Source organism: Alligator mississippiensis, chromosome 2 (assembly GCF_030867095.1).
Source record: "Alligator mississippiensis isolate rAllMis1 chromosome 2, rAllMis1, whole genome shotgun sequence".
Lineage (NCBI taxonomy): Eukaryota > Metazoa > Chordata > Crocodylia > Alligatoridae > Alligator > Alligator mississippiensis.
This window is the reverse complement of record NC_081825.1, coordinates 185772472-185900159: the sequence shown is the minus strand read 5'-3', so window position 1 is coordinate 185900159 and position 127688 is coordinate 185772472. Positions and strand designations below refer to the sequence as shown.

Below are 127688 nucleotides of genomic sequence, written 5' to 3'. Positions count from 1 at the left end.
AAGTGAATGCATTAGAAGTGTGGCTTAGACATATCTTGGGGACAACTAGTTTCCATGTCCACAGAGGCTGGGATTTTCAAAGGTTCATATGGCTGTTAGATACCTGAGTTCCACGAAAAGGACATGAAGATCCCAATTTCCTTCTTTAATTTCTTTAATGTTATCACTGCAACAGTGCTAGTTGGAAAGATGGTTTTCATTATGTTGATTTGTGATTTCAAGACCCCATGTCATACAAGCCCAACAAAAACTCTTAGGACTTGAGCATAAGCTGGTCTATGCACACATTCAGGGCACAGACCTTGGAGAGCTTGAGATGTACAATACACTCTGAATTGCCTGAAATCAGGGTCCAATATTTAGGTTGAAAAGTACTTTACAGGTGTCAATGAGACTACTCACTAATGCACCACTCAGTGTCAGTAAAGCCATTGGAATCTTGCCCAAAAACAAGGGAGAGTCATTTTTTAATCCTTTTAGTGAATGCCTGAAGCCAGATAATTTCTTCAGAAGATGGTTTATAGCAGCTCAAAACAGAAGATTCTTAGCCTAACTGTGAAAAAAGGAAACAATGGTTTCATTTTGATTTTCCAACAGTCACTCTGGTTTGTTACTTGCTATATACCATTCTTACAAGTGGACAAATAATGCACCCTTAATATTTTGCTAATCTTTCTCCTTTTTCTGTTCAGCAATTTTCAACAAACTATGATCTTTCTTACCACATTTATTCATTGTGTAAGATTATTTTATTACAATAACTCTAGGGCTTGATTTCCTGGTGCATTAGAGTGGATTTACCTGCTCTGCTGCTAAATCAGACTACTGAAGAATATGCAAGCCATAAGAAAAGCAGTCTGTAGAAAAATGTAGCTCAATACTCAATCGCAGCTACTAAAATGGACATGCATGACAAAGGTTCCCTTACACTAAGCTGCCCTATAGGGAATAGGTGGGTTATATAATGCGCCTCCCCCCCCCCCGGGTACTGGCCTCAGTGACAAAACAGAATATACCCTCCTCTGTGTAGGAAGCAGCCAACATGTCCTTTGGAATACAGAACAGGTGATTTGCTTGCTTCTTTTCTAGCCTATCTGGCATGTAGAAAATTAAGCATCCCAGAGCTTTGAAATCATTGATTTTTTTTGTCTTCTTGTTTTCCTGAGAGTTTAATGGCCATCTAGGGATTGACTCAGAGGTGCAGGTGTGAGTATCTGCCACAAAGAGATTTGCTACTGCAGTTACTCTTCAAAACATTCAGTGCCAATAGGCAACAGCATTGTGCAAGACATGACACATGGGTTCACATTACCCTTTTCCCACTGCCTGTGCCCCATTAACTCCATTGTCACTCAAAGTTAAACTAAGGTACTAGCTATGGGAGGTAAAGCCTGTTCTTGATGTTTTGCCATTTTGGCTGCTATACAATGCTGAAATGAGACTTTATGGCACCACAGATGGAATGATCACATACCTGCTCTTTTTGCTTCGAAACACAACTCTACTTCCACTCTCACCACCGCGCAATCAGGATATCAGACCACAGAAAAGGCAATTGATAACCCAGAGTATGAAGTAAATGATATTTGGATGACCCTAAATTCCTTGTGTTTGATTGGATGCTACTATAATAACCTTTGCTGTTAACCTCTGATCAAGCAGTACTCTGAGCAAACCCAGATATGGCCTCCTCGTGCACATGAAGGGCTCATTGGTGGAGGAGGGGCAGTTAAGCCAAGATATGATTGATCAGAGGTAAGTTGTCCCCACAGATTGATATAAAAAAGGACGTACTGCCTGAGGGTGAGGAAGGGATCCAATGTCCAATTGATCAGATAAGGTCCAGTGGCAAGACCTTAACCTAGAACCTGAAGCAATTATGAACTCCACCCTGCAGCTCCATCACAATAACACCCCTTGCCCTCTGTACAAACCAGACAGTAGTGCAAAGAGAGCATCCAACTCCTGCAAGCTCCTGCCTGTGGATGGCCTCAGAATGGAAGAGTACCTAGTTCATATAAAGCTGACTCCTTCACCTCCTTCTCTGGTCACTCTTTATACATGAAACATTTTGGGGGCTGGGCCCAATAGTGGGCTAAATTGTGATTTCCTCCAGCAGTGACTTGGGAAACGTTGCCAATTGGCAAGACTTAAAGCATGCCTACCACACGAGGATGTAGAGGGAAGCAGATAGCTGACAGCACCATAGCCCACCCCTGCTGCATTCAGGAAAGAACATGTCCTGTCCTGTCCTGTCTGGAGTTCCCTGCTTGGGAAAAGAACGGGTGCATTTTGGAAAGACTTCATTGCCCAGGGAAGAATGAGACCCTTTCTTCTTCCTCCCCTTCATCAGTTTTCTTACATATGTTTGTCTCTTCATGATGACTATTGCTACTATTCTGTCACTTTTGTGGGAACAGCATTTCTGGCCATTCACTGTCAGGAGATGCTCCATGCCTGGCTTCTTGCAGGAGAGCACTGTGCTACACTCCCGGTGAGCACCAGCCTTACTCACAGGCCCAGCAATCATTTCAGAAATATGGATATGATGTTTTAAATAAAAACACTTATACCTCTGCTTACACTAAAATGCAAAAAATGATGGGGAAAAGGGTTAAGGTAACTTTAACCCCTCTCAGAGCAACAGGGAACATGTGAATTTAGTACGCAGATTCAGTGTTGCTGTGGGCTGGTAAAATACTCAGATTAATAACTCTCCCCTTTTTTTGGATCCTCCAATCTAAGCTGCAGTCATTCTGAGAATCATGCTTGCCACAGCTGTGTAGGTGAAGGAACAATTAATCTTGGCCTTTTTACCGCATATTTCATGGATCGTTTCCCATTACAGGGTATGTGATTTTAGTAAATACAACTGGTAAATATTAACTCAGCATTTATCACCTACCAAGCCATTTCATTCACTGCTGTCTTACTGGAGACAGGCTGGCATACAGCTAGAGTAATGTACTAAGGAATCACTTCTCACTCCTGCTACAAACTTTCCAGTGATGGCCTTATGCCAATGTAACACATATAATAACTGAGGGGATTAACACCATCTATACCTATTCTTTTGGAACTGTGGTATTTAAGTTCAGCCAGCTGCATGTGATTAGGTCAAGGGGTGATCCCACATGGGTTAGGGACGGGGAATTATTTTGGGCAGAGGGCCGCTTACTGAGTTTTGGCAAGCCATCGAGGGCCGCATTACAGGCAGCTCAGGGCAGATTAATACTAATTTTCTAAATATTTTAGGGGCCCCGCGGGCTGGATAGAATGGCCTGGTGGGCCACATCCAGCCCTCGGGCCATATTTTGCCCACCCCTGGGTTAAAATGCAACAGAATCACATACTAAGAGCAGAGCTGGTTCTTCTAGAATGAAAAAAAAGCATGCCGTTTGGGCCAATGGATAACTTATGCCCCAAAGATATACTACAATAGTGTTTTGATCTTCCTAACTGAAAGCTACTGCCATTCCAATGAATGACTGTGTACAGGGCAATAGCCTGAAGGCAGGGGTGTGTGGATTGGGCTCCGCACCTGTTTCAGTGTCCAATAGTGGGAACTGAATAGCATGTCACTGTTTAATGGAATCCACAGCTCCAAGGGAGACATCTACGCTACCTGTAGAGCACATAGAAGAATTAGGTACCCACTAGTTGGACCCATCAAGGCTAGAACCACACTAATCAGAGAAAACAGGAAATGCTGAGGAGAGAGATGATTTGTTAGTGCCCTGGACTTGGGCTCTTACAGCACTTATATATGTGCTCCAGGATGGGAGAGGGGTCATTTTAATTACAGCAGCTTTCAGAAGTAGCTGTAAGTAAAATGCCTGCAGCTTCTTGTTTATTCAGTGTCCCACATTTCAAAGTGGTGGTGGGGGCACTTTAACTAAAGCTCATTTGATGAGCTTTATTTAAAGCACCCCATCACCATTTCAAAGTGTGGGGACTCTGAATACACGAGGCACTGCAGCACACTGGAGAGATCTGATTAAAACGCTCCAGCAGACTCATTCATCGAGGTTGCTCTGATGCACTCTGATCAGAACACATCGGAGCATGTGTAACAGGAACGCTGATGCCAAACTGCAGGAAGATGCCTGCCACCACTCTGGATTCACAATCAAAAATTCCTTTCTTCAACTAAGCTGCCTAAGCCAGCCCCTCCTTACCAACCATGGCTAGAGAAAAAGATGGTAAAGCTGTCAGTGATGCACCTGTTCCCCACCCAGTAGTTAGAGGATTCACCTAAAATTTGAGAGATGTGGATTTAATTTCCTTCTTTGCCTGAAGGGATTTGAACCTACATCTCCTTCTCACCCTAGTGAATGCACTGAAGGCCAGGCTATAAGGTACACTGGAGTGGGGGCTCTCTCACTTTTCCCTGTCACAGCTGTTCAATTTGCATGAAGTAAATATTCATTGTGCTAAAAATCATGATACATGCTAGAAGGTTTAGTCACCCAGACTATGAGGTTTTAATTTCCAAATCGGGCAGTTTATGCTGTATTAATAACAAGAGGCCTGATCCAAAGCTCATTGATTTGGAACCTTCCCTTGTCTGAGGAGCATAGGTTCAGGACTCACCAGTAACATAACTAGGGCTAGAGGAGTTAGGCCCCAGTCCTGGATGCAAATTTAGAAGGGCACCAGGAATGGCAGCCTCTAGGAAATCTGTGCTGCAGCAGCAGCAGCTAGTAGGGCTGTGCAAGGCTTTGGACAGAGCTTCAGATCCGGAGAAGCTTCAGACACTTCGTCATGTGAAGCAGCACGTCTGGATCAAAGCGCTGGCTTTGTTAGGTTTTCTGAAGTGGTTCGGAGCTTCCGAAGTGCTTCAGAAAATCTTCGGAGCTGCCTCAGAGAGGTTATGGTGCCTCCTACCCGCTTTTCACCAGAGGATCGTTGGTCCTGGCATTTATGGGGCTGCTGCGCTGCCAGCAGTCCCACCAGGCCTCCCTACCATGGCAGGGTGAAGTTTTAGTGGTCATGCCCAGGACCTGGGTCCTCCTCATTCCCCATAGCCCCAATCCCATACATCCAAGCTTGTCCTGGCAGAGAAATGAGCTCAGCAGGGACATGTTCTTTCCCCTGCTGGCTGGTGATGCAGTTAGTGCTCCCTCCAGCTGAGAGCAGGGCATTACTTGGCTTTTCAAAACCTCAGAAAAGGAAATTGGTGCAGACAGAGTGAGGAGGGTGGCACTCAGTCCATCTGCAGGTGGAGCTTGGGGAACCACAGCAGCAGGAGGGTCACCTTGAGAAACACCAGCTGCTCCACCAATATAGGATCCAAGCAGATGCGGTGTGGTGTCACAACTTCCCCAGCAATGCTGAACACCTTCTCACTTGGAACACTGGTCAGTGGACAGGACAGGTGTTGCCGGGCAACCGTGGCCAGATCCTGCCACATCTGGCTGCAACTGGCCCAGTAGGCCAAGGGGTCACAGTCCAGTGGCTCCACATCCTCAGCAAGGTAGATAGCTACCAAAGCCTCGGCGCTACCTGCCTGAGGCTGGGGTCTGGTGCGTTTGGACCCCAGCATTGAAGCCATACTCATGGCCCACATTGGCAGTGGCTGGCGTGGAGGAGACTGGTGCTGGTGCCAGTGTTGGTGCTGGTGCTTGGAGGGCTGGGATGGGAAAGTGGATCCCCCTCTTCCACATCCCCTCACCTCTGCACTTTGGCCTCCCTGACTTTGTTCACCATCCCCTGCGTCAAGTGATCAAGGGTTTTGGGGCTGCCAGTGCACATGCTGCCCTTCACCCTCAGGTCGCACATGCCCGCCATCATGTGGACAGTACTGGACTGCAAGGGATCCAGGCATCTCCTGATGCACTCTTTCAGCCACCTCACCAGTGCCTGCATGTCTGGTGACAGTGGCCTGCCCCAGCCAGGAACATTGATCCCCTGGAACTTCTCCATTTGGTTCTCCAGTTCCCTCACTATGGGGTTCACCTGGTTGAAGAGGGCATTGCCAGCGCTAAGGGTCTCAGTGGCCTCAAGGAAGGGCTTGAGGACCACCAACATCTGGGAGATGGTACCCCACTCAGCTCTGTTCAGGGGGTGCTGATCCCAATCTCCCCAAGCCAGGCCATCTCACGGATGGCCTTGTGTTGCTGCACGAGCCTCTCAAGCATCAGGTATGTGGAGTTCCACTGAGTCTCCACATCCTGTATGATTCTGTGCTGTGGGATGCTCAGCTCTGCCTGTTTCTCCAGCAGCATCTTGTCCCCCTTGATGCTGCAGTGGAATTAGCCTGCCACCTTCCTGCATTTTGAAATCACTGGCAGCCCTGTCCCCCTCCAAGGCATCCCTCGCTATTATGTGCAGCCTGTGTGCCACACAGCGGATGCCAACAAAGTTGGCATCACAGACAGCCTTCCATACTGGCCCCATTGTCAGTGACCATGAACCTGCAGGTAAGCTCAGCCTGCCACCCCTGCACCATGCAGTTCATGGCCCCCATGATCTCCCTTGCTGTGTGCGACTCATCCAGCACCTCAGCTTGCAGTAAAGCCCACCGATGGCCTGACTGAGTGCACCGGTGCCCTGTGAGGGAGAGGTAGACGTGATCGCCACCCCGGCTGCTCCAGATGTCGGAGGTGAAGTACAAGGCTACCTGCGGCCCTGCCTTGTGCAGCTCCTCCCTCAAGTACTCCCTGCATGCCTGATACAGGGAGGGCACCACCGCCCTGCTAAAGGTGGTGCATGTGGGCAGCTTGTAAAATGGGGCCAGAAGTGCTACAAAGTGCCTGAACCCTGGTCGCTCAACTAGGGAGAAGGGCTGGCTATCCACAGCAAGCATCTCCCCAATGCTCTGGGTGATCTCATGCGCCTTGGGAACACGCCCCCCTTTCTGTCCACCTTTCCCCCACTGGTCCAGGGTGGCCTTCCTCTGCTTTGGGGGAAAGGGGGCTTTGGAGAAAGTGAGAGACTTCCCTTTCTGCACACTCGCACTGGTGCCAGGCTTAGCAGCAGGAAGAAGGGAAAGGGGGTGGTGCCTCCTCAGATGCAGCAGCATGGCCATGGTGAAGTGTCTCATGTCATGCCATGGCTCATGTGCCTTTGGCAGTGATGGCAGATGGCAAGCCTGGGATCATTTGCCACCTCAAAATGATCCCACACTACATTATTCCCCTGCTTCTGGGTTGAGGGCAAGGATCCTGCCTTTTCCCCCTTCTTAGCAGGCTGAGTCTGAACAGAAGGAGGAGCTGCCTCAGCTGAACTACTTGCCTCCACAACCTCAGCCTCCTCCGAGGTGCTGCTTTCTGGAGGAGACCTGGGTCTAGGGGAAACTTGAGGGGTGTGGAGCACAAATTCTGATTCCCCCTCAGTCCCCAGAATTGCTTGAGCCAGCGTGCTCAGCATCCCTGGTTCCAGCTCCAGCTCCTTCTCTGGTAGTGGGAGGCTCATACTGAGAACTGAAATTGGGGTGGAAGAGGCAGTGATTCCACTGCTGGTGCCCACTTCTGGACTGAGCGGAGGTGGTGCAGATGCAGGGATGTTAGGTGCAGACACTGCTCCCACCACCTGGCTTCATCTCGCAGCACTGATGTCACGGCTGCTCGGGAATAGAATGCGTCTGTGTTTGGGATGGGGGGGGCTTGCAGCTCTAGCTCTCCCCGTACCCCGTCTCCCCACCCTGCCAAAAGACCTGGCACCTGCCTTCCTAGCACACTTCATATTGATCTTTCCTGTGCTGCAAAAGGTCTCTCTGTGTGTATGAATCCTTTTGTATATCTGTCTGTCTTGTTCTCCTGTGAATATCTGTGAATCAAATTATTTGTGTGTCTTCTTTGTGGGTCTCATGATATTATCTATCTTTTGCTGTGAATCAAATTATTTGTGTGTCTTCCTGTGTCTCAATATATTATCCGTGTCTTGTTCTTCTGTAAATATCTGTCTTTCTTCTTCCACTGTGATTTTTTTCTATATTCTGGGTCTCTGTGTATGTGAGCGTGTGTGCGCGTGCATGCATGCAAGCAATCTGTGCCTCCCCGCACATTCATAGATAACACTGGCTGGGAAAACACAACTTTCTTTTTGCAAATTTCCCAAAACAAGTTTCCAAAAAAATAATTGAAAGAAATAAATTGAATTGTAATACTACTAATAATTGAAAAGAATAGCTAAGCAAACTAAGCTAAGCTAAGCTAAATCCTAACCACTCCTTTATAACACGAAAAATGAACAGGCAGGTCTCGGTCGCAGCATTTCTCTCTCACAGTCACTGACAGGGAAGGAGCTGCAAAAGGCAAAGAAGGGCTGGAAATGGGCTTTTATGCTTTTTTTTAGTCCCACCCCACAGACACTGCCATTGGAAAGGTAGCCAGCGAGAAATCCTTCTCGCTGGCTACCAACAGATGTCAGTCTTCCCTCTGCCCCCTCCCCCTCCCCCTCCCCGTTCCTCCCTCTCTTCTAATTGCCTCAAAATGGCCGAAGTGGGTCCAAAGCATCTGAAGTGGATCTGAAGCACTTTGAATGCTCCTGATCCACTCTGGACACCATTGCTGGGATCCCGCTTTGGATGCTGAAGCATCCGAAGCAACTCTGGATCTGATGCAGGATCCGAAGACTCGCACAGCCCTAATGATGATGCACTCCACCATCTGTATTCCCTTTTCAAAATTCTAGATCTGCCCATGAGCTGACACTGGTGTTTTTTTCCCACCTCTGACATTGCTTAGTCTGCAAACTTACTTTACTACTGTACTTCCATGATATGGAATTTAATTTGGTATCCTAGGTTATTCGTTTCCCACATGCTCCCTTAAAACCTGAAAAAAATGAAAGAGGCCTGGTCCAAAGCTCATTGATTTGGATTATTTCCTTTGTCTATGAGGAGCACAGGATCAGACCTCACCAGTAGCATAATTAGGGCTGGAGGAGCAGAGTATCCAGCCCTAGTCTGTGGTCCATCTATTCTTACTAGGGCAAATGAAGAAAATCTGATGCATTTGTACAGTTCAGCAGCAGCTTTCCCCATGTGAGCGATCAATATTTACTCACGCAACTGAATTATAACATCAAGATTAATTCCTCTGTTCATCACTCAGAGCAAATGAGGGGGTTCTGTCTGCACAATGCACAATTTTATGTAGACAGTGGCACACCTCTGGTAGAGTTCTTGTCTTATAGCAACCTGCTAAATCAAACAGCCAATCACAATTTGCTAGAGGATAAAGGAGAGGTAAGCAAGAATTTAACTTTTTTTTCAGTTGGGAAAGGAAAAGGAACAATACAGGTATACAAAATCTAGAGAAAGAAACTTTATAGGCAGTGCAGAAGAGCTCATTAGAAAAATTGACAAAATATCTAAAAGGTAAAGTAGCAGAAGAAAAAAATGGGTGGCAACTCTTAGACTTAGTAGCAGAGTCAAGGAAATATAAGGAAGAAAGGGGAAATAAAAAAAAACCAAAGAGGGGTTCAAGTTTTGGAAGGTGGATATTTTGAAACATTTTGGGTTTTACTGAAATTGGCATTTCTGCTACCACTACAGGCCTTATCACCTGCGGGGCTGGCAGCCAGTGGTGCACCTCTGTGGCTGGGAGCCTCTCAGTTGAAGGGGCTCCCAGGCACAGAGGAGCACTTGGTCACAGATCCAATTAATGACATGATTAGAACAATGTACAAAGTTATTACACCTTTTTTTGTAGAATAACTTTGTAACTTATTGCTTGTTTTATCACGCCATTAATCAGTTGAATGTGTAGCTAGGTCACAACTTGAGGCATGACTGTTTAATCACACCATAAGTGTAATGTGCAAAGGGGTCCTTACGTTCAGGTACTGAGATCAAGGGGCACATTCCTGAACAAAGCACAAAACAGTCAATATGTGACAATATGTAGTTAAATTAAAAACCCAGACTTCTATTAAAGCAGGGTACCCACCTGGACTTGTGTAGGCACTCCCTTGCTGCCTTGGAGTGTGCACCCAGTGTCAGCCATAGATGTTGTTCCGGTGGCCTTGACGCTGGGTCACGTTCATCCGGAGAGAAACCCCGATACTCTCCTGCCATGACTTGGTCTTTCCTTTCAGTGATAGGGCTCCTTCTTGTGGCTCCTTGCAGGTCAGGCTACCCCTAGCAGGTACTCTTGGGGCTCCACCTCCCCTACCCCCCAACCATGTGCCAGCCTTTAGGATGGCCACATGATGGGAAGTCGGCTCACCCTCTGATTTCATCACCTATGCTCTCTTTGCCTGTTCAGCTCCCATCAGTCTTCCCCTATAAGGGATGATTTTGGGACATTAGGCCATCTCTGGTAACATGCTGGGTCTTCCCCTCTGCACTGCTACCTGCTGCACTGTCTCAGCTCTTACTGGTGTGTGAGGGCTGCAGCTGATCCCTATCCCTATCCCAGGGCCCCGGGATAACAAAACAAATGAATACACAAAAGAAAAGAAGGGGAATGAGGCCTCAGCCCACCCCACCAATGACTCCACTGTCTCCATCTTCCCTCATCCAGCTTTGCTGCTGGCCAACATAGTGGCCCCTTTCACTGGCCCTGGACCCCTCTGACAGGTCCTCCCTTGGGCTCTTATCTGGATGCTGGTGCAGCCTGTGTTCAGCTCAGCCATCTGCCTCCTGCAGTGCTTCCCCAGCCATTTTCCCATTTATTTCAGTTTTTATTTCAGCTGGATGGCGTCTTCTGATGACATCATCTGCCCACACCACTCCCAGCTGAAAATAAAAGTGGCTGATGAACCATGCGGTCATTACATCCCAGTGTGGTTCCCCCAGCTCATCTCTCCCTGAAAAAGTTAAATTCGCCCTGTCATCAGGGCTTTTCTCTTTCTTATCGCAGCTGGTTGGCTCTGCCCTGGGTCCTGCCACAGGAGGGGTCTCCAGGCCCTTTTCCTTCATCCCCCTGGGACAAGCAGGACTCTCTTCCTGGTCATGTTAATTTTTTCTGCACAGCCCATGCTTCCCATCCTATCCTCTGATAGCAGTGGTAATGCTTCATTTCTCTCTTTCATTAATAATATTTCTGCAGCTTCTCCTTTCTGCCTCTTAGGTAGTTTCATAAGACCATGACTCCTTGTATATTTGAAATCCTTCAGAGGAACCACTCAACCTTGACACCAAAAAACTTTAACTGCATGGGAGTAGAGCCATTCAGGACTGGCTGTGCATTTTCTACACACACAGAAATATATAGTTGTTACTGAAAAATTGACAGTATCTTATGTAACATCATCTATTATTTAGCAGGCAACCATTTTCTGGTCACATTGCCTTTTTGTTGTTTCTCTTCTCTTCTCCTGTCTCCATTTGACTAAGTTCTTTAGAATAAGGGCATTTTTTTGGCATGTGCACTACTTCTAGATCATGGCATTGGAAAAAAATAATTATTATCAGTTCTAAATATTTTTGTGATATGTAGCAATATATGCAAAACAGTATATGACACTCAACAGTGCAACATATATTTTATATCTCTTGGAAATCTTTTTAATTTTGATACTTATTGAAGTAAGTTTACTGAATAGATTTGTAATAGATAAGACTATCTACATCAACTATTGCTGCTGTTCTTTCACCAATTATTAACCTATTATTTTATTTTAAAAAAATATTTAAACTATATTGTATTAATTTGTCATTAAAATACTGGACAAAAATTAAACTCCAAGTGACCTGCAAACACAATGAGATTAAGCCAGGACTGTGCTGTCCTGAGGGAGGCACTATTTTATTTGCTACAGGTTAAAAACCCTCAAGCATAGAGCAAAAACTAGCCTTAAACTTTTTCTCTTCAGCAATAATTGTGTGGCACTGCATTTTAATCATGTCAATTATATTGTTTCACCAGGCAACATAAAAATGAAATATTTTCTTTATGCTCTGTGGGTGATTGAATGGTTCCTGAAGGCACATTGGAGGAGTTTTGCCTTTGTCTCTGAAAGTCTTTGTTACAGACCTTGTTTTGTACTTAAAGGTACCTGTTTTTTTTGTGGGGCCTCTCAAATTAAAAGAAAGAAAGCAGCTAAAGAGAATGTACCAGCAGAGTTCTCTACAGTACACTAATCTAGAGATAGAATAGATTTTGATCATGAATTCAAGAACCCCCAGGGGAATGCCACAGCAATTCATAGATTCATAGATGTTAGGGTCAGAAGGGACCTCAGCAGATCGAGTCTGACCCCCTACCCTGGGCAGGAAAGAGCACTGAGGTCAGACAACCCCAGCCAGGTGCTTGTCCAGTCTCCTCTTAAAGACTCCCAAGGTAGAGGAGAGCACCACCTCCCTTGGAAGCCCATTCCAGATTCTGGCAACCCTTACTGTGAAGAAGTTCTTTCTAATGACCAACCTAAATCTACTCTCCGACAATTTGTGGCCATTGTTCCTAGTTACTCCAGGGGGTGCCCCAGTAATTGGCAAATCAGTTTTAATTTTGTAGTGTCTCTAAATTATAACTCCCTCTTGCTCTTCAGTAATCTGCTATTTTCTGGTCGTGCTCTGTTTTTGATTATGTTGCAGGGCTGATTGTAAAAGTGTTTCCTCTTTAGGGAGCTGAAAAGGGGTTATGGTAACAGCTGCCACCCAAATAAAGTAAATACTAATCCTTTCCAAAACAGGGGTAAATTCCTTTTAGAACTTGGCAGTAGCCAGGAAATGAGATGTGTTTCCTGCCAGCATCTGATTTATGTGCCAGACCCTTATTTAAAAATGCTCTTGAGTAATGCAGTTTCCAGTTGTGATAGATGTCTTCTGAGGGGAAAGTGGGATGGATACTGATTGCAACAAAGCTTAATTTTTTAGGAAGGGCGAATGATTCAGGGATGTAATCAGGTCTCATTTTGTAGAGTTTAACAAATGTTACCCCTTTGGAAATGTTATGCTGCAGCAGAAACTCTTGGGTGCTCTTGCTATTTCTAAACAAGTTCACTGTCTGACTAGTAAGGGGGTTTATTTTTTCCTAAGAGGGGTAGGAATGACTATTGGGATTCCCCCATAATGGAGCAGAAGTAGGACATCTTCTGTGCAAGACTTATCTGCTCTGGGAGAAGGAGTTCCTGGCTGCACTATGAGATCTTCCTTGGAGGGAAGCTCCTGTTTTCATAGTAGTTTCCCTTCTTTGCTGAGAGGCCCCTGAATTATGACAATTTCCTTTTTGAGAAAGTCCTGGTTGCATTCGGGCTTCCTCGGTGGGAATCTAAAATTTAACATGCCATTTTGGAGTTGAATTCCAATGGAAATGCAGATGTGCATTGACCTGCAAAGGCTCCAGGATCACTGAGTCTGAAACAAGGGGAGAAGGATTGACACGAACAATGTGACCTGTAACTGGAGCTACCAAACACCTGGAACTATACAATTCTTTCCAGTATCTGCCTGGCTTCCCAAAGAATGGGCAATTGTGACTTTGAAGCAATGCCTGAAAGGATATAGGAAACAAGAACAGTGAACTGCAAAGAATCACAGACTGTTCAGATCTGTAGTTCCTGTTTCCATAAGTTTTGTGGTGCTTGTTGTGTGGATAAAAGCATAGGCAGCAGCTAAACATTAGGATACATAAGTATCCAAAATAAAACTCTATGCTTGGTAAGGCACAAGCTCCTATCTGTGATGCAGGTCTATGTGGCCAACTTGCTTACTGAAATTATTTTCTGTTCTTGGCCACAGACTGTCCTGTAGTGGTGAAACCAACACCTGCAGTTTAACAGATGTTCCCAGCTTTCCATCTTTTTAACAGGCTATCATTAATATTTGCCATCTAGCTTCTATTTGAAAGTAGATTGTATGAGACAAAAGATAGCAGGAGCATGAAGAACTGTTGCAAATACTAGGTAGCATCAAGGAGGTGAGAGATTAGACCTAAGTATAAATTGGTGCTAAAACCATGTATTGCTAATTTATGCAACGTCTAAAGTGTTCTGACATCATCCTGGGATTAACTCCCCTGTGACAAATACATTCTAGTCAAAGGGTTTTGCTAGAATTAGAAATAAAGGGAAGGAGTTCGGGAGTTGGCACATTGCTTGCCAAATCATTTATTATAGGCTTCACTATTCAAAAGTAATTATTTCATCAGTGGTAATTTCTTGGATGTTTTGAACAGGTCATTAAGAAAAAACAAGCTGTGCATTTTAGCTGGAAGTAGGTTAGGCAAATGCTACACATGTATAGACATTACTGCCTTTTCCCAACTCCTTGCTCCCAACCCATTGCCAACTAAGCCAATGGAATGAATCCTGATGGAAGACGGATTGAGCTCTACAGGAGGCACATTGACCTATCATATTGGTGATTCATTCCACTGGCCCCAGATATCTACTGTAGCAGTAATAATGGTGTTCTGCACCCTGTCCATATTTTATTTAGACATCTGCTTCTTAAAATACAGCAAAACCACAGAGAAGGCATTTGCCTTTTGCATTGGGTGCTCAAGTAGAAGCAAAGTAAATAAGCATGTCTTTGCTGCTTGAAATGATCTCAGGAATGCAATGAAGGAGACTATACTAGTTGTCCGTCTAGAAGCAAAACACTTCTAAATTGAAAAAATTATTTGAACATTTATATAACTAAACAAGCAGAAGAGACCACCAGCTCTTCCCATGTTTGCTCTGCCTGAGTATTTCTGTCATAGTGTGGAAGGGTAAAATAAATCAATTTAGGAAAGCTATTTGCATGTTCATCTTTCTTTACGCCATGAAATATTTTGGATGCAGGAGCTCTTTGCTCTTTGAAGAGCAAGACTCAGGAAAGTCTACATTAGCTTTCAGTTGCTGATAGATAGCAGTTACCTGCCATGGAGTAGGATTTGTTAGGGAGTGTGTGCTGATAATGTAATACTTCATGTGTTTCATCTGTAATACAGGGGATGTTTGGTGGGATAACTGCCATCTTAGATGACAGGGGTATAGGTTGCAGCTGTGTTGGTCTAAGAACATAAGTAGACACGGTTTTTTGGGGATTGGATATCAGATTTACCCAAAAAACCTTGTATGTCATTTAAGATCAGACATTTAACAGGCCAACAGAAACAGCTAATGGATAAAGCATAGAAGAACAGGGAGGAATGGCAGGATTGGCTTCCTTTTCATATGCAATACACCACAAATCTATGGTACCACCTATATATCTATCTTGAATATTGCTCCCTTATTTGGGGGTAATGCCCGTACTTAAGGATGGCACATGCAGATTTGTTCAAAAGTGCTAGGATGGTGACATGCAATTTCTCCTCACCAATAAGCAGTAGTGTAACTGAGGGGAGACAACTGGGGCAGCAGCCCCATCACTGCCTTTGCAAGGGTGGCAAAAGCTGCCATTATTATTTCCCTCGATTTGGCACTAGTGAGGGCATATCTGAAGTACTGTGTCCAGTTTTGGAACCCCCCACTACAGAAAAGATGTGTCCAGTAGATAACTGGGGTTGTTTAGTCTGGAGGAGAGAAGACTGAGGGGGGATTTAATAGCAGCCTTCAACTACCTGAAGGTGGTTCCAAAGTGGATGGAGCGAGACTGCTCTCAGTGGTGGCAAATGCAGAACAAGCAGCAATGGCTTCAAATTGCAGCAAGGAAATCTTAGGTTAAATTAGGAAAAATTCTCAGCAGGTGGGTAATAAAACACTGTAACAGGCTGCCCAGAGAGGTGGTGGAATCTCCATCCTTGGAGGTTTTTAAAAACTCAGCTAGACAAAGCCTTGGTTGGGATGATCTAGCTGGGGATGCTCTTGCTTTGAGCAGGGGGGTGGACTAGGTGACCTCCTGAAGGGACCTCAGGAGGTCATCTAGTCCACCCCCCTGCTCAAAGCAAGAGCATCCATTCTCATTTCCAACCCTCATTTTCTATGATTGCCACAGCAGTGGCGATGGAACCACTACCAATGGGCATGGCAGGAGCCAGCATTGTCCTCAGTACCATGTGGCTATTCTGGGCAGACTACCTGCAGCACAGAACTGAGCTGTTATACCTCTGCAGATCAGGACACAAATACTGGCAAAGAGTACTGTGGGATACAATTTTCACACACAATGTAGTCACAAGGCCCTCAAAGGCCCTCACTGAGTTTGAACAGGTACAGTCTCTTTTATTGTGAAATGACTTCTTTTGTAGTCATCTTTTACAAGAAAGTAGTCATAAGGCACTTCTAGTGCAAAAAAAACCCAGCCCTGTTGAAAAGGAGAGGGCTTGCTGCTAGTCTAGAGTAAGCATTACCTGACAGTACCTCAAATCATCTCAAAATGGCTGCGTTCTAGTAAACAAACCTACTCATTCTCATGTCCATTTTGGCAGACACGGCATCATGGTATTGGAATAAAAGATCCTTGCATGTTGGATTCTCAAGACCAGACCTCTACAGATTTTAGCCCCTTCAGCAGTGGTTCTCAACCTTTTGAAACTCAAGCAGCCCTTGTTAGACTCAAGGTGCCCTTCAGACAATATCAGTTCTTGGCTTTCATTCATTTCTGGACTATGGAAACACAGATAAATCCCTCTGTTGCAGCAGGTCTGAGTGTTTTCGATACTATAGACTCCTATTTGAAATCTCTAGGTTTAACATGTGAATCATCTGTAAGTGGCACCAGGTGGCACCCCAGGGTGTTTGGGGACCCTGATTAAGAATCACTGCCTGCCCCAGAGGGCAGGAGATGTCTCTTTTCATGTGGAGAAGTCCCTTTCCTTTTCATTTCCCAAATGCTCAGGCATGCAGATGAATAAAAACAGAGCCCTTGCTTCTGATGTATGTCTTTAATGATTTAAAGCAAAAGCAGACAATGCAAAACTAAATAGAAGACTATGTGCCTAAAGGAAGATTTTCTCTCATTTTTATACACAAATAAATAGAGTGCAACAAGGGCTTAGAAGAGAGGGAGGTGGAAAATGGAAAGCACTGAATTACTCTTGGAAAATTACAAAGGTCTACTACAGTCTCTTCTTGCCCCTCTATCAGTGTGTCATTATGTTCATCTCCTTCACTTCACTGGTCTCTGGATGGCTCTTCTGATGCGTTTCACTGCAGTCTCTCTGTCCCCTTCCACTAACAGTTGCTGGGTCTTTTTAGACCCTTCTGGTACATCACAGATAGTGCCTTGACATTCACAATGCTCCACGTGCACATACTCATGGTTCACCCTTTCTCCATCAGGGCACTGTAGCATAACTCTCCTTCTGCTAGTTATCGACTCCCTGCAGCAAGTGCACTTGTGGTTCATGGAGTTGGCCTCAGCAGAGTATCTGTTTGTTAGTATGGACAAAGATACCTTTACCCATTGTTAGACATTAGTATGCAGTATAAGTGTCTTTTTTTGGTGAATAAGCTACTGTAAGGAATTAGGAATAATAAGCAAAATAACCTTTAACCATGTGTATCGGAAGAGCAGCTGCTTTAAAGCTAGTGGGGCATCACAAGCAAAATCCAATTTCATTTAATGGATGACCAAAGTGCAGCTTGAGACACTCTCTAAGGTACCTAACTATTGTATAGGAATGATTCTGTTTCTCCTCTGTGCACATAAGTGCTCCTGTCCTATGAACAGGGAGACATTTGGACATTTTGGATGGTGGCCCTATTCCTAGAGTCCGGGCACTTGCACAACCAGAGAGGTAATATAATCATGTCTACTAAATGGAAGTCCAGGAGATTTGGGCACTTAACTCCCTTAGACTCCTTCTGAAATGTCCAGCCTTGATGACTCTTAAATTCTTTCTGCTCACAGCAGATCAGATGTAGAATAGCTAGCTGCAATACAAGCTTCCCTGAATCAGCACATCCCTGACCATTAAGCATCCTGTATTAGATAATTGTTTTTTATGCTGGGGCCATATTTTTGTTATTTTTCTAACCAGTGTGAAGTCATTATTGGGATGTGCAGGCACTTTTGCAATAGTACCAGTCCCCCTGGACAAATTTGGATCTGTTTTCTTTGTTGATTAAGTATATGTTTTTCTCCATAAAAGGGCTGTTGACTGTACTTTATAGCAGATGGAAAATGATAGTTTAATTGGAAAACGTGTATTGTTTTTGAAATGTATTAAAGCAGTCATCCTCCAGGTATATGCATCTCAATTATCTTTTGCATTCCCTTTCCAGCACAACATTAATTCCATTACTTTAATCATACACAGACTTTTAACAAATGTGGGTTTTTTTCAGTTTGCTATACACATGTGCACCTTTGAACTCCTCTTAGAAAGTGAGTGCATGTGTCTGCCTCTTTTTCTCCCCAACTGTATATGTTAAATTTTTAAAAGCAGCTTCTCTGCTCATGATCAGGCCTCATTAATGTTTGAGTTCATTACCATTATAGGAAACATCCCAAGCTGTACCATACGCAAGCTGTTCTAATACGAATGACAAGTGAACTGGCTCTCACTTAATAGTCGAGAAGGCATCATCATGAGTCTGGGGCCAGAGATCCCTTTGCTATGGACCTTGTTTCTAAAATGAATAAACCGTTCAGTCACAAATTTCAGTACCTGTGATTCTGAGAGCTGATTCAGTTCCAGATCTCCCACTGTTCTTCAACTTGGCTATGTATTGTCCCTTTTATATAAACAATCTGTATGCCAGTTAAATTCATGTCTCATTGTCCAGTTCAGTTTACTTACAGTGAGTAGGTTCCACATGTTCCCTCACACTGAGTCACGTTGACTCTCCCCACAGAAATACAGCCTTGGTGCATGATATAGTCCATAACTTGACTGATAGAACATGATGCTGGGGTATCATGAGGTATGCCTGTTGAATAGAAGTGTGGTAAAGACCCTCTGTGAAATGGCTGCAAAACTACCTTGGTGTTTTAACATAGGCTGTGTCATCAAAAAAAAGCTGTTCTAAAAAAACAAAAACTGTCTTTGGGAATAAATTCTATGCACTTTAGTTATCTAGCAAGTTCAAACATTTTAGCACTTAGCATTATCCCTTATACCCTCCATGATTACTTGAAAATACTTTCTAAAGTATTTGCTTTAATCCAGTTTCTGGTATAGGGACTATAGTGTATAGATAAAAGGAGTCAGATAAGATACCTATAGGGGTTCCATCTGCTCTTAGTATGAATTATAAGTTTTAGAACAGGGGTGGCCAACATGTAGCATGTGCACAATAAGTGGCATGAGAAGTTTCTTTGTGTGGCAAGAGGTAGATTGTATTAGGAACAGGCAACACAGAAGCAGATAGAACAGGGGGCAGAAAGAAGAGCAGCAGATCAGACAGGGGAAGGGGATTAAAATGGTACTCAGGGGGCACATCTATACATGCCTATTAATGTGCAGCAATAAGCACTGGAACTTATTGCTCCAGAGCTTATTAATGCCACGCATGCATCTGCACGTGCACCCAGGATCACAGGACACTGAGCTGAAGCAGAGCAGCCCTGACAGGCAGAGGGCTCCAGGGGTCAGCCTGCCAGCCTGGGGAAGCTCCACCCGGCTCAATGTGCTGTTGAGGGGCTGGCTGGGGCATGAGGATTCTTCAGTGTGGGACTAGCTAGCAAGCAGCCGCCTCACTGAAGCACCCTTGTGCCCTGGCCAGTCCCTCCAGAGGCTACACATGTGCTGCTGCAGTTTTCTAGTCTGCAGCAGGATAGTATTTACAAGTAAATTAGTTTACTCCAGCCTAATAGGAGCACATGTGTAAACACCAAGACATTTACTGAATAGCTAATTAGTCAACTGTGCAGTAAACGTCTCGTGTAGATGTGCCCAGGGAAATCGGGGCTAATTAGTGGCACACCTGTCAAAGAGGTTGGACCCCACAATTATAAACTACCTTCTGAACATCCCCCCCTATTAGGCATACAGCAAGGCAAAGAAATTATAAAAAAGTTAGGAAAAAAATTAATGGTTTGTTCTACTAAATTATTTGAGTTTATACAAAATAAATGTGAACCCATGCATACATGTGTGAATGGTTTTGTGGAGGCTGAAGAAGGAAAAGCAATGGCTTCTTAACCAGTGATTTTAGAATCTACACATGTGCATCTACACATGCCAATTTAAGGTGCATTAGCCAATTTTAAGGTACATTAAGAATGAGGGTCTACGTGTTCACACCCTTAATGCACCATAAAAATGGCAATTTTAGGCTCTTCGCACCTAAATTTGATACCTGTGAAAGCAGGTATCAAATTTATGTGTGAATAGCAAGACTGCCTTAATGCACACGTAGATGCACTAAGACACATAAATGCTATGTATGTCAATTAAAGTTAGTCCCAAGTCAGTGCATATACCACATTAATGCACCTTACTGTGTGCATGTGTATACAGGTGCCTACGTCACCTTAATTCCACATCAGGCAAATACACATTAAATTTAGGCATATGTAAAAACATGTGTATGCACACCCATTGATTACCTGCTAGGTGATATCAACATACCACAAAAATACTATTAGTATCAAAATCACTAAGACCGAAGTTTCAGCCAGCCAGGCCTAGCACGCCAGTTATTAGAGATGTTTAAAAGAAGCTGCTGGAGAGACTTGGCACAGAGTTGTAATGCCAAAGAGAAAACTACTAGTCCTTATTTAGGCACTTCTCAGACCTTCCATATTGTAATGGACTGAAACTGAGCTGCCCTATATCGTGATCTCACCCACTGAGGAAGGAAATTCAGAAAGAAAAAAAAAAGTCCCTAAGCTTTAAACAAAGATGTGAACTTGATTAAGAAAGCACTATCATTCCTTTTCCTGGCCTGTCTCAACAGGCAATTTTGAATCAAACCCCATTCACTGATGTGCTACTTTACTAATTCATTCCACAGTAGTCTTGCATTTTTACTACATATCACCTAAGATTTGTTATGTACGAATAGTGAGCTTTTGTCTTCCTAGACTGAAAGCTCATTGGGAAAGTGGTGCTCTAAGTGCTCGTAAAAACAGCTAAGGTGAATATATATATAGTTAGTTAGTTAGTTAGTTAAATACATATTAGCAATTGCATCAGTTCTCAAAAAGAAAAACTGGTCCATTTTAAAGAAAACTGTTTCTGTTTTGTAGTGGACATATGTTTGCTGAGCAGTTGTACTCACATGTTTTACAGCACCCGTTAGGTAGGTAGGAAATAGTACCCTGGGAGAAAAAATGGAAAAAAGTCAATACTATCTTTCTGCATTGTGGAATTTTGTACAACCCCCACACTGCCCCAGAAGAACAGAATTATTTCCTCCATGCTTGCAATTAGTAGTTGAAACTATAAACTATGATACAGTATAAACTAGAATAAGAGTCTTCTCTCTGGTCTTACAGCCTAAGACCTACAGAGGCGGTAGTCATGGGGGACCTAAACTACCCGGACATCTGCTGGGAGGCACAGACAGCAAAGTCCCACCGCTCACGCAGGTTTCTAACCTGTGTACAGGACCTCCACCTGACACAGGAGGTACACGGTCCCACTAGGGGGAATGCCATACTGGATCTGGTATTGGCAACAGGAGATGACATGATAGGGGACCTCCAGATCGGTAGCCATTTGGGAGACAGTGATCACCTAATAATAGAATACATCATAAGACATTGAGTGGGTAAGGTAACTAGTAGGGTGAAAGTGCTAGACTTTAGGAAAGCTGATTTCAATGAACTCAGGGGATTAGTCAAGGACACACTGCAGAGTAGGAGATTTGAAGAAATGGAAGCCCAAGAAGGGTGGCTGTGCCTTAAGGAAACGATCCTTCGGGCACAAAGCAAGACGATCCCCAAGCGAGGCAAAAGAGGGAAAGGGGCCAGGAGGCTTCCCTGGCTGACCAGAGAAATCCAGGGCAGCCTAAGGGACAAAAGGGGAGCACATAAAAAGTGGAAACAGGGAGAGATCACCAAAGATGAATATACCTCCTCTGCTCGTGCTTGTACGGAAGCAGTTAGATGGGCCAAAGCTACCATGGAGCTGAGGATGGCAACCCAAGTAAAAGACAACAAGAAATTGTTTTTTAGATATATAGGGAGTAAAAGGAAGGCCCAGGGAGGAATAGGACCCCTGCTAAATGGGCAGAAACAATTGGTGACAGACAGGGGGGACAAGGCTGAACTCCTCAACGAGTTCTTTGCCTCAGTGTTCCTAAGTGAGGGGCACAACAAGTCTCTCACTGGGGTTGTAGAGAGGCAGCAGCAAGGCGCCAGACTTCCATGCATAGACCCTGAGATGGTGCAGAGTCACTTGGAAGAACTGGATGCCTTTAAGTCGGCAGGCCCGGATGAGCTCCATCCGAGGGTGCTGAAGGCACTGGCCGACATCATTGCAGAGCCACTGGCGGGAATATTTGAAAGCTCGTGGTGCACGGGCCAAGTCCCGGAGGACTGGAAAAGGGCCAATGTGGTCCCCATTTTCAAAAGGGGGAGGAAGGAGGACCCGGGCAACTATAGGCCAGTCAGTCTCACCTCCATCCTTGGCAAAGTCTTTGAAAAAATTATCAAGGCTCACATTTGTGAGAGCCCGGCAGGACAAATTATGCTGAGGGGAAACCAGCACGGGTTCGTGGCAGGCAGATCGTGCCTGACCAATCTAGTTTCTTTTTATGACCAGGTTACGAAACGCCTGGACACAGGAGGAGGGGTGGATGTCGTATACTTAGACTTCAGGAAGGCCTTCGATACGGTATCCCACCCCATACTGGTGAACAAGTTAAGAGGCTGTGACTTGGATGACTACACAGTCCGGTGGGTGGCAAATTGGCTGGAGGGTAGCACCCAGAGAGTTGTGATGGATGGGTCGGTCTCGACCTGGAAGAGTGTGGGCAGTGGGGTCCCGCAGGGCTCGGTCCTTGAACCGATACTCTTTAATGTCTTCATCAGCGACTTGGACGAGGGAGTCAAATGTACTCTGTCCAAGTTTACAGATGACACAAAGCTATGGGGAGAAGTGGACACGCCGGAGAGCAGGGAACAGCTGCAGGCAGACCTGGGTAGGTTGGACAAGTGGGCAGAAAACAACAGAATGCAGTTCAACAAGGAGAAATGCAAAGTGCTGCACCTAGGGAGGAAAAATGTCCAGCACACCTACAGCCTAGGGAATGACCTGCTGGGTGGCACGGAAGTGGAAAGGGATCTTGGAGTCCTAGTGGACTCCAAGATGAACATGAGTCGGCAGTGTGACGAAGCCATCAAAAAAGCCAATGGCACTTTATCGTGCATCAGCAGATGCATGACGAATAGGTCCAAGGAAGTGATACTTCCCCTCTATCGGGCGCAGGTCAGACCGCAGTTGGAATACTGCATGCAATTCTGGGCGCTGCAATTCAAGAGGGATGCGGATAACCTGGAGAGGGTCCAGAGGAGGGCCACTCATATGGTTAAGGGCCTACAGACCAAGCCCTACGAGGAGAGACTAGAGAAAATGGATCTTTTCAGCCTCCGCAAGAGAAGGTTGAGAGGCGACCTTGTGGCTGCCTATAAGTTCATCACGGATGCACAGACGGGAATTGGTGAGTATTTATTCACCAAGGTGCCCCCAGGGGTTACAAGAAATAATGGCCACAAGCTAGCAGAGAGCAGATTTAGACTGGACATTAGAAAGAACTTCTTCACAGTTCGAGTGGCCAGGGTCTGGAACGGGCTCCCAAGAGAGGTGGTGCTCTCCCCTACCCTGGGGGTCTTCAAGAGGAGGTTAGATGAGCATCTAGCTGGGGTCATCTAGACCCAGCACTCTTTCCTGCTTATGCAGGGTGTCGGACTCGATGATCTATTGAGGTCCCTTCCGACCCTAACATCTATGAATCTATGAGTCTACAGTAGAATCTGCTGAAAAATACAATTATTTGAAGGAAAAGCTCAAGACATATGACATTCACCTCAATTATTTAGCAACAATTCCACAGTTTTATATATGAGCTCTCTGTATATCCCAACACTTTAGACTGAAAGGGTTTCTGTACACAAGCTGGGAGGCTGCTCTGGCACCTGTAATTACAGTGCGTTGGAGCAGACTCAATTAACTGAGTCTGCTGGAGTGTAGTAATTACTGTGCTCCAGCCAGCCTCTGTGTGCCATTCATCAGTGTTCCTTTGCTTCAAAATGGTAGTGGGGGCATGTAGGGTTTTGCCAGCTAGCCTGGCTCAAATCAGTCCTTGAGCTCTTTAATCAGCAACAGTCTTTCTCTGGGCTCAGAAACACAAACTATAATGCCCTGGGTTCTTCTGCTTCCCAGGGCTCAGCAGACCCTTTGTGTCATCAGCAAACAATCCACATGAACTCACCTGTAGCATGCCTAACAATGCAAGCTTCACTCCCAGCCAGGTTTAGTTCTCACCTTCTTGCAGCCACTGTAATTAAAGTGCCCTCTTCCCAGAGTGCATATAAAAATGTCCAAAGTGGGTGTGTTTAAACCTTGGCCTGTTCCTTGCAACTACTCTGTCTACATGGCACTCAAGAAATTTGCTGCCCTTTGATCTGACAGAATATAAAACGTTAAGACATTATAGATGACTATTTTGAGGCTATGGGAAGATAATTGCCAACTAGAAACTTCAATGTACATGTAGTAGATGAACTATGGGCCCCTGCGTGGATGGCAGCTTGCTGAAGATAATTTAATAGAAATAGTAATATTAGCATTTCTGATCAGGGATTTAATACTTTTAGTAAAACCTAGTATGGCCTCTCTTGCTACTGTGGTGGCTACATCAAACTAAAATGAGAACTGAGGGTGAGCATTTTGCATTTACTTACAGGCTTACAGTTCTGCTCATTGAATGGTTGGCAGGTAATCTTCGAGGTGGAGGAGATGAACTGGTCATGGAAATTCACACAACTATAAAGAGTGCAGTTGTCTCTTGGATCATTTTTGATTTCAGCAGGCTATATAAAAATGGGAATAGCAGAGAGAAATTGAGAAATGACTCTGAAATCTTCTTATCCTCCAAAAGTGACTTCCTTCTCATATCTCAGTCTATAGACTGTAGATACACAACTGTACTGGCTTAGAGAGGGATATATCTGCATTCTGAAGTTGCGTTGATTGAGGTGATCTCTATATTTCTATAAGGAATTTCTCTTGAGCTAAGTGCACACATGCACACTCAGGGTCTGTGAAACGGGCCATATTCAATTTGGATTTGGATTCAGCCTGAATCTGGGACTGTGATTCAATTAGTTGATTCGGATCACTGTCCCCAATTCGATTCGGCCGAATCTGAAGATTCGATGCTGATTTGGAGAATCAGTGATTTGGCCATAGATTCAGCTTTAAATGTTTTTTCTACATACCTCGAGATACCAGGCACAGCTTGTGAATGCTGCAAAGCTGGCGCAGATGGAGCATCCCACAGGAGCATGGGGGGTGCCCCCATGTGATCAGTGGCGAACCTGGAAGTGGTTCTGGGTCTGCCGCCGAGCACGTGGGCCGCCCCCCCCACCCTCCTGGCTCAGCAATCATCCATGAGGTGACCCCGGTTGCTCCCCCACAGACTCAGGAGGCACCAGTCGCCAAGCCAGAGGGGCATGGGGGGTGGGGGGGGAGCCTGGCACGCTCCCTAGTGGACCCAGAAGTGGACCGGAAGTGCTTTTGGTCCAGTTCCAGGTCTCCTGCCGAGTGTGCTGGAGAGCCCCCCCGTGCTCCTGTGGGACGCTCCATCCGCCCCAGCATCGCAGCATTCATGAGCCACCTGGTACCTTGAGGTATGTAGAAAAAACATTTAAAACTGTCTATATCTGAATCACTGAATCTTTCCAAATCTCTCTGAATCAATTTTGAGGGTCATGATTCAATTCAGAGAGATTAAAGGGTCTCCTGATTCAATTCGAATTTGGAGATTCAGTCACTGAATCGGGCCAAATCTCCACCGAATTGAATCAGGGACTGAAGCTTTGCACAGCCCTAATACACACACACACACACAATAAGTGCCATACTGGATCAGACCTACTGTCCATATACTGTAGTCCACTATCTTTGTCTCCAACAGTGGCAGAAGTGGATGCTGTAGAGGGAGAGCATTGAACCAAATATCTCTAGAATGATCTATCCCCGATTCATTACCCTCCCCAGCATCTACCACTATAGGTTTAGAGATGCCAAAGGAAACATCTCTAACCATTCTGTTCAATATCCATTAATAGATCTATCATCCATGAATTTATCCAGTCCCTTTTTGAACCTGGCTAGCTATCCACCTCCACCACCTCATAAGAATACACACACACACACACACACACACACACACACACACACACACACACACTCACTCTCTCTCTCTCTCTCTCTCTCTCTCTCTCTCTCTCTCTCCCTCTCTCTTGCTCCCTGTTTGGGAGCAAGGAAACTCTGGAGTCAATGAAAAATGACTGAATGAGATTTTGATTACAGAAGGACCAATGAGCATACATCAAATAAGAAGAACCCAAAAAAGCCTCTCCCCCCTCAAAACAAAAATCATTCATATTTAAGCTTTTACCAGTATTTTCCTCTTCCTGGAGAGGAAAGAAACAGTCTGGAATGGTTCTTCTCATAATATTTCTGACTTATCATACCCAAAAGATTCTTCTAAAAAAGTCTGAGTTCCCAAGTTCTCCAGGCAAGAGAAATTTTGATAACTGAATCCGATCAGCCTCTGAAACTTCATGATCTTTATCTTGCCTCACTAATTGCTATGTCTTTCCTCTGAACACATGCTTTAAGGAAGACAAGGATTGTTACACGTCTAGTACACCATTTACATCAGAGTACACTTACACTCAAGATGAGGACATTGCCACCTGATGTTTGCATGACACATTTTGTCTGGATACACGTTCCACAGCACTCACCTTTTGCAGGCTTACTAAGTTCATATCCCTTTAAAAAAAAAAAGTTAAAAGCTTTTTTTATTAAATAAAACAAACTAATAATACCAGCACCATATTAAAGGATTGTCTCAGGGAAGCCAGCCAAATGGCAGAACTGATTATAATTTTAAAGATTATTTAGAGCAGTTGGTTTCTGCAATGGAAAAATCAACAGGTAAATATAAAAAAGATTTTAAAAATCTAAGTATAAATAAAAGTAAGATATAAACACAGCTATTATAATAGATATGTTTAGTCTTTGAGTATCTATTTATCTCCAAAGCACTTTATAGGTATTTACTAAGTAATTGTCACAATATGATTATAAAGCTTTAAGCAACATATATCAAGCATCATTATTCTCCACTCCACCTTTTTTTTTAAAGAGAAAGAAAACTAATTGCCAAATAAATCACTGTTAGAGCTAGAAGAGAAGCTCTATGAATTCCTAGCTCCCAGACCCTTGCTTAAATCACACCTCTCTCAATCATGATTGTGTTTTTCAGAAAAATATCAATATTTACACAAACAAATCTCTCTTACTTGATCACATTTTGTGTTACATGGAAGAGGTTCACATGAGATGATATTTAGTTCAGTGCTGTTATCCATATGCTCAGTGCATTTACATTTTTGACACTTATCCTTAAAGACTGGACGACCGGGCTAGAATAAAAAAAAAAAGAAAAAACAGGAAAAAAAAAAAAGCCAGAATCCAGGTATTAGCAAGGTGCAATGTGTCAGCCATTTCCAATGTCTAAAATCACTCTAAAATAAGCAGCTACTAGGAAAACATATTGTAGATGCATAGGAACTGATAGTCAACAGTTTTATGTAAAGAGCTGGACTTGTGCAGGTAAAGTGGGTAGTTTAATACCTAACCTAGTTTAGTGTTTCTATTGAAGCCCTAGATGATGAAGGTGTACCAAGCTCTTAAGGTAACAGGCACCTTTTAAAAGCCCACAAAATAACAGATGAAGTTAAGAGAACAGTATGAGGTATATATCAGTTCAGAATATGACTTTTACCCAATTCTTTATAGTTTTGACAATGGTGCATTGAAACAGAGCAACGGAGTGCTGACATTAAATGTGCACCGTTTTCGGTATACGATCATTTTATATTAAGAACAAATATATCCCTGGTTCTGCTACTTGGAAACAGCATTTTTGTGATATGTAGCAACTTTTTCCAACAGGTTTTAGGCTCTATGTAACTGATACATCTACTATTGCAATCTGAGTGTCTCTAAAAATGGACTGTATAAGAGGCAACCTGCTTCAAAGCCCCTCTGTTAAAGGATGTTGTTGGGATTCACATGTATGAGTCCCTCATATGGTTTCATCCAACAATCCCTTATGCAAAGACATGGGGACTTACCTGGTACTCAGCAGCGTCGTATACACAAACTCTCTTGGAAACTGTGAAAAGAGATGGGAGTTTATAATTATGTGAACAACTGAAGTACTGAATTTTTTAATCCATGTCTTGGCCACTTCCTCCACAAAATATCATAAAACACATTCTAAAAAATATAGCCCAATCTCTCATCTTGTATTGCACCCTGTTCAAGTGTGACAAGGCACAAAATGTACCTGCCAAACAAGAAGTCTGTCTGGTTTGATAAATACAGCACAATATCTATATCCTAGGTTTTATACCCTACAAACCCCATTTGACAGATGCAAACTATTTCCTGCTCTTCTTGGGATGACATAGGGATGGTTCACCAGCTTTTCTTGTTGTGAATGCTCATAGGGGCATTTGATTATGGAGGCTTGAATGGGGAATGTAATCCTGGTCAAATCTCCCATTACCCTTACACAGGCATATAACCAGAAATATTTGACCTTGAACAAAATTACTTGACCTGCTTGCACTACTATTTCCTCAGCTGTTTCCTGGTTTACCCCTAGTAGAAACCTAGACAATACGATCAATTCTGCTACCCCTTCCAACAGACAAGCTTATACTATCCTCACTCCCAAATGTGAAGTGAAATACTGACTACAATATTATGCTGATAAAAGACTTACTGCACTTATACTGAGGACAGCACCCATCATGGGGAATAGAGGACTGAACTTCAAATCCTGGTTTACATATAGGTGGTTTGCTTATGCACAAGTTCGTGTTGCATCCTGAAAAGGGGAAAAGCCAAGAAAAATGTAGATTGATATATGTTTATAAGTTCTTGGTCCAACCATTTAGCAGAGCTGAGCTTCACAGGCTAATCTCACTTACCTTAGCCCTAATCATTTAGTATTTCAGCTAAAAAATAGAGTAATACAGAAACACTGTTTGCAATGGCACTTCTCATCCTACAGCTCTCTGATCTGAAATCTCTGCCTGCTCTGAGCTAGGAATGGGTTGATACTGCCTTGTATACCTGCTGCCTTTGGACCATGAGTCCCAGTTCACCACTTTACTATTATAATGCACAAGCTATGGATATATACACAATGAGACAGATTCATTCCCTCTCATGGAAGAATGTGCCATTTGAAATTCCCAGCACCAGTAAGGTCAGTTGCTCCCCTGTAATAGGATTCAAAGGAATGATAGTGGTGGTGCCATTATCTGCTCTTCCAAGGTGGTCTGAAAATCCACTGGCAGAAGCTACACCTAGAGGATGCATCAGAACAAGACATCTCCTTGGTAGTTCTAAACAGTTAGCACTGCCTCCTTTTGGGGTGGTGATATTTGGCACTAAGCTTCCTAGAGAAGAGAGGTTGTAGACTCCTTGCTCTGCAAATTACCTTCATCTCTATACACTTTGTATATGCCACATCCGATCCAGTGGAAGCCAGTAGACCTAGTTACTGAATGGTGGAAGATTCACTGGATGGTGAAGACCAATGTAGCATATAGCCATCACACATGAGAAAACTGTAACAGTGTACTATGCAGATTAATAATTGGAGAACTACTATGAGACCTTATCTCCAGGACTGCAATCAGCTATTGCAAAACAAAAAAACCAAGATCCATGTATTGTTCTACATTATATCATTGTGTCACACTGGACGCATCTACAAATGAAATTAGTGCACCTGAATAAACTCCAGCACGTTCATGCTCGAGTTTATTGCTTCCAGGTGCAGCATTTACATGTACACCCGAAACCATAGAGCATGGAGCTACTCTACCCTGGCTCAACATGCTGCAGAAGGGCTGGCAGGGGCATGGGAGTGTTCAGTATGGACCTAGTTGGCAGGCAGCCCCTGAACTGTAGCACCTTTATGCCCCAGCCAGCCCCAGGAAGCATCTACACATGCATTCCAGTGGAGTAAATAACTCTGCCATGGGATAGTACTTGTGTCAGACAATACTTTCGTATGGTGGAGTTAATTAATTTACGCCAGCCTAATAGTATGACACTTTACTGCAGAGCTAATTAGTCAACTCTGCTGTAAGTGTGTGTGTAGATGCCCCACTGAGTATGACATGACTCTGAACTCAAGAATTAAAAAAAAATCAGATTATTTTTTTCTGAACTGCAGCACAGCAAACTGTTAGTTCAAAAGCAGTGCATCCTTTAAAAAAGACCAGCTCCTTTTTGAAAAACATACATAAAAATATGATTTCCTGGCTCATCTAAGAATGTCTGGTGCTAGCCTCTTCAACTTTTTTCTGCCTTTCCACTTCCAAGGGACAGTAGAGTGCCAAAGGATGAACTTACTGCAGACAGTTTTGTTGCAACAAATGTCATTAGGGATGACTTCAACAACCTCATAAAAGCCTTCTCCAGTACATTGTGGCTTATTTTCTTGCGCAGCACATTGGCGAGGCTCACAAATGATGCCATTTCCACCATCCAGACAAGTGCAATTCTGACAGTCAAAGATAAATTTCTCCCCAAACTGTTACAAAAGATAGGAAAGAGAAAATGGATGAAAGGTCAATACTTAGAGAAAAAAAATTAAAATACAGCTATTTTATAAGGGACTATTTTATCAGTGTTATGTGTGTATTTATTTATGTATACATATCTGTCTTTGAGCATATGATGGAAAGCAAAACAGAGGAGCTATACATTAATTATACTTCTATCTGGAAACGTTATTAGTAGCTGTCTAGACAATATCTTCCATCAATCAGATTAAGCTAAGTATAAATCAAGGGTTTTAAAATTTGAGACACCCAATCAAGTAAAAGCCTGGTTGAAAATCTGGGGGTCTTCACAAAACATGGCATATTTGGATGAGACAAAAACAACTTGAAAGAAAAGTAAATGTACCTCTCGTGGTATATTATCTGGTCCAACACACCCTGCAGATAGAAAAAGATAAACCTTCGTTACCACTGATTTAACATGCTAATTCAAAACTAAAACTTACATAGCTAGACAACATCAAAAGATAAAGATAAAAAACGTACCACAGGTTTTTACACAGACATCCATACCAGGACTATACAGCATTGTCCCATTGGGGCAGAAGCAGCCTTCTGCTTTTTTGTTACTGTCTTGTTCTTCTGGGCTACATAGGATAGAAATTGCAGAAGACCACCATTATCAGCAGAGAGATACACAGATAATGGAAAGTTGAGGCAAATTTATTTTACTCAGAAAGATACAGGCAAAAGAAACGGTATCCATGAGATTTGTGGACTACAAGCAATCCTGTTTCAAGTCATAATTTATTTCATTTTGTACAGAAGCTAATTTAGTCATGTCAGAGGTGCAACAAGAAGATAAAGGTAGTTATTATTTTGATAGCTGGTTCAAAGTTTGTCTATAAGGATATGGATGCACAGCCTGGTTACTATAGAGTAATTTATCTTAGGTTTTACTCCCTAGTACGTTGACTCAGCAGTACAAAGCAGGTACTCAACCACCTCTCCCAAAGTAGCTGCCTGCAGTAGGTGCTATTATAGAATCTGGCCAGTAAGTGGAGGGCGGGGCAATTTGTATTGTGCAAATGGCTACCTTGGGCTAAAGCTGGGTACAGGGCTTGACACATTGTATGTTTTATGTAGTACATTTTCCACATAGTGAAGGAACTTTAATCTGGACTAGAGTAATTTTTTGTATAGTCGGGATGTGCTTCATGTGTTCACTCTATTTTGTTTGTGCAGTAAATTCCATTTACTACCAGGTAAAAGTGTTGTGTGCTTGTACTTTTAGAGACAATATTAAGATTTTAAAGTTTGGTTTCACTAATTTCTTTATGGGCTAGCTACCACTAAATAGTTTGCTACTTGGCAGAGAAGTAACTACTTACCTTGTTTTGCAGGTCTTTTCTTCAATAGGACCACATGCTCTATATTCTTTTTGTGATGGGCATTTAAGAGCTGGAAAAGAAAAGAAACAGAGAGAAGGGGGGAGCAATCAGTCAGGCCATCATATGGAGGCCCATTAAGTCAACCCCAGGAAACAGAACATTGACAACTATGCATTTTCCTATTTATGTTTGACAATCTTCAAACAAACACTGGAAACAAATAGATAAAGAATACCTCATTCAGTAGCACTGAAGGTCTAAATGAGAAGCATGGAAGTCAACTAATTTGAAGTTAACAGGGTAAAAATCCACCCATAACTCTCCACTAAGTACCTAGTTAATGTGGGGTCTCTGGGTGTTAAGTGATCTTACATAAAGTAACATGCACAGAAATGCCTTGTTCTGTTGTGTTGGGGCAAGACCAGGATTTGAGTTTTTAATACTGAATATTTTTGTTAGTTGGAATTTCTTAAGGACAAGTATTTTCAAAGGCGATTCTACTGTACCTACAAAGAAACTGATGCACCTGTTAAAATCATGCCTGCAAAATCTATGATTAGGGACCTACTGACGTCACAGCGGAAGTGGACTGCATATGGAAGCTCCTTTAATTTTGTAGGTTCCCCCATTTGCCTCCCCCACTGATTGGCAGAGAGGCCCCACTGTTCACTCCTGATCAGCAGGTAAGTGAAAATTGTGGTTTTAAATATGGCACTATTTTTACCTCCCAGACAGTCAGCATCAAGCAGAAGGACTGTCATGGCCCCTCAGCCAATCAGCAACCAGGCCCTGTGTGCAGGGGAACCTGCAAAATTAAAGAAGCTGCCGTGCAGCTCACTTCCGCTGGGAATTTGGTTGGTCCCTATATATGATCTATAAATGCAGGCATTTGTGCATGCTATTAGATGGTGTTTCAGGTACACTTAGTGCACATATACTTCTCATAGGTTCATCCATGGGCTCTTCAACTGAAAATTTCTCCAGCAAAATTTCTTGAACAAAGCCTGTGAAATTTTTTTTTTTTACTGTTATTAGAGATTCAAGCCAGATTCAAAGTTCCTCATTAGACAGGGTACTTAAGTGCACTTTAGCCACCTGGGTCCCAAAGAATGATTTCCCTTAGCCTTAGTGAGGAGCACTCATATTCAGAACTGGCCTGGAGCAACCACTTGTTCCATATGGCACTTACAGCTAAAAGAGAACCAGAAGTTAGGTGGCATTTCTTTCTTATCTAGCTCACATCTACTGTATTGGATTATCAGTGGTGCCAGTGCCTGCCCTTTGCAATCCTGTTTATATCTTCTGTTTAGGTAATGATAGCATAATACAAAATGCAAAAACCGTGCAAGCATCAGGAAACAGACCCCAAGATTCCCATATTCCAAGGGAGTGCCACAAGTGCTAGGGTTACGGAGGTAGTCTCCTTTATGTTTCCTCCCTGTACTGTTTATGTATTTCTCATGCATTAGAAAGGCATTGATTTAAAAGCAGAAATAAGCACACCAACAAAGACCGGAACACAGGATTCCCCTCCGAGTGGGTTATAGAGTCAGGCTCTTTCTTGTGTCTTCTTCTGATCCCATGACTCTTGCATACCTTGCTGCCCAGTGGCCCACCTTTAACAGGAAGGCTGGAGAATGCCCTCACTGAACCTTTTCTACAGTTCAGTGGTTAAGAGCATTCAGCTAGTGAGTGGGAGGTGTGCATTCAAATCACCTTGGGGGAGGAAGGTGTTACCCAGCTCTCCCATTTCCTTGGTGAACACTCTACCCATAAGATTATTAGTCAAAAAGTGGGTAATACCTATCTTTAGAAACTTCCTGTTCAACTAGCTCAGAAGTGGGATGGGTTGTAAGGAAAAAGAGACAAATAACAGATAGCTTGAAATTGTGAGAGCTCAAAAACATGCTTGTGCTTTAACATTTCCTGTTGCCTAGCTCTAAGTACCCTTTCTGAACCACCCTTTGTAGATGACCTCCAGTCTCCATTCTCTATATAGAGTCTCTATGGACCTGAATTATTCTTAGGCATCTCTGAAATCTCTTCTCTGACCATATAGGGATGAGATGCATCTAAATGGGTCATTTTGAATCTCTGCCCAGGACAGGCACTTAAACTTTAGATGAGGCGGTACCTAAGTCAAGGCGCTACTAAGATGCTTCAAATTCTGGCCACGGAGGACAAACCTCCCTAATTATCAGGGAAGATGTTAAAATAAGACCCAACAGGATTTCCAAACTAGTCAGGCTAAATGGCAATTCCTAACCCCTCCCCGTCTCCTACATACCACAGGTGCCCTTGGTCCGACTTCTCCAGTTAACGCAGAAACCCTGGTCAGCACAGATGGCAGCATAGATCTGCAAACTGGAGCACTCCAACTTAGCATTGGGAATAGTGCAGGTGTCGAACACACAGGCTGCATAGTATCTTTCAGGTTTGATAAACTTACGGCACTCCTCAAACAAGCTAGAATCAGAAAGATATATTAAGATTAGTTCCTGACTGGCCCATATGCAGCTCAATGTGCTTTTTTATGTCATAGAGTATATTTGTGTTCACGGAGATTTGAACAGGACTAATTGCTAAGAGATACATGGTCCATTAGAGTGCAGGCTTCTAAAACATTGACTTCAATTGTTCAACTATCCTCGCCACCAAAAATTTCATTTTTAGATTAGAGCTGGCTGAAAATTTTTCTCTTCTGGAGCCATGTTCTGAAAATGAATCAGAGGGTCTCCAGGGATGTAGAAGGGCCTGAGGAAGACTAAGAGCGCACAGAAGATTATGAGTATTCCAAAGAAGGCTGAGGTGCAACAAGAAGGTTGCAGAAACTAAAGGATCATAAAATGTGAACAAGAGATGAGGAAAAAGAATAACAAAAATAGAAAAAAATCTTGCTAGAGATGAGGAAACATTGTGGAGTGCTTGGAATTCAGAAATGCTGTTACATTTTAAAGGATAAAGGTCTGTGCATGCCCATGACATATTTACCTTCCCTTAATAAGGAGCTCGCAAAGTGCAGATGCTTTGCAGGCTGTTGTGACTGAGGGCGTAACCTTAGGTGCTTTTGTAGATGGTATGACTGAATGGCACTCTGGCTTGTTAGGGTCATTAACTTGCCACCTATCTGCCATCCTTTCACAATCTGATTCTCCATTGGGTAGCCTGCAGTCATCTGTTGGGTCGTTGTTGCAAATCCCTACAAACAGGAAGGGAATGAAGTAATAGTTGCACACAAATATCCAGCATAAAATGGTCCTTTATTTATTTCCACCAATCAGAGGATCGTATATTGAGTTTCTTACTGTTAGGGCATTCATTTAGCTTTTTATATTTAATTCTAAAAGGAGAAAAAATGCATCCTTACCACACTGTCCTTGGGTATTGTTGACAAACTGGCCGTATGGCATTCTAATAGAAAAGGCCAAGCCATTGTAGGTTATATTAATCTTAAGTTCAGGAATTTCCACCACCTGATTTATGCCTGATCCAAAGATTTTCAATCCAAATTTTTGGTAAGGTGTAGCTACCTCTTGTTGGTTTACAAGTACCTAATGTGCAAAGGAAAACAGAGAAGAGGCATATATTTTGTTTAACGTTTGTAAAAAGAATATATTTATCATTAAGGTGCATTGGAAATATAGCATAAAGGTAAATAATATTTGGGTTAGGGCTCCCATCTTCCTTGTTGTCTACATCTATGGGTTGTATGTTTCTATAGGCATGGCAACCAAGCAAGTCACTAGGCATGTCTACACATGCATTTTAATGTGCATTAGCTTATTTTGATGCGCATTAAAACATCACTTAAAAACATGCTATTTAGTTAATGTGCATTAAGACAGAATAATGCACATTAAACATCACTTAAAAACTAGGTGCCTGAACATGAATGCAGAGGCTGCTCCGATGCACTGTAATTACAGCACGTTACGTTGGAACAATTGAGTCTGTTGGAGGGTAATTATTACTGAGCTCCAGCAGCCTCCTGCATCTGGTGTATCAGTGTCCCCATACTTAAAAGTAGTGGCATGAGTGCTTGAACTAAAGCTTGTTGAACATGCTTTAGTTCAAAAGCCCCCACTGCCATTTTTAAGTGCAGGGATGCTGATACATGAGATGCTGTAACACTTTAATTAGATCAGCTCTTGGAGTCACTCTAATGAAAGTGTTGCCCCCCTCCACCTCATAGCACATGTAAAAGTGCCTCATGCTCTTTAGTTAATACACATTAAAACAGGATATTGCAGATTTTCCTAGTACCTCACAAGGTACTAGAAAATGCATGTGCAAAGCGTGCCCCCTGTGAAGTAAATATGATGAAGGATTCACAGCACATCAGTTATTCCACAGTAGCTTCCCATGTTCATGCTCTTGTGCTGAAGATGAAACATGGCAGCTTATGTCACAGTGAAAGAAAGAAAAACTTCCATGAGGTAAAAATGTACATGCAGGAGGTTAACATGAAGTAGAAAGCATGCTTAAATCCCCATAGCCCCATTAAATATAAGAGGAAATGCATAATAAATTTCCTTTGCAACAAGCTGAAATTCTCTTTCCTTCTTCAAAATGTTCCAAACACAGGTGATAACAGTAATATATTTGATCTATGCTCATTTGCTCATTATAAAATGAAAATGGAATAGAGGGAGAAAGCAAATGCATCAGTGACTTGTACAGAACACGGTGATATCTTATGTATCTACCTCTTATACTCTATGAGGCTAGACTACTTTGCCTCTTTAGAAAAGGAAAAGCATCCATGCCACAGCTCTGTCTTGAAACATCATACTGAACATTGAAATACATTTGATAATGACCTCACACTTGAAAAAATGAACTATACCAAACCATTGACCTACTAAGGAAACTTTTAGAAACATTTTGGCCCCAGAGTTTGATTTTTCATCTCTAAATTGAGATGTGTGTGTCCTCTTGTGCAAATTCCCAAATGATTCAATGGCCTTCTGTCTTTCCTCAGTTCTGCTTTACAAAGGACTAAGGGACTACTCTTGCTTATTAGAACTCCTTTCATATGCTACAAATGTCTTTCTTTAGGATATTACCCAACTTCAGAAGCTTCAAATTCATAAAACTATATCCCATTCTATGTGCTCAATTTAAATGGATACTTTCAATAACCCATATTTTAGAGAGATGGGGGATTGTAAAAATCTAACTATAGAAAGGGCAGAGATGTTATAATATTTAAATACATAGATGAAGTAGCTTTCCTATCAAAAGGAATCTATTTTTCCTATCGAAGACTGCATTATGTGCAGTGCATGGGACAATTGTTCCATGTGTGTAAGCATTACTACCAAAGTAATGAGCATATTGAGAAAATAATCTAATTAAGTTAGGGTACATCCAATGGACATCAGAATTACACATCACTCTTCAAATACCTCTACTTTGATAGGACTCATTTGGACTGTTGCTATGCGCACTTCCTGGGTCTCATGTTTCACAATGAGTGTGCGTGGACAGGAGACTGTATCTCGTGCATCACAGTGGTAATTGTCAATGTAGATCCCAAAATTGTCAACTGCCTTCTTAATCTCTTCAACCAGGATATATGTGCAATTCCCTTGATAGCTATAGGATACTCCATCAAATGTCATGTAATGTGGATCTCCCCAACCAGTGCAATAGCCTATCAAGAGAAGTTGAGTTAATTGAACTTTGCATGGAAAAAAAGCAGAATTTGAATCAGATTATGAACAAGGTTTGTAGTAACTGGAAGGACAATTTATCCTACGATTACTGGTGTTAAATAAGAATAAGAGAACCTGGGATTTTTTTTTTTTTAAAAAGCTAAGCTAAACAAATCAACTTAAAACTTGATTTAAACCGAAACTGGAACTTCTTTAAAATCTGAAGAAGCTGAACACTTTTTGCCTGGTTGTTCTTATTCTCTGTTTCTTGTGCTTCCTGATTTCAGATATGACGTGAAATAAAAACAAAACATTCTCTCAGAAAAACTATTTTTGCAATATTTCCACCCAACTCTGAAACAGGAAGTATCATTAATTTCACAAAAAGGCCGGTTAAAACCCCAGCCCAATTTCTGAACCAAAAGTTAAGTATCACTTCAAGCAGCTGGATCAAGATACATACTGAAAAGCTTGAGCCTATCTCAAATATAATCAGCTGAGGCCTTATAATAATACCATTCATCTAGGTGTGTAGTTCCTTCAAGCCTAGCTTTTGGCTAGGCTACTTTGATGCTGAGGTATAATAATTATATGCCTTGCTGGAGATATAAAGGGTAAAACTTGCGTAACATGCCTCTGCTACAAATACTGTAGCTCCTGTAAATAGTTTTGGTTCCTCAAAACATAAAAAAATAGCTAACCAATTCTTTACTTACAGTCACATTCCCAGTGCCAACAGCATCCATCTTTATCCATCACCTGCACAGGAGCAAGACCATTGCTGCATTTGGGCTTCACAGGTGGGACACAGGGTACTGGAATCGTCTGTAAGGTGTTATTGTCAATGCAGACTACCATTGTGCAGTTACACAGCCACCCAATTTTACCTACCTACATTTAAGGAAAAAAAGAAAAAAAAAGAGGAGACATAATAAAGCAATTAGTTTGATAAAGAAACGAATGAATTTACAAAGTTATAAAACTAGAAACATTACACTTGCTGACATATTTATTCCAAACAAATAATCTGAAAGTGGGAATAAAATACAGCATTCAGCACCATCATTTAAAATAGCCGATATGGGCTATGCCTAGGGTACAGACTACTAGTGTTTTTCTGAAGCAGTATTAATCATCCAAATACTGAATGGATCTCTTTGCATTTCCTGCGTCAAACATCACAAGCAACAAGTAAATATCCCCGAGCTAACTTTTCAGCCAGCTATCTTACATACTGTGTGGATACCTTTAAAAGTATTATGTATTAGCCTAGGATGGGAGGCAACTGCAGAGTGCTGGCTTAGAGTCCTGTTGGAGTAAACAAGCTTTATCATTCTATCTGAGCTGAACCCCTTGGTCTTTTGAGAGCAACACATGGTACCAGGAGTGGGGTACAAAGAAATATAGAAAAATGGAGCATCTCAGAATTCCAGATGAGTTAACGCTGTCTAGCAATGCAGCAGTGAACTGGAACAAGTTTAAGCAAAGCTTCACAATATATATGATGGCCAGTGGAGCTACAGAGAAGAATGATCTGCTCAAGGTAGCTATTTTTTTTAAATATAGCAGGCTCATAAGCTCTACAATAGCCTACAACTATCAGAAACAGAACAGAAAAGCTATGGCACAGTAATAGAACAGTTTGAGGAATACTGTATACCTAAACAAAATCTTTGGGTAGTATAATTTCCACCTAAAACAGCATAAAGAATGTAAGACAAAAGAGGAGTCTGTCAAAGACCTCAGACTGCTGAGCCAGACATGCAGCTTTGGAGAACTAAGAATCCGTGATCAAAGACCAAATAGTATTGGGTGTAAGGAATAACAACCCTCAGGAAAAGACTGCTAAAGGTTCCTGAGCTTAATTTGGAAAAGGCACTTAGAATGTGTCAAGCAGCAGAGATAACATATGCCAGGCTGCAGAAGCTGAAGGAAAAAACAGAACAAGCTGAACTAGACAGGATTATCAGACTGCAAAGACCTGAGGCAACACACAAACAGGAAGGAAGGGCTCAATATGAAGCAGGCAAGCAGAGGCCAAAGAAAATTGCTTGAAGAAACAGTGGTCAGCTGCAAATACTGTGGGGGTTACCAGAAACCCATGCAACTCCCTACATTTGGTCAGCATTGCAACAAATGCAAAAGATTCAATCACTGTGCAAGAGTTTGCAGAAAGGAGCAGGATGCATCACACCAGAAACAGTAGGTGCATGCTCTGTGCAATGAGGAAGAGAAAGAATTCCTCATTGGCACAATGCACGAAGTTGTTCATTCTTTTGAGGATTGGACAATCACTCTGGACACCAGTGAACTAATGGTAACTTTGAAATTACATACAAGGGCATAGCTCAATGTGATACCAGAATACATTATTCAAAAAATGAAAACTAAACCTGTGTACTATGAGAGTAAGAAAGTGAAACTTTGAGCATATAATGGGAACATGATTGCAACCAAAGATGTTTGTGCACTCCATGTTAAACACAAGGGTAGCATTGTAAACATTCAATTTGTAACAGTCTCAGGAATGCTAGTGCCAATTATTGGGTTGCAAGTGTGTAAAATTCTAGGTCTGATTAAGAGAATGGATGCCATTGAGGGACTAGAAAGCAAAAATATAGGAGAAGAGTTTTATGATGTGTTTCAAGGCATGGATCCTTGAGATTATGTCTGGATACTAAGTAAATGAACAGGTACATCAAAAAGGAGCATTTTCCCACCAGGGAAAAAGTTTTTGGCAGTATGGTAGAAGCTACATATTTTTCCACTTTGGATGCCTCTTCTGGGTTTTGGCAAGTTCTCCTAGAAAAGAATAGCACTAGATTGTGTACCTTCAATATGTCCTTTGGAAGGAATTGCTTTCATAGGCTTCCTTTTGGACTGTGTTCTGCATGTGAAATATTTCACAGAAAGTTGCAACAAACTGCTGAAGGTCCTGATGGAACTATGGTTTATACTGCTGATGTATTCATTTGGGAAAATACTATGGCAGAACATGACTTAAGGCTAAGAAAGGAACCAGAAATAGCTGACAGAGCAGGTTTGAAACTGAACAAAAAAAAATGCAAATTCAGGGTCAAAGAAATAACACATCTGGGAGAAAAGCTGTCTTGAGAATGGGGTGTAAATTGATCCTGCAAGGGTTAAAGCCATTACAAACATGCCACCCCCTACAGATAAGGAAGGAGTGCAAAGATTACTGTAAATGAGCAATTTTGTAGGGAAATATTGACCTATCTTAGCAGAGCAAACCAAACACCTTAGACCACTCGTACAAAAGAACGCTCAGTGGATATGAGAACATGAACATGAAGCCGAATTTAAAAACTTGAAGGAAAATATAATGACAGCTCTGGTATTAAAATACTATAACCCTTAAAGACCTGTTAAATTGTCAACAGATGCTTCTAAAGAAGGCATTGGAGGAGCTTTGCTTCAAAAACATGGGGAGAAAATGAGTTATCAGACATGCCACCCAGATTACAGAGACTTTTCTTTCAACTGCAAATGAATGATCTAGACATACAGTACACACCAGGAAAACATCTATTTATTGCAGATATGTTGTCCAGAGCATATAACCCAATAGAAAATGACCAAATTCCAGACTCAGACATAGTACATGTTAATGTAATGAAAAGGGTGATTCCTGTCACAAATAAAATATGGGCACTAAATTGCAGAAGCTACTGCTCAACACACTTCATTGCAAAAACTGATAACCACTATTGGTGCTGGTTGGCTTGGAGAACATATACCTAGCCCCTACTCTCAGTTCAAGGAAGAGCTGTCAGTACTGGTTGGCATTTTGTTCAGAGGCTCACAACTTGTTGTTCCAGCAGTGCTAAAGAAAGAGGTGTTAAATAGAATCCATGAGGGGCATCTCGACATTGAAAAATGCAAGAAGAAAGCAAGGGGTGCTGTATATTGGCCCAATATAAATAATGGCATAGAAGATACTGTAAAAGCTTGTAAAATGTGTCTAAAGTACGTATCTGGACAAAGAAAAGAGCCTATAATGGTCATGGAGGAGCCTATAGCTCCATGGTATCAAATGAACATTGATTTATTTATGCATGCAGGAAAAAATTATGTATTAGTGCTGGATTATTATTCTCACTATCCTGAAACTGGATTGCTCAAAAGAACAACAGAGCAACCCTTGTCATAACCCACATCAAATCAATTTTTGCTAGTTGTGAGAGCAAACAATGGACTTCAGTTCAACTGTCTTGATTTCAAAGAGTTTGCAAACAAATATAGATTCCATCACTTTATGTCCTAAATACCCACAATCCAATGGTCTGGTGGAAAATGGAGTACAAATAGTAAAGAAACTGTTTAAAAAAGCTATGGATTCACATACTGATGTTTACCTGTTACTCTTAAATTATATGAAACATGGATTGTCTCCTGCAGAAATGCTATTTAACAGAAAACTCAAAACCAGGCTGCCAAATCTTGTGGATCGTGCTCATCAGAATGAAAAGCAAAACATGGAAACATTTAAAAAATTCGACACTCAAACAAAAATGGTACTATGACAGGGGTTCCAGGGAGTTACCACATCTGCACAACAAAGCAATAGTTTCCCATCAAGTAGCTCCCAGATACTATAAAGTAGTCAAACCAGAAGGAACAGGTGACACTTACAGCTTGTAAAGGGGAGAAAAGAAGCAGCATCCTGAGATTCACCAAAGGAAACAGAGCCAACAACAAAGCAAGAAGAAATGACAGAGGAGATTGAAAATGACGCAGAAGTAGAGACATCTGAACAGGGAAACCAAACAAGAACTGAACCAATAAGGATTGAGAATGCAGAGAAACTTAGAAGACCACCTAGAGCTAAAAAGCCAACACAAAAACTAATAGAGACCTGTTAAAATGTGCTTTAACAAATGGGTTGAACTAAACTTCCAATGTTAGTATTACATGGATGGAATATGTTACATGTAAAGGGGGAAGAGGTGTGGATACCTTTAATAGTGTCATGTATAAGTGTTACATTGGCCAGGGAATGGGTGGGAGGCAACTGCAGAGTGGCTGATTAAGAGTGCTCTTTGAATAAACAAGCTTTATCATTCTACAAGCTGAACTCCTTGGGCTTTTGAGAACAACAAGGGTACCAATAGCAGTGAAACCAGGACAATCCAGGATTCCATGGAAGCTATACAAGCCCACCAAGGAACAGATACATACTGCACATCAGTGTGACTTTGTTGCTATGAGTAACCACACTTGGTAGATTAAAGTTAATTCAGATGTGTCTGTATGTGCTGCAGACACACCTCTCTGACTGTAGTGCAAACATAGCCTAAGCGTCTGGTGTGGTGATTCCAACCTAGTGAAACTTTGTAGGTATGTGCACCTTTTCAGAAAACATCCAGAGACTCCTAAGAATCAGGATATGACTAGAAGTAATTATACTGCTTGAGGTAGGTTTACTTGCTCGTGCATTATGCATTATTACAACTATTGCTCTTGTTTTGCCTGTGTGCTCCTATTCTGCAGGAAGTAGCTAAACTGTGATTTACCCCTGAATGACACTGGATGGGAAATTACTGTGGTTTAGCATCCACTTGTCATGGGTAGACAGACAAGAGCGGAGTAGACAGACAAGAAAATTGCTGTGGATTCAGATAAACTATATTAAGTTCCCTCCATCTTGTAATATGACATAATTGTTTCATCTCTCCACAGCTTCAGCTGGAATAGAACTCTCTTGTTCTGCATGGCCTCAGAGAGATCAAGTGGTTTGCACATCACAGAAGTGCTATGCAGCAACTTGATGAAGGGCAGGGTAGAGTATAACAACAAAAAGCAAATGAGAGAGCCATGTCATCCTGAGTCAAGCAGAAGGGAGGGTGGATTTGTACCCTGTAGACCATGGCTGTTCAACTGTCAACCTGTGGGCCACATGGCCTGCAAAGAGTTAGTAACTTCTGGGCTCCTTTTTGGCCACTATTCCTCCCCATCATGCTGGACTCTCCAGGTTCTTCCTTCCTTCCCACCTCCAGCTATGCTTCCTGCCTTTGCCTCAGCAATCAGGGCAGTGAAGCAGTGTGGGCAGCTGAGGGTGAGTCTAGGGCTGTGAAGGTCAGGTGTGGGAGAGTGAGAATCCAAAACATGTAGTGGGGTGGGGATCACACCTATGTGATGCAGCAGAGGCCAAGGACTGTGCTTGCATGATGCAGAAGTGATAATGTACCCCACAAGCTCACAGCATAGCGTTGGATGCGGGGAGAAGAGCCCATAGTGTGGACTTGGTGTAGCCTGCTCAGTGTATGGCCTGCAGTAGTGTGGCCCCTGGTCCTGTGGTCAATGAGGCTTAGAACTTGAACAGCCTGGTTATAGATTAATTAAAACAGAGATGCATAAGCTTTCATAAGCAGCAGTTTACTTTTTCAGATGCTGTAAAGGGGCTTCAGGGAGCAGAGCTTGTAAATATAAAGCACTGATTATAATAACAAGGATAGAGAAGGAAGAGGAAAAAGGAGGGGGCATTGCTGGGACAGGCAAGATGGACAGGAGAGAGAGAAAAGAATGGGCACCCATTGAGGGGTATAGAGGTTATAAAAACTACAGAAAGCTAATGGGTTAAGAATCTGAAGTCTTGGTTTAGACCAGTGGTGCCCAACATTTTTGGCCCACAGGCCAGATGGTTGATGACTAGTCTATCCACAAGCCAGATCTGGCCAGAGAGCCTGATCCAGCATGTAGGGCAGGCAGGACCTGGGCCCACTCCAGCCATGCAGGGGAGAGGCCTATCCCTAGTTCAGCCACATGAGGGGAGGGGTTGATAACGTGTCCCAGGCCAGATCCAGCTACATGGGGAGAGAAGTGTCAATCTGCAAATATTCAAGGAGGTTAAACTGGGCAAAAAATGGCTTTCCAATCTAAATTAGTTCATCTGAGCAGGTGAACTAAATTTGATTGAGAACAGGTTAACCCAATCTACCAAACATCTGCACATGTTCAGAGAGCAGCCTCAGGGCTGGGAAAGCTCAGCCACTCACCCCAGCCCTAGGCCTGTGCTTTTCCTACCACCCCTCCAACCCTGATGTTGCCTGCAGCAATGGCCCAGCTATGCAGCAACAGCCTGACCAAGCACCAGAGGGCCAGGGACCATTTTGCTTCTGATCCACCACTTGGAGTTTGGTAATTTGGCAGCAGCAGAGGGATGACAGTATTAATTGCCACCGGTCCCCACCACCAAATTTCCCAACCTGTGGGGAGCCCTGCAGGCCAGGTGCCATAGCCGCATGGACCAGATTTGGCCTGCAGTTTATACCACACTTAAAACAATTCAAAAAAGGAAGAGAGACACTTATTGTCAACATGCATACTTGATCGTTCAAGAAATGAAGGCAAGGTAAAAATATACCTACCTTGCCTACTGCTTGACTTCAGGCTAATGTGGCTAAATGCCTGTCTCTATTCAAGGAATTATTATTTTGTTGTTTTTTTCTAGTTGACATTAGAAATAGAAAGATACTGGATTAAAGTAACTTTTCTCCAGTCTAAGGCAAAGGAGACAATCTAGCACAGTTGGAATCACAGTGAGCCACAAAAACAAATATAGTTCAGTGTCCTGAGATGTTTGCATTCACAAACCATGACAATATGCCCTACCCAATACCCACAGATTTCATAGATTTCATAGACATTAGGGCTGGAAGGGACCTCAGATGATCATCAAGTCCAGCCCCCCACCCGAAGGGCAAGAAGTCAGATGGGGTCATAGGATCCCAGCAAGATAAGCATCCAATTTTCTCTTGAAGGTCTTCAATGTACATGCTTGAACCACCTCCGATGGCAGGCTATTCCAGACCTTGGTGGCTCGGACAGTAAAGAAGTTCTTCCTTACATCCAGCCTGAAACAGTCTTGTAGCAGTTTATAACCGTTCAACCTCGTCATCCCTTGGGGCGCTCTGGTGAACAAATGTTCCCTCAGATACTGGTGGTCACCTCTGATAAACTTATAGGTGGCCATCAGATCGCCCCTGAGCCTATGCTTTTCCAGGTTAAAGAGCCCTGTAGCTCTCAGCCTGTCATCGTAAGGTCTGTTTTCTTGACTTCTGATCATGCGCGTGGCTCTTCGCAGGACTCTCTCAAGCTTCTCCACATCCTTTTTGAATTGTGGGGCCCAAAACTGGATTCAGTACTCCAACTGCGGCCTCACCAAGGCCGAGTACAAGGGAAGAATGACGTCCCGGGATTTGCTTGAGAAGCATCTATGGATGCAAGCCAGTGTTTTGGTTGCTTCAGTAGCCACAGCATCACATTGAAGGCTCATGTTCATCTATTGGTCAATGCTGACCCCCAAGTCTCTTCTGTAGTGCTAGCCAGCATAGCACTGCCAAGCCTATAAGGATGCTGTAGGTTTTTCCTCCCAAAGTGGAAAACCTTGCATTTTTCAGTGTTAAACACCATCAGGTTCTTGTCCACCCATTTGCTGAGCCTGTCCAGGTCAGCCTGGATCGCTCTCCTGTCTTCAGGTGTGGATGCTTTGCCCCAAAGTTTGGTGTCATCGGCGAACTTGCCCAGGCCACTTCTGACTCCAATGTCCACATCATTAATGAAGATGTTGAACAGTATGGGTCCAAGGACAGAGCCTTGGGGAACCCCACTGGTCACAGGGCACCATGATGATTGACTTCCATCAATTACCACCCTCTGGATCCGACCACGGAGCCAATTTGCCAGCCAGTGGATCATGGTGGACCCAAGGCCACAATTGGCCAGTTTCACCAAGAGGTGATCATGGGATACCAGATCAAAGGCTTTTTTGAAGTCAAGATATATGATATCAATCTCTTCTCCCTTGTCCAGGTGATAGGGCACATGTTCATAAGAGGAAATGAGATTCATCAAGCAAGGCCTACCCACAACCAATCATGAACATGTGGGAAGATATTTTTAACTGTTAAGAAGGCAGCCATGAGGTAATGATCAAACAGGTATTGAAACAATTTCAGTGAAGAGCTGAGATATTGAATGTATTGGGAGTCTTATGTTTTCTGATGGCATATCCAGGTTATGGCTCATTGTATTTAACCACAAACATAGTTCATACCTAATTTGAGATAGTAGGTGTTATAACAATTGGAAATAAGCATTCTGGCACTAGCAAAAACTAGAAAGATAAAGAGGAAGCAATGGAAGGTGCAACTTACTGAAATTTGCATATCCAGAATAAGAGCACCATATTAAAAATGAATTAGAATATCAGATGTTAACATCCCCTAATCTGAAAATTGACTAGCAAAACATTTTTTTTTTTATAATTATATAACAAAAATGTAAAATGGACTAACCTCAATGGGCGGATGATTTGGAATAATACATGATTTTTGTGATGAGGATGTTGGAGGTGTTGTGGTGGGTGTTCTAATAGCTATGATTTTGGTTGTACTTTCTAGTGTTGTAACAGTAGTCCCTCGAGTTGAAGTTGTTGCTGAAGTAGTGACTGTGGTGGTTGACTTTGGAGTAATTGTTGATGAAGTGATGGTGGGAGTTGTTGGAGGCATACTTGAAGTAATGGTGGGAGTTGGTGTTGGAGGAGTGGTTGCTGAAGTGGTGGTGGTCGACTCTGAGTTAGTCGTGGCTGAAGTGGTGGTGGTGGAGGTTGTTGGAGGCGTACTTGGAGTAATGGTGGGAGTTGGTGTTGGAGGAGTTGTTGCTGAAGTGGTGGTGGTCGACTCTGAGGTAGTCGTGGCTGAAGTGGTGGTGGTGGGAGTTGGTGGAGGCGTACTTGGAGTAATGGTGGGAGTTGGTGTTGGAGGAGTTGTTGCTGAAGTGGTGGTGGTCGACTCTGAGGTAGTCGTGGCTGAAGTAGTGGTGGTGGGAGTTGGTGGAGGCGTACTTGCAGTAATGGTGGTAGTTGATGTTGGAGGAGTTGTTGCTGAAGTGGTGGTGGTCGACTCTGAGGTAGTCGTGGCTGAAGTGGTGGTGGTGGAGGTTGGTGGAGGCGTACTTGGAGTAATGGTGGTAGTTGATGTTGGAGGAGTTGCTGAAGGTGTAAAAGAGCCACTTGTTGTAGATGTAGATGTTGTTGTAGTGAATGAAGTATCTTTAAAATGAAAAGGAAATCTAGTTTTTAGAAATTACAAAAGAACTGAAATGCAACAAATTACATTTTAAGAGTCTTCACATACTTTTTATCTGCTTTTAGTTTTTTACGTATTTGTAGGGGATGTTCCAACAAAAGTCAACATTTTAACCCAATCCTTCATTTTTTCTATTTTATTATGGAGACTATAAAAGAAATAAACAGATCTGATGAGCTTAAGAACCCTTTTTAAGAGCAGATAGTTTTGAAAACACCCTGCAAATCTGAAAATCTGTTCAATCTACTTTTTCAGCGCACCATCATCTTACCCTTAAGAATGTGTCACTAGAAAGCAGTGAAAAGGAAGAGGAGCCCAATGTTTTGTGTTAACTGATTTTCAGGGACTGAAATCAGGGCTAGTTGAACCATACTTAGGCATCTCAGCCCACTTATCCCTAATACTTGGAATATAACCTGGCCCTATATATGCCAATATATACCTACCCTCCTCTGTTGTCTCTGAAGTGCAAGGGGTTGTACTTGATGTGGTCAAATTTGTAGTAGTAATAGTAGACACTGCAAGACAAAAATGGAACCTGCTTTTCAGAAACCATGAAGGAACTGATGACAATGTTTGAAGAGAAGCTACAACCTTTGTCACCTAAAGCTTAGACTGAAAAGAAAAACAAATTCAATAAAAGAACATTGTCCCTAAATGCACAAAGGCCAGTGATTTTTTTTCTCACTTAGTACTTTTTTGGCTTTGGCCCTCTTACTCTTGGTATGTAATCACAGGAGCAGACTTTCAGCACAACCAATTTCAGGATATGAGTTTTGTTAATAGCTAGTTTACAAGGATATTTGCTTACTTCAATTTCAAGTCTAGTGTCTGAAGAATTTATGCTCATCTAATTATGCCAAAGCAAACACTGAAAGCAGAATTCTATTTCATCAAGTGAACGACTAAAGTGCATCCTGAGACTAACTCTGAGTGATCCAATTGAAGTCTCAAAATGATCCGATTACCCCTTTGAGCCTTACGTGCACCTGTTATAGGAACTGAGAGATGTTGGTGTGTCTCTAGATCTTATTTCTGTAATGGGGCCACTTATACACTGATAGGGTCTACATTCCACTTTTGCAGTAGAAGCATTCAGCCTTTGACAACAGCTACCAAACAGTTATCCCTGCATCAATTAAGTGCAATTAAAAGGTAGGAGTAAAGCCAGGAAAAAAGGGACTGCATCTATTAAGGCATATACTACCTTTACTCAAATCTAATATGAGATTTCTTTCCCCTGCTGCAGTAAACATGGGGGGTGAGGGGCAATGGATTGGATGAAAACCAGAGGAAAAGCTGAGGCCACTGTTGACTAGGGCCAGAGTCACCATGGGTTCCATGCTCAGGGATGGAGCTGGAGATGAAGCTGCAGCTGGCACTGCATTGTAGGTAAGTGGCACAGGAGGGGGTGGTGGTTGGGCAGGTGGCAGGGAAAATAGGTGACAGGTGGGCAAGTGGCAAAGTGGGGACAGGTAACAGGGTAGGACCCATGGGGAAGAGTTGTGAGGGGACAGTTAGCAGGTGGGGCAAGCACTGCGGCAGGGGGCATGGGGCAGGTGAGCAGGCAGGAGGGAAAACTGTGCAAGTGAACTGGTAGGAAGGCACTGGGAAGGGGTAAGAGGCATGGGAAAGGCTTTCTGCCCACTGTCTGCTTTCCCCACTGCTTGCTTGGCCTCATCACAGCAGCAGGAGGGGACAAATGTAAGGCACCCCCTCCAATAATTACATTTATAATTTTCCATGTATATAATCTAATATCTGGGATGTCATCTTAAATTCAAAGTTGTCTTGAATTTGGTAATAGTGAGATAAATATCCTACAAATTCAGAGGCAGTAATGAAAGCTTCTACACAAACTTTAAAGAGGGGCAGACAAAAAATCATGAAGCACAGCTGGTCACTTTTGGACAGAAATGGTGATTATATATTTATATTGAGCATGTAACCCATGATGAGCTGGATATTAGCTACTGAAAGAGCCTTAAGCCTTCAAACCATATTTAATCTTGTAGAACAGCAGGGAAGAAGGGCTTGTGTGTAAGAGAAGAATGTTGCAAAATCAAGTTGGACCACCAAAAAAAATGCAAAATCAAGTTGGACCACCAAACTTTATCATGGAGGTTCTAATTCAATGCTTTTCCAACTGTGTGTTCCAAAGAATTGCTACAATTATAAAGAAAGAGGCAGCAGTGAATCAGTTCCCTGAAAAAAAGTATATATAGACGAAATGTCATGAATGGCAGTGAAGACAGGACAGGGAAACTGAGAAGTGAACTCAGCTAATAAGTACATTAACCATGTTAGTGTCCAAACCCATGTATATGTTCAATTTTTTTCGGTCATTATACCCTCTCTGACAAAAGGTCATTGTTCAGTTACAGCAGACTCAATTTATGCAAACAAGTCCTGTCCGCAAACAAAAATATTAATAAAGCCAAAAAGCACCACAAGGAAGAAAAATAACAGTCAACTAGTGTCGAGCTGACCAATGGTTTTCTGTGGGATGTCAACAAAATAAACAGAGATACAGATGACAAAGTAGCTATGTAGGCACTTTTGGGAGTGATGTATTAGAGCAGTGAGTGGTGCCCAAACTTTCCAGGCTATGAATCAGATGAGTGATGTGGTGTTGCTCTGCAGACTGGATCTGGAGCATGAGATTGGTCCATGGGCCTGATCTAGTGTGGGGTCAGTGTATGGGTTCCAGTTCATGACCCACCACTCCAGCCCTGCATATGCCAGATCCCACCTGCTGCCTTGACTCAGTGTGTGCGCCACATTGGCTCTTCTGCCCTGACCCACATTCTGGCCTACTCATTTGGCCTGTGGAATTTGGAAACTTGGCAGCAGGGAGTAATGGCAGCACTAATTGCTACAGCTTCTCTGCTGCCCGATTTCTAGAGCTGTGGGAGTCTTGTGGGCCACATGATACAGCTCAAGGAGCTGGATCTCATCCCCAGGCCATAGCTTGAGCACCACTGAACTAGAGGAACACTGGAGCAGAACACACCACTAATTTAACTTGCAAAGATTGCACCTGAGAATCTAAGTATGATCTCACCCCCACTGCTTGGAATCATAACTTGATTCTGTGCAAGTTCTTGTGCTATGCAAGGGTAAGAAGAGGGCAGAATCACAAGCAGGCCCTGAGTATGCTAACTTCCTATGTCTTGTGGACTGAGACGAACATGACATTAATACAGTTATAAGGTGCAAAATGTCAGGAGGAGCAAAATTAAGTGGGATAGCCCAAAATCACCTGACACCATCCTTTGGTGGGCTTTTCTAACCCCTTGCCTCTCAAAACTGCTATAGTCACAAAATATTATCAAGTTCTACATAAGGACTCTAAACAAAGGAGCCGTAAAACACAAAGAGAACTACCGTAAATCATGAAGCACATGGACACATGAGGCACAATGAAGAACTCTAGTGCACATTAGGCCTATGCCAACCAGCTAGTATTCACTTCAGATTCGGCTGATTTGGGGGAAAGTGATTTTATTTTGGGATTCGAATAACTGTCCTAAATCGATTCAGCCAGATCTGATTCGGAGATTCAGCCAAGGCTGAATCAAATGAATCTCTCAATTGGCCCCGTTCTCTGCCCACTGTCCCAGCCACATCAATGGCTGCTCCGCCTGGTCCCAACTCCCGGCTCTTTAAAAAAAAAAGAAAGCCCCAAGCTCACCAGCTCCTGCCACATGGGGGAAGGTGATCCCCACTGCCCCCCACTCCCTCCCAACACCTCCTATTTCCCCCCACTGTGTGGGGGGCTCTGCCACAAGCCTCCATCCCCTGTCTGCTCCTCCAGCACCCCCACCATAGTATCCCCACGCAGCCCCAGGGCTCTTTAAAAGAAAAAAACAGCCCCACACTCACTGGCTCCTGCAAGGTTGGGGGGGGTTATCTCCGCTGACCCTCCACAAACCTGCACTGTGTGGGGGATCTGTCATGATCCCTCAGGAGTCCAAAGGCAACTGCAGCAGTCAAAGAGTGGGGACTTTTTTTTGTTTTTTGTTTTTTTTTACAGGGCCAGGAGCTGGGGCTGGGCAGGACAGCCATGGGGTGGGGGGGAGGGGCTGGAAAAGTGGGCAGGGGTCAGCAATATCATGGCAAAGCCCCCCACAAAGTGCGGGGAAGTGGGTGGCAGTGGGAATTGCCCCTCCAACTGGCAGCAGCCAGTGAGTGGGGGCTTTTTTTGTTTTAAAGAGCCAGGAGCTGGGGCCAGGAAAGGCAGCCATGGGGACTGGGAGAGCGGGCAGGGGTCAGGAGGCATTCAGGGGCGCTGGGGAAGCAGGCAGGGGATTGGGCCCAGCAGGGGTCCCCCCCCAGGGTGCCCTACCCCCTCCTCCAGCCTGCTTCCTTTCCTGTCCCCTACTTACCAGCTCAGAGTCCGGGTCTAGCTCTCGGTGGCAGCCAGCAGAGACTGCCCAAATCTCTGAAGCTCTTTGAATCAATTTGGAAAGCTTTGAATTGATTGAGACCTTTTTTTATTGGTTTCCTGATTTGATTTGGATTTGGAGATTCAGCCGCCGAATCAGGCAGAATCTCCTCTGAATCGAATCAGCACCCAAGAGCTTCACATAGCCTTTGTGCACATCCTTGGTCAGCTGTCACTTCAAGACCCACACAATAAAAACATTATGTTCCTCCAATCCTGGGTGTCCAAGCAAATAACATAAGCCCTGCAAATTTTGGTGGGAGCTTATTTTTAGGCATGGTCATGACTAGCAAAGAGAACAATTCAGGAAATATAAATTAACTTTTCAATCAAACTAAAAAAATAAACATGACATTGAGAAACATAAACTGGCCTCAGGACAACAAAAATGTAACTGAGGGTGGCAAGAGGTCACAAAAGGATATAAAAGGAACATGATAAAGCATCAAAATAAACAAGGGGAAGCATGGAGTTGATTCTTAGAAAGGTATAACACTACCCACTTAATAATTAATGTCCTAGTGACTTGATTACCCACCCACAACAGCCCTGTTATGGTATATGTGGTGGTTTCTCTCAAACGTTTATAATATGCTTGTCCATGCAGATGGCATAATTTTCAATAATCAGAGCAAAGTAAACTCAGAGAGCATCCATCTCTCTATTACTTGTTCTGACTACTGTACAAACTACAGCCTGAACGCTTGCAAATCTACCCTATCTCATATAGCAAAGGCTTCCATCTTTGCAGAAACTATTATAGCTCCAAAGCAGAGACAGCACAGGAAAAGTAGGAAGAGAACTTAATGACCAGACTTATCAATTATTCATGTCATTTCCGAGATTTGCCTTAACCACTCTGGTGGAAAGTTATAACTCAGTCTCACTTTGAGCAAGACATGCAAAGCAATCCTTACCCCAAATGATATGCCCAAGGCAGGAGGGCATCACGTGGAGGAAAGTAGAGATGGAGTGTTACAATAAAATTGGCCTAGGGTCAAATTAAAAGACCGTAAATATGGGATTGCTAATGATCATCTAATACTACACACTTACCAAATCATGTCACAGTGGATTAGCAACCTTTGTCAGTCCTATTAGGGAATCTGTGGTGGTTTCTCTATACAATATCTATTGATGTCTGCAGAATACACTTGTCTATGCTAGTGGGGTTTCAATAATAACAATAAAGTAAGCTCAGACAGCATCAGCCCATATCATACCTGGAGTAGTTCCAGAAGTGGAGACTGTTGATGTTGTTGTGACAGTACTGGATGGTGTGGGTGACAGGGTGGCTGTGGTGGTGCCTGGTGTTGTTGGAGTGGCAGTAGTTGACTCTGCAGTAGTCGTGGCTGAAGTGGTGGTGGTAGGAGTTGGTGGAGTTGTACTTGCAGTAATGGTGGTAGTTGATGTTGGAGGAGTTGTTGCTGAAGTGGTGGTGGTCGACTCTGAGGTAGTCGTGGCTGAAGTGGTGGTGGTGGGAGTTGGTGTAGGCGTACTTGGGGTAATGGTGGTAGTTGATGTTGGAGGAGTTGTTGCTGAAGTGGTGGTGGTCGACTCTGAGGTAGTCGTGGCCGAAGTGGTGGTGGTGGAGGTTGGTAGAGGTGTACTTGGGGTAATGGTGGTAGTTGATGTTGGAGGAGTTGTTGCTGAAGTGGTGGTGGTCGACTCTGAGGTAGTCGTGGCCGAAGTGGTGGTGGTGGAGGTTGGTAGAGGTGTACTTGGGGTAATGGTGGTAGTTGATGTTGGAGGAGTTGTTGCTGAAGTGGTGGTGATGGAGGTTGGTGTAGGCGTACTTGGAGTAATGGTGGTAGTTGATGTTGGAGGAGTTGTTGCTGAAGTGGTGGTGGTGGGAGTTGGTGTAGGCGTACTTGGAGTAATGGTGGTAGTTGGTGTTGGAGGAGTTGTTGCTGAAGTGGTGGTGGTTGACTCTGAGGTAGTCATGGCTGAAGTGGTGGTGGTGGGAGTTGTTGGAGGCGTACTTGGAGTAATGGTGGCAGTTGATGTTGGAGGAGTTGTTGCTGAAGTGGTGGTGGTGGGAGTTGGTGTAGGCGTACTTGGGGTAATGGTGGTAGATGGTGTTGGAGGAGTTGTTGCTGAAGTGGTGGTGGTCGACTCTGAGGTAGTCGTGGCTGAAGTGGTGGTGGTAGGAGTTGGTGGAGGCGTACTTGGAGTAATGGTGGGAGTTGGTGTTGGAGGAGTTGTTGCTGAAGTGGTGGTGATGGAGGTTGGTGGAGGCGTACTTGGAGTAATGGTGGTAGTTGATGTTGGAGGAGTTGTTGCTGAAGTGGTGGTGGTGGGAGTTGGTGTAGGCGTACTTGGAGTAATGGTGGTAGTTGGTGTTGGAGGAGTTGTTGCTGAAGTGGTAGTGGTTGACTCTGAGGTAGTCGTGGCTGAAGTGGTGGTGGTGGGAGTTGTTGGAGGCGTACTTGGAGTAATGGTGGCAGTTGATGTTGGAGGAGTTGTTGCTGAAGTGGTGGTGGTGGGAGTTGGTGTAGGCGTACTTGGAGTAATGGTGGTAGTTGGTGTTGGAGGAGTTGTTGCTGAAGTGGTGGTGGTTGACTCTGAGGTAGTCGTGGCTGAAGTGGTGGTGGTGGGAGTTGTTGGAGGTGTACTTGGAGTAATGGTGGCAGTTGATGTTGGAGGAGTTGTTGCTGAAGTGGTGGTGGTGGGAGTTGGTGTAGGCGTACTTGGGGTAATGGTGGTAGTTGGTGTTGGAGGAGTTGTTGCTGAAGTGGTGGTGGTCGACTCTGAGGTAGTCGTGGCTGAAGTGGTGGTGGTGGGAGTTGGTGGAGGCGTACTTGGAGTAATGGTGGGAGTTGGTGTTGGAGGAGTTGTTGCTGAAGTGGTGGTGGTGGAAGTTGGTGTAGGCGTACTTGGGGTAATGGTGGTAGTTGGTGTTGGAGGAGTTGTTGCTGAAGTGGTGGTGGTCGACTCTGAGGTAGTCGTGGCTGAAGTGGCGGTGGTGGGAGTTGGTGGAGGCGTACTTGGAGTAATGGTGGTAGTTGGTGTTGGAGGAGTTGTTGCTGAAGTGGTAGTGGTCGACTCTGAGGTAGTCGTGGCTGAAGTAGTGGTGGTGGGAGTTGGTGGAGGCGTACTTGGAGTAATGGTGGTAGTTGGTGTTGGAGGAGTTGCTGAAGGTGTAGAAGAACCACTTGTTGTAGATGTAGATGTTGTTGTAGTGAATGAAGTATCTTTAAAATGAAAAAGAAATCTAGTTTTTAGAAATTACAAAGGACATGAAATGCAACAAATTTCATTTTAAGTGTCTTGAACTTTTTTTGTGTGTGCCTTAAGTTTTTTTATGCTTTAGTCATGGATGTTCCAAAAAAAGTCAGCATTTGAACACGCTCCTTCATTTTTCCTAGATTATTATGGGGACTGTAAAAGAATTAAACAGATCTGATAAGCTATAGCAAACTTTTTTAAGAGCAGACAGTTTTGAAAACAGACTGCAAATCTGAAAATCTGTTCAATCTACTTTTTCGGCGCATCATCATCTCACCCTTAAGAATGTGTCACTAAAAAGCAGTGAAAAAGAAGAGGAGCCCAATTTTTGTGTTAACCAATTTTCATGGACTGAAATGGGGGATGGTCGAATCATATTTAGGCATCTTAGCCCACTTACCGATTTGGCCTTATATATGCCGATATATACCTACCCTCCTCTGTTGTCTCTGTAGTGCAAGAGGTTGTACTTGGTGTCGTCAAATTAGTAGTAGTAGTAGTAGTAGTAGTAGTAGTAGTAGTTGTAGACACTGCAAGACAAAAATTGAACCTGCTTTTCAGAAACTACAAAGGTGTTCGTGACAATGTTTGAAGAGAAGCTGCAACCTTTATCACCTAAAGCTTAGAACGAAAAGAAAAATACATTCAACCAGGAACATTGTCCCTAAATGCACAAAGGCAAATGAGTTTTTTTCTCACTTACTACTGTTTTTTGTCTTTGACAGTTTGTATGTAATCACAGGAGCAATTTTCATCACAACCAATTTCAGGATAAGAGTTTTGTTAATAGCTGCCTTACAAGGATATTTGGTTAATTCATTTTCAAGTCTAGTGTCTGAAGAATTTATGCTGGCCCAATTATGTCAAAGAAAACCCTTAAGGCAGAATTGTATTTCAGCACTTTCAAAGTTTGAAAAGCTACCCTATCTCATAAAGCAAAGGCTTTCATCTTTGCAGACACTATTATAGCTGCCAAGGCAAAGACAAAGCAGGAAAAGTAGGAAGTGTACTTACCAACCTGATAGATAAATTATTCACTTCACTGTCAAGTAACACCTTAACCTCTCTGATGGAAGGTCACAGTTCAGCCCCATTTTGAACAAGATTTACAAAGCAATCCTCACTTTCGTCACTCCCAAAACATATAACCAGGACAGAGGGGGTATAAGTTCGGAGAAAGAGTGTGTGTGGAGTGGGGGCCGCAATGAAATTGGCCTAGGGTCAAAATAAACCTGGGCAAAGGAGGAACCACCACTTATGATCATCTAATACTAGCCATTTACCACATCAAGTCACAGTGGAGGAACCACCTATATCAGGATTTTAGGGGATCCCTGGTGATTTCACTCTACCATATCTCTTGATGTCTCCAGAATTACACTTGTTTTTGCTAGTGAGGTCTCAATAATCACAAGAAAATAAGCACAGACAGCATCCACCTTTCTCATACCTTGAGTCGCTGTAGAAGTGGAGACTGTTGATGTTGGTGTGTGAGTGGTGGAAGGCGTGGGTGTCACAATGGTAGTGGTGGTGGTTGGCATTGCTGTAGTGGTACTCGTTGGTGTGGTCGGAGGTGTGGTAGTAAGGCAGCAGGAAGGGTGGGTTCCAGAACAGCAGAGCTTCACTTGATAATTGTAGCACATAGGTGGCAACTGCCAGACCTGGTCTCTGTTGTTGCAGATAAGTCCTTTGGAGGCACTGCATTCCACTTTTTGCCCCAACGTTTCAATGGGATGATCAGGGTATTGCTCTGCTCTGCATGAAATATCCCAATCCACTGGACAAAACAGGTAAGGCCTCTTGCGTTTGATGTTGTCCAAGAGTTCATAGTCCCCATAGTCTTCTTTTTTTATCTCAGTGTCCTCTCCTGGCTTTAGCTTTGGGTGATCATCATCCAACCACTCGGTACACTTGCAATGGCAGCCTGTAGACAAAGTCAAGAAGGACACTGATGACACAACAACAAGGGAAGTACTATAGATAGCTATGCACAGGCAAGTCATTGACTGAGAACAGGTCAGTTCAACTCACAAATATTTCACACTGGAACACAATTACAGTCTTTTCTCCAGTCCTTTAAATCAGCGGTTCCCTTCCTTTTGCACCTTATGGCCTACCACCCATTTTGTCAGAAATCCTTGGTCCCATCGAGATAAAAACAAAACCTCACTTTTGTACTGTTTGAGATATCTGTTGATTCATCTATTTGAAGTGCCAACAACTTTGATTTTTTCAATTGAGCAATGACTTGAAGTACCACCTACATGACCTTCATGTCCCACTGGTGGAGAAACTCTGATATAAAGAATAAGTGACTTCACTCAAGGCACCATGTCGAACCAAGGTGAAAATTGGGCAGGATCCGTATGAGAGCAGGGGTACCCTAACTACCTTTGTCTTGTGGACCTGAAAGAGTGAAGGTCAACATTTGTTACATGTATCTATGCACAATGTCAGGAGGAACACGAGCAGGTGGGATGGCTCAACTTTATCTTTGACCTTCCTCTGACATTCTGCTGCAGATGCTACACAATGGCAAAAGCTTAAAAGAGTTAACAGGTGCCATATCTGTCCCTGATCAAAATAGATCTGAAGCATTTTTCATTCTCATAAGGAGAACTTCTATTGCTTTAGAAGATATCTTTATGCTGAACACATTACCAGATTCTCATTCTTTGATAGCCAAACAATTAACATGAGCCTCAGCAGTTTGGGCAAATGCTTATTCGTAGTTACAGTCATGGTTGGCAGCAAAGACAATGAGTGAAAAATGGGAAGTGAAGTTGTCCAGCTGAGAGCGACTTAATCATGACTTTGCCAAGATACACCCTAATCTCTCTAATACAGTTTAAAATTCATTTACATGGGGAGTGATAGATATATAATACAATGTTACATCATGTAGACATATGAAGAAAGGTGAAGGTTACAACAAGAGTGTAAAATCAAAAGTTAAATCAGTGATAGGGTAGAATTTCTACTTCTTCCTAGCTAATATTCTGTACTTTTACATTACATCAGAGAACAAGATTTCGAGCAAGATTTTCAAGGCAATCCTCAAGCAAAATCAAGTTGGACCACCAAACTTTATCATGGAGGTTCTAATTCAATGCTTTTCCAACTGTGTGTTCCAAAGAATTGCTACAATTATAAAGAAAGAGGCAGCAGTGAATCAGTTCCCTGAAAAAAAGTATATATAGACGAAATGTCATGAATGGCAGTGAAGACAGGACAGGGAAACTGAGAAGTGAACTCAGCTAATAAGTACATTAACCATGTTAGTGTCCAAACCCATGTATATGTTCAATTTTTTTCGGTCATTATACCCTCTCTGACAAAAGGTCATTGTTCAGTTACAGCAGACTCAATTTATGCAAACAAGTCCTGTCCGCAAACAAAAATATTAATAAAGCCAAAAAGCACCACAAGGAAGAAAAATAACAGTCAACTAGTGTCGAGCTGACCAATGGTTTTCTGTGGGATGTCAACAAAATAAACAGAGATACAGATGACAAAGTAGCTATGTAGGCACTTTTGGGAGTGATGTATTAGAGCAGTGAGTGGTGCCCAAACTTTCCAGGCTATGAATCAGATGAGTGATGTGGTGTTGCTCTGCAGACTGGATCTGGAGCATGAGATTGGTCCATGGGCCTGATCTAGTGTGGGGTCAGTGTATGGGTTCCAGTTCATGACCCACCACTCCAGCCCTGCATATGCCAGATCCCACCTGCTGCCTTGACTCAGTGTGTGCGCCACATTGGCTCTTCTGCCCTGACCCACATTCTGGCCTACTCATTTGGCCTGTGGAATTTGGAAACTTGGCAGCAGGGAGTAATGGCAGCACTAATTGCTACAGCTTCTCTGCTGCCCGATTTCTAGAGCTGTGGGAGTCTTGTGGGCCACATGATACAGCTCAAGGAGCTGGATCTCATCCCCAGGCCATAGCTTGAGCACCACTGAACTAGAGGAACACTGGAGCAGAACACACCACTAATTTAACTTGCAAAGATTGCACCTGAGAATCTAAGTATGATCTCACCCCCACTGCTTGGAATCATAACTTGATTCTGTGCAAGTTCTTGTGCTATGCAAGGGTAAGAAGAGGGCAGAATCACAAGCAGGCCCTGAGTATGCTAACTTCCTATGTCTTGTGGACTGAGACGAACATGACATTAATACAGTTATAAGGTGCAAAATGTCAGGAGGAGCAAAATTAAGTGGGATAGCCCAAAATCACCTGACACCATCCTTTGGTGGGCTTTTCTAACCCCTTGCCTCTCAAAACTGCTATAGTCACAAAATATTATCAAGTTCTACATAAGGACTCTAAACAAAGGAGCCGTAAAACACAAAGAGAACTACCGTAAATCATGAAGCACATGGACACATGAGGCACAATGAAGAACTCTAGTGCACATTAGGCCTATGCCAACCAGCTAGTATTCACTTCAGATTCGGCTGATTTGGGGGAAAGTGATTTTATTTTGGGATTCGAATAACTGTCCTAAATCGATTCAGCCAGATCTGATTCGGAGATTCAGCCAAGGCTGAATCAAATGAATCTCTCAATTGGCCCCGTTCTCTGCCCACTGTCCCAGCCACATCAATGGCTGCTCCGCCTGGTCCCAACTCCCGGCTCTTTAAAAAAAAAAGAAAGCCCCAAGCTCACCAGCTCCTGCCACATGGGGGAAGGTGATCCCCACTGCCCCCCACTCCCTCCCAACACCTCCTATTTCCCCCCACTGTGTGGGGGGCTCTGCCACAAGCCTCCATCCCCTGTCTGCTCCTCCAGCACCCCCACCATAGTATCCCCACGCAGCCCCAGGGCTCTTTAAAAGAAAAAAACAGCCCCACACTCACTGGCTCCTGCAAGGTTGGGGGGGGTTATCTCCGCTGACCCTCCACAAACCTGCACTGTGTGGGGGATCTGTCATGATCCCTCAGGAGTCCAAAGGCAACTGCAGCAGTCAAAGAGTGGGGACTTTTTTTTGTTTTTTGTTTTTTTTTACAGGGCCAGGAGCTGGGGCTGGGCAGGACAGCCATGGGGTGGGGGGGAGGGGCTGGAAAAGTGGGCAGGGGTCAGCAATATCATGGCAAAGCCCCCCACAAAGTGCGGGGAAGTGGGTGGCAGTGGGAATTGCCCCTCCAACTGGCAGCAGCCAGTGAGTGGGGGCTTTTTTTGTTTTAAAGAGCCAGGAGCTGGGGCCAGGAAAGGCAGCCATGGGGACTGGGAGAGCGGGCAGGGGTCAGGAGGCATTCAGGGGCGCTGGGGAAGCAGGCAGGGGATTGGGCCCAGCAGGGGTCCCCCCCCAGGGTGCCCTACCCCCTCCTCCAGCCTGCTTCCTTTCCTGTCCCCTACTTACCAGCTCAGAGTCCGGGTCTAGCTCTCGGTGGCAGCCAGCAGAGACTGCCCAAATCTCTGAAGCTCTTTGAATCAATTTGGAAAGCTTTGAATTGATTGAGACCTTTTTTTATTGGTTTCCTGATTTGATTTGGATTTGGAGATTCAGCCGCCGAATCAGGCAGAATCTCCTCTGAATCGAATCAGCACCCAAGAGCTTCACATAGCCTTTGTGCACATCCTTGGTCAGCTGTCACTTCAAGACCCACACAATAAAAACATTATGTTCCTCCAATCCTGGGTGTCCAAGCAAATAACATAAGCCCTGCAAATTTTGGTGGGAGCTTATTTTTAGGCATGGTCATGACTAGCAAAGAGAACAATTCAGGAAATATAAATTAACTTTTCAATCAAACTAAAAAAATAAACATGACATTGAGAAACATAAACTGGCCTCAGGACAACAAAAATGTAACTGAGGGTGGCAAGAGGTCACAAAAGGATATAAAAGGAACATGATAAAGCATCAAAATAAACAAGGGGAAGCATGGAGTTGATTCTTAGAAAGGTATAACACTACCCACTTAATAATTAATGTCCTAGTGACTTGATTACCCACCCACAACAGCCCTGTTATGGTATATGTGGTGGTTTCTCTCAAACGTTTATAATATGCTTGTCCATGCAGATGGCATAATTTTCAATAATCAGAGCAAAGTAAACTCAGAGAGCATCCATCTCTCTATTACTTGTTCTGACTACTGTACAAACTACAGCCTGAACGCTTGCAAATCTACCCTATCTCATATAGCAAAGGCTTCCATCTTTGCAGAAACTATTATAGCTCCAAAGCAGAGACAGCACAGGAAAAGTAGGAAGAGAACTTAATGACCAGACTTATCAATTATTCATGTCATTTCCGAGATTTGCCTTAACCACTCTGGTGGAAAGTTATAACTCAGTCTCACTTTGAGCAAGACATGCAAAGCAATCCTTACCCCAAATGATATGCCCAAGGCAGGAGGGCATCACGTGGAGGAAAGTAGAGATGGAGTGTTACAATAAAATTGGCCTAGGGTCAAATTAAAAGACCGTAAATATGGGATTGCTAATGATCATCTAATACTACACACTTACCAAATCATGTCACAGTGGATTAGCAACCTTTGTCAGTCCTATTAGGGAATCTGTGGTGGTTTCTCTATACAATATCTATTGATGTCTGCAGAATACACTTGTCTATGCTAGTGGGGTTTCAATAATAACAATAAAGTAAGCTCAGACAGCATCAGCCCATATCATACCTGGAGTAGTTCCAGAAGTGGAGACTGTTGATGTTGTTGTGACAGTACTGGATGGTGTGGGTGACAGGGTGGCTGTGGTGGTGCCTGGTGTTGTTGGAGTGGCAGTAGTTGACTCTGCAGTAGTCGTGGCTGAAGTGGTGGTGGTAGGAGTTGGTGGAGTTGTACTTGCAGTAATGGTGGTAGTTGATGTTGGAGGAGTTGTTGCTGAAGTGGTGGTGGTCGACTCTGAGGTAGTCGTGGCTGAAGTGGTGGTGGTGGGAGTTGGTGTAGGCGTACTTGGGGTAATGGTGGTAGTTGATGTTGGAGGAGTTGTTGCTGAAGTGGTGGTGGTCGACTCTGAGGTAGTCGTGGCCGAAGTGGTGGTGGTGGAGGTTGGTAGAGGTGTACTTGGGGTAATGGTGGTAGTTGATGTTGGAGGAGTTGTTGCTGAAGTGGTGGTGGTCGACTCTGAGGTAGTCGTGGCCGAAGTGGTGGTGGTGGAGGTTGGTAGAGGTGTACTTGGGGTAATGGTGGTAGTTGATGTTGGAGGAGTTGTTGCTGAAGTGGTGGTGATGGAGGTTGGTGTAGGCGTACTTGGAGTAATGGTGGTAGTTGATGTTGGAGGAGTTGTTGCTGAAGTGGTGGTGGTGGGAGTTGGTGTAGGCGTACTTGGAGTAATGGTGGTAGTTGGTGTTGGAGGAGTTGTTGCTGAAGTGGTGGTGGTTGACTCTGAGGTAGTCGTGGCTGAAGTGGTGGTGGTGGGAGTTGTTGGAGGCGTACTTGGAGTAATGGTGGCAGTTGATGTTGGAGGAGTTGTTGCTGAAGTGGTGGTGGTGGGAGTTGGTGTAGGCGTACTTGGGGTAATGGTGGTAGATGGTGTTGGAGGAGTTGTTGCTGAAGTGGTGGTGGTCGACTCTGAGGTAGTCGTGGCTGAAGTGGTGGTGGTAGGAGTTGGTGGAGGCGTACTTGGAGTAATGGTGGGAGTTGGTGTTGGAGGAGTTGTTGCTGAAGTGGTGGTGATGGAGGTTGGTGGAGGCGTACTTGGAGTAATGGTGGTAGTTGATGTTGGAGGAGTTGTTGCTGAAGTGGTGGTGGTGGGAGTTGGTGTAGGCGTACTTGGAGTAATGGTGGTAGTTGGTGTTGGAGGAGTTGTTGCTGAAGTGGTAGTGGTTGACTCTGAGGTAGTCGTGGCTGAAGTGGTGGTGGTGGGAGTTGTTGGAGGCGTACTTGGAGTAATGGTGGCAGTTGATGTTGGAGGAGTTGTTGCTGAAGTGGTGGTGGTGGGAGTTGGTGTAGGCGTACTTGGAGTAATGGTGGTAGTTGGTGTTGGAGGAGTTGTTGCTGAAGTGGTGGTGGTTGACTCTGAGGTAGTCGTGGCTGAAGTGGTGGTGGTGGGAGTTGTTGGAGGTGTACTTGGAGTAATGGTGGCAGTTGATGTTGGAGGAGTTGTTGCTGAAGTGGTGGTGGTGGGAGTTGGTGTAGGCGTACTTGGGGTAATGGTGGTAGTTGGTGTTGGAGGAGTTGTTGCTGAAGTGGTGGTGGTCGACTCTGAGGTAGTCGTGGCTGAAGTGGTGGTGGTGGGAGTTGGTGGAGGCGTACTTGGAGTAATGGTGGGAGTTGGTGTTGGAGGAGTTGTTGCTGAAGTGGTGGTGGTGGAAGTTGGTGTAGGCGTACTTGGGGTAATGGTGGTAGTTGGTGTTGGAGGAGTTGTTGCTGAAGTGGTGGTGGTCGACTCTGAGGTAGTCGTGGCTGAAGTGGCGGTGGTGGGAGTTGGTGGAGGCGTACTTGGAGTAATGGTGGTAGTTGGTGTTGGAGGAGTTGTTGCTGAAGTGGTAGTGGTCGACTCTGAGGTAGTCGTGGCTGAAGTAGTGGTGGTGGGAGTTGGTGGAGGCGTACTTGGAGTAATGGTGGTAGTTGGTGTTGGAGGAGTTGCTGAAGGTGTAGAAGAACCACTTGTTGTAGATGTAGATGTTGTTGTAGTGAATGAAGTATCTTTAAAATGAAAAAGAAATCTAGTTTTTAGAAATTACAAAGGACATGAAATGCAACAAATTTCATTTTAAGTGTCTTGAACTTTTTTTGTGTGTGCCTTAAGTTTTTTTATGCTTTAGTCATGGATGTTCCAAAAAAAGTCAGCATTTGAACACGCTCCTTCATTTTTCCTAGATTATTATGGGGACTGTAAAAGAATTAAACAGATCTGATAAGCTATAGCAAACTTTTTTAAGAGCAGACAGTTTTGAAAACAGACTGCAAATCTGAAAATCTGTTCAATCTACTTTTTCGGCGCATCATCATCTCACCCTTAAGAATGTGTCACTAAAAAGCAGTGAAAAAGAAGAGGAGCCCAATTTTTGTGTTAACCAATTTTCATGGACTGAAATGGGGGATGGTCGAATCATATTTAGGCATCTTAGCCCACTTACCGATTTGGCCTTATATATGCCGATATATACCTACCCTCCTCTGTTGTCTCTGTCGTGCAAGAGGTTGTACTTGGTGTCGTCAAATTAGTAGTAGTAGTAGTAGTAGTAGTAGTAGTAGTAGTTGTAGACACTGCAAGACAAAAATTGAACCTGCTTTTCAGAAACTACAAAGGTGTTCGTGACAATGTTTGAAGAGAAGCTGCAACCTTTATCACCTAAAGCTTAGAACGAAAAGAAAAATACATTCAACCAGGAACATTGTCCCTAAATGCACAAAGGCAAATGAGTTTTTTTCTCACTTACTACTGTTTTTTGTCTTTGACAGTTTGTATGTAATCACAGGAGCAATTTTCATCACAACCAATTTCAGGATAAGAGTTTTGTTAATAGCTGCCTTACAAGGATATTTGGTTAATTCATTTTCAAGTCTAGTGTCTGAAGAATTTATGCTGGCCCAATTATGTCAAAGAAAACCCTTAAGGCAGAATTGTATTTCAGCACTTTCAAAGTTTGAAAAGCTACCCTATCTCATAAAGCAAAGGCTTTCATCTTTGCAGACACTATTATAGCTGCCAAGGCAAAGACAAAGCAGGAAAAGTAGGAAGTGTACTTACCAACCTGATAGATAAATTATTCACTTCACTGTCAAGTAACACCTTAACCTCTCTGATGGAAGGTCACAGTTCAGCCCCATTTTGAACAAGATTTACAAAGCAATCCTCACTTTCGTCACTCCCAAAACATATAACCAGGACAGAGGGGGTATAAGTTCGGAGAAAGAGTGTGTGTGGAGTGGGGGCCGCAATGAAATTGGCCTAGGGTCAAAATAAACCTGGGCAAAGGAGGAACCACCACTTATGATCATCTAATACTAGCCATTTACCACATCAAGTCACAGTGGAGGAACCACCTATATCAGGATTTTAGGGGATCCCTGGTGATTTCACTCTACCATATCTCTTGATGTCTCCAGAATTACACTTGTTTTTGCTAGTGAGGTCTCAATAATCACAAGAAAATAAGCACAGACAGCATCCACCTTTCTCATACCTTGAGTCGCTGTAGAAGTGGAGACTGTTGATGTTGGTGTGTGAGTGGTGGAAGGCGTGGGTGTCACAATGGTAGTGGTGGTGGTTGGCATTGCTGTAGTGGTACTCGTTGGTGTGGTCGGAGGTGTGGTAGTAAGGCAGCAGGAAGGGTGGGTTCCAGAACAGCAGAGCTTCACTTGATAATTGTAGCACATAGGTGGCAACTGCCAGACCTGGTCTCTGTTGTTGCAGATAAGTCCTTTGGAGGCACTGCATTCCACTTTTTGCCCCAACGTTTCAATGGGATGATCAGGGTATTGCTCTGCTCTGCATGAAATATCCCAATCCACTGGACAAAACAGGTAAGGCCTCTTGCGTTTGATGTTGTCCAAGAGTTCATAGTCCCCATAGTCTTCTTTTTTTATCTCAGTGTCCTCTCCTGGCTTTAGCTTTGGGTGATCATCATCCAACCACTCGGTACACTTGCAATGGCAGCCTGTAGACAAAGTCAAGAAGGACATTGATGACACAACAACAAGGGAAGTACTATAGATAGCTATGCACAGGCAAGTCATTGACTGAGAACAGGTCAGTTCAACTCACAAATATTTCACACTGGAACACAATTACAGTCTTTTCTCCAGTCCTTTAAATCAGCGGTTCCCTTCCTTTTGCACCTTATGGCCTACCACCCATTTTGTCAGAAATCCTTGGTCCCATCGAGATAAAAACAAAACCTCACTTTTGTACTGTTTGAGATATCTGTTGATTCATCTATTTGAAGTGCCAACAACTTTGATTTTTTCAATTGAGCAATGACTTGAAGTACCACCTACATGACCTTCATGTCCCACTGGTGGAGAAACTCTGATATAAAGAATAAGTGACTTCACTCAAGGCACCATGTCGAACCAAGTTGAAAATTGGGCAGGATCCGTATGAGAGCAGGGGTACCCTAACTACCTTTGTCTTGTGGACCTGAAAGAGTGAAGGTCAACATTTGTTACATGTATCTATGCACAATGTCAGGAGGAACACGAGCAGGTGGGATGGCTCAACTTTATCTTTGACCTTCCTCTGACATTCTGCTGCAGATGCTACACAATGGCAAAAGCTTAAAAGAGTTAACAGGTGCCATATCTGTCCCTGATCAAAATAGATCTGAAGCATTTTTCATTCTCATAAGGAGAACTTCTATTGCTTTAGAAAATAAGTGGTGCATTAGGCATCATGAGGAACAACCATACAGAATCTACATTGACAGTTACGCTCTAAGTTTCATGCTGAACACATTACCAGATTCTCATTCTTTGATAGCCAAACAATTAACATGAGCCTCAGTAGTTTGGGCAATTGCTTATTCATAGTTACAGTCATGGTTGGCAGCAAAGACAATGAGTGAAAAATGGGAAGTGAAGTTGTCCAGCTGAGAGCGACTTAATCATGACTTTGCCAAGATGCACCCTAATCTCTCTAATACAGCTTAAAATTCATTTACATCAGGAGTGATAGATATATAATATAACGTTACATCATGTAGACTTATGAAGAAAGGTGAAGGTTACAACAAGAGTGTAAAATCAAAAGTTAAACCAGTGAAAGGGTAGAATTTCTACTTCTTCCTAGCTAATATTCTGTACTTTTACATTACACCAGAGAACAAGATTTTGAGCAAGATTTGCAAAGCAATCCACATCCCATTTTGAGCAAGATTTACAAAGCAATCCTCATCTTCCTCACTCCCAAAGCATATGACCAGGGCAGAGGGGGCATCAATTGTGAGAAAGAGTATGCGTGGAGTGGGGGGCACAATGAAATTGGTCTAGGGTCAAGATAAACCTGGGCAAAGGAGGAACCGCCATTTATGATCATCTAATACTACCCATTTACTAAATCATGTCACCATGGATTAACCAGGTAAATCAAGAAATTGTTCCATGAATTGTATCCATGAATTGTTCCATGGTGATTTTTCTTACCATATCTCTTGATGTCTCCAGAATACACTTGTTTTTGTTAGTGGGGTTTCAATAATTATAAGAAAATAAGCAGAGGCAGCATCACCCCATCTCATACCTGTAGTTGAAGAAATGGAGGTTGTTGGAGTTGATGTGACAGTGGTGGAAGGTGTCGGTGTCAGGCTGGTAGTGGTGGTGATTGATGTTGTTGGAGTGCTACTAGTTGTAGTTGGAAGATGAGTTGTTGTGAAGGGTGTTGGCGCTGATGTAGTAATAGTGGTTGGTGTGGGTGTCAGCGTGGTAGTACTGCCTGGTGTTATTAGAGTCGTGGTGAAAGTTGGTGTAGGTGTTGGTGTGGTAATGGTGACTGGAGTTGATGTAGTAGTTCTGGTCAGTGTAGATGTTGGTACCATTGTAGTGGTTGTGATTGTTGTAGGTGTTGATGTTGGAGTGTTTGTTTGTGTAGGCGTTAGTGTGGTAGTTGGTGTTGGTGTTTGCGTTGTAATTGAAGTTGAAACTGTTGCTGTCATAGTCGTAGGTGTTGTTGTCTTAGTGGTTGTGGTCGGTGTGCTAGTGGTGCTTGGAGTGGGTGTTGGTGTGCTTGTGGTTACAGTGGGTGTCCATGTGGTAGGTGAAGTACAGTCAGGAACCTTTTTACAACAAAAAATCTGAATCTCGTAGTCATAGCACGGGATCCAGAGTTTGTCTTGTTCCTTATTTTTACATATGAGCCCATAACTAACATTACATGACACTTTCTGGCCCACATCTTCTAGGCTTAAATTAAATCCGTTTTGGGGCCTGCACTGAATGTCACGTGGAACATCACAGAAACCGTCTCCATGTATTTTCCTTATTGCATCATAGGTTTCATATTCACCACCATCTTCATCCCCTGTGGGTTTACTGACATCATACCACTTAGTCCAGTTGCATTCTCCATAGCATGTAGCTGCAAGGAAAATTGAAAATATGGCATCTTGAAATCACATAAGAACAGACATAAAATTCAGAGACCTAGTCTGAATGTAATCATCTTTTAGGAAATGAAAATACATATTGCAACACAAGATTTTAACTGGTTCAAGAAAACAGTAATTGAATCTATATTGTATTGGATTTTTTGCATAAGTGGCATTAGAAGCTTTTTTCAAACTAATGAAAACCTTTGCATATTCCACCCTTCTCTCTAAAATAACCCATACATTCTTTCTATTCTAAAGCTAAAATGTATGTCTGTACTGCATAGTTACCTCTTTGTCTTCCCTTTCCCTTAATTAGGAAGACCTAATATGAAGAATTTCTTTAATAAGTAACTTACTTGTAGCTGTACTTGTTGAGGTTGTTGGGGAAACTGTAATAGGAAAAAATAACCAATATTACGATATAATCTTAGGAGATGCAGGGAAATTAAAATAGTATTTAAAAATAACACAACTCCATTTAATTCATTGTTGTTCGTCCTTCACAAGTAAAGATGACCACACCCAGTGGGGGATGGGAGGGGGAGGGGAGACAAGAGAAAGAAAGTGTGAAGGAAGAATGGAAGGAGAAAAGAGAAAGGGAAAAAGAGAGGAAAAAGGAGAAAGAAGTGAAAGGAAAAAGAGAGAAGGCGGGGTAGAGGCTACATTGTATGGGTATGCAGGTGACTTATAAGCCCAATCTTTGCCCTGAACAATCTGCTGCAGCAGGGGCAGGAGAGTGACAAGGACTGGACATGAAAGGTCATCATTTTCCTGGCCACGTGCTTCCTCACTGCCTCACTACCTCTGCCGAGATCCTTTAATTCATAGTTTTCCACTGAAACACTAAGGCAACTTCTCTCTGTGCAGCATCCCACTGGATTTATAATAGTTGTTTAGGTTTTCAAGTAGGACATTGAGTGCAAAAACATTTTCAGTTTAAGAGCATCTGTCACACCTATGTACAGCATTTCTTGCATGGCAAAGTAGAACAATGTCTAGTATTTCAAAGATTTCTTAGTACAGCATGATAAAGCCATACACAAGCATTGCTGTAATCATATAAAGTATGAGAAGTCAAATAGCTCTGAACCTATTTAGGAAACATTTGAACCTGATATACATCCTTGCTGAAATGTTACCTGTGGTAGTAGTATAGGTTGTAGTTGTAGTAGACGTGGGTGTTGGACAAGGGTAGATACTTCCAGGAACCTTAGACCCATTCTTTCCACATACATAGTTTATACAGATTGATCCATTTCTGACTTGTTCAACTAAATCTCCTACATTATAGATTTTTTCATCAATGATGCATGGGCAGCCTGCAAGAAGGAACTTATTGTGGAGTTGTGTTTTGCTAAAAAATGATCAAGTACAATCACAAACCTAAACATTTACAAAATTGCCTAGTGTAAATATGTTTGAACATGTGATGTGTGCAGCTATAATGGTTATGCCTGAAGATGAGCCAGGAATCATCATTAATTTATACTGACATTTAGAAGGAAGCCACAACTTATGTAACAATAAAGCCCTACGTAGGTGAGGTACATAAAATGACTATCAAGAACAGATTTTTATTTAGAAGTAGATAAATAAAACAGTTCCCAATGCAGTATTGGACTCAACATTAAGACATTTGAATAAGTGGAGACGGGAACATTACCCAAAAAACCTGAAAGGAAGGGTGTCACAGACACAATCAGAAAGTAGTCTCATTTCACTCTTTTTTTGCTTCATTCCTTAGATTCATAGGGTGTTTATAAACATGATCTGGGGGAGGGGGGGTTTAATTAAAGAGAGCTGCTCTAATTTAGGCACCCAGAGTGTCTTATGTATCAATGTCCTTGCACTTCAAAATGGTGGTGGGGGTGCTTTATCTAAAGCTCATTGAATGCAAACAGTACCCTGCAAACAGTGTATTTAAAATAATTGTAAATATGCCTAAGAAATAGCTACAGTGATAGCTATAGTTCATTGAACGAGCTTTAGATAAAGTGCCCCCGCTGCCGTTTTGAAGCGGGGCGGGGGAGGGGAGGTGATACACAAGATGTGGGAAGCTGCTGGAGTGCAGTAATTACCATGCTCCAGCAGACTTGATGAATTGAGTCTGCTCCGATGTACTGTAATTACAGCACATCAAAGCAGCCTCCCTGCTTATGTATAGGCACCCATTAGGACTAACTATAAGGTTAAAAAGTGCTATCTAATAATCTTTTGCCACAATCCTGACTTGATCTCCTGTGAGTCATTCTTGATCATTACAAAATCTGATATGGATTTTGTAATGATCATACAGAGGAGATGGATGTCATTTTTTTCTTACCCTTTTCTGTTTGCAGGGAAAAAAAAGAAATTTTCTTTACCTGGGAGAGTTGTACAGTTAATATTTCCTGATGAAACACAGACGCTGAAAAGAAAAAAAAATCAGTAAAAATCATGTAGCCCAACAGCTATCACTATAGTTATTTCTTAGGAATATTTACAATTATTTTAAACATTCAAAATTTCATTTCATGTGACTGGATAGTTCTTTGGATTTGCTCTGATATCATGATTGTTATTTTTAAATATTACAACCAACTCACTTCTAATAGCTAGTCTTGCGCTAATTAGCCTCTTACCCTCACAAATTGTGTAAAAAGGGAAGAAGCTGCAGAGCTGAGGAGTAAGTACTGATAATGACTCTTTCTGTTTTTTTACCAAGCAGACTTGGCATACTGATGGTCCTTGTAGGAGGTCACCCTGGGCTGACCTTAGGGAACATGATGGGGCATAAGGAAAAACACATGCACCCTTAAATCACTTTGCTTCATTTTTCTGCACAGCATCTCTTTGTCTTGGCAAAGTAAAACTAGGAGTATGCTAATGGCGAAGCAGAGTCTGTCTAGAGAGCACTGTACTGCAGAGATTTCCAGTTAGTTCTAACTATGATAAAAGTGGTTCTAAGGCATGTTAGGCAAATGGCCCTTGGCTCTTCAAGTGTCAGCAGAGACACACTATATAGATATATTCTTAAAGTATTATTTAATGGTATTTTTGACATTATGAAAAGGAAACCATCAAGTTGAAATCTGAACTTGTTCAATAGCTGGACTGAAAATAGTTTCAGGCGCAACCTTTCAGACACAGTTTTACAACCAAAGTATAAAGTGGTGCTATGTAAAAGACCCCGCAAGCAACCAGAGCTAATGAGTGCAGGGAATTGGTGAACTTGAAAAAGATATGTTTTCTCTCTTTTTTTCCCCATTATTTATTTCCAGTTTTTGAGGTCTTCAGGATTCTGTTAACAGCTACACACACACAAAAGACTAACTACAGTGTTACTATACTAAGTATAGTACCTCACAGACCTATTCTACAGTTTGACTTTTACCTGGGGTAACTTGGTATTGCACCACAGTTATATGGAGATAGACTAATATATATTTCCTGCAGATCTTGCCCATAATTCTAATATAATAAAAGCCTTAGTCCATCTGTCTGTCTGTCTGTAATGCTTTTTGAGCACTCTGATCGTCTCAGCAGCGAATCAAAATGCTGACTGAAACAACCAATCAGAATGCTCTGCACAGACAGACACACATGGTGGAGCACTGCCATGACAGCGAGGACTGAGGGGAATACAGCGGGGGCCCCCCTGGCTCTGCTCCTTGGAGACAGCTGCAGCGCTGCCCATCTCTGTCCCCGCCATCATGGTGACGCTCCATCCCCAACAGAGAGGGATGGCGGGGACGGACTGGCATGGCAGAGCGCTGCCATGCCAGCAGGGATGGGGAGGGGACAGAGCAGGGGGGCAAGGTCAGCGCTGCACTGCCAGCACCCTGCACCACCATCACCTCTAAGAAGCAAGGCCGGAGGAAGAGGGGCAAAGCCATCCCTTGGATGCAGTGGCAGTGCAGGGTGCTGGTGGAGGGGGACAGAGGGGATGGTGCGGCAAGCTACCACATCCCTGCTCCTGGGAGATGGCGACAGCATGGGGTGGAGAGTAGCAGCGCTCTGTCCCCTGCCCCCCCTGCCACCTCCCCTGTCATGCTTGACAGGCAATTTGCTAGTCTGTACTATTAAAAGCCATTTTTAAATTAAGCTGACAACACTAAATATAATAATATTTAAGCAGGTGTTTAAGATCTATTAAATTCTATTCAGTAGCAGCACATACTTAGATGCTTTCCTGATTCAGGTAGTAAGGACGCAGTGACAGTGTTTTATTTCTACATACCATTTTTTACAGTTCTCTATTGTGGGTATTTCTGTGGATGGTGGATAATATGTTTCATTCATATAACAACCACAGCCATCGTTTGTCACACATGTTTTGGAGTACTCATCATAAATGGGTTTCTCTGGAGGGCAGCTGGGGTAACAACCTATTAACCATAAACAGTGATATTTTTTAATATTAGTAGGTGTAAACATTTTCATGTAGTACCCATGCAAAATCCACTCAAACCAGTGGATTTCAGGTGTTCACTGAACATGCTGAATATTTCCAATGGATCTATCAACAGTACTAGGGTTGTGCAGTTTAAAGAAACCCCATTTTTGTCATGATATAAAAGACACAGTTTTCTACAAGTCCTGAACACTGCACCAACACTTAATTCAAAATATATTCTGTATATACCCAGTAACTTGTAAGACAATACATCCTAATATAATCTTGTATTTACAAAAAAGGGTGTTTTCTACTTCCATACACATTTAATCACATTCTTAATAGGATAATTTGTTAAAAGCATGAAAGTAACTTAAGTTCATAATAAATATTCCATTTATTCACCAAACTGTTAGAAATAGCCTGTTCATACTATTTTTATAGATAAACCAGATGATGCCACAGATTTTTAAATTTCCTTATACAAATTATAAGGGATATAGCTGCCTGAAATCCTCCACATAAAAATACATTTTTACTAGGCCTGTGTGAAACAGCTAGTATTTGCTTTGGATTCGGCCAATTCAGGGGACAGTGATTCGATTCGGTGATTCAAATCACTGTCCCAATCGATTCGGCCAAATCTAATTTGGAGATATGGCCACTGCTGAATTGGCCAAATCTCCAAATCAAACAGGCCCCATCCCCCGCCCGCTCTCCCAGCCCCATCAATGGCTGCTCTGCCTGGCCCTAGCATCCCAGCTCTTAAAAAAAAAGTCCCACACTCACCAGATGCTGCCAGGCAGGGGGGTAGATCCTTGTTGCCTCACATTGCCCTGCGCTGTATGGGCGGGGGGGGGGGGGCTCTGCCATAAGCCCCTATCACCCACCTGCCCTCCCAGCCCCATCAATGTCTGCCTCTCCCAGTCCCAGCATTCCAGCACTTTGTTTTTTTTAAAGTGCCATACTCATTGGCTGCTGCCAGGTGGGGAGCCAATCACTGCTGCCCTCTGCACTGTGGGGGGTGTTCTGTCATGAGCCCCCAGAATCCCCAGTGGCCACTGCAGCAGCCGGTGCGTGCAGGACTTTTTTTATTTTATTTTTATTTAAGAGTCAGGATGCTAGGGCTGGGCAAAAAAACCATTGAAGGGCCTGGGAGAGTGGGCAGGTGTGGAGATTCATGGCAGAGCCCCCCCATGAAATGCGGGGCAGTGGGAGGCAGTGGGGATCACCCCCCCCTGCCTGGCAGGAGCCGATGACTGTGGGCTTTTTTTTTTTAAACAGCTGGGATGCTGGGACTGGACAGAGCAGCCATTGATGAGGCTGGGAGAGCAGGTGGGGACCAAGGGGCATTCAGGGAGGCTGAGGGAGCAGGCAGGGATAGGGCCTGGTGGGGGTCCCCCCCATGGTCCCCTCTGCCTTCCTCCAGCCCCCCCCCCACCCTCTACTTATCAGCAGAGTCCGGGTCCAGTTCCCTGTGGTGACAAACAGGCACTGTCCAAGTCTCCAAATCTTTCCAAAGGTCTCTGAATCAATTCAGAGAGCTTTGAATTGATTCAGATCTTTTTATTGGTCTCCCAGTTCAATTCAGATTCAGAGATTCGGCTTCTAAATCAGGCCAAATCTCCTCCAAATCAAATCAGCACTAGAAGTTTCACACAGTCCTAGTTTTTACTAATGAGTATTTAGTACTACTATACTTTCATATAGCCAGCAGCTATAATGGGTCTGATTCTTAGTTGCACAAAAACCTATTTGCCTTCCTCTGGCAATGGTGAGGGTCCTAAAAATTAGTGTATATGTAATTTCTTCCAGTATATAGCCTCTTTTCACTGCCACATTTTTTAAAAGGGCTCTCTTTTAAATAAAAGTCAGCCCATGTGTTCAGGAGGCAAAATAAATATATGAAAAGATAACACAGACAATACAGTATAGTACATTTTGATAATTCTTTCTTGATTTCCCAATAATGCAACTCAGCTGTGAAAATGTGGGTTTTTTATCTTTGGATTAATAAAATATCATCAACAGCAGCTAGGGTGTAATCACTCTGCAGAAAGTGAGCACAAGGCTATGCTTTACTTAAATCTCACTTCTATTTATTTGGATGAATGAAATGGGACTTAACTGTGGTATATATTTTTACATTTGCCCTTTGCACAGGCATGAAGATGGTATAATATGGCTTAACTTTATGTCATGACAGTAATGTAATTCAGGGTGAAGTTACATGTTACATTTAGACCATACTAACTGTGTCATATGTTAAGCAGTGTTAAAGTTAGAATATGCTGTAAGCAATTACACGTTAAGGGTTATCATCATTTCTTGCCTACCCTACTCTGACTTGCCACTGGAGGGCTGTCGAGCAAATGCATGGCTAAAAGCCAGGGTACCTGGTCTCTATCCCTGGGAGCTATGGGGACCTGTGGTGGGAGGCTTGCAGTGGTGCATCCTGGTGGGATACTGGGAGACTGCAAATTGCTTGTTTTATCTCCATGGAGCAGACTGAACTTACTCTAACATGTGCTAAGTAGCACTGCCCAGAGTTAACCCTCACCTGAAGTGGCGTAACTTTGAGACACTAAGAGGCCACTTAGAACAAATTAATGAGCTTTAATATGAGGACACTCACATTTTAAGTGCTCTTAGTATGGTTTAAGTATAACATGTAACTTCACCCTGACTGAAGAAAGGCATGTGGGGCAGCAGCCTCAGGCTCTACCTTTTTGGGAGCACAAAAATAGCCACCACCACAGCAAGTGACTTGCAGAGTCACTGCTACCAGCAATGCAGCAGGTGGTCCAGCCATATGTGCCACTGCTGCCTATGGCACAGAAATGACCTGATCTGCCTGTGTATCATGTATCTAAACCCTGAATAAGAATTCAGAATGAAACATTGGAAAAATCATAAATGCCAGCCTTCAAATATCATTGTGTTTCTTCTTAAGAAGTCACTAATAACCAAAAGGAACGGGCCTTATATTTATTTCCTATTTAGCAATAAAGAAATGCTTTACAATATGTCTGTCACAATAGAGTCCACCTGACAAATAAAAACATTAATATTAAAAAAAATAATTCAGTAATAAAAGTTTAATTTACCATGAAAAGTGTTTGCTTCTCCCTGACATGTTCTTAAAATGGTACTCAGTAGTGAGTATGATCAATATAGTCAATTGATGTCACTAAAGAGTAAATCATCCCCATTTATTATTCAAAATTAGGGCCTTAGAAATGTCCAGCCAATCAATTTGATAAGCAAGCCCATCATTTGGTACTTTAAACTCCCCCAAAAAACCTTCATTAAAATACAAAACAATGGAGAGTTGCTTACCTTCCAGTAAAGGCAGTGAGAAGTTGGTACTGGGATTAGTAATAATCTTGCAGGTCTTAATTTCACGGCCACAAGGCTCATAGTGCCATGTACACTCATTACGAGCGTTGTAGTAATCACAAAATATTGCTGATAGAGAAAACAGATATTAATGAAACCTATAGTTGCCAGGTGAGGATCCTGTTTCCATCCCCAGTGAGAACAGCCAAAGGATCTTACATGGTGTGTTGGCTATAATTCTCTTTAACACTAGGATCTAGACTTTCTTTCAACTCAACTTCAGCAAAAACCACGTGAAAGCCTTCAGGGTGAAATAAATTACTGAAATCATAAAACTATTCAGATTCAATAGTGATTTGAATTTGGGCTACCTGTTGAAATATTGCAAAAATGTTGGCCTTCTCTGGATATTTGAAAACTATTTAAAGGCTACTAAGTTCAAGTCAGTTTGACTTGCATCTAGAGTCATACACAGCAGGTCAAAATAAAGTCACTAGTTTATAGGGGCAACTGAAGCACAATTTGCTTTAGTAAGATACATTACTGACTGAACAAGAAATTTTTGTGCTAACTATTCAAGATCACAACTCAGAATTGCTGTCTCTCTAGCAGTTTCAAGATTTTAATTCCCCCCCCCCTCCTCCACCCAGTCAGAACAAAAACAGACCTTTCTTAAATTTCCCATCAGCATGTGCATGCTCCAGCAGACCCAATTAATTGAGTCTGCTCTGATGCGTGTTAATCAGCACGTGTTGGAGCAGGCATCAGACATGTGCATAGGTGCTCGTTGTTTCCATTCTATATTGAGATCTTGAGCCATGACACCGTGAATGCTTTCAGTGCTACAATATACAACCCTGTGCTAGGACACGTGCAATGATTGAAACCTCTATGACAGCATTCTAAGTATAGTCACTGTCAGTAACATTACTCTCAGTAATATTTAAAGATGACTCACGGCATATATCAGGAGTTCTCCAGAAGACACATGCCATAGCTTTAGCACACTCTTGAGCATAGGCAGCAACTGCAGAACAGAAGCATTCACAGTCTCCACCGCTGTCACAGGAGCAGGCATCATGAACACAAGCTTCATAGAACGGAATTGGGTCCACCTGGGAAGAAACAGTGTCCCAGTTAACATCATAATTATGTTTTCAGCTTGGAATCTCAGAAATCTTCTAGGCTAGAAGCTGCTTACTGCATGTGATTTGGTAATAGTTTTGCTCTAGGGTAATTTCTTAGGAAGCCCATGAGTAGAGGGCAAGGAATTACTCTCACAGTGAAGAACATGGACACTTTAGTCCAATATATGAAAATATAACAAATCTTCAAATGAACTATTGCAAAAAGTTGTAGACAACTGAACACCTAACCTTGAATTGCAGATTCTATAATCAACATTTTTAAAAATTATAACGCCTTAACTTTTATCTACATTTTCATTAAAACCATGATTGCAGCACATTTTTCTGCCAGCTAGCTACTAACAGGAAATGAAGCTACATTGGCTGCCTGAGTAATTTTACAATGACCAAGAATAGGGAACCAACAACTTCTTTAATGCATGTCAGCTGCTCGGGGGTAACTTCTCATGTGCACTCGCTTACCCTATTATAGATGTCAGTTTAGTAGTCCATGAAAAAAGATGAAAGTTACCATGCTTTAGTTTCTTATTGTGGTGTAATAGTGGAGACATAGAAAGTTACCAGAGAGTTGCCTCATCTCTGGTAAAAACTTTGCCTGTTGATATACTAAGGCAGGTCTGTACAGCCCATGCCCAAGCCTGTGCTGCCACAGCTTCACTGTGATCGATACTCAAGCTAAGCAAGCTTGGAAATGTCTGTTTCTGATGCCATCACACCTCAAGTGGCAGTATAGTCATAGCCTGGGACTATCCTGATTATATCTTCCTACAGTTTTGCACATCTAGCCTCCTCTGGACCACCTACCCACGCAGTGGTTCACTTGCACTGCTTACCTTGGGGTGACATGTTTTGAAGGTATCACTCTTGATAAGACTACATTCGAGCTGTGACCACGACTTTCGATGAGGTTTCACATCACAGGGCTGGATCTCTGCTGTCACATCAGGGCACTGGGGGTCATGTTTCCAAGAATTCCCAAACTCCAGAGCTTTGTTTACAAGCAGCTTGCTCCTTGTTGTGAAGTCATTGTTGGACTTGTCATCAAAGTTACCACACAGACCACAGATTTTGCCCTGAAAAGCAGATGGTTTGTTTTCAAAACACATTGTCATAGTTCAAGTTTAACCTGGTATGTGAGCACAGATTCCTAATGAAGTAGGCACATGTACATGAGGTGCTTACCTGGGTAGTAGTATAGTTTACTGTGAAGTAAGCATGTGTGTCTATACGTACGCATGCTTATTATGCACTAAACCTTGCTAATCGCAAGTAAATTTTCTACCTGCAAATGCAAGTAGCAAATTTACTTTTGATTAGTAATGTCACAATAGCGTTCATGTAGACTCCTGACAGAGAGCAAACCTGCTTCTGGTCAGCCGTCCACCAGGGGGTAGGAGATTGCTCCCTGCCCCCGGAAGCTGCCTGCTGCCAGGGCAGGCTCCACCACAGGAGCCTGGGTGGGGACTGTGCCCCCTGCCCCAGCAGCAGGAAACTCTAAGCCCCCTGCTCTGAAATCACAATCAGGGAGCAGAGGGCTGGGAGACCCTTATCACCCAGCACCAGCTCCATGACCACGAAGGAAGTGCTGGGAGATAAGGGTCTCCCAGCACTGGCCCTGCGACTGTGGAACTGGCACTGGGAGATAAGGGTATCTCATCACTGGCCCCACGGTACAGGGCAGGCACTGGGAGCTCCCTGCTGTGGGGGGCTGAGGAGCCTGTTCCCCACCCAGATCTGAGCTGGGAAGCTTGTCCCCTGCTCAGCTTTGCAAGCATGGAACTTGGGGGGTAGGGGGGAGGGCAAGCTGGGGAGCTTGTTCCCCTCCAGCTCCACACTGTGCAGCTGAGCAGGAAACAAGCTCCCCAGCCTGTTCCCCCCCCCCCCAGTTTTGCACTGATGGAGCTGAGCAGGGAACTAGCTCCCTAGCACGTCCCCTACCCAGCTCTGTGCTCATGGAGCTGAGTAGGGAACAAGCTTCCCAGTCTCCACCCAGTTTGCAGGGTTGGGGCTGGGAACTCTGCTGGTCAGGAACAGGTCCCAATTCTGTCCCCCAATGTGTGCGTGTGTGTGTTTATTTATGTTTACTTTGCAATGATCCAAACAGTGGCTACAATTTTCAGTCCTGTACAGTGGCAAACAAGAAGCTTTTTGATTACTGCTGTCATAAATGTAAATCAGATACCTAAATCTTGCCCCTAGAACGTTGAGATGTTATTTGTATAGGTTTATTTCTAACAAGTGTTGGTCTTGATGACCAGACATATTATCTTGAAGGTATATTTCAACATTGCAAAGTATTTCTTGTAAGACATTGACTAAAACTTGATAGTGGGGGTCTCAAGGGATTTTTGTTAGTTGACACCCATCTAGTCAGAATGCAATAAAAAACATAGGGTACAGACACACGTACATTTGGATCCATTTCAGAAGGGGAATGCTTCAAAACAAGCTGGGAATGATGGAAACGGGCAGATCTGGGGGAGGGGGGTGCAGTTGCATTCCCTTTTGGTTCCTGATCCATCCAAAGTTTAATACCAACTGCTTGGCAGTGGCAGCAGCATTTCTAGTGAGGCAGCACTGAGAGCATCAACTGAATTAATGATTCATTAAAATCCACCTGATTCCTTCTAAACTCTTCATTCTACTGGTACTAGTAAAGACCCTTTCTCCTATTTAACAGTCCTGATGTTCCACTATTCAAGTCAGCCTTTCTTCTGCAATGTCTTAGCTGTTTCTGGTAATGAAGCTCCTACTCCACAGCCCTGCAGACTGTTTTAAACTCATTGCAATGAAGTTATATTTATTATTGCTTCAATGTTAAACTGAACAATATAGCCCTAGCACCCTCCCATATTAATAAAGCTTCTAGTTTCTTTTTTTCTTGGAGAAAGATATGGACTGTGCTTTATGGGATGATGCACCACACTATCTGCATACCCCTTTTCAAAATCATAGAGCTGCTCATGGATTCAGATGCAAAAACTGCTTCAACTTCAACAGTTGATGTGTTCAGTGTTAAAGTTGGAGTCATTTTGATCTATTTGCATCATTCCCAACTAGTCCACATATAACAATAGGAGACAGAATCAAAAGACTTGCAAAAGTTAAGTTATATCACATCTACTACTTTCCCACTATCCACAGAGCCTGTCACCTTATCATAGAAGGCAATCAGGTTGGCCAGGCATGACTTGGTCTGGATGAATCCATGCTGACTGTTCTTGATAAACTTTTTCTCCTCCAGATGTTAAAAATATACTCCCTGATGACCTGCTCCATAATCTGTTTTAGTATTAAGGTCAAACTGACTGGTCCTGGATCCTTTTTCTTCTTCTTTAAAGATGGGCACTACATTTGCCATTTTACTGTCATCTGGGACTTCATATGTCTTCCACAAATTCTCAAAGATGATTGTCAATGACTCTTAAAATATCTCAGTAGGGGCATAACAGGGCTACTCCACGCCCTGGGCAGTGACAACATGCAGACCAGCACTGACCGCTGTACAGCCAATGGTAGTGCTACTGCCAACTGCACTGGTGGCTATGTTTGCACGTCCTGCCTCCAAAGGCAATACCTGAGTCTCCTTCCCCAGTTGCACACCCCTCAGTTTTGCTACTGTACTTCAGGCAATTCCTTCAGCATCTTAGCGTGCATGCCATCTAGCTCTGCTGACTTCAAAACATCCAGTTTCACTAAAGATGGAAACAGACATCACCTTTTGTCACCTTTGTGCCATCATAAAATGTTTATGGTGGCAAACAAGCTAAGCAAATAGATGTCTACATCCCTTTGCATGCTACATATGTGGCCATTATGAAGTTGGTATCAATTTGTGCTGCTCTTTAGCTGTAGGTGTCTGTTTACTTTATTGCATGAGAATTTTTTGAAGCCTGAAGCTACCTGTGCTCCCCAACCATCCCAACCAGGTGCACCAGGGGCTTGTGGGGCTTTGATACTGTGCACCCTGGGGATTCCTGCACAGAAGCAGGTCCCTCAAGTCCTGGAAGTACCTGCCTAGCTTTCCCAGTTTACCAAAATGGAACCCAGAAATCCCAGGGGTATATCTTAGTAAGCAACGAAACCCCAACTCTCCCCATTTACCAAGATGCATCCCAGAGATCCAAGGGGCATGTCTTGGTAAGTGGGGAAAGCCAGACAGGCACTTCCAGGGCAAGAGAGATTTGATCCTGTGTGGGAATTCCCAGGGTGCACAGGATCATCATGCCCCACGAGAATGTCACCCATTGTCTCATAGCAACAGCAGATGGGACAAGGGGTGATGTGTGTTTCACCCACTGAAGCAGATCAGCTGTACTGAGACACATCCCAGTACAGGTAATCTACTTCATTTAATGATGTCTGTTTCTACCCTAAGTAAGCCTAAACCTGTTCTTTCACTACTCTATGCTTAGTAACTCGTCCCCTGTTTTGCTGCCTACTGTACTTGTCATCTGGTAGCCAATCTTATTTGTGAAGACTTAAGTAAAAAAACAGGCATTAAAAACTTCACCCTTGTCTGCATTATCCATTACTGGATTGCCCTGTGTATTCAGTAAGGGACCTATATTTTCTTTAGTCTTCATCTCACTTCTGATATACTTGTAGATACTTTTTATTTCCTTTGATATCTCTTGCTAATTGCATCTCAAATTGTGTCTTGGCATTCCTGATTTTTCTCCCTGCATGCTCATGCAATGCTGCTATTCGCTTCTCTGGTAATAAGAAGTTTCCATTTCTTCTATGACTCTTTTTTTGAGTTTCAGCTCATTATGAAGTTCACTTTTTAGGCAGGCCCGCCTCCTGCTACACCCCCTATTCTTTCTTTGTATTGGGATAGTTTGCTTCTGCACTCTTAACAAGGCTTTCTTAAAGTACAGCCAGCTCTCCCAGACTACATTTCCCCCTCAGACTTGCCTCCCAGTGAATCCTGCCTAACAGTTCTCCAAGTCTTCTTTCCTGAAGTTTCAGTGTCTATTTTACTTCTCCTCTTTCTTTCTTCCTTGGGGTCTTGAACTCTATATGTAGTCCAACCCCCTGCATGAAAGCAGGATCAGATGTTTTTCTACCCCACTTTCTAAAATCCCAAATGTGGGAAATCCTACAGTGTCCCTTAGTAGCATGTGGTAGTGTTTCACTGCTCTAACAGTTAGGAAAATTGTCTATATCCATCATACATCTTTTTTGCTGAAAATGATTTTTTTTTGTCCTTTTTTAAGTGTCCTGGGTAATAATAAACACAACCTTCTTTATAGCATTTTCTTACTGATTAGAAAACTGTTGCACCTAAGGCCATGGGAAGACGAAATGACAGGCATGTGTGCAAGACACTTTAAAGCAAGCTAAATGCTTTTGCACCACTTTAATGGTGCCGGTGTTTGCACACATCAGCGGCATATTGTGAATTAATTCCAGCTGCTGTAGGAAACTTGGCAGTGTAATGCGCCTTAAATTACTTGGAGTACAGCAAACTAGAACTCCTCCGAGTGCCCCTACAGCTGTGGAGCGAAGCACCAGGCTCCGAGCAGCTCAGGAGCTCTGCAGGAAGCCCTGCAGCAGCCCAGGAAGGCAGGCTCCACCCAAAAAAAGCAGCAAGCCTGATCTCCCCCCTGCCCCCCAATGGAGCCTGCCTGTGTAAATGAGCTGCACGGGGGCCCAGTGCTTCCCTCTGCAGCTGCGGTGCTCCCCTGGGACCTCCTGAGCTGGGTGCTGTGGGCAGGTGCCACCTCGGGGGGGTCACCACTGCCACAGAGGGAAGCACCAGCCCCCACCCCGTCCTGCCCAGGGACCGCTCTGCCCACCAGCAACCTGCCCTCCCCTCCCAGCTGCCGGGTATGTGAGTGTGTGCATGATACGGGGGTTTAAAGGGCCCTAAATTGAAGTGGTGTTTTTAAAAACCCACCACTTCAATTTAGGGCCTCCATTTCATCTACACACGTCCTAAGGCCCTCTGTGGATCTGAACCTTAAAGTTCATGGATCCAGAAAAGTTACAAAGTAACTGCTCATTTTTGTTATAATAGTGTGCCTTAATCATTATAATAAAATATTTTAGAAAGTAGGCACAGGGTCACTTACCTTATAATAAGGGGTCAGCTTGATGAAAACAGTCGTCTTCTTATCCCAGATAACCATCAAACCATTGCTGACCTCAATAACAAGATACAGACCCACTTTCCGAGTCCAATAATTCACATGCTCACCATGATCTTTTCTAATCTCCAAAAGTTCTTTGTCCTGCAACTTAAGTTCGGTCCTCTGAAAAATAAAAAGGGCAAGGTTGTAATAGCACTGGTTATTATAGATTCATAGATGTCTGGGTCAGAAAGGACCTCAGTAGATCATCAAGTCCAACCCCTTGCATGAGCAGGAAAGAGCAGTGGGGTCAGTTGACTCCACCAGGCTCATGTCCAGCCTCCTCTTAAACACCCCCCAAGGTCAGGGAGAGAACCACCTGCCTTGGAAGTCCATTCCAGATTCTGGCAACCCTTACCATAAAGAAGTTCTTCCTGATGTCTAACCTAAATCTGCTCTCCGTCAGTTTGTGGCCATTGTTCCTAGTTACTCCAGGGGGTGCCCTGGTAAACAGAGCATCTCCTATTCCTTGCTGTACCTTCCCTCCTCTCCCAATTAATTTGTAGGCAGCCACAAGATCACCTCTCAGCCTTCTCTTGCAGAGGCTGAAGAGATCCAGGTCCCTCAATCTCTCCTCATAGGGCTTTGCCTGCAAGCCCGTAACCATATGAGTGGCCCTCCTTTGAACCGTCTCGAGGTTGTCCACATCCCTCTTGAAGTGCAGTGCCCAAAACTGGACACAGTACTCCAACTGTGGCCTGACCAATGCCACATAGAGGGGAACTATCACCTCCCTGGACCTGTTCGTCATGTACCTGCTAATGCATGATAAAGTGTGGTTAGCCTTGTTGATCACTTCATCACTTGACAACTCATGTTCCTCTTAGTCTCAACAACTCCCTTTCTGCTGCTGCTGTACTGTTGAGAAGGTCCTCCCCCAGCCTGTAGGTGTGTTGGTGATTCCTTCTCCCTGGGTGCAGCACTTTGTACTTGTCTTTGTTGAACTGCATCCTATTCTGTTCTGCCCACTTTTCCAATGTGTCCAGATTTGCCTGGATTTGTTCCCTATCCTATAGTACGTTAACTTTATCCCATAATTTGGTATCATCTGCAAATTTGGACAGAGTGCTCTCCACACCCTCATCCAAGCCACTGATGAAGACCTGAACAGCACAGGTCCAAGGACTGAGCCTGGGACTCCACTGCCCACATCTTTCCAGGTCGATATCGACCCAACCCGTAATCTCTTATAACAAGACAAGACATTAGAGAAGGAAAGGTGATGGACTTTGAAACAATGAAAAACCTCTAAGCTGACTCTTCAGAAATCAGCATAGCTCCATGGACCTTAATGGAGCCGCAACAAGTCCCAGTAACTGATTCTAAGCCATTTCACTGGGGGCTTCAGATTTCACTTGCCTTAAGGAACTAGATATTCATTTACTTGTTAGATTTATATGCTACCCTTCCCAAAAAGGCTCAGGGAAGTTTTCAATAAAAGAGAAAAAAAAGAATTATAGAAACAAAATAAATATTAATATAAGAAAACCTCCACTTAGAAAAGAAAAAAGAAAAACAAACTCAGGAGCAAACCACTCCTTCCCACTTCACCCATTCCTGCTTCCCTTTCTCAGACCAAGTTGAGTATCTGGCCCTGCTCAACCCAACCTTGGTTTCCAGCCCATATTCAATAAAAATAACTATTTCCCTGAAACTGTATTCCTTAACATCCTACCACAACAATTTCCCCACAAACTATGTTCCCTAACATCCTACTTTCCTGCCACACTTAGGAGAATCTCCCACACCCTTATTATTCTTTCCAAACTAAACTTCCTCCCTCAAAAGGGAGGCCCAGGCTGTCTCTAAAACCCATTCATTGTCCCCTTCCCTGCAAGAAAAACATGTTGAATTAAAGGAAAAAAAATAGATCCCTTCATCCCCACTTGGTCCCCTCTGAAGGGTAATGTCAAGGGATTCCTCCACATATGCATGGCAGTTTTGATTAGCTGCCTACTAGGTATGAATTCATCCTTGTCAATACTCACCCCTAAAAATATTTTAATAGCCTTTGAGCAGGTGACTCCTGTGGTTCCACAAGGGACATTTTCTGTAAGGATACTAAATGAAGCACTGGAATTTTTTTCACCACAATAATCCTATTAAAAGTAGAAGCACAAAATATAAATAAATAAAAGAAATCATATTCTTTATTTTTTTCTTATGTTAACCTAAAAATATTTTAAACTTATTCACTTAATGTGAATTACTTAATTAGTCTATTACTGCTACTTAGACAGATGTAGCTAGATGGCTAATTTCTGTATCTGCATTATCAATATATGCATATCTATCCATTTTTCTATATTAAATTTGTTTGCCAAATACTAGAAATAAGTAGGACTATTCAATGAAAAAATGTCATACGTGCCAAAATAAATAAATTCATTTTTGGAATTCAGAATCAGCCACTTGTTTTGGAACAATATTGATTAGCCAACAGTTCTCATTCCCCAGTTAGCCTATTTTCATAAAATCTGCAGTTCCCTCATCAGCTGAGATTTTCATTCAGCAAGCTGAAAACACCATTTGCTTATTCATGCATCCCAGATCTTCTGCAAATATGGGATTTAGCTCAGTAGAAACCTATAAATTGTGACCTCAGAGAAAGAGGATGTGAGAGAGGTAAGCTTAGAACCAAATTGATCGATCCTTTAAAAGTAGTTAATGGCTCTGTAGCAACTTTTCACTTTTGTTTACTGCTCCCACTGAACCTACCTGAACAGCCACATATTCACAGTCTCCATCAAAATCATACTGTTTTCCATCAAAGGTAATATAATGGCCATTTCCATATATACTGCAAGTCCCAAAGCAATCACCAACAGTGCAGCTCCACTTTCCTTTCTGGCAGGTACTAGGGGTAGAGTAAAAGAGTTTCATCTTTATATATATTGTTTGAAAAGGTGGGGACAAAGCATGGCAGTAGCATAACTAGGGCAGAGAAAGGGAAACACATGTCCCAGACATTGACTATGAGGGGGCACCAGGATCCCCACCACCAACAACACCAGCAGTCTTTGCAGTGGCAGGGAGGCTGCCTCTAACTAGCCATAGGAGCTGAGCAATGCAGCACCACACTAAGCTATGTAACTATGGGAGAATGGAGGTGAGTGGGGTGAGCAAACTGGTGCCCCCCCACCAGGTACTCAATGAGTGTGGTACACCACTGAACCATGCAATTCCCTGACCCATATGGAGTCTATAACATGTATTATAATCACCTCTCTGTTGCAGGGCACTACAAATCACTCCCTCCTCACCAGTCATGATGTGGGACTAGTGCACTAAAAATTAAGTCCATGATTAAGTTTATAGTATAGCTATTAGCTTTGCTTAGTTTGTTGTTGGTTCTGCTATCAGTCTTACCCCCAGAATGGCACTTTTATTCAATAAATGGTGCCTACTACAAAGAGATGCTGCAGTGGGGTAGCCAAGTGGGGTGGCAGAGCATCTTTTTATCACTCCAGAAGCAAGGGTTTGAGCTTTCTTTTGGACTTACGCCAAAGGCTGCTCCTACTACAAATGGGTGCCTAGTCATTTGCACTGAGAAGTGTCAAAGGTGGCCAGATGTGATGTTAGCCATTGGGTATAAAACATGATGAGTCCTGATTACATTAGCTCATTAAGCTGTCGGGTTTAAGATGTGCAAAGTTATAGTGATTCCTCTTAAAATGTCCTACTTTTGTCTAAGATGAACAGAGACTATTACCTCAATATTTATGGTATTAGCTAAGTTTTCACAAAAGGAATCTTTCAGTTAACCTTCACACTCACAGGGCAACCAGAATAGACCTGAGAATTAAAGCTTGTGTATCTACATACTGCTCATAAGAGCAATTCTTATATCCTAACATTATCCTTTGTTCACCACAAGAAAAATAATATGTTAGGAGAGACTGAAAGATCACAACATCTTACCAGGTGTTGCAATCCACTGTTATGTTTGTTCCAGAAGAATAAAAATTCTCATTATGAATACATGGACAATCCTTCTCCTGAACACAGTGCCCTCTGCCATCATCAATCAATCCAGCAGGACATACACAACCTGAGATGCACTCCGTCTGGAACTAAGGAAAAGAAATACAAATTTTAATTTATACTACTTTTATGAATTCTCTACTTCACCTTTTCTTCAGCAAACACTCATCCCAGAAACTGTATTTAATTTCTAATCCAGTTATTTACATAGGGACATAAAACTGTTATGTTCTCCAAGGCCACTGAATCCAATCCTCTGAATATAGGCAAGTATTTGTCCAAAGAGTCTGAAAGATCATCCACTTCAACTCCTTTCATGCACCAGAGGCACAAAGCAGCCTATGAACAACTAAAAATCCTAGAATGTACCATAGGTAAAGAGCAGGGGAGATAAGGGCACAACCAGTACCCTCTTTTCCCCCACTGCCTTCAGCCTGTCAGTCCTCATCTTCCAAAAGAAGTTCTTAGGATTAGTCTTCATAACATTTCTGCTGTTCCAGTCCACAAGGTTATCAAATTTTTCCTATATGATTATAAGAAGCATTGGTACTACTCAGCATCTTCCCATGTTGGTACTACTCAGTAAAGCTGTGCGAAGCTTTGATCCCTGACTCGATTCGGTGGAGATTTGGCCCGATTCGGTGGCCAAATCTCTGAATCTGAATCGGATCAAGAGACTCTTTAATCTCCCCAAATCAAACCAGAACCCTCTGAGTTGATTCGGAGAGATTCAAAAAGATTTGATGATTTGGACACAGACGCAGCTTTAAATGTTTTTTCTACATACCTCTAGGTAGCAGATGGCTCGTGAATGCTGTGATGCTGGGGTGCATGGAGTGTCCCACAGAAGTGGGGAGGGGCTCCCCAGTGCACTCGGCAGCAGACCCAGAAGTGGACAAGAAGCACTTCCAGTCTGCTTCCAGGTCCACTCGGGAGTGCGCAGGGCTCCCCCACTACCGCCATGGCTCGGTGACTGGTGCCTCCTGGGTCTGGGGGGGCACCCAGTGTCCCCCCATAGCCAATCACTGAGCGGGGGGGGCTGCACTCTCAGCGGCAGACCTGGAAGTGGACCAGAAGTACTTCCAGTCTACTTCCAGGTTCACCACTGAGCATGGGGGGGGAGGGGGGGGCCTACACTCCCATGGTATGATCCATCCACCCCAGCATTGCAGCATTCATGAGCTATGTTGAAAAAACATTTAAAACTGTGTCTATGGCCAAATCACTGATTCTCTGAATCAGCACTGAATCTTCAGATTCTGCTGAATCGAACTGGGACAGTGATACGAATCAACGAATTGAATCACTGTCCCCGATTTGGGCTAAATCTGAATCCAAATCAAATACAGCCCGTTTCGCACACCCATACTACCCAACAGCTTTGTCATCTTCAAATTCCATCAGCACACATCTAGTTCCTATACTAAGGGTGTTAATTAAAATGTTAAACAGGTAGATCCTAAGACCATATCTTGAAAAGCACTGCGATTAGACTCTCTCCAAACTGACCACTCTTCTTTTAATATAACTTACTATAGTCTCCCTTTTTGCCAACTTTTTATCCCCTTTATGTTTATAGTATTAATCCCCATCTTCTTCAGTTCAACTAATAATTTCCTTTCCAGAGATTCTCCTTAATCTAAATAGAATAGATCCACTGAATTGCCCTGTTATTCTATGATAGAATATGAAATTGATCTGATGTGATCTTCCTTGAAAAAAACTCCATGTTGTCTTTTGTCTATTTTTCTGTTTTCCTCCATATTCTCCATTATTCGCAGATTCATAAAAGTTGGGGCTGGAAGGGACAAGATCATCAGGTCCAGCCCCCTTGCTCTTAGGCACAAAAGACTGCTGGGGTCAGATGACCCCAGAGAGGTGTGCATCCAGTCATCTTTTGAAGATCTACAGACCAACTCTGGGAGGAGTCTACTCCAGATTCTGGACACTCAAACTGTAAAGAAGTGTTTCCTTATATGCAATCTGAAGTGATCTTCTAGCAGTTTTATGTCCATTATTCCTTGTCTTCTCCTGGGGTGCCTTGGTGAACAGATGCTCTTCCAGCCCCTGATGTACATCCCTTATATACTTATAGGCTGCCACCAAGTCCCCCCTAACTCTTCTCCTCTCCAGGCTGAACAGTCACATGTCCTTCGGCTTCTCCTCATATAGCCTGCTCTCCAGACCTCTAATCATTCGTGTGACCCTCCTTTGTACTCTTTTAAGCTTCTCCACACCCTTTTTGAAGTGCGGTGCTCAAAACTGGATGCAGTACTCCAGTTGCAACCTCACCAATGCTGAGTAGAGCAGGAGGATGACATCTTTAGTCTTGTTCAAGATGCATTGGTTGATGCATGCCAGTGTATTGTTCTCTCTGCTGGCTATAGCATTGCACTGGTAGCTCATGTTTATTCAGTCTGTCATGACCCCTAAGTCTCTTTCAGCTGCAGTGCTAGCTAGTGTAGCACTGCCAAGCCTGTAAGTATATTATGGATTATTTCTCCCCAGATGGAGTACTTTACATTTCTTAGTGTTAAACATCATCAGGTTTTGACCTGCCCACCTTACAAGCCTGTCCAGGTCAGCCTGTATCCTCAGCCTTTCTTCCAGCATGACCATACTCCCCCATAATTTGGTGCCATCCGCAAACTTGGCCAGTACACTTTTCACACCCATATACAAATCATTGATGAATATGTTGAAAAGCACTGGTCTGAGTACTGAACGCTGGGAGTCTTTCCCTCCATTACTCTTGTAGGACTTTGCATAATATCACAGTTGAACAAAGACCTGAAATTGTCTGTATTCTAGTTCTTTTCTTTTTTGAAAATAGGTATTATATTTACTAATCTCCAATCAGAATGCCCCACATTTCACTCTTAGTTATTCTGTAATGTTCATCTTGCTAACAGCTTGTTGCCAGAAAATTTCCATATTTTACAAAGAAGAAAAGTTCAGATTATCTTTTTTTGTTTGTTTTAAACAGAAAAGCACCATGCTGGATGATAACAGAAATATTCAGGCATCTTATGACTTTCCTAATGAAGAAAAGAAAGAAAAAAGTCAATGACTAGAAAACGAATGCATAAAATGAGACAGAAAAATAGGATAGAAAAATGGTAAGAGAAAGAAAATGATGGAAAAAAGAAAAGGCGTTTAAAAGGAAAGCAAAGGAAAGGATAAAAAGACATATCAATCCAAATTTTTATCCCAAGAGCTTCATGCTACTCTGTTTCATTTAGGGAAGATAAGAATAAAAGGGTCATGTCATAGGTAAAATGAAGACATACATGGTCACTATTCTGAGTTTGGCAGTTACGTTGTAGTGGGGTTTGCGAACTCCAAGACGAAATGTCACAGTCAAAGTGAATCTTGCCAGGAGGACACCCTGTAAAAAATTATACTTTGTTAGATTGGGTGAACAGGACAAGAAATGTAAAGGAGGGCTAAAGGGGCAGAGTGGTAGCTGAGATTGAGACAAATCGCAGATCATGTATACTTATTATAGAAACTAATTATCAACGAAAACCATTTCTACCAAAAATAAACTGAAAAGGAGTGACGGTTTGAAATGAGCAGAAAATTCAAATTAGAAACTAATTATTTTTTATTTTTCTCAAGGATTTCACTTACTTTGACTTCTGATCTTCACTTGAGTGCAACGGAGCCTGGCATTGTGGCAAACACTAAAAAAGAAGAGATAAAATAGAAATTCATAGTATGCAAATCATAGCAGGTAGTTTCATTGTAAGTCTAATAGATGTATATATAAGGTCATTGGTAAAATTTTGAAAGCACTTTGCAAAGCCAAAGAAATTAACACACTAGATTGCTACGTGCACCAAACAATTATTCTTTTGGACTTTCAAAACCTTCCTATTCCCGTGCCATCTTCTTAGATGACAGGGTAATAAATGTATCCAAGTGATTTATTGGGGGAGTGATACTTAGTAGTGAAATTTACAGTGTAAATTAAATTCCCACATGATTTTTAGTGAGATTTCCTAACGAGTGATGCTGAAGACTACATTTTGAGTACTTGGGGAAGGAAGAGTTTTGCAAGAACTCTAGTGAAAAAGAATATTGCAGGTAGGAGCCTACAATTTACTTTTAGGACCCCATGTCACATTAAATCAGTATAACATAGTAATTGTTACACTGCAAAATGATGCTTCAATAAATTATTTTTAGCAGGAAATCTGCTAATTGCTCACACAGCTTCCTTTCCCCATTCCACAGTGGGTGCATCTATGTGTTCATTAATGCACCTTAGATACTGTGCATTTAGTTTAGTACTTCCTTATAAAGTACTATCTAAATGTGCAGTATCTAGAGTTACTGCACAGTAGTGCCAGCAAACGGTTATTTATTGATGCTAACTGTGCATTAGCCTAATAACATTGTGCAATAGCCTGTTAGCACAGTTTTTGCCATGACAAGCTACTGCACAGTATTATTAGGCTAATGTGCAGTAAGCGTCTCAGGTACATGTGCCCCATAAAAACCTGTAAAGTAGACTAGAGGTTCTCATACTGTGGTCTGCAGACCACCACTGGTCCGTGAGCTCCATTCAGGTGGTCTGCAGAAAGGTGACCTAAGGCTAAAGCTGACAAACATTACACCTGACTTCCCAGACCTTTGCTAAGAAAAAGCAGGCACATCCATTGCATTAGAAAGGTAAGACTACCAATATTAAATTATGAGTTGTGTGCTTTGATTTGTAGAACAAAAATAAAGTTTATTAAGCGGTCTGCCAAGACCTTCAGCAATTTTTAAGTGGTCCGCGAAAAAAAAAGTTTGAGACCCACAGGCATAGACTATAACAGTGATGTTAGGCCAAAAGTTACCATTACAGGCCACCACTCACCTCAGAAAATAAACACATGTACTATGTATAAAAAATAAATGAATTGATGGATTGATAGATCGGTAGACTTATATATCTTGTTTTGGCAGGTGGTTGGTGGGAAATGTATATTATCAGTAACGTTCATACTGAATTTTCTTGCATACAACATGCCCTGAAATATAACAGGCACTTTGTTTTTGAAAGGTCTTTCCATGTAGTAAGTAAGTAAGTAGTAGCAGATAAGGAACAGAGCCGGCTCACTGTTCTGCTCCCTGCATCACCGGCAGATTTTACCTTCACTTTTGCTCATAACTAACAGAAACTGTTCTTATTACATTTCTCATATATAATGTTCTCTCTAGTTTCCAGCAGCTGTTTTTCTGGGAAAGTGTGTGTTGTGTGCAAGAAGATTTGGTATATGGGTGTACTTAAGAAGCAAAGATAAAGAGAAGTGGGGCTTCCATCTCTGCAATCCAAACTCGATAACAACATACCAGCGATCTTCATTTCTCAAAATAACAGTGCCAGCGTCTAGGTATTCTCCCTTATAGTAGCATGAGCATTTGGAGATAGGCACACACACACTCTTTTCATTCAGGTAGGTGTTATCAGGGCAGCCACAGCCATCCACGGGAATGGAGTCATGAGAGCAGTGCTTATTGCCATCAGTAAAGGAGCGGCAGGTGTATTGACACGTAGTCAGATTGTAGTGGAAGATCTGGCTTGCAGGGCAAGAAGCAACTTCTTTTTCTGAAAGGGGAAAAAATATCTGCCATTTAGGGAAAATATTGGACCTAATAAACTTTAAAACTTTCCTTCTAGTAACACTGGGTTCATCTAACATAAGCATTAATGCTCTGCGGTTACTGCACATTAAGTTTAGTACCTATAATACCAGGCAGGTACTACCTACGTGCATAGTACCTGGCACTACTGCACAGTAGCACTGATGCACCCTTTTAAGTGATGCTAATGTGCTGTAGACTAATTTTATTGTACATTAACGCATTATTATGGCTTTGGCTGTGACATACTAATGTGCAGTAGAATTAGTCTACTGCACATTATCATCTCATGTAGACATGCTCACTGACTATGAAATATGCAGCAATAACAAAAAAAGTAGTCTACAATTGCATATAAAATTTCATGCTAATTAATGACTAGTTTCGCCCTTCATTTTTTACTCTTTTTTTTTTAGAATGATAAAAGTAATTTTTTTAGAAGTATAAAACTAAAAAGTAACATCATTCACATTCTAAAAGGTATTCATAGAAGTTAGAGGCTGGAAGGACCTCACAAGATCATCAGGTCCAGCCCCCCTGCTCTAAGGCAGGAAAGACTGCTGAGGTCAGATGACCCCAGTGAGGTGTGTGTCCAGTCGTCTTTTGAAAATCTCCAGGGAAAGTGACTGTACCACCTCTGGGGGGATTCTGTTCCAGACTCTGGACACATGAACCATAAAGAAGTTTTTCCTTGTCTAATCTGAAGTGATCTTCTATCAGTTTATGACCATTATTCCTAGTCCTCTCCTGCCTTGGTGAACAGATGTTCTTCTAGCCCCAATGTTCACCCCTTATATACTTAAAGGCTGCCACCAAGTCCCCCCTTAGTCTTCTCTTTTCCAGACTGAACAGTCCCATGTCCTTCAGCCTCTCCTCGTATGGTTTGTTTACTGCTCACAGGCTCAGCATTTACACATGCTCCTGGGACCTCAGCATGTTGAGCTAGGGTGGCACAGCCCCAGCTGGCAGGGGGCCTCGGAGTTCAGCCTGACAGCCTGACAGCCTGAAGCTGCTCCACCCTAACCCAATGTGCTGCAGAAGGGATGACTGAGGCATGAGAGTGCTACAGTGCAGGGATAGCCAGCAGGCAGCCCCTACGCTATAGCACCCCTGTGCCCCAGCCAGTCCCAGTCATCATCTACATGTGCATTGCAGCAAAGTAAATAACTCCACCATACAATAGTACTTGTGTCAGGCAGTACTATCCTATGGCAGAGTTAACTAGTTTTTCTTGGCCTAAGAGGGATGCACTTGTAGACAGTGGGCATATCTATGACATGCTTTACTGTGCAGTACACTAATCTACTGTGCAGTAAAGCATTACTGTCTGTGCATGAGCACCATTTACTGCACAGTAAATTAGTCTACTGCATAGTTAGCTACTACCTGTAAATACAGGTACTAAACTACCTGCACTACTGTGCAGTAGTGTATGTGTAGACCATGACCAGGAGCAATTTTTTTACTGGTGAGCCCCAGCTCAAAGGAGCCACAGGGGATGGGAAGTCCCCCGGTCCTGGCGCTGCTCAGCTCCTGAGCAGTGCCAGGACACGATAGCTCTCTATCTGCCCCCTGCATCCCAGCGCTGCTCAGTTCCTGGCTCCCCACAGGACTGGGGAACTTTCTACTTCCCCACTCAGCTGGGGGCTTGCTGGGAGCTCTTCCACTTCTGGGGCAGACCTCAGTCAGCCCCCAGCTAGGCAGGAAAACCCCTGAGAAGCCAAGGACTGGCTGGCAACTGTCCTGCTTCTGGGGCACCTCCCAGCCAGCCCCTGGCTGGGTGGGGAAATCCTGGGAGCTAAACAGCACTGGGACTGGGAAGCTCTCTGCTTCCCCACCCAGCTGGGGACTAGCCAGCAGCTGTCCTGCTTCTGGGGCAGCTCCCTGCAAGCCCCTGGCTGGGTGGGGATTTCCCACAGCCTCAGCCAGCCCCTACCTGCACAGGGAAGCCCCTGGGCACAGGACTTGTTCCCATGTGCACAGGGCTGGGAGAGTTCTGTAGAGGTAGCTGTCTCCCAACCCCATGCACATCAGGACCCCTCTGTCTTCTGGGGCCAGGAGATGGCTGCTGCCTGGCCCCATGCACATGAGGACTGGTCTTCATGCTCCCTGCCAGCCCCTGGGCTAGCACCCAGGGGAGTCTGGAGATCCCTCTGGCTGCTTCAGGGAGCCAGAGCAGCATAGGAGCAGCCTTGTACCAGGCTGCTCCCATTGGGAACAGATTTGCTCCCAACAGGAAGCACATATAGACATGCTCCCAGGGTAGGCATACTGCACAGTAAAATACTAAGCTTTTATAACATTAATAGCACATGTAGACATGCAAAGTGACACTTGAGTGCAGAGCTAATGAGTCGACTTGGCAGTAAAGCACATGTGTAGATGCCCCATGAGCCTCTCAGTGGGCCAAGTCTATTGTGTGGTGCAGCAGGTGGTTTGATCAATGGCTAACCAGTGGCCTTGTGGTCAGGAAATATTTTCCCCAGCTTGTAAAATGGCCTTATTAACAAAGGAGACTTAAAGATTATGATATTAAATATCATTATTTTCATGTATTCTCCTTAAAATGTCTTAGACATCTCTTACGAATCTTCTAACTCAAAGGGATTAACGTAAATGTACTAACAACCACCCTGTCCCATTCCCTGTGGTTGATTTCAAGGCAATTAGAGTTTCAGCACTTACTGCAGACAGTTTGTCTCCAGCCCCATAGCATAACTCCTTTGAAGGCACAGGCCCTGGCATACGAGGAGAGGGCGGCACATAAGCATTCTTCATTTTTCTTACAGCTGCAGGTGTCATACTTGCATCTCTGAGATAGATAAGAACAAACTGTAAACAAGCCTTTCAGGACAATGATTAAAAATCTGGACCTTTAATAAGGTAACTGAGAGATGTCTAGAGCTTTATTTTTATGTGGCTTGCACTCACTCCCACAATTAGAGAGCACAATTGAATGAACTGAGAATAGATGGAGAAAGCACAGATGGTACATAGTCTTATTTCCATTTGGTCAAACAAGAAAAAAAACTGGATCCAATCCAAACAGCCAAACTTTTGACTCTGAAAGTTAGCCACTTGTACAGGCTGTTTTAGGGGCTCAAATACTTTTAATTGTCACAACTGAGATGTTCAGAGACCCAGGAAAATGAAAAACAAACAACAGCAAATAGTTAACTGAATGTGTCAAGATGTTTACAAAGGTTCAGCTTAGTTTCTAAAAATGGAAAATGGTTTATGAGTTTCTTTCTTTTCTCTCCAGATTGCTCTGAATGTCATTGCTCTACCTAGTTGTCAATAGGAGGTGATGGACCATGAATACATGGTGTGCCAATTGCCTTATGTTAATCCCACAAGCAAGGAAGCAAAATAGATTGTGTATTAAGACAGAAAACTATATTGCATTAAAATATGTTTAACTCTTGGTGGAACAAATGGACATTATGGCTCCATATTTCTGCATCTTTTGAATTCATGAAGGAAAATCAAAATTCGCACAGTCCTTTGAACATAAAGCAAAGCAAAATAAATAACCTCCCTTTTCTAAAATAACATTCAATAAAAAAGAGTATGGGGTGCAGGCAGTGGAATCACACAGGTGATCATTGCAGATTTGTATCCACTTTTATACCCAATTTATTCAATAATCCCTACAAAATATGTACATGATAAAAAATCACTACAAAATATGTACATGATAAAAACCTGTCTGAATTAGACTGGCACCAGAAGGTGTCAGTATAGCGTAAAAATACCTACCTTATAATATTCCAGAGGATCGATGACTGAATGACATTTAGCAAAAGGACTCTCTGAATGTTTCAATAAAGAACACCACTGCTCAGCATAAGATGCTATAATAAAAGAAGGGAAGAGAAGGAATTATGTAAGAACAGTTGCCACATCAAATTACCTTCTTTGCACTACCCCTTGTTGTATTATATGGTCACATTATGTTATAAAATGAATATGTCTCCAAAATAAAATACAAATAAAAACCGTAAACATGTTTGGAGTGAAGAAGTAAAACAGAATCATCATAAAGTTGACTACTGTGCCTGATTCAAATTTTGTGGCATGCACACTTTAAAAATAATATCCTATTACTTCAGAAAATCTAGAGAGAATTGCCTTGCTGAAGTCCTTGATTGTCCAAAACCCCCATATCAGATAACCACAAAATAAGATTGAGTTTAAAAAGCAACAATAATAATGAAAATGTGTACTGCTGATCTAGACAAATATTACAGTAAATAAAAAATCTCCCTTCTGTGTCTTTTAGAACAGCCTGACCTCTATAATTTCCTTGTGAACTTTCCATCTGTTCAAATGGAAAGCAACAGTCAGGAGTCATAGGTAAGCTCATCATATTACAGACAATCCTTATGTCAGTCCCCTAAATAAAGATTATTTCTCTATACAGACTGTTTGTAGTTCGATCAGGTGTAATATATAAAAGATTGAGGAATACTTAGCATCCTTACCACTTTCAACGCTGAGAGTGCAAGGGTCTTCCAACCGATCCACTTTGTCATTACAAGTAGGTTGTGCTTTCCAGGTGTTGGCAAAAGCAGAGCCTGTAGCTTCTATCAGTCCACTGACTGTTTTAAAGTCATCACCTTCCATCCCATTGAAATTCCCACAAAGACCTATTTAGAAAAGTATTTTAAATTACTATTCACATTTGTGAGAGAACAAAAGAGGAAAGGGCAGATCTGACCATGCAGTTTCCAGCAAGAAGTTCATGCAAGCAATTTATCCAACTCAGCATTAAATTACTATTGTAGTGATCACAGTTTTTGGCATCCCACTTTGACCTAAGCTCTGGGTAGGGGGTTTTCACTTGGAGGTCTATGTCTTGGGAGATTCCCCTGTTTCATTTTTTAATAGTCTCTGATGCAATAATCTGCTAAGAAAAACAATCTGAGCCTTCTTATATGAATGATTAAAAGCTCGACTCAGCGGAGCAGTGGGGAATATATTCCAGGCAACAATTTTGCATTGATGTAGGGATGATAGGCCACTTTCGTTAATAATTCTTCTGTAAAATGTTTGAATTTTGGGATCATTCCTCACTAAAGTTTTCAATTCTGTTGTTGCTGTTCAAACACAATAAGATTTCTGTCCATAGGACTGGCCAAGGAAAAGAATAACAAGCTTAAAGAAATTTTACTTGGCATGAAAAATATACATTAGTGAAGTCTCTGCTGGCATCTTGTAAGCACATAATTTCCTTAATATCTTAATTAAAATAAAAGATTACATCAACTAGTGGTTTTTCTTTTTAACTGTGCCAGTAACAAGCACATTTCACCAAGAAAATTAAGAAAACATAGTTGTTCAACTGTAAAACATTATGGCTAAATCTGTTTGAAAGCTGACTTTAAGTGGGCACTTGCCTTGCAGTTTTCCGTGGGCAGTCTGATTCACAATCACAAACAGCTGCATGACTGGAAGCAACTGAATCTGTAGTCTAAGACCAAAATCCGTATGCACAACGAGGTAGTGGGAAGATGGTTGGAAGACTGAAAAGCTTGCTGGAAAACACAAGAGTCGTGTTTCAGATACTTTTTTCTAAATGTTTTTCACATGTTTGTTTGTTTTACCATGCAAGATTACAGAAGTTTCAGAATCAGGAAAACAATAGGGTGCTGAGTCACCGTATGCCATGAAAACTGCAATAGAGAAGACCCAGAAACAGACCTCTTCTGTTCTGTTCAGATAAACACTGATCACTTAGAAACAGTACCAGATCCTGTTCCCTTCATAAGCAGGCTACTTAGGATGACTGAACTCTACATTAGGACTAGGAATCAAACTCCAATCCTTTTCATGAGAGTTCATAGTGCTAAACATGCTGCTCGTATGCTGCTTTATTTGAAGTTATATGAACAGGATAGAGATTTCGACAAAATCATTAGCTCTACCTATAAAATATGTAATAATAAATTGGAGCTTCCTCTCCCTGCTCAGGTTCCATTTGTTTCTATTTCTTTCTCAAGATCTTTTGTGTCTTTTGTTTCTCAAGATCTTTTCTTTGTTTCTATTTCTTTCTCAAGATCTTCTTGCTTTCACCATTTCTTCCACAGGCTGGTCAGTTTACTTAAGGATTCAGTATTTCAAGCATCACAATGAATGCTATGCATCAAGAAAGGGACACTAGTGCCAACAACCAAGGGACCAACTCACACCATCCTTCTGCAGGCTGAAGAATTGCTGTCAGGGTGAGCCATTGTTCCCCAACACTAGTAAAAAGATATTCCAGGCATATTCCTTTTGTCCAGACCAGAACGTGCTAACACAAAATATCAGGAGGAGCTAAGGGTCAATTTATGCCCTTCAGCCAGCAGAGGGACAGAGGGCAAGGTTGTGACTCTTTATCCCCCCTTCTTCCATAGATCATTGCAAGAATGGATATGTTATATTACATCAACCTGAGGCATCAGCCAATTTTAAATCTTAAAAAGAATTCTAATTTGAATAAGAGAAGCACCAAATTGACCCCTCGTATTTCTAAGACAGGGAGAACGCTGAATTTAGTGCATGTGCTGAAGCTACATCAAAAGAACAAAACAAAGAGCTGCTTTTACAACTAACCATTTATTTTTAGCATAGACTTTTCCAATCATGTGTATTTCCAAGCAAAAGTTTCTTCATGTTATTGCTGCAAACAAGTGTCAAAGATGGTAATCACCCATGTTCTTCCCATCTTGCTAAATGGGAGAGATGTGCCAGTGTAGAAAAGGGCATGGCAATGTGGAAAAGTTTGAGAACCATGGCCTCAGACAAATGGCAGCTATATTGTGGCTGTGGCTGCTGATTCCCAAGAACTGAATTTGGTGGATGTTAAACAAGCTATATATAGGCACTATATAATCAAGCCATAATGGAAAAATCAATAGGGCAATCCTATAAAATCAACACCAGGAGCTGGGGTTCATGGTCCTCTTGTGGTGAGTCATATGATAAGAGGAGGCTATATATTAAATTATACTGCTTATTCCGTGAAGTACTTTACTCTAGATCCTTTCCACCAAATACTTGAAAACTGCTTGCCCCTTTGTGTTTGTCCTCCCTGCAAATGAACTGTCTTTGCCAAAGGTGGCAGTAACCAAGAAGCAGTGCTGCTTACTGACTGATGACTCAATATCTTAATTATGCATAACTGGCAGGAGTAAACATTTACAGATCCTTTGAGTGATTGTTCCAGGGCCCTCCAGCTGTCCTCTGTTTATTGATCTCCTTCAAGAACCCTTACAGATCCTGGTCACTGAAAAAATTTCTGAAGTTGTAAAAGGCTGGAGGTGACTCCTTCTAGACCCCAATGGCATTGATCTTTGCGTTAGCCATGAAACTAGTGTATAAAGTAGCCACCAGATGCCTTAAATCCAAGTTGATGACTCCAGTAACCTCTCTGCCTAAACCAGCTCAAGGACAGGGACAGATTGTTTAAAGTCAGTCCACAAGCCAGAAAAAAGGGGGAAACAGGAAGCAGAAAGAAGAAAAGGATCCTCCTACTGGAACTTATATGTTATATGTAAACCAACTCCCTCCCTGCCCCATCCTGCTTCTCTCTCCTCCCTCAATGAGAGCAAAAATCATCCTTGAGTTCGCTATGACATTGCTGGCTCCATGTAAGTGAAAGCCTCATGCATCTCCATGGCCTCCACTACTGAAGTATTATCAGCCCCCTTGTTTTTAAAGATGGGAGGCTGAGATAGGAGGACACCAAGCAGCAGACCAAGCAACTTGCACAGAAACTTTGGGGGCGGAGGGGCTGTGCAGATCTGAGAAATCAAACAAGGCTTATTGGGTATCTGTCTTAAACCTATGAGCATCCTTCCCTCCTTGCTTACTTTCCCCACAAATAGCTGTAGTCCAGTGGTTAGGCCACAATGTTTTTCCAGTACCTCAGAAATGATCCCTCAAAGGCCTAAACGACAGTGAAGTTCTTTCCCTGATACGCTGGATGAACCAGGAGAGATGACCCCACTCCTTACCTGTCACATGGGGCAAGTGAATCACCAGCTCATTCAGTAACACTGTGCCATCTGCTTTGAAAACTACAATCTGTAGAAAAGCAAAGAGCAAAAAAGTTAAGTTACTAGGCTTTGTGGACTCAGAATGGGAAACATGCCTTGAAAATTAACCTGAAAACTGGAGAGGCACACAAGGAAATCCCTATGTTGTGCAGGTAAACTGTGATGAGAATATAGGATATATGAAAGGAGGAATCTGACTGGTTAAGAAACATTCTGCCTGTGCTGACATCCACTAAGTCTACAAAGATTTGGGCTTGCCAGTCAATGTTGATTTTATAGTAGCCTAAGGCAGTTTATAATAGAAATAAAACACCTCAAGGATTTTACTTGTTTTGGTAACCCAGGCTTGCCAGCTGGCATAATATATTGGCATTTAGGAAAAGTACCATGTTGATTTCTCCTATACATGTTGTATAATTGCTTACAAAATCAAATAATACTGTAAACTGGACAGGAATTTCACAGAAAAATTGCCCTGATAACATTATAGCATGAACTTTTGGTAACACAAACTGTATTTAAAAGCAATATAAACACCAGGAATACCATAGATGTATAGCAAGAATAGAGGCAAAAAGTCTTAGAGGTGTATGTACTCTCAAGATGGACATACTAGAGATACATAAAAAAGTCTCAATGAAAAAATAGGTTATACGGGAAAGACATTTCCATGAGAATGAAGACCTAGTGAAGATTCCCAGTTTAGTTTCTCATCATTAGTGATACGTGAAATTCTAAAAGTGGAGAAGTTTGACCTGGATTAAACTTTCTAGTCACATGCCTCGTAGGTCAACGAATCCTTATGTATCCAAACTTAAATCTCAATAAAATATGGTATCTAGGACTTTCTTGTTCCTAATCCAATGGGAAATGCCATGAAGACAGCCGTGCAACGTTTTCAGCACTAGGCAGAACCAAAAAGAGATGAAAGAAAATCACTCAGTTTTTTTAATTGTTTATCCTAGGTTTTATTTGAGTTTTGAACAAAGGGAAAGACTTGAACTGGTTTTCTTGCTTTTTCTTTTCCCTATTTTTCCCTGAGCAGGATCACCCATCCACAGACAGGATCACCAGAGAGAAATTACCAAATAAATAAATAAATAAATAAATTAGAAAAATGATAGTAAAAAACATACTAAGATTCCATCTGCCCACCAGACCCCACAAAGTACTTACATTTCTTTTGTGGTCTATCAACAGCACAACATTCTTCAAACACGTCTGCTTGTCTTCGAAACTACAGGGACCCAGCTCAGCCAGGAGGGTATGGGAGTCATTGACAGTGTTCTGCAATCACAAGGGCACAGAAATTATTTGTATGGTCAAATATTGCTTATCACAAACTGATTTCAAACCAAGAAGACAAGCAAGTGTATTTGCCCTTAGTATATACTAGTAGGTGCATTCATAAGAATATAAGAGCATAACAAATGCCATACTGGGTCAGACCATTGGTTCATCTAGCCCAGTATCCTGTCTCTGATAAAGAGCAAATGTTATAGTGCTGGAGAGTCCTGACACCCCAAACAGCCTAGTGCTGGGTGTGTTACTGCATTCCTCCCCCAGACAGACTGATCCCAAAAGTAGTTCAGCCTGAATCACAGTGATTAGCATGTGAGGAAAGGTGGGTTGTGAAGGACAGTCTCAAGTGAGTGAGTTGAGATACATGCAACGTGATAACACCAAGTGATGACCCCAGGTAAAAACAATTATCATAGGTCATAACTCAGAGCTTCCCTGCTCCCTACTCAATTGGCCAAGAGATAGTTATTTCACAGAAATGGGCAGGGATATAGAAATTTGAACCCAAGCTGTATAAAACTCTACTATGCAATTGCATAGGTTTGGAAGCCTGGAAATTACCTCAACTCTGAGGAGAGATTCTGAAGGTCCTGAGACCTCACCATCCCATAGTGAGTAAATCTATGTATTCTCTGCTGTATGTAGCTGCTATTGGTAATTTTGCCTGAGTGTTAAACCAAGGAATGGTTTTAAAGAACTTGTTTTGGCTTATCTTGTATTACTCTGGGTAAAATAAAAGCCCTCAGAGTCATCCTGGGTGTAACAGGAGAGCACTGAATTGGATATCTCTAGAGTGATCTAACCCCTATTCAGTAACCTCCCTGGCATGCCCCACTATTGGTTTAGAGATGCCAGAGAAAACATCCCCAGCCATTCTGTTCAATAGCCATTAATAGGTCTATCATCCATGAATTTATCTAATCCCTTTTTGAACCTGGCTATGCTACCTGCCTCTTCCACCCCTGTGGCAATAAATCCCACAAGTTAACTGTGTGTTGCATAAAAAGTATTTTCTTTGGTTAGTTTTAAGCCTGCCTCCTACTAATTCCAGTGGGTGCCCCCTAATTTTAGTATTCTGGGTGGCGTTGAAGTGCAGTTTCCTGTTCATGTGATTGTATAGACCTCTATCATATCCCTCTCTCAGCCTTCTCCTTTCCAAAGTGAAGAGGTCTTAGCCTTTTTAGCTTATCCTAGTATAGCAACTTTCCTATGTCCCTGATCATTTTGGTTGCCCTTCTCAAAAAGGATGTGGTAAGTTTAGAAAAGGTACAGAGATGTGGGGACCAGAACTTCACACCAAGGTCACAGAATGGGCACACCATGGATTTGTATAATGACATGATGATGGTCTCCATTTTGTTTTCAAGACAGAGAACCTAAGTTTAGCTCTGGAAACACATATAGGTTTGCTCTGCAGAAACTACATAGCCTTAAGGGGTATTGGTGCACAGAGCAAGAGTTAGTTGTCAGGATGTAGTTCAAATCAGCACACCCAGAGGTAATATAGACATGTCTTATTTCAGCCAGACACTATTACAGGTTTCTGGTAGAAGACTTCAGACCCTCAATGCAGATCTCCTTAAGCAGAGCTAAAACTTCAAGCTGTAGGTTCAGTTTTCCATTTGAAACATGCAGGAAATGTGCTCCTCTGGACTCTTATGAAACAAACTCCTAAATAGTGTACAGTGTACCTGTTTCATAGCTATCACAGAGCCACAAACTGTTAAGTCAGTCACAAAAAATGGTGGGTGATCACAGACCCTCACTTCCTTTGGGGTGAGTGCTGGGATATCACATCTCACTTTAAATTCTCAAGCATGGATTCTGCAGTGTCCTCCTCCTCTATCTCAACAAGTATAATGAAACAGTGATCTATGCCACAAAATTAGAGTGAATACACATTTGTAATTACTGTATTCTTAAAAAGGTGTCCAATATGTGATACCTTGGTTAGCACATAATAGCACTCTCCATGGAAGATGTATTTCTTCCCATCAAAGGTGGTAATGTGAGAGCCTCCTTCCAACATGCATGTCCCTGGACAGGGTAGATCATGGCATATCCACCTGCCTGAATCACAGGTGCTGTAGACACAAATAAGGAGTCAAAATATGTATACGGTAACAGAGGAACTCAAAGCACTGAAAATTATGTTAAACAGGCACCATTAACATGGGACACCATGTCCCCAGGGTTTTTGAAGCTGTATCATTGACCATTGTTTTAAAATTTCTTTTCCACATATTACTGTCCCAGGAGGCCATAAAATTGGTTCACTGTTGTATCAGGTCACTGTAACACAAGCACAATGACATTGTAACTGTTTTCAGCCAAACAGCCAGAAATTAGCTGCCAACTCAAAGACAAGCCCATGCACAGCAATTCTAAGAAAGGTATGCACTGCACTGGAACACTTACCATTCTTCACATTCATTGGCAATCTTTTGCCCGGGTGAATACAGTTGTCCATGTAGTTTACAGGAACATTTGTTAACAGCCACACAACCTTTCTCAGTCAGGTCATCATAAACAGTTCCTATAAAATCAACCAGCACACTCTCATTATTCACATAAAAAAAATTCAAATACCAGGACCTACCAATAGAGGAGAAACTCATAAGGCTGGACCTCACCCAAAGCTAAAGAATGAGGTTCACAAAGAAGTAAATGAGATTTAGCAGCACAGTTTTCACTACTTTTATTAGAGGACCTGGCTAAATTCCCTGTACAGCTTTGAAAACCTCAGCCTACAAATGTATAAATGTAAATAAGCTACTACACTACTCTTGTGGAGATAATATTATAAAGGTATTTTCCCAAGGTTGGCAGTAAGATCTCAGAATTTTGCTTATGAACTCACTGCTAAATATGATTAATATCTCCATCCAGACAAAATATATGTAAGAATACTCAATGGGTCGTCCACAAGGACTGAATCCAGAGGCAGTAAATTTAAGAAAGCATAACTCTTTACTACTTCAGTAACTGAACAGATTAATTATTTCAGAGGCAGTAGTAGGCTCATAAAACAATATATGAGGCTGGTCGTATGATAGAAGAGGAGCAAAGAGACCAAATGGGTTCATGTGGGTTAATAACAAATACATTTGCATACAACTTTTGTAGAAATACTACGCCTAATTAATTCAGTTGCTAAATTCAGGGTGTGCATGGCAAGCAGCCCTGGAGGTTCAGGGCTCACTCCAGTGAAGTCTGTAGGCATGCAGCCCCCTGCTGGTGCGGCCAGCAGAGCGTTTGGTCCTCACCCACTTAGAAGTTGGATAGTCTGATATAAATGATACAACCCTTTGAGACACACTGGATTGTCTACACGAGACATTTACTGAGGAGTTGTCTAATTAGCTCTGCAGTAAATGTCTAGGTGTCTACATGTGGGCCCTAATAAGCTGCAGGAAACTAATACGCTCAACAACAGGGTAGTACTTGTAGGGTAGTACGTGTAGACACTGACACAGGTGGCTGGCGCACAAGGGTACATCAGTGCGGAGGCTGCCTCCTGACTAGCCCTGCACTGAAGCATCTTCATGTGTCAGCCAGCCCCTCTGCAGCAGGTTGAACCAAGGAGGAGTACCCCAGGCTGGCAGGCTGACCTCCGGGGCCCCCTGCCAGCCAGGGTTCTTCCATGGCTTAATGTGCTACAGTCCTGGATGCACATTCAAACAGCCTACCCAGGAGCAATAAACTCCAGTACCATAAGCCCTGGAGTTTATTGCTGTACCTTAATTGCACATGTTGGTGTGCCTACTCTGGAGTATACGAATAGACTTGAAACGAGATCTACAGCCTAACAAAGGGCAGAAACACACCTACCTTCTGGGCAGAAACACCCATCCATGTAGTGTTCTTCACAAAGGTTGCTGATTTCCAGGTGTGAGCAAGTATCAATGCATGGGGAACTGCTTTCCTGGTAGACCATGTTTCCAGGGCACGACTTAGCTAAAAATAACAAAAAGAGAAGCAAGCCATTATTAAAGAAAAAACTTTGGACTCCACAGAAATCAAAGTACAAATACTGGGCTCAAGAGGACTCAGTTTAGTTTTGTGTTTCATGCATACATATTTCTGAACTCCTTTTTACTTCTTTACATTTTTATCTTATTTCTTGAACAGAAGATGTTGGTCCCTTTTTAACTCATGTAAAAAATTCAGGGCTTTTAGCTGAAACATAATGTCTAATTGCTGAACGAAAGACAGAGGAGGGGAAAGGTAGGAAATGACCAATATATAAAATGGAGGAGCATTTTTAAATATTTTGCAGGGTTTCATCCATAAGGAGCTAGTTGCTCAATAAATTCTTTGAAATTGCTTACGGCATAATTTTTCTGTCCTCCAGTTCCTCGGCCGGCCTCCAGCATGAGAGCACTGGCGAGAGTATTCTGAGATGGTGCTGCAGAGGCAGAAAGCATCCTCAGCTTCCTGGCAGGCACACTTGTCCTGCATACATGCATTAACATACATTTCCAGATTCAGGCGGGAATGGCAGTCACTGAATGCTTGGGAAGTCAGTAACTGTGTGCACTCATCATGCTGAGGAGAAGAAAAAAAGAAGGGTTTAACAGGCTTCAGCGCACTAAAGTTTCTAGAAAAGTTCCTTCTTGCTACAAGAATCCTTAGTTCCTGGGCTTGTCTTAGAGCCATGAAAGTGGGACAGAGCTGAGTCATGGGTGATCTCTGGATAATTTCCTCTCAAAAACATGCATGTGAATGCATGGCCTTTTACCCATTTGAAAGGGTCATATCTTGACTAGTAAAATGGAGTGAGATAAGCTCAAAAGAGAATGGATAGGTATTTGTCTGGGATATTGTAGTAACAGTGTTTCCTGTAACTGAGCATGTTGCTGGACTGAATGACCCTTGACATTCCTTCCAGGACTATGATTCTATGATTCAACATTTTGTTATGGCTTTTTACAGGTCATAATAATAATAAGTGCTTATCCTGATGGGTTGCGAGCTTCTATATCCAGCAACTGCCTATGGGGTGTGATCTCAGTTTCTAAAATTAACTAATTAGCTTTTGGGTTAGTTGAGAACATAATAGTGCCTGCCTCTGAAAATGCCAAGTCATCACATCTCTGCACATAATGCTGTTGCCATAGTACAAGAATGTCTTCAGATTCCAACTATGTAAAATTCACCCTTGTGATTACTTACATGCTGATGGCAGGTTGTGACTTGCTGAGTTTCGTCTGGGTCTTCACATATGGAGTTGGGTGTGTTAATCTTGTGTTCATTTCCATATGTTATTGGATTGTATTCCATGTCTGCAATAAGCATAGCAAATATAGCAAAATGTACATTTGACTCCTGACACTAGCATTTTAACAAAGTGGTTATTATACTGTCAACTGTATCTTCCACATGAGTCATATTTTGAATACTTGAATACTATTAAGAAAACTCATTGTTCCAGTAGTGAGCATAAAAATCCACACTAGCATTTACATGAGTGAGTACATCCAACTGGAAAAGAGTACTCCATTAACATTTTAACTGTGTGGCAATAACAAGAAAATTTCAGAATGATTTTTTAAGGTCTCATACTGTAAATTCTAAATTTGCCAATATGTGATGCTTCCACATATAGAATCTATAAATTCACTTTCTGTGGCAGCTACCTGCATTGTCATACCACTTACCTCCAGAAATAAACTCATTGTACACCTGCTGTCCATTGTAATCCCCACAGAGACCACAAGTATGGTTATTAAACTTGGGGTCCAGCTCCAGCTAGAGAGGGAAACCAAAAAACCAAAAATCAGATTACCTATAGCACTAAACATTCCTTTCTCTACTTTCCTTGACAGAGCAAAAACTTGTGTTCATGCTGTTCCCCAAACTCCATTCACATCATAAAGGAAGGACCTTCCCACTAAAGAATAAGCTACCTCCACATTTCCTGTTGGAAGAGTCTATTTAACACAGCAGCTCTGTTCAATCTATGCTACAGTGTTAAACCTAGACAACGCTTAAAAAAAGAAAGAAAAGAAAAAGAATTTCATTATCATACATACCATTAGTGAATCTTCACGGTTCCACATCAGAACCAGTCCTGCTCTGGCATAGACTTTAGTGTAGACATCACTGGTCTCAATCAGTATACCAGACATGTAGTGTGGTGTCTTTACTCTGAAGAGAAGGACACCAGAGATTTTGCATTAAACCTCAATACAAACAACAGAAAGGATTGGCTTGAATATGTTACATCAGAGATATCTGGATGCTTGGAGAAACTGATCTTTGTAGACAATCCCTTTACTAGCCACCATTTCAATGTGCCCCTTACAAACGTTCTCCACCATACTTGACTAAACCTTTTTAGTTGGGTTATAAATCACCTTCCTCTCTGACATACATGAGGCAACTAATATTTTCAGAAATTGCTCCAACCAGTATCTACTTTAGCTAGCCATGGAAATCCAACTCAGATTCTCATTTTAACAGCATCTCTGAGGACTTCTCTACCTACTTGACCATTACACAGGCAAAATATGATAACAATCCAGACATATGCAAAATTTCAGCCTACAAAAACCGACGCCTTTCTGAACAAGCTGGTCTTTAAGTTTGCACCTTGCCCTGCCTTCTCACTTCAGACAAATGTGGCTAACTCTCTCTCCCTGTCTTGAGAAAGGAAAGAAGGTAAAATTACATGTACCATCAGTCAAACAGAGCAATTGAATAAATTAACTGGGACAGAGAAAATATTCACTGCTCACCATATTCATTTTTTTAATGATAGAAAGAGGATAATTTACAGGGATACCAGAAGACATTGGTATGATGCAAGTCTATCAAGCAGAGGCCTGAGCAAAGAGGCTGCTAGATAATAAGATAATTTGCTACACATATACTTCATCACTGAATATCTGCCTTATGGTATACTGCATATACAAGCCATAATACAGAACTTAGGTCAGTGATAAAGAGATTCTAGCAAACAGCTTATCGCTATAAAGACTCAAGAGGTTGATATTTGATCAAACAAAAAGTACTTTACATTGGAATGCAGCCAAAAATGTTATTGCCTATGCTCACACGCATAAATGCATCATCGTTTACAATCTGCCCTGTCTTGTGACAAGGAGAAATGTATATCTTAATTTCTTGTCACTAAGTTTTTTTGCCAGCTAATTAGGACACCCTTTAAACACCCAAGCTTTTAAACTTCTAGCTAGCACCTGGGAACTGACAAATGCTCATTATTACCACTCACTTGCAAGTCATACCATACACAGTGAAGGATGAACTCCTCTTCTCCCTCACTCCCCACTCCTTCCCATTTTCAGAAGAGAATGGTTAAAGCACTAGATACGTATATTAGTGAACTAAGTCTTTTGAGGGAGAGCTTTTCTTAATGCCATATCTGAAGTAGGAATCAGATCACAGGGATGTATAATAATTATGAGTCAAGACCTACTCAATTTGTGATTTTGTGGATTTTGCGGAAATTCTGAAGTTCGGCATTGTCCACAAAATCCATGAAAAAAAACTTACTAAAAATAAAATTCTTCATGGACACTGCATCCCAGCCGCACAACCCACCAGGAGAAGAGGGGGAAGGAGAGCTGCTGGCACGAAGGAGATGGCTACTGCCCTCACTCCTCAATGCTGATTGAGTGAGAGGCCTGCCTGTCATGCGGCTCCACCCCTCTCCACCAAGCAGTAGTAAGGGACAGGGGCACTGGGGCCCCTCAGCCAATCAGAGGCATGGGGGGAAACCTACCACAATAAGTCTGCAAAAATGGATGCCAACCATACAATCTGCCTGCAAAACTGGCCTCCTGCCTCCTCAATTTGGGTAGGTCCCAAATTATTAGGCAAACTCCACAGCACTAACTCTGGTAGAGTTCTGAGATTAAAAAAAAATATATTGTCCTTTTTTCTACTTTGCCTGTTGTCTTTGCTCTTTATTTTAATTTTCATCTTTATAAATGTTAGTGCCTTCATTCTTTGACTTCATAATTGGTTTGTTCTTTCCCTCATCCATGCATCTATGAAATTATAGAAATCTTACTGAAAGGACTATCTGGAAAACATAGTTAAATGCAGATAATGGAGTTCCCAGTAAGGACTCTTATATACCAGGATGGTTCAGTATCTGCCCTGAAATGTTGTTTGGCCTGCCTCTGAGTTAAGCAGGATGCACAATGGTGATATTCTACAAATATATATAAGTTTTATTGAGCCTCAAATTCCAAGATAACTTATAGAAGCATTAAAAAATTTAGAAAGTCACTATTTCCAGCACACTCTAAGTGATATCTTAACACCACTTCCAACCCTACAGAAGTACTAGAAGCCCCAAACGAATATGCATGCTAAACTTAGACCAGAATTATCCCATCTCCACCCCTTGGTAGCATGTGATCACCAGGTAATTCCATTTTATGATGGAATTAAAAAAAGATGTCACCAGATCTCCCTCCTGGGAACCATCTGATTACCAGTAACATTCAGGTCGATATTTTGTGTACCTCAAGGCAAATACTAAAATGCAGCTACATTACAGGCTTCATTGTGCAGGCATATATAATGGCATATATAATATAATGATATTTTATTAGGGTTACCATACATACGGATTTTCCCAGATACATCCTCTTTTTTGGCCCCCTGCCCTTGTGCCCGTGTGGGTTTTTAAAATGCAAGCAAGTGTCCAGGTTTTTGCTTTGCCTCTGCTTTTCCTGGGCACATGCAGCATGGATGCTTGGGGCTGACAACAGCAGGCAAGGTGATTGGCTGCCAGGGGCCAAGTGCTCTGCACATGGGCCCCAGCAAACTGTTCCCAGGTAAGTGTGTGTGTGTGCACACAGCAGAGCTGCATGGGCAGCGGGGCTGAAGGGGCAGGGCTGCAGGTCATGAGTGAGGGACGCTGGCAGCGCTGGGGGACAGGGGCTTAGGAGTGAGAGGCAGAGGCGGGCATAGTTATATCACTGCCCCACCCCCCACAATCCTATACCCCTCCTTTTCCTCCCTCCTCCCTCCCATAGGTGTCCTCTTTTTTGATCCTGGAAATGTGGTAACCCTAATTTTATATGACAATGAATCAGACACCAAGAGTAGCACCAAGAAAAGCAATAGAGGAAATTAAATACTAAAAGGCAGTAAATCGTATATGCAGTGAAAACCTGTTCTACAAGCCTTCTTTTAAGAGGGTTTTAGTGATTTATGAACAATGTATAAGAGAAGAATAGGCTCTGCACACACAGGAGCTGCATGGGATCCTTTAAAGGACCTCTAAAAAGTTGCCTGTAAATTTCCTTTTAACAGTTTGATGCATTACTAAATTCTCTCTCATTTGGGGCAGTAATATATTTAAAAAGACTTCACAATATTCCTGTACATATATATTGCCTTAGTGCCTAGAAAATAGTTTGTTATTCTTTATTCCTTCAATCAGTATTCACTGGAGCAGGTTCTACAGTTTTATCAAAACCTGGGTTCCAATTAAAGGGAGAGTGTTAAGTACAACAACGAAAACCACAACATCAGTACCTTTAACATGCTAAAATATGTTAATCTTGGCTCATATTCTGTCACCGTGGCCCCTAGGAGCAGTGCCTTACTCTATGAGTGTTCATTCTTGCACAATAATGCACTACTCAACAGGAGTAATGTTGGCAGGCTAATGCCCTGTATGATCACATTACAGGAGTAGGAAAATGCCATCACTTAATTGGGAGAGAGTCTATTACTTTTAAGCCCCAACACTGACCTGAGTTATAATTGGTATAATCTAGTGAAGAATGCCCTCTAGGATTTAAATAACTCAAAAGAAGAAAAGAAAAAATAATCCACTTTTTTTTCGCTGAGAAGTAAAAACACCCATGTTAGTTTATGCAGACCTGTTGAACCAAATCCATATAAATTGGCATAGGTTCTCTGAAAATGATGAAGCTGTGCCAATTTCCATCGTATAAGGATGTGGCCCATGTTTTGTGCTCTGTCATACGCAGCCAAAAATAGAACAATTCAACAGAAAGATTGTCTCAGAGATCTACAGAAGCTAGAATTGATGCTAGTACATGCAAGCAAATATAAGTCATCGCCAACGTTTCTTTTGACACATGAAATGCTTGCAATACATGCTTTCAAGCGATATATTACATTACATAATACTATCTCTCATAGAAGTTTACACAGTTCCTGGAAAGATTAAAATCCTAGAAGAACTTACATTTCTTCATCCACCGCAGCATATTTGTGGGTGAGGTAGATTTTAACATCCTTAATTGTGACAAGGACATTCTGGATTTCAGGGTGTCCTTTCTTATTCAGACCACGTTGAATATGGACAGAAAACTCCTTGTAAGTCTCTCGGCAGTCGGAAGCAAACCTGTATGTGCAAAGGCCCGGAAACTGATAGACATCACCATCAAAAGTTTTGAAATGATGGTTTCCCCAGGTACTGCAGACATGGTGGCCATGGTTTTGGCTTCTACCTGCTAGGTGGTAGAAAAGACATGAAAAAAAAAAGAAAAGAAATTAAGTAGCAGGCATTCTCCACTATTAAGCAACATTTTACTGTAGAAGAGTGGCACATTCGCACTTTAGTTGCAAAATACAACTAGGTTTACAAGAGAAAGTAAACCGACACGGTATGCATAGCAAGTCATTTATAAGTATGTGCATGATGTCCTGTAAAACTCCAGCCAGCTCTAAATCTCCAGCATTTGCAAAATATGCAGAAAAGATCTGAATTTCTGGGTCCCTCTTACCCAGATGGATGAAAGCTGTTGACTGCTTCAAGTAGAGCAGTTTAATACACCTATAATGAGTATAATATTTCAATACCATTAAGCTACCATTTAGCTCTCATGCCAAAGGTATTAATTTATTTTAAATCACTGTAATTATTTTGTGGTTAATACTTTTATTATATACATTCCTTACTGGAGTTAGTGCTTTGATTGTTCCAATATCTACCAGAAGGGAAACAAATGTATTGAAAAGCCAATCAAGCCCCTATTATTCTGTGCAGAAATGTTGTCCTGTCACAAAAGAATGTGTGCAGAACTTGAGTTCATTATTTAAACTAGAACTCAGAACTTATAGTATGATCAACCTTCACAAGGAGACAAGAGAATATACTAAGAAAAAAAAAGAAGTATTATGAAAGGAGGAGTTTGGTACACTCCTTTATATTCCTGCCGCACTTTTCCACATCAACAACTGATACAAATTTTACATGTATTGTTGCAGATTAGATTTGAGGCTTTTGTACCAAATCTTTGCATAGCAAGAGAACACTGCTAAAATAGTAAGAGGACACCTCTGATTTCAGGTATATGCATTCAAATCACAAGGTTCATTGTGAAAAGGCTCACTTTAAACTTTGGATTTTGAAGGCACTAGCTTCACTGTATTTACTGCATGCAAAAAAGCATCGTATTTACACTTCATGCATCTAGTTCAGTGTTAAGTTTCTCGAGAAATTTATAGATACTGTTTCCTCTGGGAGGTCATTCAGGGATTCCCAAATTCCCCTCTTTGAGTCTTTGTATTCAACCAAAGGCTCAAGATGCTTCTTTCTCCACATAAATTCTTCCAGAACCCATCTTTGCAGATGTCTGCATCTGATAGAAAACGGAATGGGAAAGCAATGCTCCATAACACTTGCAAATTCAAGAAACAAAGGACAAAGCCCATGATCCAAATACTAATCAGGAGAGCATTACCTGTCTGTCCTAAAATGCTTGCTGTGGTGTAAATAATAGATATTTATTCCATGACCTTACACCCATTAAATTGGAAACTTATTTTTAGGAAGATAGAATAAGAAATAAACTGGGATTATTAGAGCAATGGATTGAAAAAAATGTAACATTTTGCCAAGTGTTACATAACCACCTTTGACAAAGGAAGTACAAAACACTCTTTCAATGTAGCCAAATGCACAGATTTCCGTAGATTCATAGATGCTAGGATTGGAAGCGACCTCAACAAATCACTGAACCCAATCCCCTGCCTAGGCAGGAAAGAGTGCTGGGGTCAGATGACCCCAGCCAGATGCCTATCCAGCCTAGGATCTTCATCTCCTTTTTTTCTAACTCCTGTAAACGTTTATACTACACAATTATTGCAGTTAAAACGTAGTAAGGAAAAATAATGTTATTTTTCCATCAGACTAGAGACCAATATGAAGGATATAGCCATTGAGCACATCCAACAGTAAAGAATTGCTCTCCAAAAGAGCAACATCTATTTCACACGAAGCATCTATTTCACATATTCAATATAAAGGTAATTTAGCCATTTTAAAATTCCTTTAAATTATTCAGTTGCAAGTTTCCATACTTTTCCATTAGAAGGTTCTTCCATAGACCATTTCCAGTTCTTACCTGTTTTATATTCCCTTGCATAGGAAAGAGCCAGCCATAGGATAAAAAGGCTGGCAAGTCTTAGCCCCATAGCGGCTAAGGTGGGCAAACTGAGAATGCTTTCTGGAAACTTTTCTTTATATAATATCCACTTGTGCAAGTAATGCCATCAGAGGGGAGGAGATGCTTCAGGAGGAGGAAAAGGAGGAGTAAAAAATGGGTGTGATATTTACTAAAGCTAGCAAAGTAAATAGATGTGGGCATTTTTCATTGTAAAATGTGGAATATGGTATGCAGGGTATAAAAAAATATTGATTCACTTATCATGCCAGTTACTTTTATTTGCCTTTTTATAATTTGACTCTCCTACAGGATGCTATTCTTTAAATTCCTTCAGTGCAATTGAATCTAAGATAACCTACAATAACCTCTGTTAAAGAAAGTGAATATTTTAGGGCCCAAACAAGAAAATCCCTTAAATGAAACTCAGTTGGGGATTCCCTACAACACCTTCTCTGAAGCCAAGGTACCTTTAATATTTTTTTTCATTACTATTCATTTCATTATTATTCAGAATTATTTCTGTAAAAAATAAATAATGTTTGTACAGTGCCATAAAATGAAAGTGATATTTAGGGGCTAAAAGATCATGTACCAAAAGCTAAAATTGCAGATACGTATTGGGATTTCCTTTTCATGTAAAGTTCTGGGATATATACGAGGCTAGACTCGGCTTGTAGAGCACTTTGTGGGGTGATATCAGACAACCCAAGGAAGCTCATATTATAGCACAATCTCTACAAAACATCCCTGGCATTACGAGAATTTGCCAAGAGTTTATGGAAGCTCACACAAATTGCACACAAACATTTTAGGCTTTGAGAAGGAAAGCAAAATATTGTTGCCTACATCCATTGTCCTTTAGCCCAAGCCATGTATTTTTAGGCTGGACGCCTTTTAAACTACTTTACTTGCTGCTTGCTTATTTGTCTCTTGCTTATAATCTATCACTCCCTAACTCCTGAGTCACCAGTCTCAAAAGGCTGTCAGACTGGCTTTAATCCATGAAGAGATAGAAGAGAGAGACAGAAGGGTGTCTTTGTCTAAGTTTCAACATTTAAATTGAGCTCAAACCTTGATCTAGAAAGAACTTCTTCCTTTGCGTACCTTCTCTTTCTTTCTGAACCGTTCCTCAGAAAAGATCTCTCTCCAGCTCACTTTAGAAAGAAAAAACTCTCTCATTTTAGCATGTTTTTAACTCAACTACTTCATGGCATTAACCGGATTTATATTCTTCAGGCTCCTGGGCTGTTTTCTTTATTGTCCCATGCAAGTTTCTTCCTGCAGGGTCTTTATATAAATCCCTAATCTTTTCAGCAACTCATACTCTATTCCCTCCTCTAATTGCTCAAATTACATGTAACTAGAACTTTTAAACCTTTCAAAGCAGCCAGCAAAATGCTTTATGTGCTCTTCCTCTCAAAGCTATTTTAATCAGAACACATTATCAGTACTAGAAATATCCTCAGATGTTGACAAAAAGAGTGTTTTCCAGCTCTTTTAATGGGTCTGTCATAATTACTTGTGTCCCTTTCAGCCTCTCTAAATGCATCTGATCCAGTGGTAGGCCTTGTGCCTTCACTATCTTGTGATGGAATTTTGCAGTTCTTCTCACTCCTAAATTGTACCCAGTGGACATGTCTACACGAGATGCTATGTTGCCGTAATGACAAGCTATGGCAACATAGCTCGTTGCTATGGTGATGTAACATCGGCAGGCACTAACCATGATGCTGCCACTATTGTGCATTAGCAACAAGCTACTGAGCAGTTGCTTGTTGCTACTGCACAGTAGGGTTGGAAATTACCCCTTCACTGCACAGTACCAGCAGGTACAGCGCAGTCATTTAGTACTTGCTAAAACATATCCTAGTACTTGCTACAGCACAACCTAGTACTTAAGCGAGTCCTAAATGACTGTGCAGTACCAATCGCACATGTGTAGATGTACCCAGTATTAACTCCCTCCTTGGTCTCACCTCCATCCTTGGCAAAGTCTTTGAAAAAATTATCAAGGCTCACATTTGCAAGAGCCCAGCAGGACAAATTATGCTGAGGAGAAACCAGCACGGGTTCGTAGCAGGCAGATCGTGCCTGACTAATCTAGTCTCTTTTTATGACCAGGTTACGAAACGCCTGGACACAGGAGTAGGGGTGGATGTCGTATACTTAGCCTTCAGGAAGGCCTTCGATACGGTATCCCACCCCATACTGGTGAACAAGTTAAGAGGCTGTGACTTGGATGACTACACAGTCCGGTGGGTGGCGAATTGGCTAGAGGGTCGCACCCAGAGAGTCGTGGTAGATGGGTCGGTTTCAACCTGGAAGGGTGTGGGCAGTGGGGTCCCGCAGGACTCAGTCCTTGGACCGATACTCTTCAATGTCTTCATCAGCGACTTGGATGAGGGAGTGAAGTGTACTCTGTCCAAGTTTGCGGATGACACAAAACTGTGGGGAAAAGTGGACACACTGGAGGGCAGGGAACAACTACAAGCAGACCTGGACAGGTTAGACAAGTGGGCAGAAAACAACAGGATGCAGTTCAACAAGGAGAAATGCAAAGTGCTGCACCTAGGGAGGAAAATGTCCAGCATACCTACTGCCTAGGGAATGACCTGCTGGGTGGCACGGAAGCGGAAAGGGATCTTGAAGTCCTAGTGGACCCCAAGATGAACATGAGTCAGCAGTGTGACGAAGCCATCAGAAAAGCCAATGGCACTTTATCGTGCATCAGCAGATGCATGATGAATAGATCCACGGAGGTGATATTTCCCCTCTATCGGGTGCTGGTCAGACTGCAGTTGGAGTACTGCATGCAATTCTGGGCACTGCACTTCAAGAGGGATGCAGATAACCTGGAGAGGGTCCAGAGAAGGGCCACCCATATGGTTAAGGGCTTGCAGGCCAAGCCCTATGAGGAGAGACTAGAGAACCTGGATCTTTTCAGCCTCTGCAAGAGAAGGTTGAGAGGCGACCTTGTGGCTGCCTATAAGTTCATCACGGGGTCACAGAAGGGAATTGGTGAGGATTTATTCACCAAGGCGCCCCCAGGGGTTACAAGAAATAATGGCCACAAGCTAGCAGAGAGCAGATTTAGACTGAACATTAGGAAGAACTTCTTCACAGTTCGAGTGGCCAAGGTCTGGAACTGGCTCCCAAGGGAGGTGGTGCTCTCCCCTACCCTGGGGGTCTTCAAGAGGAGGTTGGATATGCATCTAGCTGGGGTCATCTAGACCCAGCACTCTTTCCTGCTTATGCAGGGGGGTCGGACTCGATGATCTATTGAGGTCCCTTCCGACCCTAACATCTATGAATCTATGAATCTATGAATCTATTGAGGTCCCTTCTGACCCTAACATCTATGAATCTATGAATCTATGAACTGTTCTTATTCTAAAGATTTGACAAAGTGCAAGCCCCTGCAGTTCTTTTCTTTAGGGGTCTGTTGTCAGAAGTGTACAGGGACAGACAGCCTACTTAACAGGAACAAAGCAGTTAGAGTAAAAAGACTTGAAAAACAGTCTACCATAATGTCCACATTACCGTTTCTTGAAAGTATCCTAATGAGGACTTTCTCTTCAGGACACTCCAAAGAGATCTAGTATCTTATTCTGGCTATCCTGCAGAGCTACTGTCTCTCTTCTGTAGCAAAACCCCCAGTTTCTCTTTTTTTTTTAATATATATGATAGATATGCATTCCCTTCCCTTCCCCAATTATTCCTGACTTCTTTCTCTCCTCTATTCCCTATAGACAAGCATAAGCAAGCTTAGACTTAGGATAAGCTTTAACATTTTTATTTTGGTAGCAAGATTTTGGTTTTGGATAGCCACTGTTTTATATTGTATAATTATTAGGTTTGTATTTATTATTATTGTTGTATATTGTATTATCATCATTTTCGTATTAATTTTTATTGTTTCATATGGATATTTTATGGTTTAGGCCTGTGTTTGTAAGTGAACCAAAGTCATGTCAATTTTCCATTTTATATGCCAAGACTCCATCTTGTGTCCTCTGCCCAGGCATCCCATGTTACAACTGTATGATACCCCTCCCATGTAAATTGGTTCCCAGATGAATGGGAGTGATTAGGAATGATTGAAATACAATGGTAGCAGGCCTATACTGAATGGCCTGTAATGACTGGGCCATCACCTCGCATTGATTCATCCAGGAACCACGGACCTCACCCAGGAACAGAGACAAGAACCCAGCATTTGAAAGACAAAAGACCCTGCAGAAACAGCAACTCTACCATTGTACCCCACCATTACAGACACCTGAAACTGCACATCCCTGCATGAGCCACATATGTTCAGTATGCCAGGGGCTGACCCTTGCCTGGGCATGCCTCCTGTCACTAGGGTCACGCAAGGTCTGCCCCTATAAAAAGGGCCAGTGAAGACAGACCCAGTGGGAATGCCATTTCCATCCGGACCAGACCAGCTTCACGTCACCTATCCACCCCAGAGGCCCTGCCGGCAACCTCCTCTGGACAACACTGAGCTGAAGGAGACCCCAACTGGCCATTGAGGATCAACTTCCAGCCTCGGATAGGTAGATATTACCTGCACACCTCCTGCTACAATTTGGATTCTCTCTCTCTCTCTCTCTCTCTCTCTCTCTCCTCCTGGACTTCAGTGGACTTCAGCCCCTGCACCAAGCCTCTCTAACCCCTGCTACCATTGTGTATGGGTGGGTGGGTGAGTGCAAGGGAACCAATAAGACATTGTGTCACCATCTTCCCTGTTCAATAAAACCACTGTCATTTGCAACCCCAAGTTGGGTCTTGTTTTACTGAATCGCAGTCCCTTCCCTATCTTAAATTCAAGCCTTGTTCTCTCTCTCTCTCTCTCAGCTGCAGCCCCAACACTCTCCGCTAGTTTCCCAATCTCTTCCCAATTCCATCTCCCCTTTTCTGCCACCTCTCAGCCTCTCCTTGCTTTTCTGCTGTTTCCCTTGCTCCCCACGCTCCTACTGCCTTTTCCCTGCGACTTTCTGCTGCCTTTCTTTGCTTTCCCTCTGCTCCTGCCACCTTTCAGTCTCTCCTGCTGCTTTTCCTGTGATTTTCTGCTCTCGCCATGCTCCCCACGCTCCGACTGCCTTTTCCCTGTGACTTCCTGCTGCCTTTTTCTGCTTTCCCACTTTTCAGTCTCTCCTGCCACTTTTCCTGTGATTTTCTGCTCTCCCCCTGCTCCCCATGCTCCTACTGCCTTTTTCCTGTGATTTTCTGCTGTCTTCTTCTGCTTTCCTGCTGTCCTGTGACCTTTCAGTCTCTCCTGCTTCTTTTCCTGTGATTTTCCTGTGTCAGTCTCTCTGTTTTCAGGCTTCCTGCATACCTTCTGTAGTCCTTCCCCCAACCCACCCCCCAAGTTTCCCAGCTCCTTGTGGCTGTCCTGCAGTTTTCTGTAGCAGCTGGAGCCTTTCTCTAGCTCCCACCACCTACTGCCACTCCCTGCAGCTTCTCTAGCTGCCCTGGAGCCATCCTCTGGCTCCCCACACCCAGAGCCTCTCTTTAACACCCACACTTTCCCTTAGTCCCATTTCCCTTTTTCCCACCTACCTTTTCAGCTCCCCCATAGCTTTGGCTCCGGTCCCAGTCTCTGTGCTGGCATAGCTCTATCCCTCCTCCTTTGGGCGTTGTCTTTTAATCAATTAAGATCAATTAACCTAAAATTACCCACAAGCCTCAGTTCTTCAGCCCAGGCCCCTCTAGTCTACCGGTTCTAATCCCAGTCCCGGGAACTTTCACTCCTGGCAACTTTTACTTCCTACACTTCTACTTTCTTACCTTGACCTTTCCCCAGGTATCCCAAGTACAATAAGCACATACATACATATATACATGCATACATACACATCACAACACCCAACTTAGGAACTCACCTGTGTGTATGTGTAGGTGGGTGGCATGAGTGTGAATTAGTGAATACCCACACACACACACACACACACATATATATATAGATATTATTGTGTGTGTGGTATATGAATTAATAATCCATGTGTGTGTGTTGGATGTGCAAGTGTTGGTAATTGATTCTGTCTAAATTTGGTGTGTGTAGCATGTATGGGCTTAAACTGGTGATAGGTGTGCATGAATCTAGACTAGTTATTTTGAACGTGTGCATCTCTGAGTTGATACTGTGAATGTGTATGCCGAGTGGGGGTGTATGCACCTAGTGATTATATGTGTGCTTAACTGATTTTTTATGTGTTCATGTGCAATTGTACACCATGCCCTCCTGTCTAACAGCACAATATTAAGATCTTGAGTGTTGCCCTGACGGGTCAGGGCAACACTTCCAAAAGAGAGAGTACTTTTTAAACTTCCCAGAGTTCTTTGGTTCTTCTGTTTTTGTGGGATCTTCTCTGTCATTAAAGCTAATATTTCAGGCATTTTCTCACAACAGTTCTTAGATATTGGCTTCAGTGCAGCTTTGTGTTTAGCCATTTATTTCCTTTCTGCACCTTTTTCCAAACAGATATCTGCTGAGTTAAACCAACACAACCATACACTAAACTTCACCTTAACTAGGCCAACATTCACTAGTCAGAAGTTATTTTGAGACATTCATGATGTATCACAGCTTTCTAGGGAAAACTGAATATGTATGCTTATGGATACCATGAGAAGTTTTCACGTGCCCTCGTGTGCCCCTCTTTACCTGAAACTTTCTGCATCCGAAGCTGGAAACTGACCCTGCCACTTCCTCCCTCCATTCATGTGCTTAGGAGAAGAAAGGAGGTTCATTATGCCTTCTTCATTAAAGTGTCTCCAGCCAAGGCTGTATGCAGGAATTTCCTGCCTACCAGGTGTGAGAGAGCCACCCTCTTGAATAGCTTGGGTAATGCGAGTAGGCTAATCCTCTTCCAAGCTGGTCTTAATCAAGCACTAACTCCTGGGCTTTGGTTAACTAAATGTCAGATATGCAAGGGATCCAAGCCACCCATCAGCTCTGACATGTCTTCTTTTGTTTCCTATTCCCACTTTGAAGCCTTGTGTCAAGGACAAAACTCTCTCCTCTCTCTGAATCCTAGTTCTACCTTCCAGTGCATCTACAACTCCCCTAGCCTGGTGTCATTTGCAAATTTGCTGAGGGTGCACTCCATTCAATCTTTCAGGTTGTTGATGAAGACTTTGAACAAAACTGGCCCCAGGACTGACCCCTGAGGCACTCCACTTGATACTGGCTGACAACTAGACATCAAGACATTGACTACTATCCTCTGAGCCTGATGATCCAGTGAGATTTCTATCCACCTTACAGTACATTCATCCAACCTGTACTTCCTTAGCTTCCTTGTGAGAATGTTGTGGGAGACCATATCAAAAGTCTTGCTAAAGTCAAGGAATATCACATCCATTAGTCTCCCTGTACCCACAGAGCCAGTCATGTCATCATAGAAGGCAATCCGGTTGGTCAGGCATGACTTGCCCTTGGTGAATCCATGATGACTGTTCCTAATCACCTCATTCTCCTCCAAGTACTTATAAATGGATTAATTGAGGACCTGCTTCATGATTTTTCCAGGGACTGAGGTGAGGTAGTTCCCTAGATCCTCCTTCTTCCCTTTCTTAAAGATGGGCACTGTATTTGCCCTTTTCCAGTCATCTAGGGCCTCTCCTGATCACCGTAAGTTTTCAAAAATGATAGTCAGAGGTTCTATAATCACATCATCCAACTCTCTCAGCACCCTAAGGTGCATTGCATCCAGCCCCATGGACTTGTACACATCCAGCTTTTTGAAATAGTCCCTAACCAGTTCTTTTGCCATTGTTGGCTGCTCACCTCCTCCCCAATCTGTGCTGCCCAGTGCAGTAGTCTGGGAATTGACTTTGCCTGTGAAGACTGAGGTGAAAAAGGTATTGATTTCATCTTTGCATGCCCAAGCAATAGTCTTTTATTCCTTCCTAGTTGTTTGCCCAATTTTCCACTTCTTATAAGATTTCTTTTTGTGTTGTAACTTACTGAAGTGTTCCCTACTAACCCAAGCTGGTCTTCTGCCATACTTGCTAGTCTTCCTTCATATTGCAATGGTTTGTTTCTGCACCATTAGTAAGGTTTCTTTAAAGTACAGCCAACTCTCCTGGACTCTTCTTCCCCTCAAACTGGCTTCCAAGGAGATCCTGCCCAAGAGTTCTGTGAGCAAGTCAAAGTCTGCTTTTCTGAAGTCCAGGTCCATACTTTGTTGCTTTCCTTGCTTCCTTTCCTCAGGATCCTGAACTCCATCATCTGAATAAATATAGAGTCTCAGAGCCACAAGTTACCATGATACCTGCCTTCCCGAACTATTTGATATTTTCTGTCCCTGCTGGTTGACTATGGTCCCCCTCCTTGAAAGTGACATCCAATTTAGACTTAAAGTCATAAGGTTTAATTTATGTGAAGTAGCAAATTCTATACATTTCAGTCAAATACTCCTGCCCTATCCCCAGTCTGGTGTGTTTGAGAGCATCAACTTTGGAATGTAAAAACTGGTGTATTTCCAGGTTGCGCAACCAGAACTGTATCAGCAGGGTGTCCTACTGTGATGTAGACATGCCATGAGCAACTTAGTTCCACGGATCAGAGGAGTAGTTCTGCAATGCAGAGGCATCTAGAATTGATCTCTAAATAAATAGGAATTTTCCAAGCCTCTTGGATCCAACATGATTTCTGATCACCACATGGTACCATAAGTAACTAGAAATTAAAGAAAATTACCTGGCTGGCAGACTTGAGCATAAAACAGGGGTTGGTAACATTTTCAGTCAGAGACCCAAAAACACTCCAAACTCCACTTCAACCTGGCATGCCAGAAGTGGGGGCGCCATGAAGAGCCCAGTCCTCACTGCTGACAGCATCTGCACACACACCTTTGGGTGCATGGCTGAGAAGAGGCTCGGGGTAGTGCAATTCTGGTCCCTCCCTCACCATCAACCATGAGGCATGCATGCAGCTACCATGACCATGAAACTGGTGCTGGGGCTGCAGAGCATGGGGGGCCTGGACTCTGGGCAGCTGCAACAGGTGGTAGGCAGACTGCAAACAGCTGTACTGGGGTCTGCAGCCCCAACACCAGCTGCAAGGCAACAGAAGTGGCTGCACATGGGACTCTGGACAGACCAGGGCAGGGGCCAGGGTTGCACTGCCCCAGGCCCCTTCCCAGCCATGCACCCAGAGATGCACATGCAGCTGCTGCAGTCATGGAGCTGGTGCCAGGGCTGGGGAGCCTGGAACAGTTGTTTGCAACCTCCCAGCTACAGCCAGCCTGGCTCCAGGCAGCGCTGCCGACCACAGAGCCCTGGCTGCTTGCAGCACAGCTTGCAGCTTCTCGGCCACCTACCTGCTGCAAGCAGCCTGGGCTCTGTGTCTGGTGGCAGCTGCCCAGAGGCTTGGCTGGCTGTGGCACACTGAGGAAAATTACCTTGCATGCCATGCTCTGGCAAGAATGCCTGGGTCTGCCAAACTCTGGCATATAAGGACACTTGTACACAACACAGGGGTTTAATTCTCCTAAATTGAAATGGTGTTTTTTTTAAAAACACCATTTCAATTTAGGGTGAGGTAAACCCCTGTGTTGTGTACACCCATGTTGGAGCCTTATCCTTACCTACCTCTTCAGTGGTGGAGAGGGTCGAGCAAGCTGTTGATTGGCAGTGTGGTCCCTGAGCTGTGGTGGGGAGAGGAGGGGCTGGTGATTCCCTCCACGGCAGCAGCGGCTCCCCCCCAGGTGGCACCTGCCCTCAAGCACCCAGCTTAGGAAGTCCCAGGGGACACTGCAGCTGCAGAGGGAAGCACCAGACCCCCACGCAGCTCAGGCAGGCAGGCTCTTTGGGGGGGGGAATATCAGGCTCACCACTTTTTTTTTTTTCCCTCCTTCTGTGGAGCCTGTCGCTGTGCATCACCATACTGAAAAAATGGTGGTGGGGCACTTTGAACTAAAGTTCATCAAACAAGTTTTATTTCAAAATGCCCTACCATTTTTTCAGCATGGAAATGCATGGTGATACTGATACACATGATGTGGAAGGCTGCCAGAGCAGACTCGTTTAACCAAGTCTACTCCAGTGCACTGGATTTCTAGCATTTCAGAGGAGGTTCTGCACACATGTATAGGAGTCCAATGACTAAAATCTGGAACAAAATCCACAGAAAGAAAAAAATAGAGGACTTCTAATTAAAGCTTCATAGAAAATTAGAAGTTTCTAAGCAAATTTAGCTGACTCAGGCTGAATCATATTCTGTCCCTGTAAATACATCTGAGTACCTTAAATAGCTCAAGAAAAGAAACCAAAGGTTAAAAGGCATATGGAACTCAGAGTCAGAGAAGACCAGCACCTGGAGCTATATATATTGTGGTAATCAACAGAAGTCAGGATAATGCTTAGCATAGAAACATAGTAGATTGTATCACTTTGCAAAGGCTTGCAAGTAGCAGCAGAGTGTGCACAGCACAGAGGAACTATATAGTGACAGCACCACTAGCTCAGATTACTCTTTTAATAGGACCAAGCCACTGCAGAAGCAGTAGGTGGATGTCAGCCTGAAAGCAAATGTACAGGTGTTATTTTTAAGTTGGGCACTGGTACACATGTCAACGCATTGTAAGAAATAATGTTTCTAACACTAAAAGAAAAGCAACATGTAATAAAAAGTAAAACTCATGGCTTAAATTGGGGAGATTATCCCCACAGACTGTGGCAATCTAAACATATTCATATATAACACCCTGGCAAGGATAACTTATGATAGGGGACAAGGAAAATCATATAGAATAGAGCTGAAAAAATCCATCTGTTCCTTTTTGCTGATCGTGATTATAAGAGTATCCAAATAGACTTATTGTTTAGGGCAGGGCAGTAAAACACATCAGGCTCCATGGGCTGGATGAGCGATACAAGTTTGATCTATAGACCAGTCTAGCATGCATTACATGGCATTCAGATCCAGTCTGAGACCCACCAGCAGCACCATGGGCCAGATGATAAAGCTCCATTAGCTATAACTTGTTGGCACTGAATTTATGACCCAGATACCTTGTTCCAGGTGGACCTAAATCCTCAGACCATCCATGACTTCTCCTTTCGATAATAGGCAAATGTTATTGATACAGAGTGATAGCAGATAAGAATAATGCAGGCAAGGCGAACAAAATAACTTCTTCTCTTCCACCCTCATTCTATATTTATCAGTCCTAGGGTTGTACAGGCCAGAGGAAAAGTACATCTTTACACTATGGCTTTCTTGAATGTCAGATGTCAACCTGAGCCTGGTGGTCGAAAGCCAAGGGTGCCCCCTCCCTTCCCTCCCCTCCCCTCCCCCTTCCACCCCCCTGCACAATAGGGGTGGGTAAGACAGGTTGGTGGTATGCCCTGTCCATGGTCACCTCAGGTTCCCCCGATGGGGACCCTCTGCTCCTCTGAAATCCCTCCCTTTGTATTCATTTTCTCTTCTGATGACTCTTCATTTTTGGACATTATTGATTGGTTTCTCAATGGTTGTCATACTGCCCATGTTTTGTGCTGTCAGCAAATTCCTTTGTTCCAACAAACCCATCCTATGCACACATCTTAATTTGGTTACTTACCAGTGTCTTAATTTGGGCATGCCCCGGCCTCCTAATTTGGTCTGTCCACAAAAACCAGAAATCCCAAGGGCTGTGCAGTTGGGCACTGTGACCTAGCTCCAACATGACAAGCCTATCTTATATTATGGAACAGTGTGGTACATATCTTCAATTTCCCAGCCTGTGTGTACCTGTTGGCATCAGACATAGTGTCTTCCTTGAAGGAAACTTTGTCAGAAACAGACTTTTAAAAGTCATTTAACCTCTGCCATTCCCCTGGACCATTATTCTAATGCAATATTTATTATACCTATAAGCCAGTTCCTAAAAGTGAATCTCTAAATACCATTTTCTTGCCATCATATCTGGCCCACAGGCTGCAACTTGGATACCCTGGTTTAGGGGATCACAAGAATATGAATAAAGATGCTTTATCAAGCACCTTGGACCTACCATGATTTCCCAAAGGAAAACATGTTTATGTTCTGCAACTGCAGGCTCTAAGAAGACCTCTGCACAGCCCCTTAGGAAAGTAACTTTCTGTATCCTGAAGTTAGGCAGCCACAGCTTTTTCTCATAGTTCTCTCTAACTATGCTATCCCATCTGTCAGTTAGCTGATTGGCAGGGATCCGGGTTTTCTGTTTCCCACAGAAAAATGAAGTAAAACATGGATTTCTTCCCTTACCAGAGTAAAACACAGATTTCTCATTTTAGCAGAGAAACCCACGGATTTTGCAGTTTTTCAATGAGCCTTTTGCAGGCTGGCAGAGTTCCAGCCTGCAAGGGTCTGGAAGGGAGCCGGAAGAGAGCAGTCAGGCAGCAGGTGTCATGTGCATGTAAGTGCACATGGCTGCCAGGCAGCCTGGAAAGCAGTTCCCACAGGTAAGTGGCAGGGGGGGATTGAGACCCCCATAGGGAAGAAGGGACTTGGGAAGGGCTGGGGCTGGGGATACTGTCCAGCCAAGCAGTGTGTGGGGCTTGAGGTCTGGGGCCACAATGCATGGCTGCAGGGCCCCAGCAGGGAGCAGGATGAGGTTGCAGGCAGCTCGTCTGGAGTGTGGGGGGCAGAAACCAGCTCCTCACCATTGTGTGCACTCCTGGGGGTAAGGGGGACCTGTGCCCCCCAGATCTATGCATGGGGTGGGGGCAGGGACAGGGTGGGATGCTCACTGCAGGCTCAGGCTCCCACCCTGCTGCCCTCCCCCAGGGCCTCTGCAGCCCAGTGGGTATGACCCAGCACTGCAGCACACAATGGGGACATGCAGGAAAGCTGTTTACCACTGAGAGCTCTGCACTGCCCTGGCATAACAAGCTTGTAACCCCTCATTGTAACCCCATGAACAAAGGATGCATTGCCAGGGCAGCATGGACCTGGAAGTAGCAAGCAGCTTTC

The 127688-nt window shown here is 42.9% G+C and overlaps 1 protein-coding gene across 1 annotated transcript; it reads right to left on the bottom strand.

Annotated features, from left to right (window-relative positions):
* Positions 1-16713: 16713 nt before the first annotated feature.
* Positions 16714-114770, bottom strand: MUC2 (mucin 2, oligomeric mucus/gel-forming). Its single transcript, XM_059721337.1, is given in 53 exon segments — positions 16714-17192; positions 18567-18696; positions 20992-21031; positions 24620-24748; positions 26619-26720; positions 27254-27376; positions 28091-28131; positions 28747-28851; positions 30393-30573; positions 30951-30982; positions 31091-31191; positions 31936-32005; positions 34223-34401; positions 34927-35134; positions 35303-35486; positions 37344-37591; positions 38309-38483; positions 46910-47664; positions 48148-48219; positions 53372-55342; positions 56827-57300; positions 62022-63992; positions 65477-65950; positions 67531-68364; positions 68734-68766; positions 69517-69696; positions 70741-70784; positions 72597-72744; positions 76092-76220; positions 77050-77206; positions 78073-78312; positions 83317-83496; positions 85362-85472; positions 86092-86230; positions 87295-87446; positions 90648-90760; positions 90997-91043; positions 92701-92956; positions 95677-95803; positions 96751-96845; positions 97476-97640; positions 98391-98528; positions 100992-101061; positions 102210-102320; positions 104281-104419; positions 104754-104871; positions 106167-106292; positions 106667-106883; positions 107511-107620; positions 107996-108086; positions 108371-108485; positions 112537-112801; positions 114701-114770. Coding segments are annotated over 53 exon segments (12747 nt in total). The 3' UTR covers positions 16714-16930.
* Between the last annotated feature and the right edge of the window lie 12918 nt (positions 114771-127688).